This window comes from Calypte anna, chromosome 8 (genome assembly GCF_003957555.1).
Source record: "Calypte anna isolate BGI_N300 chromosome 8, bCalAnn1_v1.p, whole genome shotgun sequence".
NCBI lineage: Eukaryota > Metazoa > Chordata > Aves > Apodiformes > Trochilidae > Calypte > Calypte anna.
In genome coordinates, this window is record NC_044254.1 from 674,140 (window position 1) to 811,624 (window position 137,485).

At 51.1% G+C, this 137,485-nt stretch overlaps 9 protein-coding genes across 13 annotated transcripts; 5 read left to right on the plus strand and 4 right to left on the minus strand.

The window, feature by feature from the left end:
- Positions 1-5,175: 5,175 nt before the first annotated feature.
- On the minus strand, positions 5,176-19,334 carry DARS2 (aspartyl-tRNA synthetase 2, mitochondrial; the record flags this gene model as incomplete). Its single annotated transcript, XM_030455267.1, is given in 18 exon segments — positions 5,176-5,971; positions 5,974-6,027; positions 7,201-7,276; positions 7,385-7,495; positions 7,931-8,148; positions 8,916-9,081; positions 9,263-9,323; positions 10,538-10,658; positions 11,426-11,603; positions 12,174-12,243; positions 13,025-13,131; positions 13,401-13,447; positions 14,053-14,176; positions 15,096-15,191; positions 16,313-16,414; positions 16,708-16,774; positions 17,942-18,041; positions 18,986-19,334. Coding segments are annotated over 18 exon segments (2,289 nt in total), but the record flags the coding sequence as incomplete, so codon positions are not given.
- A 20-nt stretch (positions 19,335-19,354) lies between these two features.
- CENPL (centromere protein L) lies at positions 19,355-22,599 on the plus strand. Its single transcript, XM_030455268.1, has 5 exons — positions 19,355-19,359; positions 19,422-19,615; positions 19,728-19,978; positions 20,679-21,221; positions 21,607-22,599. The coding sequence occupies exons 1-5, from the start codon at positions 19,355-19,357 to the stop codon at positions 21,676-21,678; spliced, it is 1,065 nt and encodes a 354-aa protein (XP_030311128.1). The 3' UTR covers positions 21,679-22,599.
- Positions 22,600-23,603: 1,004 nt separating this feature from the next.
- KLHL20 (kelch like family member 20) lies at positions 23,604-48,247 on the minus strand. Of its 3 annotated transcripts, none has more exons than XM_030455476.1 (12): positions 48,229-48,247; positions 45,470-45,530; positions 39,390-39,963; positions 35,194-35,352; positions 33,998-34,092; positions 32,804-32,919; positions 31,932-32,115; positions 30,717-30,860; positions 30,442-30,575; positions 29,643-29,851; positions 27,600-27,706; positions 23,604-25,529 (listed from the first exon to the last, which is right to left on the minus strand). In XM_030455476.1, the coding sequence occupies exons 2-12, from the start codon at positions 45,490-45,492 to the stop codon at positions 25,445-25,447; spliced, it is 1,830 nt and encodes a 609-aa protein (XP_030311336.1). In that variant the 5' UTR covers positions 45,493-45,530; positions 48,229-48,247; the 3' UTR covers positions 23,604-25,444. The 3 variants fall into 3 exon arrangements, with proteins under 3 accessions (XP_030311336.1, XP_030311335.1, XP_030311334.1); XM_030455475.1 differs by lacking the exon at positions 48,229-48,247 and adding an exon at positions 47,895-47,980; XM_030455474.1 differs by lacking the exons at positions 45,470-45,530; positions 48,229-48,247 and having other exon boundaries at positions 39,390-40,071.
- Positions 48,248-50,462: 2,215 nt separating this feature from the next.
- Positions 50,463-52,033, plus strand: LOC115598666. Its single transcript, XM_030455334.1, has 2 exons — positions 50,463-51,369; positions 51,727-52,033. Exons 1-2 carry the CDS (start codon positions 50,507-50,509, stop codon positions 51,767-51,769), a joined length of 906 nt encoding a protein of 301 aa, XP_030311194.1. The 5' UTR covers positions 50,463-50,506; the 3' UTR covers positions 51,770-52,033.
- Positions 52,034-53,996: 1,963 nt separating this feature from the next.
- Positions 53,997-70,398, minus strand: UCK2 (uridine-cytidine kinase 2). Its single transcript, XM_030455335.1, has 7 exons — positions 70,272-70,398; positions 60,768-60,927; positions 59,877-59,973; positions 58,786-58,928; positions 56,664-56,761; positions 55,483-55,531; positions 53,997-54,255 (listed from the first exon to the last, which is right to left on the minus strand). Exons 1-7 carry the CDS (start codon positions 70,368-70,370, stop codon positions 54,116-54,118), a joined length of 786 nt encoding a protein of 261 aa, XP_030311195.1. The 5' UTR covers positions 70,371-70,398; the 3' UTR covers positions 53,997-54,115.
- A 7,508-nt stretch (positions 70,399-77,906) lies between these two features.
- Positions 77,907-94,447, plus strand: TMCO1 (transmembrane and coiled-coil domains 1). The gene is made up of 7 exons (XM_030455108.1): positions 77,907-78,077; positions 79,360-79,437; positions 82,568-82,627; positions 86,000-86,046; positions 86,523-86,590; positions 89,357-89,501; positions 94,096-94,447. Exons 1-7 carry the CDS (start codon positions 78,008-78,010, stop codon positions 94,192-94,194), a joined length of 567 nt encoding a protein of 188 aa, XP_030310968.1. The 5' UTR covers positions 77,907-78,007; the 3' UTR covers positions 94,195-94,447.
- Positions 94,448-95,630: 1,183 nt separating this feature from the next.
- On the plus strand, positions 95,631-104,319 carry ALDH9A1 (aldehyde dehydrogenase 9 family member A1). Its single transcript, XM_008499914.2, has 11 exons — positions 95,631-95,889; positions 96,830-96,975; positions 98,029-98,158; positions 98,452-98,586; positions 99,090-99,286; positions 100,069-100,209; positions 100,898-101,086; positions 102,030-102,117; positions 102,664-102,805; positions 103,270-103,382; positions 103,499-104,319. The coding sequence occupies exons 1-11, from the start codon at positions 95,715-95,717 to the stop codon at positions 103,591-103,593; spliced, it is 1,551 nt and encodes a 516-aa protein (XP_008498136.2). The 5' UTR covers positions 95,631-95,714; the 3' UTR covers positions 103,594-104,319.
- Positions 104,320-104,533: 214 nt separating this feature from the next.
- MGST3 (microsomal glutathione S-transferase 3) lies at positions 104,534-108,688 on the minus strand. 3 transcript variants are annotated; one of them, XM_030455060.1, is made up of 7 exons: positions 108,580-108,684; positions 108,107-108,270; positions 106,637-106,760; positions 106,033-106,106; positions 105,385-105,442; positions 105,037-105,109; positions 104,534-104,758 (listed from the first exon to the last, which is right to left on the minus strand). In XM_030455060.1, exons 3-7 carry the CDS (start codon positions 106,751-106,753, stop codon positions 104,634-104,636), a joined length of 447 nt encoding a protein of 148 aa, XP_030310920.1. In that variant the 5' UTR covers positions 106,754-106,760; positions 108,107-108,270; positions 108,580-108,684; the 3' UTR covers positions 104,534-104,633. The 3 variants fall into 3 exon arrangements, with proteins under 3 accessions (XP_030310920.1, XP_008498128.1, XP_030310921.1); XM_008499906.2 differs by lacking the exon at positions 108,107-108,270 and having other exon boundaries at positions 108,580-108,688; XM_030455061.1 differs by lacking the exon at positions 108,107-108,270 and having other exon boundaries at positions 106,637-106,784; positions 108,580-108,682.
- A 1,562-nt stretch (positions 108,689-110,250) lies between these two features.
- Positions 110,251-120,989, plus strand: NUF2 (NUF2 component of NDC80 kinetochore complex). Its single transcript, XM_008499905.2, has 13 exons — positions 110,251-110,373; positions 111,779-111,853; positions 112,742-112,818; positions 113,482-113,543; positions 113,738-113,835; positions 114,406-114,479; positions 115,373-115,469; positions 116,323-116,385; positions 116,909-117,046; positions 117,681-117,821; positions 118,469-118,644; positions 119,726-119,861; positions 120,263-120,989. The coding sequence occupies exons 1-13, from the start codon at positions 110,251-110,253 to the stop codon at positions 120,410-120,412; spliced, it is 1,410 nt and encodes a 469-aa protein (XP_008498127.1). The 3' UTR covers positions 120,413-120,989.
- Positions 120,990-137,485: the final 16,496 nt, after the last annotated feature.

A 137,485-nucleotide genomic window follows, 5' to 3' on the forward strand; every position in this document is an offset into this window, starting at 1 on the left:
CTGCACAGTGACATGCAGAGAGTCACAGGAGAGAGGAACAGGCACTGCAACCCCCAGCCTTGAGTCCCTCCTCCCATGAAAGGCTCAGGAAGCTTTTGGGGAACCTAATGGGGGATTCAGAGGGAACAGGGACCCCTCAGAAATGCACAGAAATCTCCTGCCACTGCCTATTTCCAGAGCAGCTTCAGGATTTCCTGCTATTGCCTGACAGATTCTGATTATCTTGACACTTCTCCATATTTAAAACCTCTCTAAGCAGGAGGCACAGGCTGGCAGCATGAATTCACCGTGCATCCCTCCAGCAGCCCTCAGTCCTACACTCCCCAAATCTCAGCCACTTGTTCCTGCTCCTCACCTCAGCCAGCAGCTGCTCACACCTGGGTGCTGGGTCCCCAAAGTGGTGCTGGCTGAAACAATGAATAATGAAATCATTGAAATAATGAAGTGCTGCATCCCTCAGACACCTTGGCTGGGGCTGCCAAGGAAGCAGGAATTCAGAGTGCATTAATTCAGCCAGTTCTGTCATTTCAGAGCCTGCCCCTAAGGGCTGGTTTATATTTGTGACTATTTATCTCCTCTTCTCCAGTGACAGAAGTCACAGCATGCCAGTTATTTTCTTCCTGTGGCTCCAGCATGAAACCCAGCAAGCTGCCTGCCTGTCCCCAAAGACCCCTCTGGGCAGAGCTCGGGGCTGGGTATTCCTGGGGCAGCTAAAACCATGTTCCTTCCAGGAAAAGAATCATTCCCCTTCCCCTCCCCACATTTGCCAGGGATTTGCTGGATCTCTCCTCAGTTATACAATATCACCAGTGAAATGTAAAATTACAGTTCCTGGCTTCCTGTGCTTTCATTTTTAATTCTTTTACAAACCATTCTTGAGATTTTCACAAGACATCCTAAACATCCACATGAAGCTCTTCCCTGCCATTTCCAACTATGCCATGAATATAGCATCACATTTTATTTAAAACTCCACCTTTCTTTTTCTTTTTTCTTTTTTTTTTTTTTTTTTTTTTTTTGGTAAACAAACATGGGAGGTTAAGGATGAGCCAGCTTTCCATGGGAGCTGCTAAAGCATTCCTGGGATGCTCCCTCTGGGACAATACCCAGTGTGACCTTCAGCCTGTCACCCACCCACCCCTCCTGCCTGTTCTCCTGCAGAACACAGAAATGTCATTCTGCACCCACTGGGTGCTGCATCCCTCCCCAGAACTCACACACAGTTTGCTCTGGATCCCTTTTTGCCCCTCAGAGGGGAGTGATGCTCTTTGAAAGGATCAGAGACACTGGGGAACTGCTCAGAACCCAGGCTCTGGAATTGCTGTCGAATTGGTTCTATTTGTGCTACCCAGAAAAAAAAAAAAAATCCCTAAACATTTAAGGCTTTTCTTTCACAAAGCTGTACTGGATGTCTTTTGCTATAAATAAAGGTCTAATCACAAGAAAAATCAAACTGATGCCAAATGAGGAGCCTGAGTTTCAAGGGACAGCACCAAATAGCTGAAGCCTTCATCTACAATTAATTCCCTTCCAATCACCAGGCAAACAAGTCAGATTCTCAGGACTGAGAGTGTTGCAAATCACTCTCTAAATAGAGGAAAATACAAAAAATCCAATAGCCCACTGCTGTTCCAGAGGAAAGTGCCACTGTCCATCCCCCTGTTCTGACTCTTCCCAGAAATGTTTGTGCATCACTCACCCTGCTCTACACCTGGTACCAGGGAATGGGCAGAGCGGTGCCAAACCTTGCTGCTTTCTGTCCCAGGTACCTTGTGACCTGGTAATTTATGTCTTTTTAAATCCTAACTGAAGTACGTGGTTAATAGTAGGTCTTTTGCATCAAAAAAAAAAAAAAAAAAAAAAATTAGTGCCTTTACACAGTACAGAGCAGAAAGTGAAGGTGGGAGCAGCAAGGAGGACTGGAAACAACCCAGAAAAGCATCAGCTCTGGGGCCCTCCCTCTTGGTGGGTGCAGGGAGGGTCCCTGCTGGGAGCACTGTGAGGTCATTTGGAGAGGAAGGAAGATAAAATCACCAAAACTCCACAGCTCAAACCCTGATGTGACCAAAAACCACAGGACACGAGTCTGGGGATTGAATGACATGGAAAATAGAGAAGGGGGTTGAGTTTTCATTCCTTCCATAACCTGAAGGGAAAGGCACTCATGAAATGATCAGACGAGAGATTTACTTAAGCAAGAGGAATTATTTTATAGAATAACATGTAATTTAACTGCAGAACTCATGGCTGCAGAAACACAAATGTATTTAAATTATGGTCAAACCAGTGGGAGAGCTGTCTGGAACACAACAGCTCCCCTTTAGCATTACCAGAAACACAAAGGTTATCAGAGTACAGCAAGAGAGCTGGAACCTGAGGGATCATGAGAGGGAAATGGGACCAGTGCAGCTGAATGTCTCAGAGCTCTGCTTGCTGTACAACTCTGGCTGGCACAGCTGGTGCCTGTGTGTAATCAACATTTTTTAATTACATAAAACAATGCTCTGGGAAAAAAAAAAAAAAAAAAAAAAAAAAAAAAAAGAAAAAAGAAAAGAAAAGAAAGAAGAAGAAGAAAGCACAAACAACAAGAACAGAAGTCTAAACTAAGAACTCAGACATTTAGAGGTGAAGTCACCTGAAGCTCACCCAGGGGATTCCCAGCTGGTGCAGCCACTTGGCTGTGCAGAGCATCCCCAGGAGGTGGCTGCTCCCACACCCTGGCAGCAGCAGAACCAAGCAGGGTGCAAGCAAAGCTATAAAGTGAGCAGGGAAAAAATGACATTCTGAGGAGACAGCAACTAGCTGGGGTCTGCTCCCCAACTCCCTGTGCAGGCAGGGAGCAGCTTCCCATGGCAGGGAGCAGAGGCAGGAGGATGGATCCATCAGCTGGACGCCTGCTTGCCCCTTGGACAAACCCAAAGGGCACCCAGGCAGCCTCCAGGGCTTTGGGCACTGGTTAAACTGGTGGACAGGCTCACACCGGGAGTTTGGCTCAGCCCAGAGACCTCTGCACCATGGGGAAGGGGAAAAAAAAGCAACACACCCAGCACAAACCAGGCAGCAAGAGAGATTCACCAACCTCTCCTTGCACGAGACACCCCAAGTGGGAGATGAAAGGTTAACTCTTGGCAGAGCACCCCAGGACGTGGCATCTTCCAGGGCAGCTGAAGCAGCAACATTTCTCCATCCATCCTTATTATATTCTAAGCCACCTTCATTCACAAATCAGAGCCCCAGATGGCTTGCATAAATTTAGGATACATCCTTTCCCCTGACCTGATTGTGGCTGGACCACAGCAGCCCAGGTGGCACACTTGGTAGCATTTTTATGTTTTATTTTTCAGTGTAGCTGATGGCAGCTGTGTCACACACTGCTGGCTGCAGGGAGCCCTTCATATAGCAGTGGGGAAACAAATATCAGGAAAGCAGCTGGCACTGAGAAGGGATGTGTGCCCTGAGACAGCTCCCTCACATGCTTCAGCAAGTGCTCTCCAGGAAGATGTTCCAGGCTGTGTCACATCTCTGCCTGAGCCTCTCAGAGCATCAGTCACCCCCCGAATGCTCAGTGATAATCCTAATTTAAAAGAACTGGGACTCTTCAGATCTAACCAGCATCTGCCTTTCCAAACAAGTTACCCAACCAGAGGACAGTACCCCTTATTTCACAATTTAAAATAAAATAAAAATAAAGCTGAGCACACTACGTTTACCATTGCCATAAATCAGTCAAGGGGGATGAAGGACTTCTCAGAAGAATTGCTGTTTTCTGTGACTCCATGCCCTCAAACAAGCCCCTGACATCCCTGCTCTGGGAACAGATGAGTCTCAGGCAAATTTCATGCAAATCTTAATCTCACTGCCAGTAAAGAAACTAAATAACCAAAACCCTGTGTCCTCTTACAAAAGCAATCTGAACACTGAGCCTGGCAGGAGCTGTAGTCCATAAACCACTTGTGAGTTAAGGGCACAAAAATATGTTACAAGTCTCACAAGGTGACTCAGCCCTTCAAAAACATCAACACTAAGAAAAAAAAAATTATTTTTTAACATGCATCTGCTTTGGGATCCAATTTTCAGCTCAGCCTCTCTCTGAAAACTGATCCTTACTCTGTTATGGGCAGTTTCTACTCAGAGGAAAAAAATAAAGGCAAAAAAACCAAAGATGAATTAATTCCAAGACAAGACTGGATGGCTCATACAAGATATAAAAAATTAAGGAACTCCCAGTGTTTGGCTGGGATGAATGGGAACACAATCCAGGATTGAATTGGTTTTTCTGGTTTGGGTTGTTAGGGTTTTTTAATTATTATTTACCCATGCTCCAAGCTATCACAACAAGAGGTAAGGAAGGCTTTAAGTTTCCTTTTTACACACATAAATCCCACATCTTATCATCAGCAAAAGTAGCAGCAAGGCAGCTCTGCTCTTCCTTACCTCTGGATGGTGGTTTTTAGCCCCGGGCATTCAATGGAAGAGTGATAATCCTCTGAGTGACAATCCTTCCCAGCAGGACAACCCAATCCCCCAGCCCACCATTACCCACTGGTGCCCACCCTCACCCCACAGCGTGGGGGATCAGTTGACTCCAAACCCTCAGAGCAGCTCAGGACCACAAGACAGATCTCCAGATCTCCAGCTCCTATCTTGCAGAAGGCTTCAGCTCAGTCTCAGCTCTGACACAGCTTCCTTCCTTCCCTCTGAGCTCTGCCACTCCCTGGCAGATGCCTCCTGCTGCCCATCCCAGTGGGACACAGCACCTCTCCCTTGGTGCCATCCTCCTTGTTCAGGTGTTCTCTCACCTTCCTCCTTTCCCCCCAGCAATTCTCTGCTCATTCCCTGCTTCCTTCCAAGCCCAGAGAACCTCCTGGAGTGCAGAGAGCCTGCAATGCACTGCAGAGCAGACCCAAGTGCTGCTAAAACCCAAAACTCCATCCAGTGCTCAGCAGGTCCTGCACTGGGGCTGTCCTGCTGTGAGCCAGGGATGAACAGACCCTGCCTGCAAGGAATGTCTGCAGCTGCATCACTCCCTGCAGGACCAGCAGACCCAAACAGGACTGGCAGTCCTGTTGTGTTGTCACAGATTCCCTGTCACCTCCTGAAGGGCCCAGAGGTAACAGAAATCCAGGCTGCTTGCTCCTGTAGAGGAAGCCCAAAGCCCAAAGCCCAGCTCAGCCATCACATTACCAGATAATCTTTATTTCCATACATACAAACTCAGTGTGCTGAAAAGCAGCAGGACCACAGGCCCCAGGGACAGAGCATCACCTCTTTGACGAGTGCTACAGGGACAAACAAATAATAAAAACACTTCTCCTCTTTACAGAGAGAACACAGTTGAATACAAACCCCCCCGTGGCAAGTTCTGGATGATCATGTATCCTCCAGCATGAGGCAAGCTGCTGGTTTCACTGTGTTTTGCTGTGAAGTTAGCCCTGACCCACACTGCTCTGCTGCAGCAGTGCCCAGCAGCAATACCAACCCTCTGCCAGGGAAGCTGACAACCATCTCCTCCAGAGGAGAGGAGAAATCATTTACAAAGGGTGGGGAAAAAAATTAGATCCCATTGTCACTTCAGTAATGATACCTCAGAGCCAACATCCTCAATATCCCATGATAAAAATGATGCTCTTTTCATTTTTCTACTTCTCCTTCCTATTACCAAACAAAGGTGAATCCCTGCTGGGGACTCCATCAGGTCCTGAAACTGCTCTGGTACAGTGGAGTTTGCACTATCCCCACCCTTTCCATAACAGCTGATATTTCCTGAGCTGCATCCTAGTGCTAATAAGCTGTATCTTAGCTCTGCTTAAACACACCAGCTTCCAGCACTGCCTTGAAGTCAGTTTTTGCTTTGCCTCTTTTTCTTCGAGAGGCCAGGAAACCTGGATGTGATATGGCTCTAGTTCTTCTGGAGTGACATAGTCTGGAGCATTGCCCATCAGGTCCCGTCCCCTGAAGGATTTGGGGAAGCAATGACATCTCTGATACTTGGAGCATCAACCATGAGAGAGATCAGCCTGTCAAGTCCTGGAAGTAGAAAGCAAACTGGTGAACCACTTGAGTTATGGCCCTGTAAAACGCCTCTAAATCAAAAAAAACCAAAAAAACAGAAGGAGGGGGTAGATGACATTGGTAAGCTTGAAATATAAAGCTGAAGCAAGTTGAGGGGAAAAGTTAATTTTGATCAGTAACAGAAAAGCAGTATTTGTCTGAAGAGCAGAAAACCCAGCAAAGGTAAGCATTTCAGTGTTTATAAAAAATGCTGCAGCAGCACACCAAGGGCTGTGAGACAGAGGCATGCCTTTGCAAAGAGAGTGTAACAAGCCAGGGCAGCTGAGCTGCAGGAACAGTCACAGCTCTGCACAAACAAACCCACTGGTCAACCAGTTCTGAAGGGTTACAAGAACTAGGAGGAATTCAGAAAAAGAACAAGAGCCTTTGGGTAAATCTGATGGAGGAAAATCACAGTGGAAGTCCACAGGTTAAAAATCCTAACTTTGGTCTGGCTTGGTTTTTTTTGGAGGAAGAGGTTGTTTTGGTGAGGTTTGTTGTTTGGTTTGGGTTTGGTTTCTTTTTTGCTTTATTTCTTTTTTCCAAAAACCACAGACTTGCAAGGTTCTAAGAAAAAAACCTGACACTGCTACAATGCTGTACAGAAGCACTGCAGTGACGTCCCAAGGCTGCCATTCCACAACAGCTCATCCCAGCCTAGTCAGCACTGCTGCCTCCTCCTCCTCCTCACTCTGGTGTCCCATGTGCTCCTGGGCTGGCACAGGTACCAAGTCCATGCTGGAGCCAAACCAGGGAGCTACTTAACTGCCAGTTTAGCTTCTCTGGATTAGTGGGGGAGGAAAAAAAAAAAAAAAAAAGGTAAGGACAAAGACTGAAAAGAACAAAGACTGAAAGCAGAGGATGAGAGTGCAAAGGTTGTGGTAATGACCCAGGGCATGAAACACAAAATTATCCTGCTGTGCCAGCCTCTGTTTTCTTGGAGAGATGGAAGCTCTGTGTAAAGCCCCGTGATGTTACCATGGTGGTGGTACCAAACACCACCACCACAACAGCCATCTCTGTCAGGAGAGAAAAGGCTTTTCTAAACAAGCATGAAGCTTGCTGGGGATGTAACATGAAAAAAAAACCAACAAAAAAACCAAAACAGTCCCAACACACCTGCATCCTGAAGAGCTACAGAGCACTTACCTAAAGCAATTCCTCCATGAGGTGGAGCTCCAAACTCCAGTGCCTGAAGCAGATGGGAAAGTACCTCAGAGTCCTCCTGCAAAATTATGTGTGAAGAATCACAGGAGCTTCTTTCAGCATTGGAAGTGGCTAAATTAAGCATTTTAACCTCCAAGAGGATGCTAGGGGCACCCCTAGGTGTTACCTTCAGCACTTTCTCCAGCACAAAACGCTGCAGCTCTGCACTATGAATTCTGATGGAGCCACCTCCAACTTCACAGCCATTCAGCACGAGGTCATAGTGCTGGCTACGGACCTGCAGGAAGAAGTCAGGCACCCTGGCAAGGCACAGCTGCATCTGGCACCAACGTGCACACAGCCAGCAACAACCCTGGGACTGAAGCCATGAGATCCTGCAACACCACTCACTGGTACCTTGCAGTCCAGGTACCTGTCCTGTCAGGGGCACAGGCTGGGAATAATACAAAACCTTTTACAAAGTTCATCAAAACCTGAAGCAACACAGGTCAGACCATGACTCCTGCCCTTAAGCAGCTCTGTTCTATCAGCCCCTTTTATCAGGGCACACATGGACAGTTCCACTTGAAGTAATATGGAAGCCATCTCTTCCAAACAGACCTGTACCATATGCAGTCAGTCCCAGGAAACTTAAAAGCCTTTTTTACACTAAAACCAGCTGCTGTTTGCCTAGTTCTCCATGCTACAGAGCCTGACACATGAAGCCAGTTACCTTTGTGGGATCAGAATAGAGGAGGTGGGCATCCGAGGGATGAGGTGCAGTGAAGGGGTGATGAGCAGATTCCAGTTCAGTGGAATTCTCTTCCTTGGGGAGGAAAAGGGGGAAATCTACCACCCACAGAAAGTGAAAAGCTGCAGGATCACGGAGCACCAAGCCAGCTGCTTCAAGGAGGTCAGCACTCCCCAACCTGAGGCTCCCCAAGGCAGAGCCTGCAAAGGAGAGGGAGAGAATGAGACAGGGGCAGGCAGGGAAGGTGTTTGATAAAGGCAGTATCACAGACACCATCAGCTGTAATTCATCAATTTGCCTTAATCCCTTTTGCCTTGTCTCTTAAAGAGCATCACCTTCCTGCTGAGGCAGCAGCAGCTCTCTGGGATTGGACAAAGGGAAGGTGAGTAAGGAGCTGGAAACCTCATTTTCTTCCAAATTTCCCATCTTCAAGAACTGTCCCACACTAACTTCAAGCTCTACCCAAATGTGGATTAACTGGGCAAGCACAGGCAGGATCTGCATTCTGCAGAGTGTGGAAACGGAGGCACAGAAAGGGGAGATGACAAAATGTTGGGTACCAAGCAAGCAGGACACCTGATCACAAAGCAGTGCTGAGGTAGCAACAACACAGAGAAGGTTCTAAGCAGCAGCTGTGCCCCACTCATCTGTTCATGGGAGGCAAAACTACCTACCTGACCTTGTTTTCCAACCTCTGTTCAATACTTTAAAAATTAAGAAAAAAAAAAAAGGCACTGATCTGTTCTTGTTTTATATTCCAGCCTTCATTTCAGTTAGGAGTTTTTCCAGAATTTGGGGGAAATAAAAGCAACAGGTACACTTCATGCATTACAGAAACTGCTTTAGCTCCAGAGAAACACAGAATCAGACGATTACCTCTTGTATTAATAAGAAGAATTAGACCAAGTTAGGCTCTGATAACATCAAGGCCACTGAAAGCAGCACTCAACTTGCATAACCACCCAACAAATGTTTCCTACCACTTGCTTGTGTTCACCAGCTGCCAGCAGCACCACATCATCCACCTGCATGTTCAGCACCTGGATAAGCTCTGACTGCTGCTTCTCACCAAGAAACTTTGTGAGAAGAGACTTCAAGCTTCCATCAGGTCTGCAGATAATTTCCACGATTTCCTGAAGAGAGACAAAGAGTGACTTCAGTCCAGTGCTGCCCTCTCCTGCCTTGAAGCACCACATGCTCAGCCACAGACTCAGGCATTAAGAACTGCTCTTCTACCCTTCTCTATTTGGAAATGCCTCTACACATCCCTTGTCATTCACCACTCCCAGTGCCACAGCAGTGTTTCTGTCTCACCTGGTTAAACTGGGATTTTGCAGACTCCTTCAGTGACTGCAAGTCTTTATTTTTAAGATATCTCTAGGAAAAGAGCAGAAGAAGACATATTAAACATCAACAAAATACATGGCAAGCATTGCCAGGATTCAGATCTGCTGGCAAAGCTGCTTCTAAACTTCTCAACTTCTTTTGTTTCCAGTATTTTGTTTCTCATGGGCTCTGTGGAACAGGACAGGGCCTCCAGCACCAAGCTGCAGCTTCTCTAGGGGCTCCTTTCAGGAAGGGCTCCTCTAGGTTGTTCATTTGGCTGCAGTTTTTGTCCCTGCTGCCAGGGCAGGTGCAGCAGGACAGCAGATACACCTTGTGCCCAGGAATCCAGCATGCAGCAGTGAGGCTGTGACACCCCCACTGACGGGGAAGGCACAGCTCAGCTTGGAGGAACAGAAAGAAACCAAACGGGGTGACTCCCATGTGCAAAGAAAGCAGATGTGAGGACCTGCATCTTTCTTTTATTTTTTTTCCATAAACTCTTACATTTAGAGAGGCCCCAGAGTCCATTTCTGCCTTGTTTGAATGCACACCTTAGTGCCCCCTCGTGGGAAGCCAGGAGCTTGCACTTTGTGCCAAAACTAAGGAATTCCAAGATAAAACCATGGTCAGAAGCTCCTATTCCTCAAAGAAAACTCCAGTGTTCAGTGGATTTTATTTTTCCCACACTGCCCAAGCTGCAGAGATGCCCTCAGCCAGGATCAAATCCACTTCCCTGCCAAAATACATGGCTGCATCAGGTCATCTCCTGCACCTACTGCCAGCCTGGGGGTTGGGCTGTGACATTCTCATTAGGAAAACCTGAGTCCTGCCACAAAAGCAGCAAATCCAAACGTGAGAAGGGTATGTACCACCTGACTCTTCTGGTGCAGAGCAAGAGCTGGCCATAACTGTTATAGTGCACCCTCTTCTCACAGGGCACAGTTTGTTATTGAGAGGCCCTTCTTGAGGAAAAAGCAAGCTGAAACCCCAAGAGGCTTCCCCATCCCCAAGGGACCTTACAGCTCTGCTACCTTCCTCCCTTCACTGAGGAGGATATATTTATTATTCCTGTCCCCTCATCAGCTCCCATTCCTCTCTTCTAACACCACTGAGCCAATCCTGACATCAATCAGAGCAGTCCCATGTTCCTGCAGGGCTCTACTCCCCAGCAAACAGCAAGGAACATTTTCATACCAACAAGGCATTCAAATTAACTTGTTATTTATGTCACATAAACAGTAAAGCAGTGTGCAGAGGAATCACTCACCACTCCCTGAAGGGATACAAATGGCTCTGACAGCACCCGTGTGGGTAACTGAGGGCATTCTGCACCAAACTGAATGTTCCACCTCCCTAAACAAGTCACTGAGATCCACTATCTGAAAAGAAGAGATGCAGGAAAAAGCAGGAGTGGCAGGAACAGGAAGGCAAAACCCTGCACCCGTGCCCTAGCACCTTGGGCCACCATTCCCCAGGGTATCCTTCCCTTGCCCAGAGATATCAGATGGATCACAGACAGAAGTGAATGGGGCCAAGCTGGAATAACCACTGGGAGGGCAAGACAGCCAGGAAACTGGAGATGGTGACATGCCACTACACTTGAGGGGAGCTGAGCACTGGAAAAGAAATCCCAAAGATCAGTTTCCTGGGGAAATACAAAATGCTTTCTTGCTTTTCAGCACTGCTTCCTTCTCAATAGATTTGTCAGGACTCTTATTTCATGCTTTTACACCCTCACTTCACAACACAGTGTACACAGACAACCACAGCTGGTTATCCTGAAAATAACTTCAGGGCACTGACAAGGCTGGAGAAGCCTGGCTCATGAAACATGCTGACCAGGAGTATTGCAGTACAGAAAAGCACTTGTGGTATCTGGGGATACCTCACTGATTGCTGTTTCCTACAGCAGTCAAGACACATTGCTGCCCAACACTCCATTATATTTTATTCTAATACTGTAAAAACATACATTTTCCCACACACAAATAATCAAAACCCTCTCTTCTCCAAGAAAGGATGATCTGTACAAAGCAGTAACAATGGGACAGATATGCTGGTAGTTACAGCATTGAGAACTCCAAGCAATCACCTATATATGATTTAACCAAAGAAACTTCAAGTTTCCAATGAGCAAATCCTCACCTCATTCCCCAAAACGAGTGTCTGGTTTATCTGTCCCATAGTCGAGCCAGTGCCTCCTCATATGTCATGGAAAGGGAAAGGAGTTGTAAATGGAGCCTCTTTCCTCAGGCCAGGAATATTGCAGGAGGCCTTCTACCAGTCCCTGGATCCCAGCTTGGTCTACAAATGACATCTCTATATCTATCTTAAACAGAAAGCAAGAGTGGGGATTCCACATCAGCACCAGGTTTTGCCCTTGACACTGTCACTTGCAGCTTTTAATAATAAAATACAGCATAAAAAATTATACTAGAGAAAAGCACAGGATGATTGCATTCAGGCTGAGGGTGTGTGCTTCTGAGCTCACTGCAGCTCACTGATGACTCAGGCAACAAACCTCCTCAGAGACCTGGATGAGGTAATGATGACAGGGACAGAGCAAAAAACCTTGGATGAGATGAACAAGGCTGACTCTGCCTGGGATGTCAAAGGCTGAGCATCAGGATGCCTGACCCAGCAGGACAGGACAAGACTGCACCATCAGGCCACTACTGCAACACAACTCCCGTGTCCAAGGAGTCAGTCAGGGACAGCACCCTCCAGGCACAGCACCCACTCCAGGCACAGCCATTACAACTCCAAGGGGGCCTGCATCTGCAAACAACAACTGTGCCCCTCGGGCAGCACAGGAGCTGGCAGAAAGGAGGGCATCAGATGGGAAAAGAGCACGAGCTGTCTGGAGTGAGGAAGGGCAAAAGGTGGGTGAGGTGGTTACCTGGGTGAACTCAGGCTGCCTGTCAGGTCGTGAGCCTTCATCTCGGTAGCAGCGAGCAACCTGGAAGTACCTGCAACAGCACTTCCCTTAGGTAACAACTTAAAGCACCCTACATTAAATTGTGCCTATAGAATTTATCATTAAAAAATAAATAAAAAGGTCTGTTCCCTTAGCAGCTGATGATCATGGCCCTGGTTGTCCCCATCCCCTCAAAAGCCTGGGATTTTGAGAAAAAACAACAGTCTCAGCAGCTGTATCATCTCCAGAGCTGGAGGCATGGAGGCCCCCAGGTGAGCTGTGACCCAGCAGGGCCACACACGACCCCTTTCCCACCTTCTGCTCCAAACCTGGACTGCACACCAAGGGCCATACAAAACTCACTCACAAGCAAGCCCTGGCTGCAGTTCTCTGCATGACCAACTGTCTCCCTCTCCTTCAGTCTGATCTAGAGGAACAAGCCCAGGTAAAAGCTTTGCACTCATGCACCCTGAGAACACACTTCCCACATCTCAGTCCTGCTGAGCTGCTCAGACTCATCTCTAACAGTTCTATAGGTTACCCTTGGAAAGGCTTCTGTCATGCACCTGATTTTCTGCCCTTCAGGCACACTGTACTTCAGATCAGGTTTCCACTGAAAACAACCAACAGTGAAGGTTTCAATCCCCAAACAGGATGCATTTCCTACTGCAGAGAGGCATCATGGCTGAGGGGAAAAGGGTCTGGGCTTACCTGGGAAGTCCCAAGTATTTATTCCTCTCCAAAACACAGTACCCCTGGACAGTAAGATTTTGGGGAAGCATCTAAAACCTTGGACAGAACATGCAGAGAACAGGAGTCCAAAAACCACTTACCTGTCCAGGCCTCCAACCATGAGGAGCTGCTTGAACTGCTGAGGACTCTGAGGCAGAGAGTAGAACTTGCCAGCTTCCCTCGAGGGCACAAGGAATTCTTTTGCTCCCTGGCATCCAAAACAAGAGCAAAGCTTACATGGCTCAGCAAGGAGGCAGCCTCAATTCCCTGGCAGAGAAAGTGCCTTGAAGAAAATTACACCCAACTCAAGATGCCCCCTCCCTTCCACACCCTCTACTTTTACAAGCATGCATTTATCATAACAAAAATCTGCACAGGAGCTTAGTGAGGGAACAGCAATGAAGGCAGAGTAGCTAGTGACAAAAATCCTAATCATGAACTGCAGGAGGCTAAAGGCATTACTAAGAGAATACATACCCCTGGGGTCCTTTTGAAGAGTGTTGGAGTTTCTACATCCACAAACCCTGAAGAACAAACATTTGTTTCAGACATGCAGGAAGAACTGGTGTGACACAAAGTGTAGGGTTAGTCTGCAAAACAGCTCATCCAGCATGCCCTGGGGCCTCAAAATCTCCAGATTCTGATGCTTCTCAGAATAACTTGTTTAATGACAGATTTGAAGGATCTGGACTGTTCATCCTTCCAGATCTGTTGATAAAGGAGGACACCAGATAGGCTACAAACCTGTTAATTCCCTATCCATTTTGAACTAGGCTTTATTGTTCCAGAGGGCACTTCCTGACTCCACGATAAGCAAAAGGCCTACCAGAAATCCATCCCTTTGACACACCACAAGTTGGGTCACCAAGAGAAGACAACTACCTGCAGAAGGCCTTTTCTCACTGCACACAGCTCACTCCAAACAACTTGTTTGGAGCAGGCTGAGAGATTCCAGCCTACTTTGTTCTTCAGACCTGCCAACATCCCTCTGAAGACCCCACAGCAAGCAGAACACATCCTTAGCAAGTGGACCAGCTTGGACTGGCAAGCTGATCACAGCCTCTCCCAGCAGAGGAAGGGAGGGCTAAAATGGTGTGTGCTGCCCACTGTGCTGCAAGCAGGCTCTTACCATGGAGGTTACAGAGGAATTCCCTCATCCTCATCACCACCTGGGACCTCAGCCTCAGGTTGTGCTGGAGCTGGAAGCTGCGCAGGTCCAGGTAGCGGTACTGCATCCGCAGGGCCTCTGATTTCTGAGGAGCAGAGAGAGCTGGGCTTGACAGAATTCAGATTACATGCCCAGAGAAGCTGCTCCCTAAAGTCACAGGACAAAAGACAGATGCTAAAAAAGGATCCCGCTCCATTGCCATGACCCACCCACTGCCCATAACCTATAGAGATGAACATCAGCCACTGGGTGGGTTTCCCTCCATGCCATTACTCTGAAAAAACACCAAAATAAGCCTCAATAAAGCTCAGGATTTCAGCCCTCCTTATGCACAGTCCACTGCAAGAGACTGAAACATTCTTCCTTGTGATTTTTAGGCAGAGAGGCAGTACCACATACAGATCTAAAGCAACAACTACATGGTGATAAATCCTTATTACAGACAGGGAAAGCAAAGTAGAGCAGATGATGGGAATCATCCAGGACCTGTAACAGAGAAATAACAGGACCTAGTTCTTCCAATTCCAACACCTATGTATCAGTCACACTTTGAACAGCACAGCTATCTTCAATCAACAGTGATGCCCCTCCTGCACCATGCACAAAGACACCACCTGCACTAAACCTAAACCTCTGAGGAGACTGTGTACTTACAGAGGGAGAAAATCCTCTGGCTGCCCAGAGAAGAGTAAGCACCCTGGCCTTCAAACAAAGCAGCACGCTGACAGGTTCTGTTTCAGCCTCCCAAAAAGCCAGCATAGCCTGATTTCTTTCACTCTTCCCTTTACCATCCACACTAACAGTGATATCTGAAAACCCTGTGCACTGGAATCATTCAAGCCCTGCTTTCTGATTCCCTCTCATCAGAAATACATCCTCACAGCTACTACACAGTACCTCTATTTTAAACACCACCCTCCCCTCCAAGAAGAGCTGAGAGAACCAAACGAAGCTCTCAGATGCTTTGTCATCACATTCCCAATTTATTAAAAATCCACAGACACCTTGACAAAATCCTTGATTTCAAAAGGTAGCTTCTTGGAAGAGTTTAGGATCTCTGCAGTCTCTGCCTTCACTTCAATATCCCCTGTTGGCATTTTCTGGATCAAAAAGGCAAGAAAAAAATAGATTCAAAACATGGATAAAACAATTAGACAGGGTATTTCACAGATGGTTAAGGGAAAAGAAAAGAAACCCATGTGATTATCCTCCCTGCCTTCTAGTGTAACTCAGAGAACTTCTCTCAAGGAGAGATCTCACATAGATTTCCCTTCTGTTCAGAAAAACACCTTATGAAAGATGGGATGGTCTTTCCCAGCACTATACTGATCATCTCTCCAAGAAAGATAATTCCTATTCATTTGCCTTTGAAAGCCATGATGGGCACAGAGAACCAGTCAGGCACAGATATCTAGGGCACATGCATTTGGACAAAACACTTGTTCCATTAGCCTCACTGAAACCATGCAGAATGCACTTCACTGGGCATTAGCAGCATCATACAAAATGATAAATGATTAAAAGAAATAAAAGCATGGCTTGAAGCTGCATTATTTATGGCCATCTGTAAATGGCCATAGCAAAAAAAAACAAAAACAAAAAAAAAACCTGTCATCTGAGAAAAAAAATAATGGTGATAAACCCAGGTTCTTTTCAGGCCTGCCAATGATGGGATCCATACAACTGTAACAGAGCAATCTGTGGCTAATCACAGTGAGAGCTGAGGAATGCACAACATGCAGGGAAGTTGTTAGACCTCTGTTTCCCATACAACTAGAGCTGCAAAGTCTATTACCAGTGAGAAAAAGGACATCAGATGCTGTAGAACGTGTAATGACATTTATTTCCATGAAAAAGAAATTATCTCAACCCCACTCTGAGAGCCTGGAAAAGCTCAACCCTGCCCTGAGAGCCTGGAAAAGCTCACACATTATCCTTTCAAAGGAATCCAACTTCATTGCTGAGTGTCTAATGTGCTCTGAGGTGCTCCCAGGTTATGTGTCATAGTTCTTTTCCTCACATTACCTGATAATAGGCTGCCCCACACCCAGAACCCATAGCACAGGGTTCTGTGCACCTTGTGTTCCACACTCCTTAAATCCAATAACCCCATTGTTACCCTTATGAAATGTGGAAAACCATGGCAACCCCCCCCAAATTCCTACTCTCCAATGCCTTTTCCAGAAGGAATAAAACCCCTGAGAGACTCCAATCTTCTCACCAGATTCTCCTGCCCTGGGGGACGAGGGGACACAGTTCCAGTCACTCTCACAACAGACTCCACTGGGGCACTAGACAAGAGCTTCTTCACGTGGGAATGTGCCTGCAAGAAGATGCCAACATCTCACAGACATTCAAGCACCAGACAAGTGCCCCATGCTCAAGGGCCTCACTTTATAATCCCTCATGACACAGAGGAAACAGCATTAATGTTCCCTCTGAGGTGTCAGATCAGTGCTCTCATAATGCTTAGGGCTACTTGTGACTCTGAGCACCCCAGTCTCCCAAGTACCTCTTTCTGCTCTCCAAGTCTGCGAGAACCCAAACCAAAAAAACAACCCAAAAACCAAAACCCAAACCCAAAGCAAAGAGACTCAATATTTTGGTAGCACTTACCTCATCCTGTGGAATTACGATCTGGGTCAGTCCCTGGAAATCCCTCAGAATTAGAAACAGGCCTTGTCTGATCCATGAAAAACACAAAGGAAAATGTTACTTCACAATTCAGCAGTCCTCCTGGTTTTTAAAGCCAAAGCATGTGGCAACTGGCTACTTTCTGTACCTTGCATCTTGCCTGTACCTCATCTCAAAGTACTTCCAAAGTAATGAATGTACAAATACTTTTCCCCCACCTGAATCCTATCTGAACGATTTGTTTCCTATTTTTCCCAGCCACAGAACAAGCACCGTGCAGATACCCAGGAGTGGCAGGATTTTAAATTTGAATATTAATCCATGCAGAGCAGGATTCTGAACACCTGCCATTTCCTGCTCCTTCAGATAAACACATACAGATAAGCAACAAAGCTGAAGCTCACATGGATGCAACAAAAAAGAATAAATCCAAACACAATCAAGAAGATGTCAAACACCACACACTGGCTGACTTCAAGAGAAGGGCAACAACCTCACTGCCATAATCCCAACTCTGTTTTCCTGGAGCTCCAGCCAACAGCTGTTCAAAGAAAAGATGCTCAGACCTCCTAAAAAACACCACTGCAGAATTATGCCAGATTAAAAACAGCCTCTCTAGACTGAAAATGCCAAAGGTGACTTCTGAGTCACACTGACTCACCCAGCCCTAATGCCTCTCTCCATTTCACACAGATATCCTCAGAACAGAACATTTCAGAGCGTGGTCACTGTTCTATGCAGACTGGATTTAACAAAAATGCTCAGCTCCATTAGGAGTGATGACACCACACCACCCAGAGCAGACTTATGGAATCAACACTTCACCCTCTGCTTACTACCTTTCTCTTGAGTTTAAATACACATCATGAGACAATAAAGCAAGTGGCATCATTTGCTTAAAATTTAGGGGCAATACATGAAAAAATGTATTTGCTCACAGCTGTTTAGAATTGTTGTAAGTATGCTGTTTACTTGTTTTCTCACCAATACAACAAGGGTAATAGTATTTAACAGCTCTACAGTGTTGTAATGAGGATCAATGAGCATCTGTATGTGATCTGGCCACAGTTCTGAACCTTTTGACTTGAGAAGTGACTATGGATATTAAAAAAACATGAAGCATTAAAAAAAAAAAAAAAGTGTTTGAATCTGTGCCTAGCACATACACTGGAGCTGGCAAATAAGTATTTCTGCTTTCACTTTCCTTTGAGTTCACCTTTGGTACTGAATCCATCCATAGAGCGTGACCTCCTGTCCCACGTGAGCAGAACGCAGCTCTCCACAAGTGTTGGTCCGAGTGACAAAGCTGTTGAAGTCTTGAATAAAAGTAATAATTTCTTCTGTGATTCTTGCAGGCAAGCCAGGCAAAACAGCCAGAGCTCCCACAACCACCAGTATGCTTTAGACATACACAAAGAAATGACTTACTTCACGTACCCCCAGTACAACTCCTGTGACCACAGGACACAAACACAGTTATGAAATTATTCTGAACAATCTTTAAGGGGAATAATTAACTGTGTCTCAGTCCAACTTTCATACAGGAACCTGAACAGTCCTGCTGCAAACAACTGCCCTGGAGATTTAAGGGAAAGGAAAGCTGCAGCTGAGTCCCTGAGGCTCACAAACAACCCCACACTTGAAGACACAGCAGCACAGAGGCTTGGCAAGGCCCACCCTGCAGCATCCTGACACCCCCAAGCTGGGGCATCATTCTGAAGTTTCCTTCAGGTGACAATGGTAAAAAGGGCCTAAACCATGACTACAGAAGATTTTTCACAGACCCCAGTGTAGCTGGCATCGTGACTTAAGTTACAAAAGTGAACACATCTCAAAGAAGGTGCTGTTTCCAGGCTGCAGGGCAGTGTCCTGGAGGATGCTCCCCCCGAGGTGCGGGTGCCTGCAGGCACTGCCCTGCCCTGCTGCCTCCATCACCTGCCTGAGGACCAGAGGCTGAGGGTTGTACAGCCTGTGTGCTGCAGAAATGGGGAAAAAAGGGAAAAATAGAGCTTGTGGGGGGGTGGTTTTGACGTGCTTGTATCACAACCCACTGCGAGATGCCGCAGAGTTTAAACAAAACCATAACGTGGAGCAGAGCCTTATGGAAATGACCCGGAAAAAAACCTCTTTAATTCACGAGTGCGTCCTCTGCAGCCCACTGTGACCTGCATCCCTCCCTCAAAGAAAAAGAAAAAAAAAAAAACCCAAACCAAACCCCGAAAAAGGCGTCGGGACCCACAACCAAACCCTCGGTTCTCACCTGGGACCCCCGGTACCGCTCGGTGCAGAGCCCGGGCCAGGTCCGGCAGTGCCCGGGGCAGCACCCGCAGCAGGCGGGAAGGGCCATGGGCTGAGCAGCACCAGCCTGGGAGGCTCCAGGGATAACGAGAGAGGGGAGAGAACCCCGAGAGCAGCGTCCCGACACGGGGCAAGCCCTGACGGAGAGGGCAGCGGCGGGGAGCTGAGCTCGGGCGGTCAGGGAGCGGCAGGAAGGGCGGCAGCAGCCGGGCTGCTCCCCCCGGCCTCGGCAGGAGCGGGGGCCTCAGCCGGGCTGGCGGAGCCGCCTCCTGCCCGGCCCTGCCATGGCGGAGGAGAGCCGGGGAGGGAGGAAGAGGAGCGGGTGTGAGGGATGAGGTAACGGGGAGGAGGGATCAGGGTGAGGGAGCGCGGCTCCGCCTCACGCTCCGCGGGGGCAGACGGGAAGGGCGTTCAAACGGCGTCCGGCGGGGAGCTGCGCGGGGCCGGGCCGGGGTTCGGCCATGGAGGGGGCAGAGGGAGCGGCCCGGTGGCGGCAGAGCCTGGGGCGGCTGTCCCGGGGCCCCCGCGTTGGACGGGCCAGAGCCGGTTCGGGCTCAAGCCCCAGCAAGCCCGGGTGCTGCCGCGCTCCCAGGTCGGGATGGCGGTGGCGGGCCTGCTCCTCGTCCCGAGCGGGGAACGCGGGGCTGGGGGGCGAGAATCTACTTGCTGTCGGGCTTCAATTTGGTTTTGTTTGTTATTTCCAGGCAAGCGCGATCCCCAGAGGACCGCGTTCTTACTGCGCAAGCAGTGGTCCCTGTACAGCGTGACCCCTCTGTACCGGTTCTGCGAGGCCCGGCTGCGGGACTACGGGCGGCAGCTCGGTGCCTTCATTGCTGCCGAGAGGCAGAAGGGGCTGGCGGTGGAGGTGGGAGTGGAGCTGGATGTCAAGGTGGCTGTCTCCTGCCTCCCGGACCTGAAAGGCAGCGAGCAGGACCAGGCTGCCCTCCTCCTGCAGGTAAGGATCCTCCTGCAGCTCTCCCTTCGGCTCTCAGCCTTCCACAGGGTGCTTCTGCGGTCATAAAATACCCAGGTCTTTAAAAAAAAAAAAAAACACCCTAAATCCTAGCTGTAGTACCTGTCAGGAGTTCATGGCAGTGTTTCTAACTGGAACAGAACATCTCATAAGCAATGAATGTGCTTAATTGTGATTTTGAGTCCAGCTGTCTCACAGGACCAGAGTCAGACTATGAGGTGAAAGCCTCTTTTTAGCTCACCAGTCAGTTTGCCGTAAAAACTTGAAGAGGTACATTTCCTGGGTAAAGCTGGTGTAATCCTCCCTCCTGATCTCGTAGCTCAAGCCTAATGAACATTTCTGAGATGCTTTGCCTCACGTGGAAGAGGCTACTGAAACACCAAGTTCAAGATGGCAAGAGGCATAAGGATGTTCCAGTGGGCTGGCTCTTATTAAGCAACTTAAACTCGGATTTCAGGACTGTTCCTAGTGAAGTGCTTTTCCCACTCTTTTCAACCAAATTCCATATACTTAGGGGGGGGGTTTAATGGATGGACTCAACATGAGCTTTACAGAAATGAATGTTGTGTGCAAGGTCTTGAGAAAACTCTTCTACCAAACGCTTGAAATCGTAAACAAACAAACAAAAAGGTCAAGCCTGCTCTGTAGCATTCAAGTATTTTTTTTCCTCCATCCATTTCAGCTTTCTACAAGATCACCAACTTCTAAAAAGAACTCAGAAGACAAGGTGGTGTGGTTGGGGTGGTTCTGCTGTGTGGCTGGGGATGAACTTTCTGAGAACTTGCCCGAGGACTTCACTTGTCTGCCTCTGTTCCTGGTGCACGGGGCTGAGCGTTACACGGCCATCGTCGGGGGGTGGTTCCAGAAGACTTTTGACTGCTACTTCAGGCGTTTGACCATCAGCCCCCTGAGCCTCAGCTGGATGGCAGCAATGTGGGCTGGCTGCAAAGAGGACAAAGCCACCTCTGCCATGGAACTCCTTTTCTCTGTCCCCTGCCTGCCCCAGCCTCTGGATATTTCCTACGCTATTCATGCGGAGGACGCCAAAGCCCTGTGGGACACGGTCCAAAAGACTCCAGGAGAGATCACTCAAGAAGAGGTGGATGTCTTTATGGACTGCCTGTACTCTCACTTCCACAGACACTTCAAGATCTACTTGTCAGCTACAAAACTGGTCAAAGTTTCTACAGCGATTGCCTCAGCACACTCTGATGGCATTGTCAAGGTGAGGGTTTGAGTAGCACATTGTCCTACCTGGTGCTGGAAAGCATCTCCTCGTTTTGGCCTTTGGTAGGACAACTGCAAACCGCTTCATGGTGGTGTGAGCATGGCCTGTGTTCACCTGCAGGAGTTTAAAAGTGGCTGAAACAAGTTGTTATGTTGCAGGTAAGTTAACACAGGGGATGCTCCACTGAAGAGGCTTTCTGAAGAAGGGTTAACACAATAGCTGTGTGTTGTGTAAAACTCTGCTCTGGCTCTCCCCATCATGGTAATACTGAGTTGAAATCACATATATTCAGAAATCAGACGTGTATTCAGTATGGGAAAATAGGCTTGTAGAGCAGTTTTTGACATGTTTGTTGTCTGACATGTCGTTTTCTTTCTTGCAGTTTTTTCAAAGCCAGTACCTAACTGGAGTGCTGATGTTACTGACTGAACTAGCAATCTCTCAGATACAGTGAGAGTCATTCCAGCAAATCTTCATGCTAAGGACACTTACCCGTGGAAGATGCATGTTCAGAAACTGACTGGAAACACACTCTTGCCCCATTTTCTTTCCTGGTGGCTGTCTGAAGTTGGAGTCAAACTCCTGCACTCAACTCCACGTCCAGCTGTAATCCAAGGTCCTGCACAGCAAAGACAAGCTGACACTTTGCCCTAAGGAAGGGCTACAGTTACAAACTTCTAATAGCTTCTTCAGCACCTTTGTTTTATCATAGTCACTGTTGATTTCTGTGTCTATCAGTCAGCCAGGGGCTAGAAGATAAACATTCCAAACACTTGGATCCAACTTATTGAGGTGTATTTCTGTTGTTTCAGAGCAGGTTGGTTTCCACTCAGCCTCAGCTACACAGACCTGAGCTAAACTGTGACTGATCTTGGGTCAGACAAGATGCAAAGCTAAAGGACACCTGAGAAAGGGTTCATATTCTACAAGCCAGGGCAGAAAAATCCAGGTTTCTTGACTTCCTTTCCAGCTTGCTAAAGATGGTAACAGTCACAACATGTTCATCTGTGTCCCAGCTGGGCTAAGGTGAACAGTGTGAGACTGACTGCTGGCTCCTGTGTCCAGCCTGTTGGTCCTCTCAGCTGAGTTAATACATAGGAAATGGAGGTCTGTGTACAAGCCAGAGGTTTACTATGATTTGTCTGATGGTTGTTGTCTTAGATGTAATCCTGTAGGCCAGAGAGCTGCTGGGGCTGGAGCTGCAAGCAATGAGATTTTATAGGAGATCTCTCCCTGCTGCAGCAGGTAGGACTTCAGGGAGCCAGGGCACAGTGCCTGGCTCCAGCTTAAATGAGCAGAAAAAATGTTAGGATAAGTACATGCTAAATGTAGTATTTTTTGTCTTCTAGTACTAAATAAAAGTTGCTATCTTTTGCCAAAGTCTGGTGCTTCTTTCCAACTAGAGCTTAGCTGACTAAAATAAATAAAGTACCCTGTGAGCAGCAAGACTGGGAGTCCACTTTGCTCTACCATTCACTGATAAAGGCTTCACACTTGTGTAGCATCTCTAAGGTCTGGGGAGTTTGTGCTGTGACCTTGCCCCTCAGCAGGGATCCAGCCACATCTTTTTAGCATTTATTTAGTCAGTGAGGATTATTTATTGTCAGGTGTCACTAGAAACATTCTTCATTCCTCTCCCCAGTAACAGGAGCTGGCCCAGCCCTGCAAACATGTAACCCCCTCACCTGACATCATTCTCTGCCTCGTTCCTAATCTCACTAATTCCTTTCCACCCAGAAGAGCATGCCCTTGTTTTTCAGGTTTTGTTTACTGGTTGCTAGCAGATTATTTCTGCATGTAAAGGTTGTGAAGTGATAACTCTTACCCTGACAGAAGCAGCTAAACACTCTCCTGAAGGCTCTGTAAGGGTTCTGCAGCTATCTGAGCTCTCACTCGTGGTGTTTTATTTTCCTTTTATGAAACTCCTGAGACAAAGTTTGCTCCCCTGCTTTAGAGGAACCCTGGGTAAAGCAGGAGGAGGTCTGACATAACTGACACCCAGCTCTGACGTGACAGCAGGACTCTTAACACCCACAGCTTGGTTTTAATTCTAATGCTCAGCACTTCCCAATGAATCTGCATACATCTCAAAACAAAAATCATTTAGCCTCTTTTAACCCCTTCCTTGCCTTAAGAACAGACTATTAACACGTGCTAATAATTAATGTCCCATGGAACACAGGAACTACAGCCATACCCAGCCTTCCAGACTGAAGCTTTGCTCTATTGCTCCTTTCTTCTCTTTTTTTCACATGCAGTGGGGGGAAGGAGAGCTGGAGCTGGGCAGACAGAGCAGCCCCTGGGACTGATGTCTGCAGAAACCAAGCAGCACAAACCACACAAAAGCCTCTGCCTGCACCCAAAGGAACAAACAAAGAACAGCATAGAAGAAATTTATTAAGATAGCACTATTTATACAAGTTACTCATGCTAGAAAAAAGCATAAATGATACATGTAAACATTTGTTTACAGAATACTTGTTTTCCTTGTAAAGGTGCAAATGATCTTTGTATGTAAACACAAGAATACCAACCTTTAGGGGAAAAGGAGCTTTTAAAAAAGTTTTAATGACCCATTTATTACTGGATTGTAATTTTTACTATATTCAAGCACATTAAAATCTGAGCTACATGAATCAGATGAAGTTAAAAGAACTTCAGATGTCAATGCTGCCTTCTTCGTCTCTGGAATTTACAGGACTCTTACTCTTCCAGAATCAGATTTAGTAAGGTCCAACACTGTATCAGGTGCAAAAGGTCATTCTTTCATACTCATAGGAATTACAGTACCAACATATCAGAACCTTTGAGTTTAGAGTTCCTCCTCCTCTCCTCCAGCAGCCACTGAAACACGACAGTTTCTCACAGTGCCAGCAAGCAGTCCCTCCCCTCTCCCAACTCTTTCCTGAGTCTCATACCTGCTCTAAACCAACACAGGTGAAGTGCAGAACAACCACCACAAGGGAGAGGAACCACCTCACCACAGTCAGTGTTTTACAACAGGAATTCTGCAGACAGAGATGAGAGGCAGGAGGGAGCTGCAAGATGATGCTGGTGGCCAGCAGGAGCTGACTGTGGGTTTGCCATTCCAGCAAGAACCTGAGAAGTGAGCACTGGACCTAGGCTGGTCAGAATTAACAGCTGATAACCTGCATCCCAGCTTCAGGCAAGGGCTGCTATCTAGCAGGCAAGGTGAGAAGAAGGGTTCTGTAAGTCAGCAGCAGCTCTTTGCTCCTAGGTTCACATCCAGGGGGAAGGGGAGAGACAAAAGCTGAACTTTTGTACCCTACACCATACAGTCAAAAGGCATCGTTTGAAATCCTTGTCACTCTCACCCTTTTGGGGCACTTCACTGATTCAGTCGGGAGCTGAGAGCTCCAGTTCTGCTTCTTGCCTCCAGCAAGACTGGAAGGACACTCAGGGCACCCATCCTCAGAGCTTTCCTGCACTCTCAAGAGATCCTAAAACATACCACAAGGGTTGGAACCACAGCAGCTGGCAGGACACAGCCCTGCCCTGCCCACCAGCTTCTCAAGACTCCACTCACACAGTCACATATACATATATATATATATATTAAAATACATATATATATATGCACACATACATATGTACATAAAAAGCTGGAATTCTCGCCGTGAGCGATACAAAGAAAACACATGATACAAATTAAATGAAAAAATAAATATACTCTGTGCACAGAAAAGCTTCTGTGCAAAGGTGGCACCTTGCAGGTCAAGTACTTTTTTAGAAGCTCTCTGTAAATAAGGCAAAAGCAATGTTTTCTGTATCACTTTCCTTTTTTGCCCACCACACAGCTGCCACATCCCCCGTTCACACAGCAGGCTGGGAAGCAGGAAATCCTCCTCCTTGCCAGGCTCCCAGAATAGTGTGTAGTCTCCACATTGGCATTGTTTAAGCTACAGTAACTTTTACAGTTTGGTTGATTCAAAAATGTAGACTATTTAGAAAAAAATACGGACGTAAGCAACATTCCTAACTTCTGTCCAGTGGCTCCCTGGAGTCTGGCAACGTGGTCTCCCGTTGGGCACACTCTGACCAGAGTCATTTTTGTCATTCCATAGAAAGAGTCACCAGCAAAGGGTTACATGGGATCTAGCCCGTGCATACTGGGGCTGCCAAGAGCTCCAGTGTCACCAAGTCTCTTCAGTTGGTCTGGGAAGGAGAAGCCAGGGCTCTTCCTGCCTCCCCGGGGAAGCTTACCATATATGAGACTCACAGTGTGTCATTTTGATCACCCCAACTCCTCCTCCCAGCCGCCGGTAGTTCATCCCCCCATACAACCTGCGAGGACAGACAACGTCTCAGTGCTCACCCTGCTTCAGCTCCTTCACCCCTGCACCCACCAGTCACCCCCAGGCACCCCCAGACACCCCGCTGTTCACTGGGGTTCACCCCAGGACAAGTTGGCAGCTCTCATTTTCCATCCTTCCCAGGCAGCAGCTGTATTGCTCCTGCCTTTCTGCCTCAAACCAGAAACTACTTCTTGTTTTGACACCAGGGGTTCCTGCTTACTGCAGGAACCATTTGCTTTTTCCCCTCTCTGGTCATGTGCAAGGGAGGAGAGAACTTTGCAGGCCAGAACCCTGGGCTACGTTTTGGGGAGCAGAAGAGCAAGGACAGGTTTGCTGCTTACAGTTCAACTGATTTCTTCTATATTTCTGTTACCCAGCTAATCCATCCAAGACGTAACAGATCTCAAGCACCATCTGTTTCTCAAAAACATGTTTCTGAAAGAGTGCCTGCACTCCACATGGAAATCTCATCCCTCTAGACTCCAGCATCCCACTCACCTCAGCTGCATATTCCCCTCTGTGCCACCACAGGCTGCTGGCAGGAACAGGAGGAAAAAGTTCTTAAAAAAACTCCTACCAATGCAATTTGTTGAACCTGAGTTGTGTCAGAAGCACCTATCAGCCAGGCTACACAAACTAAAAAAAAATCCTTCACTGAGCAAGAAGGATTTGTGGCACTCAGTGCCATGGTCTAGCAACCGCAACGGTGGTTCAAGGGTTGGACTCGATGATCTCTGAGGTCCCTTCCAACCCAGCCAGTTCTATGATTCTATGATTCTAAGAAGTTCACCAAACAGAAGGCCACAGATGATGATATTGAATGGGAAAAACCCACAGGTTAATCCCCTGAACACCCTCCTAAACCTCTGTGACTGCACAGGCAGTAACTCCTAACTCCAGTTACTGGAGCTGAAACCACCCAGCTGAGGAATACAAAGGATGTATCACTCTCTGGTTACTCAGCAGTTCCACAGGCATTGTCTGGAACTCTATACACCAGGGGAAGCTCCTCCACTGCTTCTTAGGAATGCTCACCTCACAGGGAAAGGCTTCAGCTACTACTATGGCTAGGCTGGAAGCAATAAGATCATGAATTTCTTTCTATTCCCCACTGTGACCAGATCACAAAAGCAGCAAGAATACAGATGGCAGCTTGAAATTTAACACTCATTAGATTTAGGAATAAGTAACTGCTTTCAAGCATAGTTATGAGTAGGGAAGACACAGGAAAAATGGCCTTCCTCATCAGTACACAGTTTTGATCAGCAATTTTGTATGCTTCCTCTCAGCCTGTAAATCAGATGGAATTCTTCCAGTTGCTGTCTTGCAGCTTTAAAGGCAAAACCCATCATATGCTCAAAGAGTTCAGTTTCAGCTCCTCCCAAAAGGATCAGAGCCTCAGCTTGAAAGCAAAAAATGAGTAGGCTGGATTCTGCATCATGACTTGTGAGCTCCTTCTGCTAAGGGCAACTTTTATTAGAAAGCAGAAGAGACTCAGCCTAAAATAAACAGAAGGGATATATGTCTCTCTCTCAACGTGGAACATTTCTGTTATGTTCCAAAGCAGCACTTAAAAATCAAACTAGGTTCTGTTAGAACCTTTTTGTTGCCACCCAACAAGCCTGCTAAGTCATGTCTTTTCTCTGAGTCTCTATAACCCATCTGTACACCATGTTCCTACCTGCAACAGAAGCAGGAAGACTTGAATCATTGTCTGTTAAATCTGCTGGGATACTCAGATGGGAAAACCCGTGGAAAACTCACTGACATTTTACTTACAATGAAGCCAATGGCCAGAACTGAAGCATAAATCTGCAAGAAAATGTCTCTGAGCTGCCATAGCCATGGGGATGCTGTGGGTAAATGGCATATTGGGCTATTTTTCAAACTGTGATTCTCTTTCTTACACTTTCATGCCAGCCAGCCCCAACCCCATGCCCATGCTGCTGCTCCCACACCCAGGTTCCTCACTGCTATAGAGGGCACTGCCAGCTCAGCTGGGTGACAGCCCCTACAGCCAGAGCTGGCTCCCAGGCTGCTTCACAAACCTCAGAATTACCTCCATGTGTTGGCATCTGGATCAAACACCTCAATGGTCTTCAGGTACGTTGTGCCATCAAAGCCCCCCACTGCCATCAGCTGCCCATTGACCACTGCCAGGCCAACCTGCAAAACAACCACCACACAGGAGCTCCTTAGCTGGGATGCCCTGGAAAGACAGGTCCTGAGGGGAAGGGTTAAAATGATAATACTAGTAACAGGATTTCATAACCATGTTTGGTGAAAGGCAGCCTGCAGCAGAGGTGTTTTTAAGGGGAGGGGTGGAAGGACAACTAAAAGATCTAAAAAATAAAGACAGATGAAAAGTTAAATATTTGTCTCAAAAAAAAAAAAAAAAAAAAAAAATAGAGAGAATAAGAGAACTTCAAGACTGGAAAGAGCAGAAGGTTCCCCTCATTGCCAGCTACAAGAACTGGAAGTGCTCAAATGAGAATAGATACACAAAAACCTAAGCTTTAATAAGCCAAAAATTATTATTTCTTGGACAGAAACTCTTCACCAAGTGTAAAATGCACGTGCACAAGAATGTCTACCAGCCTACCAACCACTTGCTTGAACTACAGGAACCATATGTAAATCCCTGGCCTGCTCTTTGGGGCTGGGACTTGGACCCTCTGCAAGCACCTTGGCCTCCCAGCCTTTCTATTTTGTCTTTCTGCTGAAGCACAAAGTCTGTGAACTCTCAAACAGCTCTGTGGTTCAGGCAGTCTGCTCTGAGTGAAAACATCTTGTGGCATCACAGAAGAGAACACAATGCAACGTGGTCCTTGCTTTGGGTCTGGGGGAGTCAGAGAGCTCAGGAGGGCTGGGGATACAGATGGATCTGTGTAGCAGTGACACAGGGAGCAAACACAGAGGGGCTCATCAAACAGCAGTGCCTCACCAGGAACCAGAAAGAATACTGCTGGACAGTGTTCTGAGGATGGAAATGGAAACCTCTTTGCCTTCACAACCAGTAGTTCCTCACATGATGATTCACTCCTGCCTCACCAGACACTGAAACACCAACATACAGACAGAAGGAATCCACTCCTTACTGCATAATCCAGTGTCCCATGGTAAATGTTCATAACATTTGCATCTGCCCAGGCACAGTGACTCCTCAAAGCACTATGTGAATCATTTGTCCCCATGTCTATGGAAAGCAGGAAGCTGAGGACACCCCCATGCTCACAGGACTTGGTGAAGAAAGACAACATGCTAAGTGAAAGCCTGGAACCCTTGTGCCCACACACATCAGAAGGCAAGGGACAAAAACTTAGCTACAAGTGTACCTCACTGCTAGGGCTCCCCCAGGTAGGCACCTTCACCTAAATCATGCAAAGTGCATTGCAGGATGAGACCCAGGTACTAATTGTGATTCTGTTCTCTACTGGTATCTCCTCTCAGCTATGGCTGCTTCACCAAGAGAACAACAAAAAGAACTCCTCTGTTTCAGGCTTCATTGGTTGATCCCATAGACCAGAATTATTAAAAAAGCCCCACAAATTACTCCATGTCCCCATTCTCAGGCATGTTAACATCTGTCTGTGGTGTGACACAGCCACCACTTCATTCCCTCATCTTCTGTGTGCAAGCCCTTCCCCTCACAGAGGAAGAGAGGTGAAGGTACAGAGGACGCCAAGAGAGCAACCTGGTGAGATGAGAGTACCCCGTGTCCTCACCACCTCCTTCTGCAGAGTCTGGAGAAGCACACCAAGACATGACCTCTCTTCAGCTGCCTCAAGGGAGGTTGGAGTGAGGAGGGAAACAGCCTCTGCTCCTTGGTAAACTGTGACAGGAGCAGAGGGAATGGATGGAAGCTGTAGCAGGGGAGGTTTAGGCTGGATGTCAGGAAATATTTTTTCACTGAGAGGGTTGTCAGGCATTGGGATGGCCCAGGACAGTGCTGGAGTCACCATCCCCAGAGGCATTTAAGAGGCATTTGGAGCTGGTCCTTAAGGCCATGGTTTAGTAGTTGACTGTGGTGTTGGCCAAAGGTTGGGCTGGATGAGCCTGGAGGACTCTTCCAACCCAAGGACCTTGTGACTGGGAAACTCACCCCGCTGCGCCGGGACGTCATGGCCACGACAGGAGACCACTGGTTGGTTCTAGGGTTGTACCTCTCAGCACTGCTGAGCTCTGTGGTATCATCTCTGCCCCCCACAGCATAGATCATGTCCTGGTACACTGCACAGCCCAGGTGCTTCCTCCTGGTCCCCATGGGTGCAATCGTGTGCCAGCGGTTGTCCTGGGGGTTGTAGCGCTCCACTGCAGGGCAAAGGACACATCTTAGGACAAGGGCTTGTGGGGGTCAGTGCCACCTTTCAACCTGCAGACAAAGTCTGCAAAGACTCCACAACTGCCACACACCAAAAGTCTGAAAAACCAGTTTGTTATCAGCTTCTCCTCTATGGAACATGGGCTGTTCTCCCTCCTGCCTCCACTCCTAGACACTCACACTCAGCATCTCCAGACTGAGCTGGCAGTGCTGCAGAATCACCTGCACTACCCCCTTGCAGTAGTTTTACCTTTGGCACCTTCCTTCCAACAGCAGGAAAGGGTGACTGCAGGGGAAAAAAAAAAAAATTTGCTTGCAACTGTTATGCAAGTTCGCTGTACTCAGGACATGCTGCCAAATGCAGCATCCAGAAGGATAAAAATAAATTTAAATCCCACACAACCAGGCAACAGGGGCTCACAAGTCTGGAGAGTGAATTACTGTATGGCAAAATTAAAATCTGGAGAAGAAAAACTGCAGCAAACTGATCACTGAAGATCCCAACAGCCATCTGGGGACACTAAGGACACACAGGACCATGTCGAGTGCTGAGTGCATTAAAGGACAGCAAAAAGCATACCAGTATTGAGAGGAGATGTCCCATCAGAGCCCCCCACAGCATAGAGGAAGCCCCCCAGCACAGCCACTGCAACTCCCAGGCGCCTGGTGCTCATGGAAGCCACTCGAGTCCATTTGTTTTCTTTGGGATCATACCTAGCAAAAGAACACAACTCCAAAGCTTAGCAAACTGTTGACATCTTCACAAAGGGGCAAGAAAGCTGACCCTATTCTCTTCAGGTAAAGATTCTGTGCCCTGCTATTTTTATTTTTTTTTTTTTTCAAATTAAAATGTACCTTTCCACAATGTTGAGACAGGAGACACCATCCTGGCCACCCACAGCATAGAGGTAGCCCCCAAGAACTGCTACTCCAACACTGGTCCTGCAGGTACTGGTGGGGGCCACATCACTGCTCCACTGATTTGTCTTTGGATCGTACCTAGGAAAAAACCACAAACAGCAAAAGTTGCTTCCTAGGTAGGCTTCACATTCTCCTGTGCCTGGGAACTACTGAGGCAGTGAAACTTCCCTGTCTTGAGCTTAAACTGCAACACAGCTATTTGTAAGCTGGATAAAAACCCCAGAAATCATGTAGTGCACCCAACACATGTTAATCCAGGAATGTTCAAATTGAGATGATTCCACCTGCAGATCAAAGGTTCACACCCTCCAGAGAGCAGGTTACCAGGGACTGGCTGACATGGGGGCAGAGTTACTCTGCTGTGTGTTCTCTGCAGCTCCCACCAGAGCAAGCACTGAGACCTGCACCTCGAGACAGGAGAGGAAAGAACCAGAGTGAGCTGGGAATTCAGAGAGAAGGAAACCTGGGGCAGAGCAGAGATGTGCAGAACGTGGCAGAAGGAAGGCTTGGGTCATGATCTGGGAAGCTGGGAGTGTCTGAGGAGATAGGTGGGTGGAAGGGCAGGCTGAGGCAGAAAGGAGATACTTGAATAGCCCATGGGACTTGTTAGAGGGATGAGATTGGAGTACCAGGAGTGTTTGAATCAGGCAGCTTTTAAGTATGGGGATTTCCACCTACAAAGTTTGGGAAAGCTTTTTTGACTTAAGTCTTCTATAGGTCTAAAACTGACCTATTTTCCAACTTTTGCATGAATGCCAAGGTTCCTTATTTCTCTAATTACCCAGTAATTACTCCAGTAAAACTCCAGGATCTTCCCCTCAGCATCTAAGAAACACTTACTGTAACCTCACCTTCCTCAGCCATGCTAAAACCAAACCAGCAATGCAGGGGTTAACCAGGACCATCACTCCCCCCAGACCCTTCTCTCACATATGCCTGCCTTACACCAAAGGCTACAAAGGCTTGTCATATTAAGTCCTAGCAATATTGACAAGGAGGACAGAAGAAAGGAGGAGATAATGTGTAACCCAAAGTTCAGGTTTTCAGCAGAACCAGAAAGCAGCAGGCAAAACCAGATTTTAAAGAGGCTGCAGCCCATTTTAAACATTCAGAGTTACCTTTCTGCACAGTGCCCTGGCACAGACCTACCTCTCCACGCTGTTCAGGTAGGAGGAACCGTCGTGTCCCCCCACAGCATAGAGGAGATCATCCAGGACACTGACCCCGACCCCGCAACGCCGCTTGCTCATGGAAGCCACCATCCGCCACTCGTTGGTCTGCGGGTCGTAGCGCTCCACGCTGGAGATGGCATCCCCACTGCACCAGCCCCCCACTGCAGGGACAGAACACAGCATCACAGCACTGCCTGGGACAAACAACCCCCCTGGGACCCCCAGGAACCCCATCTCCGAGGTGCTCATCCTGAGGATGAGGGGGAGGCAGAATGCGGCTTGTCAAGAGGAACAGATTAAGTTTCCGAGTACTCTGGAGTTCATTGCACTAGAGAAATCACACAATAAGGAGCTGTAGGTTAACTCAAATCACAGAAAGTCAGGGGTTGGAAGGGACATCAAAAGATCATGGAGTGCTCCAAGCCCCCTGGCAGAGCAGGGTCACCTCCAGCAGTCACACAGAACACATCCAGGGGGGATCTGGATGGCTCCAGGGAAGGAGACTCCACAAACCCCCTGGGCAGCCTGGGCCAGGGCTCCCTCACCCTGAAAATGTTTTTCCTTGTGTTTATATGGAACCTCCTATGCCCCAGTTTGTACCCATTGCCCCTTGTCCCATCATGGGACACCACTGAGAATGTCCCATCAATCATGGGACACCATGCATCCCCCTGGCACTCACCCTCTCCATATTTACACACATTAGTGAGCTCACACCTCAGTGTCCCCCAAGCTGAAGAGACCCACTCTGCCAGCTGATAATGCACTTGAGAAGGAGGCTGTGGAGCCCAGCCTGGCAGCAGCCCTGTCCCCATCAGCCCTGCCCAGGGCAGCAGGAGCTGTACAGACCTGCAAAGAGCACCTCCCCGCAGCGGATCGGTTTGCGTGGCCGAGTTCTTGGTCCTTGCATCAGCGGCCGCTCTTGGGGCAAGAGCAGGTAATTTTTAGCTTCATCTACCAGATCCCTGTGAAGACAGGAGAATGTTAATTCCCCCAGTTCACTGGTCTCAGGAGAAAGGCACTAACCAAATCTGATGGCCAGGGCAGCCACCACTGGTCGTGTACTTCAAGAAATGACAGATCAGGTAAGCGGGTGAGCGGCTTCAGTCAGAACGTACACTGTCACCTCAACACTCATCAGCTGTCCACAAGTCACTCACACTGTGACAGCAGCAGACCAGTGCCAAAACTTGGCCAGAATAATAGACACTGCTTGCTATAAAGCCTGATAAAAAACTGTGCCAAGAGTCAGGCTCACAACACAAAGCAGAAAACCACAGGCTGCCTCAAGCTCAAACTGAACAATTAGTTGTTTTGCCCTAGGAACAAAACAGGAGTTGAAAAGCACACAAATACATAATACACACACATGACCAACAGATGGAGATAGTACCCTTCTGGTGAATATTTTCTCCATCAGCTCTGTCCAGCTCACACTGTTCATCCATTCATGACTTGCCACCTGGACTAAGCCTAATATTCCAAACCCTTGAATAAAACAAAAGACAACAACAACAAAAAAGAGCCCTACTTCCCTGTCCCCTGAGCTTTTTACAGAGGATACAGAACTCTGCAGAACTAGGAAGGTGAGACTGATACCATAAGAGAAGGGAAGGACAGTTTCCCTGCACTAACACTGTGGGAAACAGCAGACTGATGTCAAAGTGCAGATTTTTACGTGGAAAAACTACTTCAAGTCCTCCTGGAAGTCTGAGTGACATGCAGGTGGTAAGCTGCAATGACAGGCCACGGCTAGAGAAACAAAACTGTGAAATGGAAAACAATACTCTGAAGGGTGTTCTACCAACAGCCAAAGTGTGCACTCAAGAGGTTTCTGGTTCACTGAGAACTTGTAAAGATCAACAGCACTTCCAGAGCCCAGTGCTGGGTGTTCCTCAGGTAATACACACACAGCTCACACCTCTCCTCCCCCCTGCTGCAGAAGAGGAGCTTGTGAGACATCACCCAGCAACCACTGAGAAATCAGCACAGCTTTGGAGAAGGGATGCACAGGAGGGACTGTGTGGGCAGGAAGGGAATTACCGGCATTCCTCGTCACTCTTGATGAGGGGGTCAGAGCCCACTGTCCCCACCAGAAACTTGGGGCTCAGGAGTGGCAGCCGGACGTGCTGCAGGACCTGAAACACAGAGCAGAGGATGTCTGCTGAGCCACACACCAACACAGAGCTGCAGGAAGCCAGAGGGAAACCAAAACACTGGCTAACCCGTTTCTGTAAAGAGCTGGGAATCCCTCTGGCAGGCAGGCACCATTATTTATACACCCAACCCCTGGCATCTCAGCTAAATGCAGCTTATCTGACAGCACCTTGGCCTTTCCAGTGTACCAATTTAGACACAGAGAAACAAGTCTTTGCAATGGGACAACCCCTGGGTCTGTTAACAGCTGAAAGCAAGGTTACAATTGGAAACCTTCACAAAATTACAGATGTCAATAAACCTGCCTGAAACACTGGTTCAGTAACAAGTTTTCTCAACCATTGATCTCTCAAATGGGGCTGATATCGTGCAGTAAATGAGCAGTAACAAACCACACATCTTTCACAACAGTTTAGAATTTAGAGGTCCAAGCAGGTATAGACAAGGGGCCTGAAAAGGCACACAGCTCTAAGAGCATTCAGAACTTCTTTCAGAACAGCAGGTTTTTCTGGTTTGTTTATTCAAAATAATTTTCAAAAGCTTTCCACTAAATAAAGTTGGATCTCATGTCTATTTCCAAAGCAGAAACACTGAGGCAGGCAGACTCACACCTCTTTTGATCACAGAGCCTGAGACTTCAGAGGCTTTCTGGCTGACAGCTTGGTCAGAATGGGTGCTTCTCTGGGAGATGGCTTGGCTCACATGAAGCATCATATTTCCAGAAAAACATTCTGCAGAGCTTAAAGGTACAGCTCAAACAAAGACAAGCTGTTTATTATCCATCACTTCCTTTTTATACAACACACTGCAGGCAGGTTTGTCTTGACAGACTACTGGAATGACCCAGTTTGGCAAGTCCCACCTAGAAACACCCCAACAAAGCCCCCACTGAGGGCTCTACCCACTGCACCCTCCAACTTCCACGAAGGGGATGTTCAAGCCACCCAACACAGCTGGGAATCAGAATTACTGTGGCTTTGCATGCATTCAGAACCGTGTCATGGCCATGGCACCTCCACAGCAGCCCTGATTACTCCTCCCCTGGGTAAAGTGGCCTGAAGTGGGCCTGAGCTCCATCCTACCTGTGGCAGCTGGGGTCTCCTCTCCTGGATGCTGTACTTCACCCAGGCCATCACTGCATTGAACACCTGCTCCTCGCTGCGCACGTTCAGCTCGTCACTGGAGATGATGTCTATGAGCTGGTTGGCAGGGAGCAGCATGAACTCCTCACTCTCCATTACCTGGTTAAATGAAAAGGGGGGAAAAATAAAAACCCAAAGTAAGGACAGTGGCCAGAACAGCACAGCCACTCACCACTGCAGCACTTCAGCCCCAGGGGACACTGAACTGGAGTGTAAGGGGCTGAGCTGGTGCTGTGCCAAATCCCCATCTCAGTTTTGACACGAGCACAGGAAGGATTTGCTGCACAGAGCAGCACAAAGTTGCCAGCAAGACAGACACCTTTAGATGCAACTGAAAGGGAATTTTACACAAAGCTTTTTTTTTTTTTTTGGTAGGACAATTTTTAAACCATTGAACACACTGATTGGGTTCCAAAGTTTGGAAAAACAAAGCCCTTCTTTACAGTCAGTCTCCTCCTTTGCTGCCTCTAGTATAAGAATGTTGTGTAGGTGATAAACACATCATGACCCAAAAGTGGCACTGGAATAGAGAAGCTCTGTTCACTAAAAATTCAAAACAGAGCACAAAAATAAGTCTCAGAAACAAGTTACCAGAGGCATCACGGAGAACATGGAAAGTCTTCCTGACTTGTGACACAACAGAAAATGTGTCAGGAGAGGGTGATGGACTCATTTGATCCTGACTCTTTCATTTGCTCTAAATATATACATAAAGCATGCACAAGCTCAAATGCACTTCAGGGGGAACCAGAGCCTCCTAAGAACTGATCTCTTGTGAAATTCAAGCCACGAGCCATCTGCAAACACGTTCATTCCTCCAGTAGCCAAGATAGCAACCAAGATGCTCAGGAGGCTTTAGCTGCTCACACAAGACACTCCAGAGCCTGCAACTGCCTTGAGAGGTCACAGAGCTCAGGCACCCCCATATCTCCTGCACAGACACCAGGGAAAGATGCAAAAATTGAAATAAAGACAACTGCAGCAATGGTTTGGTTGGTAACTGCCAGCTTCCCAAAGGCACTCCCAGCCTGGGGGCTGCCATCTGAGAGAGGCTCAGAGACAGAAAGCAGCAGCAGCTTGGCCTTATCACTTCCAACCACATTAGAAATCCAGGACTTATTCTGTCATTTGCAGCACAAATGAAGGAAAAATAAAACATTCTTTGACCCGATCAGCTCGGCAGCAGTCAGCTGTGCAGTCCTTCCAATGGGGTACAGAAATTAAGCAAGAGCAGTGCATGAAGAGACAAAAGCTGGGAAGCACTGACAACACCAAACGGAGTTAAAAGGAGCAGGAGAGGCAGTGGGACCAGTGACCAGACTTTGGTTTAGGATCCCAAGAGCCCCAGCAAGGTTATCCCACACACACTGCTGCCCCAGAGTGAGAGCTGGGCTGCTCATTCAAGCTCTGGCTCAGCATTTCTCCATAAAATCCCTCCCTGCCACATGGGCAAACTCAGAGCCTCTGGAAACTTCTGAGTCCAGGATGGTCCCTCAGACAGCTCAGCTGCATCCATGGCAAACCCAGTTACTAATGCTATGCCAATTTTTAGTAGTTTACACAGTATAACAAATAATTATTTAAAATGCTCTGGCTTAGTTTGGCTTAATTATCACGACCCTAATAATTATCTGACTAATATTAATGGCCTATTTGACTCATAGACAAGAATGGGATGGGCTTCACTTCCTCTACAGTATTCACACACATTATGCATTTACAGATTAAATGTCAAGAGTATACAATATGGAGTGCAATGGCTGCCTGTCAATAAAAAGGACAAGTTGTTCATCCTTAAGTATATTTTTTCCCTTCATATAGATGTCAGAAACAAAAAAAAAAAGCTGTTCTTGTACAGCATAGCTGTTAATAGAACCATTTCATGTTACATGCACAAGATCCACGAGGGGTTTTAGGCAAGAAATTAAACTGAGGGGAATGGAGAAGGCAGAAAAACACTTTACCAAGAAGTTAATGATGTAATGCAGCACTGCACATAAAAATTAATAGAACTAGAGGTTAGCAGAGCAGAGGAGGTGAAGCAATCCAGACTGCATCCACAGTAACTGCATGGGCTGGCCTGGTGCCTGGTGCTCAGCATTTTACATTGCCATTCAAGAACTTCTCATCTTACAGGTCTTTCTGCCAGGAGGAACATACAGCCTCTGCAGAGCAGGGCACGTTTTTTATCAATTCTGAGCCTCCAAGAGGAGGATGATGAAGCAGCCAAGTCACTGGCTTCCATCAGAGATGACCAACCCACTCTCCAGATGGAAAAGAAGTGGCAGAACAGAACACAAACCCAACAAGCAGCACCACTAAGGTTCATCTGCAGAGAAAAAGTGGAAGCAAAAGAAAAGATCATTAAGAACAAAGAACTGCAAAACTCCTGGGGCACTGCAACAGACACCAAAACCTGCCCAGGCCAAGGAAATTGTGCTCTAATCCAAGCAACTGCTTTCCAGATTCAGTTAAGTCAATTATAATATGCATCATCTTGGAGGAGAGTGCTTGCTGAAACCCAAGTATTTTGCCTTTGTGTGCTTTAAGAGGGATAAGGAAGACAGGAAACTGTCTTCGGGGGGGATGTGAAAATAAAGAAACCCCATAGCTGGCAGCTCTTATCAGCCAGCTGCACGTATTAATGCTAGAACACTTTAAAGCAAAATTGTCACGCAGTTAAAAAGTTATTTAGAGGCTTGTAAGCATGCCCTACTCACGTAATAATGAGAAGAGCACAGATCTAACCATTAAAACCACCAAGCACTGAAAATAAACAACCATCTGGTTAGCCATCCTGCTCCCAAAGAAAAATGCAGAAGAAAAGAAATTCAGAGCAAGCAAAGAGCACACGAAATGGCCAGCAAAAACGTAGGGCTTTGGGGAAATCACCAAGTTTTGGAAAGAAAACAACCTCTTTATCTTAAACAGCAAATTCTGTTCTTCATGGTTAGGAAAGACATATTTCAGTGCAGCCTTCAGAGTAAACTGATGTCACAGGTCTGCAGTTAAATACAAGTACTGTCATCTTCCATGTGTCCAACAGTCAAGCTCAACTGTGTCTGCTTCTGCTCGTGATTTTCTGACTGAAATGACCTGACTGAAATTAATACAATTCCAATCTACTTCCTGGGGGTGGGGGAAAAAAAAAAAGAAGTCATCAAGCTGCAGTCAATCAGAGCACTTACACACTGCAACTTCCCTGGGGAAAGTAAGGCAGCATCCAGAACCAGTACCAGAGTTACTCCCTTTGGAAAGGTTCTACCTGTCAGGCAGGTGGAAAGAAGGGATCTTTCTGCAGCAGGCTACCTGTTCCAGGGCATGGAAGAGTGCAAGTTGTGTACAATTCTTTAGCAAACTTTGATGCTGAGCACACTTGGCAAATTCCTGCCCTTCCAACTGGAGCTCAGGAAAGACACCACTTAAAGTGCTGGGCTCCTTTCTGCATCTGGGTGTGTAACAGTTAAGTAAAGAACCACACAGGCTATTGCCCACAGAAACCTTCATTATTATGCTGCTCCTTCTCTGAACCAGATGCTGGTAAATTTTTTCCTCCAAAATCATCTAGGCAGAATTGACAAAGGAAGAGAGACTTGGGTTTATGAAGGTCAGCTACAAAATTACACATCTGAATTACTTACAAACAACTTCTGCTGAATAATAGATGCAAAATCCTGGTTCTGCTACAGCAGAGGAGTTCAAGACTCCACTGAGGCAGCTGTTATGCTCCCACACACCCACACTTCCAGTCCCAGTTTTTTTGGTGCTGGTGATGTTCTGTCCTTACTCTAACACCTCTCTCCTCTCCAGTCCTGTGGAACATTTCTGGAAGGGGAGGAGAATCTCACAGCATCACCCAGCCATGCCAGGTAACACACCAAGCATGCCAGAGACCCTGCCTTGCACTGAGCCCTCAGCACACAGCTCCAAAGGAAGAAGTTCTGTGGGTGATACCCACAGAGCAGTGCAGAGGGGTCCTCAAGGGCCCCTTCCTCCTTCCCTCCCCAGCTCACAGCTGGCACCCATCACCATGAGCAGATACCAACCCGGGACTTAGAAAGAAACACAAAATGAGGGTTGCCCGGGCTCTCACACGACAGATTTGACACCAGGATTCCAGCACACTGGTTTCTCACCTCCTGGAAGTTGTGCTGTGTGAACTTGTCAGCAATCCTCAGCAGCTCCCTGCAGGAGTGAGTGTCGGCAAACGCCCGGATGCCCAGGCAATTGGAAGGGTCCAGCTGCCTCTTGAGGAACTCGCAGCAGGCCTCCTGGATCTCGGCCAGCTGGAGGAGGCAAGCTGCTGGCAGCAAGGTCTGGACATTGCCCTCTTCCACCGTGATCTGAGAGGTGTAAGCAAAGTCAATCAGCAGCTCCATGGCCCGCTCGTCGATGTCTCTGATCACCACCTCCGTCTGCCTGCTCTCCGCCAGCTCCCCGGTGAACATGGCCCTGAAGTAGGGGCTGCAGGCCGAGAGGATCACCCTGTGGGCGTAGATCTTCTTAGCACCCACCACCAGCACCACATCACACAGCTCCCGGTGCTTCCTCAGGAGGTTGATGACTTCCAGGGTCTGCCTGGGGTGCTTGTCAGAGATGTAGGGCATGCGAGCAGGCTGGGGCACCCCCTCGGGCAGCTTGTTGGGGTCTCCGAGGGTGCAGCGGCTGGTCACGTCCATCCCGGTCTCTCCTGGGCGAGCACTGGTCCCCCTGCAGGGGAGGAAGCCAAGGGACAGCATCAGCACCTCTGAGACCACCAGTTCCACAGCTCACGCCCAGTGCCAGCCAGCAGTGCCCCTGCTGGGCTGTGAAACCACCCCGGGGTCAGGGGGAAGGAGAATCTGTCCCAAACCAAAGTGTAGCTACGAGTAAACAAAGGTCAGCTTGCAGCAGGCTGTATTTATAGCTGGGTTTGCCTGCTCTGTCTGACACACACCTCTGCACTGCCCAACCAAACACAGGGATTTAATTCATTACCTGCAGCCTCCTCACAGCCCCGTGTCACAGCAGAGCTCAGCACTACCCCCTTGCCCAGAGAGTGCCTCCCAGCAGAGCAGTCACTGACCTGCCCACTGTCACTCCAGTTTCCCCTGACAGAGATGGATTTCCACTGCTTACATTTCCACTGCATGACTGAACCAAACCCGTCTGTTCTTCTATCAACATTCTTGACAGGGTTGCTCATCCCTGTGGTATCTGAGCACACTGAACTGTCACACAGCCTTCAGTAACTCCAGATGGCCTGCAGCCTACCACAAGTGTCCTTCAGCTTCACAGAATATCCATTTAATTACCACCTCTTTGGATGTTTTTGAATTATAGAGGCTTCTGACTCAATCCACCTTCTCTGACACATTCCAAAAGTTTCTTCTTTCCCAGGAATGGCAGACTAAAAACTGCAGAAGGCAAGTGGGATTATCAGACCCAAGCAGGAAAAAGTCAAAAAAAAATCCAAGTATCCACAACTATTGGCCTAACAAGAAAGGAAAAAAACCAAGTGCAGCTGTAGAGAGGAGGAACCACTGAGAACATACAAACCAAGTTTCTGGAACAGAGTAGGGGATTCCCAGCTCTCCTGCAATGCTCTAGCTCTCTGCTGTCCTTACAGAGGTTGAGGTATCTTTCCTTTTCTCCCCACACTCCTGAGCAGACACCAGCTCTGTCACTCTCCATGCCACCCCCTCTGCCTGGCAGCACTGCTGACAGATGATGCTCCTGACTCCAGAGAACAGAAACTGCCCTGAGCCCTCCTGCAGGGATGACCTGAGATGACAGACCCCACACCTCCCTGGGAGAGATGCCTGCCTGCACCCCAGGCTTCCCATCACCCTCGGACTGAAACCAGAACCAAACCCAACTCTGTTTACAGCAGCCAGGTCAGTGCACACAGAACTGGGCTGCCACCTCCCGTGTTTTGAACACATGTGAATTTCTGTCCTTTAAAGACACTTCCCAGCACCAGTGACATACCAGTTACTATGAAATTAAACAAAGTACAGGAAACTATTGCCTCTGCCCACTTCAAAGGAAAGCCATCACTTCGAGCAATCAAAGCATACAGAGCACAATATCAGAATACTGATGTTATAAATGAGTGCACTGGCTGCTGGTGACACACAGACAGACCCAGGACATCTCCTTTACCACCTCCTCTGGTACACTGGTATTGGTGAGCTGCCACCACCTACCTCTCCTCAGACTAAGAGATGAAAAGGAATCAAGCTTTGCTTTGCCATTGCTCCATGTATTTTGCAGCATGCTTGAAGGAGAGAATTTGAAACACAACTCACATCTTTCTCCCCTCATTGTTATGTCAAAGGCACTTTCTATCCACAGGGAAAGCAGTTTCTCAAATTATTCACTTGCATCTTAGCCTGCTCTCCCATTCCCCCCACACCCTTTTCTTGATCATCATATTCAGATGTTTCAGACCATTACTTCTTCCCTCATATCTCAGTCACACAGACCCAGCTGGGTCTCCCCTCTGGGTTTTGCTTGCTTGCTCCTGTTCAGCCTCTGCACCTTAAATGCCTGGGTTTTTATCCCTGCTCCCTCTTTATATCCATCACTGTCCTCCTTTTCTGACACCTCTGAGAAACCCTTCTGCTGTTACACTGCCTCTTGCTCTCCTCCACCCACTCTTGTCCCTCACAGCCCAAACTCACCCTGTGGGCTTTGAAGACCATTTTAAAAGCTCTGCCAAGTTCCCCAGGAGCAGCACAGCCAAGCTCTCCTTGCAGCAGAATACACAACTCTAAGTTTAATGGTATCCCTATAAAAAACCCAAGAAACCTTGGCTAAAGATGAATTTACCTAACTGGCTTACTTTCCTGCCCCCAAGGCCAGAGGGTAAGCAATTTCATTCCCCTACCAAGAGATGGAGAAGATGGTGACAGAAATCCCCCTGTGGAGCATAGCTCTTGCTAAGCAAGCCAAATGGATCTTGTTGTGCCTTAGGGGTTTCAAGCTATGTCAAACCAACCTCTGGGACAAAAAAGAAAGAGTTCTATTAAGACCCATGGTACTGTAATAATTTTGGACAGCTTCTTCTTGATCAGGTTGTCAAAGCCCCTCTGTCACACCTGTAGGCTTGCCTCAAAGACAACCCCTCCTAAAACCAGCCCTAAAGCAGATCTCAGAGAGGTTTTTGAGCTGGCACAGATTCTAAGGACAAAAATAGCAGATTCAGGCTATGCTGCTACCAGGCATACAGTGCACTTTGTCAGTCCCAGCACCCAAGGCTCTGCTGACACAGAGCAATGGGGAGGCACCACCCCATGCCAAGAGATCAGCTGGCCAGATCCAGGCAGTCATCCTGCTCCTTCCTACTCAGGGAAGAACAGGATTTTTCTGCCCAAATGAGCCTCTGCTGAACAAGACTTTAACTAACTGAAAAGGAGCCTGGTGAGTAAAAGCTGGAGGCATTCCTGCACCTGAGTGCCTGCATTGCAACCAGCCTCCTCCTTCCAGGAGAGAAAGTGCTGGTTAATGATTAAAGAAAATTGAATGGATGGAAGAAAAAAAAACAAAAACAAAGGTAATAATCAAATTAGCACTCCTGATTCATCCATAACAGATCTTTAATAGAGCAGCTAGTGATCAATGGGCTTAGGAATTTCCATACTGGATCAAACCAGATGCTTGATGTTAAGCACTGTGGGTTGCTGCTATACACAAGCCCAGAAGTGTGAATTAGAAGGACACCATCTGATGGCATGTGTCTCCACAAGGATAACAATTTGACTGCAGTATGCATACATATGCAGAGAGACTGAAATGATGAGTCAGGAGCCCAGAGGTGTGAAAGACAGAAGGCAGCACTTGGTTCTCCCATGGCAGGCAAGATGCCTCCTGCACAGCCACAGAGCTCAGGGATGCTCCTAACACTCGGGGTGAGTAAGAATCAGGCTGAGGATCAGGCTGAGGATCACTCAGCTTGCAGATATTCTGGGATTAGCTCCCATCAAAATGCCAGGCTGGGGAAAACAGCAAATACATTGGCATTAAGAGAGGGCTGACAAAGGATCAGGGTTTGTAGCACACTGCTGAAAAGGACAAGTGGGAACAAAGGCAGCCTGCAGCATTAAATCAGCTAAATGAATAGGCTGCTCTGCCTCCATTTTATTTATGGCACTTCCCAAAACTTTATTCATCAGCACAGACATCTACGAGACACAATCCTTAGAGCTTACAGCAGCTTCTTCCAAAACTCAAAAAAAAAACCTTGCAACACATACCTAGGAAAAAATCTCTCCAGCACTGTCACAGAGCTCCTTAACTCTGAAGTCAGAGTAACCTGTATTTTTTTAAGATAACACAGGTTTCACCGTGCAATTACAAGCAAGCTTTAACACAGTTCAGCAGTAAACAATAGCCTGACCTAAGGTTGATGGAACAAAGTCTTGAGCTGAAAACTTCCACTGAAATCCAAAACCATACTCTAGTGGATTTCAGTAGCAACAGATTTTAGTGGCAAATAAAGAAAACAAACCAAACTGGCAGTAATTTCTGCCAATGCCTTGCTCTGAATTTAATTCACACACAAGGAGGATGCTCTGGACTCATTACAGAACTGCTACAACAAAGATCTCTGATTGGGGCCAGCCAAAGGCATTGCCTTCAGCAACAGAAGTGACCAACCCATCCCTGCCAACTGAGTAAACTGAATCCTTTACTGTGGCAACCCATACTCTAGGAAATAGTTAGCTAAAAGTGTAATTATAAGTATCACTGATTTCTCACCTAGCCAGGTTTAGGTACACATCCTCAGTGATGCTGAGTTGAGCCAAGAAGCAGATAAACCTGACTGCAATCCTGTTTAACACAGCAAGGATCTGGTGTGCCTGTCTCTAGTTACACTGACCAAGCCCAGAAAACCCAGTCTCACCCAGAATGAGGATGCCCATGTGCAGAAACACGAGGTCATGGCTGGCGTTGGAAGGAGAACAAGAACACAAGCCAAGCCAGTCACCAATTTTATGCCACTGTGGAAAAAGACTTTGATAAATGGAGTAGCACAGAAGAACATGAAAAGCTGTGGGTTTACACTCGTTAAAATGTACAAAAGCCTCTCTTGCAGAAGAGTAAGATGGAAGAACTCGTCTGCTGCTTAATCCATCTTGGAGGAAAAGGTATTCATCTGCACAAGTCCCATACAGGTCCTCAGTGTCTAAACCACATTTCTTATCTTGGCAAAAATACTGAACAATGCAGAGCCCAGTAACACCCAGACCCTGCCCCAAGCATCAGCTCAACTGAAGCAGCAGCACAGTCCTTTTTTGTTGCAGTTGAGGGGTCCATTTAATCAAACAACTCTGTCACCCTTCAAGGGTTTAAATGACTATTTATTTCTTAACCCTGTTTCTTACCACACAAATAGTTTCTGCAGATGCTGTAGACAGAAATACTCTGCATACCCATGAGCAGTTAAAACTCCTTCCCTTCCCCTTCATTCCTGTTTACCCAGAATAAAGCTTCCCTACTTTACACATCCTAAAGAGAGCAGACAGACTAAGCAATTCTGTGAGTTCTCTTTACTTCCTTTAGAGGTGCAGAACTTCAGGAAACTTTGCCTCCCCACAACCTGCATCAGATAACAAGATGAATCTGCTGTTAAGCTTTGCCCTGGGATTGCCATCACAGTCCTGTTTGCCAGCCTCTCACCCTCCTGACTTCCTGCCACAGCTTTTTCTCTACATAACAGGTAATGTTTCTGACATAACCACAGCAAGAACTTCTCTGAATTAAACTTCAGCTGTATCTTCAGCTCATTAGACCTGAGGCAGCTGGCATCTGTAATTAGAAGAGGAAACCTCCTTTTCACCAAAGACCTCAACCCATCAAAGGGACTAAAATCTTTCAGGTAAGGGAAAAATAATGCCCCTTAGAATTTCAGGCAGGTTTTCACACAATTTGCAGACCTAAGTAATTCAATACAGATTTGAATTATTATGATAAATGGGGGGGAAAGAATTATGGAACCTTCTCTTCTGTACTGTTACTAACAGCATAATCATTCCAAGACACCTGGTCTTGCAAATATCAAAAACTAAATGTATCTAAATAAGGACTAAAGATGACTGGTTTATATCCTAATCCTCCTAGCCAGGTCTTAAAGGAAAAAGCCCAACAACGACAAAATTTATGGTCTCATCACTGAGGAAATCAAGTCCCAGATTTATTGCCTGAGAGAAGCAGAACTGTTCCCATCCCTTACCTGCGCATTGGCTTTCCGTCCATGCACCGTGAGGAGAAACCTTCACCCTATGCTTCAAGATCTGATCCAGAAGAGAAAAAAAAAAAACAAAAAAAAGGAGAAAAAAACACGAAAGAGGGTGACATTCTGAAGCAAGACAACCTCCTGTCTTCTCTTTGTGCTGGCTCTAGGATAACAGAACTGACCACCCCCATGCACTGATTTGCCTCCAAGCCCTTATCCAGCAATAAAATTCACAGCCTGGATTACAGCAGCAGAAAATATAATCATCATTAAAAGTAATTTCACCACAGCTGCATAATGATTCTCTAGGTAAACAGAATACACACATCATAAAGTCAGTAAACTGTCTGCCTCCCTGAATCCTTAAACCTGCTCTTCCAAAGGAAAAGATATTTCCAGTAGCTCTCCCTCTGAGGCAGGAGGTTCTTCTCCCTTGCACATTTACCAAGGATTTAAGGCAGGCTGGCACCTCACAAACACTGGAGCACAGCTCAGCAGCTACACTGCAGAGCCACAATTTGGTATCAGATAAAACTCCTGCCTGGAAACTGAAGGCAGCTGCGTGCTGCAGAGGTAAGAGGGATGCTAATGATGGTACCTCTGCAAAGATCAACAGTGCTGCCTGATGCCCACCCAAATTCCACTCCAGATATTCATTTTCTGGAAAGAATAACAGCTCCAAACTGCACAGGCCTCCCACCAGCAACCACGAACTTCTACATCTAAAGCAAGTTAGCCCTTTTTACAATGCTCACTTTGATTTCAGTTTTAATGGCTATTCAATCAGGAATAAATTTAATCCTATCATTATTTAAAGCAGTAGGTTTAAACTTTTTTCTTTTTCATGTATTAGGACAGAAGAGTAATCTGTGAATATTGATATTCACAGGTTTCTTCCCATCCAGAAATGGGAAACCAGTGAAACTACTGGAAAAGCAATGACAAAAAGAGACTAACTCTCAAAATAAGCAGAAACAGCATTTAAAAATAATTAACTTAAATTCAGGCATAATCAAATCATTTTTGCAAGACCGAGATTGTCAGGTTGGATCCTGCATCCAACAACAACAAAACACTTTTGGCACAATTTAAACTAAAACTACAAAACCACCACATCTTTATTTGGCTACGTGAGAAAAAAAAATACACCAATAAACCCAAACTCCTTCTTTCACATGCAACACCTTCCAGCTGCATTATCACAGCCCCAGCAGCTGAGCAGCCTGCCAGTTCACAGAGGAGAAGCTCAGACTTGCTGCCTGCCACGGCTGCAAACAACTTTCCTGCAAATAAAGCAGAGCAATGTCTGCTGCTCTGGTACCACTCACACCAACCCAGAGCCCAGCCCGGCCTGCTCCATCCCCTGCCCTATCCCCTGCCCCATCCTCAGCTCCATCCCCTGCCCCATCCTCAGCTCCATCCTCCACTCCATCCCCTGCCCCATCCCCTGCCCCATCCTCAGCCCCATCCCCTGCCCCATCCTCAGCCCCATCCTCAGCCCCATCCTCAGCCCCATCCTCAGCCCCATCCCCAGCTCCATCCCCAGCTCCATCCCCAGCTCCATCCCCTGCCCCATCCTCAGCCCCATCCCCTGCCCCATCCCCAGCTCCATCCTCAGCTCCATCCTCAGCTCCATCCCCAGCTCCATCCTCAGCTCCATCCCCTGCCCCATCCCCTGCCCCATCCTCAGCTCCATTCCCTGCTCCATCCTCAGCTCCATCCCCTGCCCCATCCCCTGCCCCATCCTCAGCTCCATCCTCAGCTCCATTCCCTGCTCCATCCTCAGCTCCATCCCCTGCCCCATCCTCAGCCCCATGCCCTGCTCCATCCATCACTCCGCTGCTCACCAGCACCCAGGGGATGCCCCGAAGCCCCGGGGAAGGGTCCCACCCGCTGCCCCGCAGCCAAATAACCCCTTGCACAGCTTTTCAGCCGCCAGAAGCCTTCCAGAGCACCTTGCACACGCTGGGAAATGTGGACGATGCTATTCTTAGCCCCCTGATTACATCAGATTTAATCCCTTTAAAACCCACATTAGAACTCGGGGAGGGGGGGTTACATGTTGGCCCCCGGTCCCAGATCCTGCGGTCTGGGCGAGGCAGTATCTGGGTTTTCCCAGCAGAACGGGGCCCCGGCTCCGCAGGCTCCCGGAGGCTGCTGCGGGACGAACCTCCCTTCCCTCCCGCCCCCTTTCCCTCCGGACCCCGGACCAGCAGGAAGGGACCGAGCCGAACCGAACCGAACCGAGGGAGCAGACCGGCTGAGGGCCCAGGCCGGCACCCCCTGCCCGTGCCCGGGAGCCGAGGGCCCAGGCCGCACCCCCAGACCCCCCGCACCGGCGGGACAGGGGGGGACCCCCGGGAAGCCCCCGCCGAACCCCCCCGCCCGACGGGGAAAGGCGGCCCGGGCCGCGCTCACTCACGCCGGGAGCGGGGTCCGCCGCGGTCCCGCAGCAGCCGAACCGAACCCACCCCTCCCGGCCCCTCCTCAGCGGCAGGAAGCTGCCCGGCCCCGCGCCCGCCCCTTCCGCCCCCGGTCCGCCCGCCCCTCGCCGCCCCCGGCCCGCCCCGGTACCGGCAGGGACTGCCCCGACCCGCCCAGGTGCCGGCAGGGACTGTCCCGATTGCCCCGGTCCGACCCGCGTCGGTACTGGCAGGGACTGCCCCGACCCGCCCCGGTGCCGGCAGGGACTGCGCGGACCCGCCCCGGTACCGGCAGGGGCTTCCCCGGCCCGATCGCTGCCCCCTGGGCTCTACCGGGGCCGCGATGTCCCCGTGGGGGGTGGCTGTGGGGTACCCGTGCCCGAGAGCCCCCGAGTGTCCCTTGGGGTGCCCGTGTCCATGTGGAAGTTCTGTCCCGGGGAAGTTCTCAGTGACACGGCTCGGTGTCCCGCCGGCAACCATTCTACGTTAATCACACTCCTTCCTCTCAGTTTTCAGTATTTTTTTTCGCACCGAGTGAAGTTTGTCGCTGTCTTCTTGCCATTCAGCCAGGCTGGGACACAGCCCGAGGCAGAAGTCCCTCCTGGAGCATCCTCCCGTTCGCCGCTGCATCCCCCGTGGCTGGGGCAGGGGCAGCGTGGAGCCCTTTCCCGAGGGCTCCCAGTGCCACAGGGACAGACTGGTGAGAGATCTGCGGTTGTGCCATGACAGGACGAAGCTTTTGTGACCACCAAAACAGGCTGCCCAGGGGGTTTGTGGAGTCTCCTTCTCTGGAGCCATCCAAATCCCCCCTGGATGTGTTCTGTGTGACTGCTGGAGGTGACCCTGCTCTGCCAGGGGGGTTGGAGCACTCCGTGATCTCTTGAGGTCCCTTCCAACCCCTGACTCTCTGTGATTGTGTGAAAACCTTACCTCAGACCTTCTGTCCATCAGATCATCTCAACACATAAACCTGAGCTGCTCTGACCACACGCCCAGCTCAGTGAATCCCTGGAGGGAGCATGGTGCTGGTGGCATCCTAACAATTGGGGTCACAGCACTGCCCCCACATCCCATCTGGGGCTCAGGGCCATGCAGTTTCATGGGCAGCACCCAGTGTCTGCCCCATTCCACAGCATGGGGCATCCTGATGGACCTGCATGCCTGGGCCCCCTGGGATGGAAAAGTGGGTATGAGGCCAAGCTGCCCACAGCCAGTGGCTGCCTCCTCCTCCAGATGGCATAGCAGGGATTAGGAGGAGGGGACTCCCCTCACACCACACCCCTGGGATCCCTCAGGAACAGGGAAGGGTCCCAGTTGGGATGGCACCACCAACTCCTGCCCACAGCCTTTCCAGCAGGGTCAGACCAAGGACTGCACAGCAGGGGACTGGATATTGTCCCAGAGCAGCTCATCCAAAGAGAAAGGAGAATCAGAACATTTGTACTAAATGTTTTTTTTTATTAAATTCTTACTAACATTTTACTAAAACATGGGTTTTAGTAGCAGATATACATTGAGGACTGAAACTATAATGCAGCATAGCTCCAGCAGCTCTGATGACAGTGCTATTAACAGAGTGTGGCCTGTTCATCTCCCAAAGATGGGTAACCAGGAACATAGTCAAGAGCAGGCAGCTCCTGTATGTACTCACGTGGGTCACTCTTCAGCTCCTCAGTGAAAAGTGCAGACTTCTTGTTGAATGCTGTTTCAGTCATATTTGATATGCTCTGGCTCGTTAGCACAGAAACAAGTCAATATTTTGAATTATTAAGTGGGAAAACAAGTAATTCAAAATTTCATGTGCAGGGTAGTGGTCATGTAAAAAGTGAAAAGCTTTGTGGTTTGGTTTTTTTGATTGCAAAGCAGAAGGAGCAAGCTGTGCTATGATGCAAGACCCTCTCTGCCATGGTGACAGGATGCTATAGGCACTGGTGCTGCAGAGCCAGGCTGGTGGTAGGATGGTAGCCACCATTCTAGCCTCCCATGCCATCTGTCCATACCTTGTCAGTCATGAGAGAGGAATAAAGAAGTGGCTTTTTGCAAAGCATGGCCACGAGCATCCTGGCTTCTGTCAGCAATCCAGCAGGACAAGGGGAACCATTCTGCACCTGGCCTCAGCTCTCTGCATGCCCAGAACCCCACGGCTCAGGGTCCCAGCAGCAATGATTCCAGAGCAGTCCCACTCCTCACTGCCTTCCCTGCTGACACGGGATGACTCTTTGTCCCCAAGCAGGCTCTGAGCAGACCCATGGCACAGTGTCCCAGGTCTGGTCTCGGCTCCTTCTCACTGGGAAGTTCAGGACCCAAATCACCAGGGACGTGGTCCTGCTCCTCTGCAGGCACAGCAGTGGGAGCAGCAGCCTTCCAAACCCACCTCACGGCTCCTCCCCAGCTCTGAGCCCGCTGTGTGTGTGGGCAAGGGCCTGGTGACATCACCAAGCCTGGCGTGACGTCACCAAGCCTGGCGTGACGTCAGCCTTGCCAGCTTGGCAACCCTTGGCGAGCGCAGACGCATGAGGTGGCCACTTGATCACTGACTGAACTCTGCTCAGGGTCCGCTCAGCCCAAGCTCCTTCACTGGGTGAGATTTTTCTCCTTGGGAGACACCAGGATGCGGTTCCCTCTGGTTCTCTCCATGACCGTGGCTCTCTGCCTCGTGTCCCTGTTTTCTGGTGGCTTCGTACACCCCATGGACCCTGCCTGGCTCACGACAGGAGCCTCTCTGGAAGACCTGAGGCAGCTGCTGAGTGTTGCAAAGAGCACCTTCCTCAGCTGGCTTGGCATCACTCCTCTTCACAAACCCTACGGCTTGATTGGGATGGATGTTGCTCCTGAGGACCTGAAGCCAGCTGAGAGCAGCTTTGCTGAATGCCACACAGACATGTGCCTTCCCAACCACAAAACCTGTGACAATGTCGGGATGGACTTCACTCCTGAGAACATGAAGCGAGCACCCGTCACTCTTGAGATCACCTCTGCTGAATGCCCCAGAAGCATTGGCCATCCCAGCCTCAAAACCGGTGACAATGTGGGGATGGACTTTGCTCCTGAGGACCTGAAGCAAGCACCCGTTGCTTTTGAGATCACCTTTGCTGAATCCCCCAGAAGCATTGCCTTTCCCAACTCCAAAACCTGTGACAATGTCAGGATGGACGTTGCCCCTGAGGACCTGAAGCAAGCACCCATTGCTGCTGAGAGCACAGTCACCATAGCCCCTGGCAGCATCGCCCTTCGTTCCCCCCCAACCTGGATCAGCACCCTGATGGACAGCATTCCCAAGGGCCTGAAGCAACTTGCAGTTGTCACACAGAGCATGGCCTCCAACCTGCCCTGCCACCTGAGCCACCTTTGGGACTACCTTGTCCAGGTGGACAGGGCAGAGCTGCTCCGCAGGACCCTGTGGTTCATGGGGCCACCCTGTGTCACCCACATGGCCTTTCGCTTCTGGAGGCACCTGCAGACCCCCACAGAGAGGTGAGCACCCGGAGCACTCACACGGGAAGGGGATGGGAGGGGATGGGGGGAGAATGGGAACCTCAGCTCAGGAGGCTCACCATCAAAACACAAACCCCAGCATGGCAGGAAAGCCTCAGCAGAGCCCAAGAGGTCCTCTGGCTCCTCCCAAGGGACACGCCATGTCCCAGGGCTGAGAGCCTCCCGGAGCCCCCGGTACAACACGGGGACTGCCTGGGCTTCCCTCAGCCCAGCGTGCTGCCCGGAGCATCCCTCTGGGGATGGAGGTCTCCCAGAGGAAGCCAAGCCCAGCAGGAACCTCCTCAGACACCCAAGCATTCACTCCCTTCATTGTGCCCCCATCCCTCTCTTTTCCAGGCAGGTTGCTGGGAGGAGGGCACCTTCAGCCATTAGGAACTGACCACCTGAGACTTTTCTGCTTCCACTGCCTGAAACATCTCTGGCAGCAGCTCCCCAAGAATCATAGAATTGCTCAGGCTGGAAAAGACTTTGAGGACCATGAAGTCCAGCCTCATGTGAATAGAAGATCATGCCAAAAAGACAAGAACTTTCTCCACCTCCCCATCCCTCTGCCCCTGTTTTGTTCTGTTAGCACGTGTCCTTCAGTACCAAGGGGATCCAGGGCAGCCACAACATGAAATCCCACGGTGTGAGCCAGACTGCTGGATGCTGGGCTGTGGAACATGAATCCTGGGAGAAGTGGGAGAGCTGGGCTGGGAGAGACCAGGCAGCCGTGGCTGTGGGATGCCCCGCAGGTACCCAGGTTCCAGGAGGAGGGTCCCACACCCAACCAGGTGCCCATGTCCCGGTGAGATGCTGGGTGGGTGCCCAGGTCCCAGGGAGGCAGAGGTGGCTGCTGCATGGCCAGGACCCCACGGGTCACGTCCCACCAGCAATAACTCCAGATTAATCACACTCCTTGTTCTCAGAGCTCAGGAGCACCCAGGTGCATCATTGCTGGCTGGGACACTGGCAAACCCTCTGCTGAGAGCACCCTTCTGTCTGCATTTCCTAGCACACCCCAGATCAACAAAATGTAGAGAGGTGTCACATTTTCCTGCTGGTCTCTGGGTAAGGAGGGTGCTGGGCTTCCTTGTAAGATTCCTGGCTGCTGAGGCTTGGAACCATTTGTGTGTCAGAACCCAGCAGTGGTGCAAGGGAGAAGGCAGCAGGCAGAGGCAGGGTGACACTGAAGTTGGGTCAGTGAGAGAGAGGAATAAGGAAATAAATGAATGCCTTGTTGCAGAGCATGGCAGTTTTGGTGCTGAAATTGGGGCTTTGGAACTAGATCATCTTCAAGGTCCCTTCCAAGCCTGGCCATTCTATGATTTAATTAGTTCTCTCTTAAGCACAAGTGTCTGGGGCTGCAGATGTCTGTGATCCTCAGACCTGGTGACCAGGGGAGAAATCTGACCTGGTGAGGGATCTGGGGAGTTCCTGCCCAGCTTGCTCAGTCCACAGCAGGAGATCTCAGCAAATAAAGGGGTTTACTCACACAGGGAATTGCAAGGGCAGAGGAGAGCCCTGCCAGGAGCCAGCAGCTCTCGTGGGGACTGCCAGGATCTTGCCTTCCAAACCACTCTGGTTTCATGGAAGCTGCTTTCCAGACAGCTGCCCTCCAGCACGTACTTGTGCATGGGATTTTTCTCCCCCAAGTGCAGGACTTCACACTTCCCTCTGCTGAACATCAGAAGGTTTCAGGCTATTTCTCCAGCCTGCCAAGGGCCCTCCAAATGTCAGCACAGCCCCCTGGTGAACCACCCACTCCTCCCTGGTTCTTCTCATCAACAGACTTGCTATGGGTACACTCTGTGCCATCACCCACATCTTTAATGAAGATAGAACAGGATTGGACCTAATGTTGACCCTTGGGCTACACCAGCTCCAGGCTGAGCACAGAGGGATCCAGCACAAGTCCTGTGAGGAAGGGCTGAGGGAGCTGGGGGTGTTGAGGCTGGAGAAGAGGAGGCTCAGGGGAGACCTCATCACTCTCTGCAACTCCCTGAAAGGAGGTTGGAGCCAGGGGGGGTTGGGCTCTGCTCCCAGGCAGAGATCAGTCAGACAAGAGGCCATGGGCTTGAGCTTAGGAATAAATTCTTTCCAGAGAGGGTGCTCAGGCATTGGGATGGGCTGCCCAGGGAAGGGGTGGATTCTCCATCCCTGGAGGTTTTCCAGAAGAGCCTGGATGTGGCACTGAGTGCCATGGACTAGGAACCATGGCAGTAGTGGATCAAGGGTTGGACTTTATGATCTCAGAGGTCCCTTCCAACCCAGATGATTCTATGATTCTATGGTTCTATAAAGCAGTTGCATAAATGGTCTCTCCCTGATGGCCGCTGAGGTGAAGATCCTGACACCAGCATCTCCCAGGACCCTCTTTCCCAGCCCCCTCCCAGCAACACTGAGCCTGGCATATACCTTATGGCAAGTAACTTTACGTTATTCTGCATTTACACAAAAATAGAGCAATTCTATATTTATAGAGATTTATAGCCGGCCCCATGCTGGAGGAGTTGCTGAGCAAGGCCAGGAGCTGGGGGTGTCCCTGGCTCCGGAGCCGCCGGCTGCTGCTCATCCCCCATTTCCAACATACAAAATTAAAGGCATTCGTCTCCATCTGGTTTCTTAAATAGATAAAGGGGGGGTGGTGAGGGGGGTGTGTGGGGAGGGGAGGGATGAAGGGACAGTATGTACAGAGGGGCAGTGTCGGGGCCCCATCAGGCTCTGCCCCAGGCTGGGTCCGGGGTCAGTGGGGGCGGCTGCTGGACTCTGAGGGGTGCCGCTGGCGGGGGGGGGTGTACCCGTTCAGACACCCATTGCTCTGGCGCTTGCTGAGGCCCCCGTTGAGGATGTCCTGGATGTGCTGCACGATCAGGTTGATGGCCACTGCCAGGGGAACAAAAACCACAAAGAACAAGGGAGGGGAAAGACACAGGAGGAAGGTTGGGTTAGGATCACTGAGCAGAAAGCAGAGCCCTGGGGTGGTGTCCCAGGTGCCTCCCCACCTTCCAGCCCCTCCGAGCAGGGGGAGCTGCCCCGTGGGACTTGGCAGGATAAAGAACTCAGGGCTGCTCAGCCTGGAGAAGAGGAGGCTCCTTAGAGTAACCTTCCAATATCTGAAGGGGCTACAAGAAGAGAGTGTGGGTTGGTCTCTTCTCACTGGTGACAGAGGACAGGACAAGGGGAAATCAGCCATTGGAATGGGCTGCCCAGGGAAGTAGTGGATTCTCCGTGTCTGGAGATCTTTCAAAAGAGCCTGGATGTGGCACTGAGTGCCATGGGCTGGGAACCATGGGGGGAGTGGATCAAGGGTTGGACTTGAAGATCTCTGAGGTCCCTTCCAACCCAGCCCATTCTATGATTCTATGATTCCACAAAATGGCTTCAGGTTGCATCAGGGGAGATTTAGTTTGGACATCAGGAGAAACTTCTTCACAGGAAGGGTGGTTAAGCACTGGAACAGGCTCCCCAGGGAGGTGGTTGAGTCTCCTCCATCCCTGAATGTGTTTAAGAATCTCCTGGATGTGGTGCCTGGGGACACGGTTTAGTGGTGGTCTCTGGGAACAGAGGAATAGCACTAGGATGAGGCTGGACTTGGTTATCTTGAAGGTCTTCTCCAGCCTGAAAAATTCTATGATTCTCAGAAGGCTGGGGCAGGGTTTTTTACATGGGTGTGTAGTGAGAGGACAAGGGGAAATGGTTTAAAACTTGAAGAGGGGAGATTTAGGTTGGACATTAGGGGGTTGGAACTGGATGAGCTTTAAGGTCCCTTCCAACCCAAGCCCTTCTATGACTCTATGATGGCTGAGCCTGAAACCCAAGGCAGGGTGGTGAGGCTGATTCCAGGCACACCTGGCCTTGGAGAAGAATATTTCCTGTTGTGTGGGATGATCCAGGGGTTCACTGCACAGAGATGTGCTGCCAGGCTTGAGCAGAGGGGCTGAACCTCCCAGTCACCAACACTCCAGGAGGGCAGGGGATGGGTGGTAGCAGCACCCTGACGTGGCAGTGCCTTCAGCCATCTCCATGGAAGATCTTGCTGCCTCCTACCTAACCCCACCACAACCCAAAGCCATGGGCCAGGATGTAAAGGTAGGGTCTGGGGCCACTCACCTTCATTATCTGCTCCTCTGGGGATGATCACATCAGCATATTTCTTGGTCTGGGAGGAGAGAGAGCAGTGTGTTATGGAGGAAGAGGAGAGTCACCATGCTGGGGCATTGCCCCTGCCTCCTAGGGCAGGTCCTGCCCTGCCTTGCCAAACCCCTGGGAGGTGCCTCACTGCTGATTTGGGATGCTCTATCCCTATCAAAAATCACCAGGACATGCTGGGCCATTTCAGTGCTGGACTGCCCTGCCCAGATCCAGTTTAGGAGTCGAGTACCAGCAACAGTGGGTGCTGAGCCCACCCTCAGGCTGGAAGCAGGAGCAAACCACTGCAGAGCTGGTGGTGGGGTCAAAGCAGTTGTTTTCTCCTTGCTTCTGTCCTCCTACAGACTCTTCAACAGAGGAGACTGATGCAGCATCCACTGCTTGCAAAGCTGTGGATGTTCCTTGCTGGGGATTTGGGAGGAGAGGCACCATGCTGGACCTGCCTCTCAGGAAAAGCTTTTCTGGGATTACACCAGAATTGCAGCTTGGTTCCCAAAGCCACACCTGAGTGAGACAGGGGAAAGGATGCTGCCCAGGAGCCACAGAAAGAACTTGTAGCACAGAAAGAATCAGCCCCTCTTACAGATAGCTATAGGAGGAATCCCTTCTTACTCTGGAGGAACTGAGCCAGAGGAGTCCTGGAACCTAGGAAGCATCAGCACAGGCAGGAACTGAACCTGTCTGCAGCCTCAGACCCTGGCCACAAAACCATCCCTGTGTGCCCAGCATCCAGGCAGCAAGGAGCCAGCAGCACTGCAGGGAGGGAAGGGCAGGGAAGGGCAGGAAGCAGCAGGCAGACAGCAGACACTGCCTGTGGACAGGGATCTCCCCCTTCCCAGGGGGATGGGGCCAAAGACCTTCCCTCCCAGGCTGGCATCTGCTGAGCTGCTTGCTGCTGGCTTCTCAGACCTTGCCCAGGGAGGGGTTTCTCTTCCTGCCATGTCTGCAACCCCCCAGGGGAGGGAGATCTCCCCAGGAAGCTGTACCCCAGCTCCCCCTGCCATCCTTCCTTTTGCCAGTGCCTGCAGGCAGGGAGCAGGGCAAGGCTGAGCTCTGAGCCCTGGGGCACTAAAGGCTCCTGTCCCAGGAACTGGGCAGGTATTTCTGTCACGACTCCCATGGGTGTCACTCCCCTTACTTACTGGCAAACAGAACTCCTCGAAGGCAGGCTTGACAAAGGTGATGTACTGAGACAGGATCTGCTCCAGGTCCCGGCCTCGCTCACTGATGTCTCGTAGCACTGTGGGGAAGATGTCAGGCACAGTCAGGAGCTGAGACATCAACTCTTCCATCTCCCTTCCCTTCAGTGCAGCCCCTGGACAGCCACCAGGCAAGGGGGCCCCAAGGTCTCTGTCCCTGGAAGCTGCTGCCCACACACCTGAGGACACCCCAGCTCAGTGACATGCTTCTAACCTGCTCCCAGCCTTTCCAGGAGCCAAGACCTGAGGAAGAGCTTTCCTTGGCCTGCCTCTCTTCTCAGCTTTGCAAGCACATTCCACCTCCAACCCTGACTGTTCCCAGCCTCTCTCCTTGCACCTTTCCTCTGGCTCTGTCCTGCCCTTGGCCTCAGGATGGGGCACTCTCCCTGGTGTCCCAGTGCAGCCATGCCCAAGGAACAGAAAAGCAGTGGGTTCAAAGTGTATGGGTCCACCCATACACACCTTAAGATGTGGTTCAGCTCAGGTCTGCAGCTAAAATCCACCCGCACAGCTCTGCCACGCTCCCTCCTGCTCTGCCCAGCTGAGGGGGATGCAAAGGCAAAGAAGGCAAAGCCACCCCTTTGCCAGGCTTTAGGGGGGGGAGAAACACCCCAGAAATGTCCTGGGCCCATGGGGCTCAGGAGCCCACCCAGCAGCTGGAGGGGGTAGCTCTGTGTTGGGGTGGGATGCTCTGGTGGTCTCGGGTCTCAGCCAGGGGGGTTCTCAACCACTTCCCCAGCCTGGAACTCACAGCTTCATAACAAACCCAGAGGGACTGACCCAGAGGACAAGTGTGAGGTGGCACTGCCTTCAGACAGCTGACACTGACATCTGCAGCCCTGAGGCTGGGGTCAGGATCTGCCCAAGGGCTGAGGCTCCCTTAGTGGGACCAATGCTCCCAAACCTCCCTGCCATGACTGCTGTCACCTCCTGGGTGAGTCACAGGGAGGAGAGGGCAGGGCCAAGCAGGATGTGTAGGAAGGCTCTGATGACATCCCCAGAGGGAGGGGGTGGCTGTGCCTCTGTCTAAGGGCAGGAGGGCAGGCAAGACCAGTTCTGTCCCAGGCTGGGAAGGTCCCAGGCACAGGGGCACTGAGACACCTTCCTGCCATCACAGACAGAGCTTTGGGCAGGACCTCTCCTCTAAGTCACCTCCTGCGTTCCCAGACACACTGTGGAGGCTGCTGGGGCCAGGCACGGGTAGGGACACTTTAGACTGAACTGAGAGCTGCCCCAAGAGTCCCCAGATGCTTTCTCAGACACCCAGCAGAGTCAGGAGCTACATCAGTGACCCCACACCTAAAGGCTGCTTTAAAATGAATGTCAGCTCAAGCCATGCAGACCCTGTAAAGCTGAGGTCCCTTCTGTACCCACTGGCAACCCACAGCCAAGCAGATGGAAATGGGGAGCCCTAGAGATATTCTAGTTTCTAGGGCTCTCTGTCCCCAGAGTCACCAGCCCTGTGCCAAGTACCACAAAGAGGGCCCATTCTTGCACAAACCAAGACATAAAACCCAACTCCCCCCCTCACCATCCCTGATGGACACTCTGACACCCAGAGGCCACCCCAGGAGCACCCCAAGCCCCATCTCTTGAGCAGATCCATCAGGCACCTCCTGATGATGGAGCTGCTGGGCTGCTCTGCTGTGCCCACCCTGCCCTTCCCAGCTGGAACCCCTGCCTGCCAGCAGCCCCCATCACCGGGTGACATGGGGCTGGTGGCACGGGGCTGGTGGCATGGGGCTGGTGACACAGGGCGGGTGACACAGGGTGGGTGGCACAGGGCTGGTGGCACAGGGCTGGTGGCACAGGGCCACCTGAGGACACAGCACACACACTTGGTTGTCACATCACTGCATGCATCACAGGAGGAATGCCAGACAGGGCAGCAGAAACCCCACTGAGCCCTAAGAGACCCGGGGCCACCAAGTGCCCCATGTGACATTCTGCTCCGAAGCTCCCTGGGTCTGTGCCAGCAGCAGCATCATTGGGTCAATGTCCCTTCCCCACACCCCAGGACAGCTCCTGTCCCTGCTGCAGGGTCAGGGTCAGGGCCAGGCCTCACCTCTGCGGGACAGCCGGGTGTCTGCATCCGTGTCCACAAAGAGCTTCATGCGGAAGAGATCCCGCACCTCCTGGCTGTAGAAGGCCAGGATGCCCTCAAAGAGCACCACGTCAGCAGGGTACACTGTCACCGTCTCCTCTTTCCTGGCAGAGGAGGGGGAGAGTCAGAACAGGATAGGGGGGAGAAAAGCTAGAGAGGAGGAGAAGGAAAAACAGTGCTCCTACCGCGGGGACATCACTGCTGCACCAGGGGCAGCTGAGCAGAGGGCAGACCTGCTCCTGAGAGGAGCAGGCACCCCAAAAAGGACCTCATCATTCCCTATGACCCCCTGAAAGGAGCTTGGAGTCAGGGGGAGGTCAGGCTCTGCTCCCAGGACAAGAGGCCATGGGCTTCAGCTCTGCCAGGGGAGGGTTAGGTTGGATATTAGGAAGAATTTATTTCCAGAGAGGGTGATCAGACATTGGAATGGGCTGCCCAGGGAGGGGGTGGATTCTCCATCCCTGCAGATATTTAAAAAGAGCCTGGATGTGGCAGTCAGTGCCATGGGCTGGGAACCACGGGGGGAGTGGATCAGGGGTTGGACTGGATGCTCTCAGAGCTCCTTTCCAACCCAAATGATTCTATGATCCTGTGAAATGGCAGAGCAGGGATCAGAGCAGCCCCTTCTTCCCCCACCTCCACCTGCTGCCTGTTACAGCCATGCAAACCCAAGCTGAGCACAGGCAAGGGAAGAGTTACAGGAGCAGAAACCATCCTCCTCCTTTCGTGGCAGTGCTCTATTGTTTGAGCAGGGATTTCTTGCTATTAAAGCTGCAAACACAGAGTTTATGGGGAGGGGAGGTGTGGATGGGGCAAGAAGAGTAGTGCCATAACCCCCCCCCCCACTGATGCCTGCATGCTTCCGGATACAGCTGCATGGCTGTGCAGCTTTCCAGACCCTCGGGATGCCCTGGATCCTCTGCCCAAGAGGTTTGGAGCAGTAAGCAATGAAATTCTTGGCTGGCATGTGAGGTGCCTGGGAGCAGGGACAAGCAGGAGGGTGGGCAGGTTGTGCGGGCAGAGGCACAGCCAGGCAGGGGCAGCTCTTAGACCTGGAGTGGGAGACAAAGTCATAGACGGGGATCTGGACTGTCTTCCCTTCCGTGATCTCTTTGAGGGTTTTCACGATCAGCTCGTTGTCAAAGGCATCTGAGGAGAGAGGAAACATTACCCGAGGTGGCTTTGCAACTTCTCCCACCCACCAGATGCTGAGCTCAGCCCAGCCAGAGCCACTGGCACCCTGCCCTGGGAACTGGGGGGGAAAGCCCTGCACATCCCCACGGGCACAGCAAGGACCCCGGAGTCCCTGGGGCTCCCCTGCTTTGCACCCCCTGGGATCTGGCCCACAGAGCTCATCCTGGAATGGTGGTGCTGACAGCCCGGGCTTTGGAAGGCATCTCCTCTGAGAATGCAGGCTCAGAGAGACCAGAGCAGTGTTCCAGCCTGGAGCTGCTGCACAGACAGAGCTCTGTCTGCTCCCTGCTCACTGCCTCTGGCTCATTGTCCTCATGGGGGTGAAGCAGCTCTGAAATTTCCCCATCAAGCCCAGAGATGGTTCAGAGAGCTCCTGTTGTAGCAGCAGGACACAGGAGGACACAGGAGGGGTTGGCACAAGATGGTTCCCTCCTTGAGGAGGGACATGGAGCTGCTGGCTCCGGAGGGCTGTGCCAGGACACATCTCCCCAGCCCTGACCCAGCTGGGGGATGTTTTTGCAGGGAGAAGAGGAACATCTTAAGGAGTTTAAGGGTTCACAACCCACCCCTCCTCATCCCAAGTTTCTCTCCCAAGAGAGGCACAGGGGACACAGGTGACCCCCAGCCACCCTGCCAGGGGTGCACCCAGGAGACCATAACCAAGCCCCCCACTCCTGCCCCACGCCGAGTCCATCCCAGTGTCCATGCAAGGCTCTGAGTCCAGAGCCCCCGTGCTGTTCTCCATTCACCTGGGTGATCAAAATTGAACTGCCCTTTGAGTGCTTTGGATTTCTGCTCCGAGGTGAGGACCCTGTAGAAGCTGTCCTGGCTGACAATCACCACCTGCTTCTGCCGGTAATCCACCTCGTTCTGCCCCAGCAGCTGCACGATCTTGGAGCACACCGAGGACTGGGAAAAGAAGAGCAAAGGAAGCAACTCAGCTGCAAGTGGTGTCTGAGCTGGGCAGGGAGGATGTCCCCAGGAAACAGCCACTCCTGGGAGCGTGGAGTTGGGAAGGGCTGCCCAGGGAGGGGGTGGATTCTCCATCCCTGGAGGTTTTTCAGAAGAGACTGGATGTGGCACTGAGTGCCATGGGCTGGGAACCACAGGGGGAGTGGATCAAGGGTTGGACTTGATGCTCTCAGAGCTCCTTTCCTACCCAAATGATTCTGTGACTCTGTGTTAACTGCAGCAGGACGTGGCAGCCAGAGCCCCCCAGGCTGTGGGGCAGTGAGTGCTGTGCTGCCAGAGCATTCCCTGCTCCAAGAGACGGAGCTGCTCCCATGGAGCTGCTGCACCTCCTGTGAATCAGACTTGCTGCAGATCCCCAGCTGAGCTGCTCCTGACCTTGCTTACCACAAGTACTCTCTGCTGAGCACTTTGCTTTGCTCAGAGAGGTTGGCTTGCCCCAGCCTGCCTCCCCAGCCTGCCCGTGGCTCTTTCCATGCTCCAGCCTCCATGCTGGTTCCATCATCTCCTCTGTACCTGGCTGGCAGCCTCCAGATGCAGGGAGATGGAGAGAGCAGTGGCAAGCTGGAACAGGGAGGGGAAGGCACGCCTGGCAGAGGTCACCCCAGCAGGCAGAGGGAAAGTCTGTTTGCCTGAGAAGCTGGAAGGTTTGGAAGATTTGTCAGCATTCCTGTCCCCAGAGACTGCTTCTTCTCCCCCTTCAGGCCAGGCTGACCTGACTTGGCTGTGACCACTGCTCCATGAGTCAGCCCCAGGCTGGCTGGAGAGCTTCCAGACCCAGCTCTGCTGCAGAGACCAGCAGCCTGAGCTGCCCCACAGAGCCCTGGGCACACGTCTGGGGGCTGGGTCCAGGGATGGGGTCTCCTTGAGCATCCCTCTTTCTTCTCCTGCCTCTCAGAGCTGGCGAGTGGTGCCTCCCAGTCCCCAGTGCCAGCCCTGCCCTGCAGCAAGCTGCTGCCACCCAGAACAAAGCCCTGCAAGTCAGTGCCAGTCCCTCGCCCTTGGCACACACAGACAAAAACCCAGAGCTCCTTCTCCATTTCCTCTGCTTTCCCACCCCCCACATCCTTCTCCATCCCAGGTCAGCCCTATTCCTTATCCAGCTGTATCCCACGGGTTTCACAAGAACAGGGTGTGCACAGTGCCTCTCCTCCACTTTTCCTCCCTGCTCTCTCCCCCGGACACAGCACAGGGGGGTTCAGCCTTGGACACAGGTGACAATGACACCAAACTTCCCAAACCAAACTGGGGGAAAAAAACACCTTCCAGCACAGCCACTCAGACAGATCTCCAGCCTGCAAGCCAGCAGGCTCCATAGGGATCTGCACCAGGAATTGCTTTCCCCAGCCCAAGGGAGGGAGCAGGGCTCCTTTGGGTGAAGGAAAGCAAGGCACCAGCTGCACTCCCACTCTGGACACAGAGCTCAGCATCTGCATGGACAACAAAATCATCTGGGAGCACCAGAGAGCTCCTGCCAGTCTGTCCTCTGCCTCACACACACTCATCTCTGCTCTACTGCTCCTGGAAGGTGGAGAAAAGAATACTCATCAGCTCTGAAAAATCACTCCTGCTCCACACCCCACAGCCCAAGACACCCAATGGTGAGAAAACCCCAAGGAGAAAGTCACCCCGGGCAGTGGAGCCAGGAACACATCCTGTCCCCAGGGCCCAGCATCAGATCAGAGCAGATCCTGGCTCCTTTTGCCATCCAGAGCTGGGGGTGACAAATGCCTCCTGCAGAAACATCCAGGAAGATGCTACAGAGCCCTCCCTTCCTCTGGTGGGCGTTGGGTGCTCTCAGAAGTGGAGAAGAAAGATGAGAGAGGGACATCCTGCTCTCAGGACCAAGCTCAGGCTCTGTTTGTGGTGCCTGGCTGGGCAGGGATGTCACCTCTGGGACAGCCACAGGTGTCACCTGGGGTGTGCAGAAGGTAAGGACCAGGGCACTGCTCACACAGGATTCTTGCCTCAGGACACAGGGGACATGGCACTGTCCCTCCAGCCTGAGGGCTGTGTTCAGCTTGCCCTAGGGAAGCAGCAAAGCTTGGTGAGGTCAAAGTGAAGAAGGTTTTCCCTTTCCTCACAGTCACTTCTGATGGGAACAGGACTCATGGGGGGCATTCCCTGATGCCAGCCTCAGTACCCCCTCCAGCTGGACAGGCAGTTTGTCCCCTTAGCCAGTGAACAGCCTGGCTTAAGGAGGAAGAAAAACCATGAACAAATTCCCCTACACAGTGGGAACAGAAACTGCCCCTCAGGAAACATCCCTCCTGATAAATGAGATCTGGACACACGTCCCCTGCCTGAAGCCCCTTCTCCCAAACCAGCACCACATATGTACATGTGACTGGCATCCATCAGAAGTGGGAAAAATCCATTGTTAACTGGGAACTCTCCAGTTAGGCTGCTGGGAGGCTGGCAGATACCCAGAGAGAGCAAGAGCAATGCAAAGCTGCACAGTACCATGGCAGGATGAGACCCAGGGCACACCCCGTGCTGATGCAGGCACCCAGCACCCACCCAAAGGGACAACCTGTGCTCAGACTTCTTCCTCTGCCAGTTCCTAACTGCTTTTCCTGGGGGACAAGATGACAACTGTTTCCTCCCTGAGAAGCCCAGGACTGCAGAAGCAAACAGAAGAGGACGTAATGCAACAGATGAACCCCAGTACAGAAACTCTGGGATCTGAGCCCCATCCCTGGCTCTGCCCCGCATGACACATCTTATCTGCAGGAACATCAGAGGCATGACAGGGCTCCTTGCCCCTGCTCAGACCCTTCCCTGGCTCTGCATTTTCTGTCCACAGCCAGAGCAATCACTGAGGGCAACTCAGCCACAGCACCCTCCCAGCAACAGGATTACAGAAAGTGAGGGGTTGGAAGGGACCCCGAGAGATCATGGAGTGCTCCAACCCCCCTGGCAGAGCAGGGTCACCTCCAGCAGTCACACAGAACACATCCAGGGGGGATTTGGATGGCTCCAGGGAAGGAAACTCCACAAACCCCCTGGGCCAGGGCTGCCTCACCCTGAAAAAGTTTTTCCTTGTGTTTATGTGGAACCTCCCATGCTCCAGCTTGTGCCTGTTGTAAGGATGCTTTCTCAAGCAAAATCATTCCCCTCCTCCAGAGCTTTTCTACCACCAAGTACACACAGCAGCCTCCCTGGCTGCCAATCCCCCTTCCCCACCAGCTGAAAACTCTGCAGGATTTCCCAAGGCTCCTCTGCCATCCTTCACCTCTTCCCATCCTGGCATCCCAGCTCTGGGTTAGAGCCAAGTGGCAGCAGCCCTGAGCTGCACTGCCCCAGGCTCTGTGCTTGGGAAAGCTCTGCAAACCAACCCCCAGCACCCAGGGACAGAGCAGAGGGAGGAATCTGCACACCAGAACAAGAAGGAAGCTCAGGTCTTATCCCCACATCCCTTGCAGGGCTCCTCCTGTGAACCCAGCACCCAAGTGGCCAGTGATGGAGGGAGAAGTATTGATACTCCCAGCTTTATACTGCTGGGGGGGAGATGCAGAAGACACCTGGGGAAGAACTTCAGTGGATTTTCCCAAAAAGGAGAGGTGGTGCACAGGGGAAGAAACTCAACAGCTGGGTGCTCAGAGCCTGGCACTTACTTGAAAGGTATTAATTACATTACATATTTAATTTAAATTCACTCATGGCCTATAGCCAGGTGCTCAGATATTCATCAGGAGCTGACTCATCTCCCAGTATCATTATGCAGAGGACCCCAGAACCCCCTCTTCAGAAGCTCTGCTCAGCCTGGGATGGGGAGCAGAATGGGCAGCACTGCAGGTACCCCAGAGGAAGGCACCAGGCAGGACACAGCTGCTGCTTTCAGCCCCAGGTTTGCAGCAGCAGACAGGGCAGTGCTGGCACTTCTGCCTCAGCTGCTCAGACCCATCCTGGGCCAGGAGAACCCATGAGCCTTGGGCACCGGGTATGCCCAAACTCACCCCACCCATCCCCAGGGAGGCACTGCAGAGGACATCTGCACCAAGGAGAGGACCTCCCCTACTCCCAAGGCTTCCAGACACTTAGCAAAGGTGACTTCTGCCAGATAAAAGTGATTGCAGCCTTAAAGAGATGCTGAGGCTGCCAGTTCCCTCAGGAGCAGGGGAAGGGAAGAGACCTGTGCCAGAAGCAAGACCTGCCATGAGAGGTGGGTGCTGGGCTCCAGTGTGGAAGGAAGAGGCAGAGAATCCTGCTGCAGGCTGCTTGTCCTCAGCCAAGATGCTGCTTGTTCTGAGCCAAGATGCTGCTTGTCCTGAGCCAAGATGCTGCTCACCATGAGGACAATCTGCCCCAGCAGAGCAGTGCCCTTGGCCCACAACCAGTGTGCAGCCAGGAGCATGGAGAGGCTGCAGCAGCCACAGGGCAGAAACCCAGGGGTTACCTCCATGGACACCACTGCCTTCCTGTAGGGCCTGGATGTGACCCTGGATGTGCTGATGGCTTTACATCTACAGGAGGGGGTGCCCTCATTAAATACTTGTGGATAAAATAATCTCCAAGCTTGGGATCTGGCAGGATTTCCCCCAAAGATGGCATTAGGGATTACTGGGATGTTCCCTTTCCAGGAATCACAGGTGACTTACTCAACCAAGTCCCCCAAATCAGGAGCCGTGGTGATGCTGCCCTTCTCTCCAGCTTATCTCCTGCAGCAAGCTAGTTACAGATTTCGGCCTCTTCTTGTAAGGTCATGTTAATTACAGAGTATTAGAAGGTGACTGATGGACTGGGTACCCAGAACGGATAAAAAATTTGGAAAGATCCCAGAGCATCTCTTAAGTGTCTGCCTGCAACTGCAGAGACCTTGTTCATGACCCAGACAACCCAGTCCTAGCAGAGCACATCTGTACAGCAGCACTGGGACTGGAAATGTTTTACTCTTCCAGTACCAAAAGCCTGGACCTCCACACAGAGCTTTCCCAGGCAAGTTCAGCATTCCTGTGTTTCCCTCTGTGAGCCCCGGGCCAGCCAGCCCAAGCCTGGGATAGCCAGGTTTGTGTTCACTCACCCTGGGATGCTGTGGATGTGAGCAGCAGTGCTGGGCTGGGGCACAGACAGACAGACAGACAGACAGGAACACAGGGGACCTGAACACAGATAATGCACGGGGAGGAAAACACCCCCCAGCACAATCCCTCCACACCCACTGGGTTCAGACACGGGTTACTTCTCTGGGGCCCCTGATGCACACCCATAGCCTGGGGCTGGCTGAGGCCCAGGGACTGTGGTAAAGCAGTGATGAGCTGAGAGCTGAGTCTGCAGCAGGAAAGGGCTGACCCATCCCAGCACCCTGTGTACCAGTCCGGTCAGGGGCTGGCACAGAGTAATGTTCTACTAGAAAGTCTGACGAGTCTCTAGCACACGTTGACATCAGTGTTTAACAAGTCAGACCTTGTGATCCAGGGCTCTTGCCAGCCACGGAACCAACGTCACCAGGAAATGGTGCTGAGCTGACACAGGATTGCTGCAATCCCTGACAATCCCCCTCCCACCAGTCCCTCCCTGGCACCCAGGTGATGGCACGGGGACAATGACCCCCAGGGTGCTGTGGGGCACTTGCACACCTGTGTGTCTGAGGTCTGTCGTGCAAGAGTCCCCAGGTGGGAAGGGAATTGCCTCTGGGCACTGCAATGGGGCCACCCCTTCCCTGGAGACCAACAGGCTGCCTGTCCCCCCCTCAACCTGGCTGATCCCAGCCTTCTTCAGCCTCCTGCCTAGCTCACTCTTGTAGGCAGCCAGCACCTCTGCTTTAAACACCAAAACTGCCATCTGAAGCTGAGCTGGTGAGGAATACGCCTGGCTGAACACACACAACAGTCCTGGTGCTCTGGGAACTCATTCTGGGGCTGCATGTTCAGACATTCCCAACTCAGGTGCCAGCTCAGGACCCAAGTGTGCAGCCACTGGGCCACGGTGACACTCGTGTTCAGCCCTCACTCAGCCCTTTGTAGCTCTCTCTGATCTCCACCTGCTCCTGCTGGAAGGCAGCAATCAGCACCTCACCTGCCAGATGTAAGGATATGCAGTTAATGCTCCAGCCTGAGTCTGAAGAGTTCTCCCTATCCCTGCACCCACCACTGCTGCCCAGTGAGCCCACTGCTGCAGGGGGCTGGGAGCTAAGCTGAACATGTCAAGAGCTTCAGGAGGGATCCCAGTGCTTTCCAGCTCATCCCAGTAGTCAGTTTGCTGAACTTTCCTCCATCCTGGCTGCATGCCTTGCACACTGCAGTCCTTGGTAGTCAGGAATCCCTCAAAGGAGGGAGGGGAGAAGCTGTTAGGACAAGGACTTTGGGTGTAAGAAGGAAAGGAGAGCTTTAGCAGGACACTTGAAAGTGGATGGGATGAAAGAAAATGCTACGACCAACCTTGGGAATCCCTCTGAGGAAATGTGGCAGCTTTGGCACGGGAAGGAGTCAATGCCATGTCACCTCCTCTGCATCAGGAGATGGCAGCAGGCTTTGGCTGGGCTGCACAGTGACTGGAATCTGGGGGACAATGGGAAAACCACTGCCTCCCAGCAAGGTTCTCTGATGGGCTTGTCCCACAAAGCAGCCTCTGTGCCACTGACACTGGCAGAGGCTGCAGCATCACAGCCTGCCCAGGACCTCTGCAGCTCCCCAGGTTTGCTCCTAACACAGTCCAGATTCCTCTGAGGAGCCAAAACCAGGAGAGCACTCAGGTTTCTGCCTGCTATGTGAGTACCAGAAGTTGCACAAGCCTCTTTTGCTCACTAGGGAACAGCAGTCAGCCTCTGAATCTGAGTTCTCACCTATCTGCCTTTCAGAAGCACCAGCCCAACACTCCCTCAGCTCTGCAGGGAAGGATGCCCACTTCAGATACCACCTTCCCCAGGACACCCGATGACAACAAGTTGCAGCAAGCCACAAACAGGATCCCTCCCTTCCCCAGCCCGTGCTGGCACATAGAGAGGGATGGGGGACACCAAGGAACCTTTCCCTTCATCTTAGTCTCAACAAAGGCAGCAGTGGGAGGAGCTGGGGGGGACCTTGGAAGGCAAATGCCTCTGTTATCTTTGGGCTGGTGTGCTGCCAAAAGGGTGTGTTAGGACAACAACCCTCAATTGGTGTGAAGGCGAGTCAGATGGATCTGCTGCCTTCCCGGTGGGAAAGGTGCCTGCTTCACTTTCCCTAGCAGAGCATTTGGTTTTCAGCCCGAGCCAGCACCCTGGCATGGCAGCACACGGGCTGGATTTTAGCTGTGGGAAAGCCCCTTGGCTGAGCAAACCACAGCAGCCCCTGGGTGCTGCTTGCCCAGAGCCTGCTGGGCACCCAGCATCACCCCATGCAGGGCACTGCCACCCCCCAGATGGGGACAGCCCCACGGCACCCCTGTCCTGAACCAAATGGGAATTTGAGGCTCTGCATGCACAATCCTCTGCTGCTGCTGCATCTCTCTGAGCAAGCTGTGTGGTTCTTTTCCTGACAGTATTCTTTCTCATGGCCTTTCCCACAAACTCTGTATTGATCAGCTGGATTCCCACCCAGGGGCAGCAGAGTTTTAGCAGCCCAGCAATCACTGGAAGGGGGGAAATCAAAGCTGAGAGACAGGAAGAGCCAGTTAGTACAACTCCCTTGCTAGAAAGAGCCATTTCCCTATATTTTCCTAAGGCAGCCAGCTGCTCCTAAGCATTTCACTTTGAAGCTGGGACAACCGTGTTGCATGTACTGTAATCACTGTTTTTACCTTGTGGGCCAGAGTCAGGGAGGTCAGAGACACAACAGTTGAGCAGTGCCAGCCACAGCGTTATTGGGACAGCTACAGAGAGGCACCAGCCCCACGCAGCAGGGAGCAGACAAACCCAGAGTGTTTGAGTCACCAGCTGGACTGCAAGAACAATCCGGCTTTGGTTCCCAGTGGAGGAGATTGCATCTCTCTCACCATCCCTCCCCTGTTATATCTGGATTTTTCCTCCTTGCAGCAGCAGCAGCAGTCCCAGAATCAATAGGGTACTCAGAGACAAACTGCTAAACTACTGTTAATATGGGCTGAGGGTACTCGGGTTGAGAAAGCCCCCAACCCACACCCCAACCATGAATTAACTCCCAGACACAGGGCTCTGTCTTCCTCCTGTGATGGCCCACACTGAGCTTCCTTAGCAAGAAATATTTCAAAGACATTGCTGCTCCCAAATCTGTTCCCCGGAATGGATTCTATCTACAGAACGTCTGTGCTGCCCCAAACAGAGGAAGGATTAGCTGTGGGTCCGGTTTTACTGCTCTTAACAAGGGAGAAAAGGAAAAGAACGGAATAGAGAGAAACCCACTATATGGAGAAAAATTAGAGAAAGAATACGAGAAATAACGAGAAAAAGAGAAGAGGAGAGTCAAGGTTGCCGGAGGAGCCCTCCAGAGGCACGGCCGCGTAACCCCTGTCCGGAGCGGCTCCCCCTGCGCGGCCGCCCCGCATCCCCCGGGCCCGCATCTCCCCGCAGTCCCGCAGCCCCCCGCCCCGCTTCCACCTGCCAAGGACCATCCCCTGCCGGGCAGGCGGCGTGGAGGTCGTTCTGCTGCTGTGAGTCAGCATTTACTGCGGAATTTCCACTCCTGCAACCCCCCAAAGTTGGCCCGAATAGGACATCCCCCCACCCACCCACCTACCCCCATGCACGTCCGACACCATTTTTAAAAAATAAAGAAAGAAAGAATCGGGCTGTAAGCAAGTAGGGTAAGGCTGCGGGTTTGCCGCGGGGCGGGCAGCCCTTGGGGACACTGCGGGTGAAGGGTGGCGGAGGGGAGCAGCCACGGGAGGAAGGGTTCTGCGTGGGGATGCCGCCTCCATCCCGACCGGACCGGGGCCGCCCGCACACCCCCCATCCCCGAGGATGAGCCCCCAGCCCCAATACCGATCCCCCAGCCCCCCGTGAGGCGGAGGGGAGCCGGGACCCGGGCGGGGGACAAACCCCACGCCTCCCCCCCAGCTCCACGTGTCCCCGCCGCCGATCTCCCGTGGGGAGGCCCCGGCGCCCGGGCTGCTCCTTCCCCCGGGCCGCGGCGTGCGAGCTTCCCGGGGCCCGGCCCGGCGCCGCCTCCCTCGGTCCCGGTCCACGGTTCCGGTCCCGGTGCCGGCCCGGCGACAGCACGTGGCGAGGCGGCCGCTCGGCCCCGCCGCGCTGCCATGTGGCCGGGGACCGGGGGGGCGGGTGTGGGCATCGCCGCCACGCTCCCTCCCTCCCTCCCCTCCGTTCCCATCCCAACCCATCCCAACCCATCCCGGCCCGGCTCCCCCCGCCGCCGCCGAGCCCCCCGCACCTTGCCGCTGGCCGTGCCTCCGCTGACCCCGATGAGGAAGGGCTCTCCGCCGCTGGGCTGGCCCTGCTCCTCCAGCCGCTGCTCGCTGTCCCCCGCCATCCTCCCTCCCTCCCTCCCTCCCTCCTCCTCCTCCTCCTCCTTCTCCTCCTCCTCCCGCCCGCCCCTGCCAGCACCAGCGGAGCCACCGCCTCCTCCTCCTTCTCTCGCCGTGCGGGGCTGGATTTATCTGATGAGTCAAGGGCCTTCCTCCCCGCCTGCTTCACATCCCCGGCGCTGCGGCTCCCTGCCAGGTCCTGCTGCAGCTGCACATGCTCCGGGCCAGCCCGCCTCGGTGGCCACATGGCCCCGCACATCGCCGCCGCCCTCCCGGACACAAAGGCGATGCGGGGCACCGAGGTCTCTGTCCCCCCGCACCCATCAGCTGGCTTGACATCAACCTCCGGACAGCGCCGGGACCCCCAGCAGGGTCCCCGTTCTGTGTCCCCCACATCCCGGCTGCTTCTCCCACCCCACCCAGACCCCGGTGCTGTGGGCTCTGGGACCGCTCATCAGCGACCAGAAGCCGGGAATCAAATATTCCGGTTGTGTCTTTGTGACGGGAGGCCCCTCCGGGAGGAGCCGGCAGCACCCCGCAGGCCAGGACACAAAAATGCTCTTGAGAAAAGGGTCAAAGGGTGGGGAAAAGCTGGGGTGCGAGTCCACGGGGACAAGTGCCAGGAGCTGTGCTTGGGGACGGGAAGAGCCATCATCCGTGTAAAGGCAGCGGGGGAACCCGCTGGGCACATCCCAGGGAGCGCTGGATCCCAGAGCCGGTGCCATCCTGCCGGGAAAAAGGCGAATATCCCCTGGGGGGGGACACGGGAACCCGGGCAGGATGCGGTGCCTGAAGGCTCTGCGGGGCACCAGAGCCCCGGAGTACCTGCGCTGGGAGGAAGGTGGAGGTCTGGTGGGGAGAACTCCAGCCTGATGTTGGGGACATCCCGGGGGTCTGGCTGTGTTCTGGGGTCCTGCAGAAACCCTGACTGCTGCACCTCTGGGGCAGAGATGGCCCCACACCACAACCATGGACCATCCCCCACACACCATAACCATTCCCCACACACCCATAACCATCACACACACACCATAAACCATCCCACCACCACCATAACCATCCCACACACAGCACACATAACATCCCCCACACAACACCATAAACCTACACACACACACCATAACCATCCCCACACACACCATAACCATCCCCACACACACACCATAACCATCCCACACACACACCATAACCATCCCACACACACACCATAACCATCACACACACACCATAACCATCCCCACACACACCATAACCACCCCCACACACACACCATAACCATCCCCACACACACACCATAACCATCCCCACACACACCATAACCATCCCCACACACACCATAACCATCACACACACACCATAACCATCCCCCACACACACACCATAACCATCCCCACACACACACACCATAACCATCCTCACACACACCATAACCATCCCCCACACACACACCATAACCATCCCCACACACACACCATAACCATCCCCACACACACCTTAACCATCCCCACACACACCATAACCATCCCCACACACACCATAACCATCCCCACACACACACCATAACCATCCCCACACACACACCATAACCATCCCCACACACACAAACATCCCCACACACACCATACCAATCCACAACACCATAACCATCCCCACACACCATCCCACTCACACCATCCCACACACACACCATAACCATCCCCCCACACACCATAACCATCCCACACACACCATAACCATCCCCACACACACACCATAACCATCCCCACACACACACCATAACCATCCCCACACACACACCATAACCATCCCCACACACACCATAACCATCCCACACACACACCATAACCATCCCCACACACACCATAACCATCCCCACACACACACACCATAACCATCCCCACACACACACACCATAACCATCACACACACACACACCATAACCATCACACACACACCATAACCATCCCACACACACACCATAACCATCCCCACACACACACACACCATAACCATCCCCACACACACACCATGACATCCCCCACACACACACACACACACCATAACCATCCCCACAGACACCATAACCATCCCACACACACACCATAACCATCCCCACACACACACCATAACCATCCCCCACACACACCATAACCATCCCCACACACACACCATAACCATCCCCACACACACCATAACCATCCCCACACACACACCATAACCATCCCACACACACACCATAACCATCCCCACACACACACCATAACCATCCCCACACACACACCATAACCATCACACACACACACACACCATAACCATCCCCACACACACCATAACCATCCCCACACACACACCATAACCATCCCCCAAACACCATAACATCCACACACACACCATAACCATCACACACACACACACACCATAACCATCCCCACACACACCATAACCATCACACACACACCATAACCATCATACACACACCATAACCATCACACACACACACACCATAACCATCCCCACACACACACCATAACCATCCCCACACACACACCATAACCATCACCACACACACACCATAACCATCCCCACACACACCATAACCATCCCCACACACACCATAACCATCCCCACACACACACCATAACCCCCCCCCACACACACCAACCATCCCCACACACACACCATAACCATCCCCACACACACACCATAACCATCCCCACACACACACCATAACCAACCCCACACCCACACCATAACCCATCCACACACACACCGTAACCTATCACACACATCACCAAACCATCCCACACACACCGATGACCATCCCCACAGACACCATAAACCATCCACACACCACACCAATAACCTATCACACACACACCATTAACCAGTCCGCCACAGACACCATAACCATCCCCACACACACACCAAACCATACCCCCACACACACACCATAACCATCCCCGCACACACAAGCACCATAACCATTCCCCACGACACACCAGTAACCATCCCCACACCACACCATAACCATCCACACACCACACACCATAACCATCCCCACACACACCATAACCTATCCCCACACCACACCAGAACCATCCCCACACAACACCATAACCAATCCCCAACACACACCATCCCCCCACACACACACACCATAACCATCACACACACACACCATAACCATCCCCACACACACCATCCCCACACACACACACCATAACCATCCCCACAGACACCATAACCATCCCCACAGACACCATAACCATCCCCACAGACACCAGAGCTTGCCACGGGAAGGGAATACATTTCTCATTTCCCATTTCTCTCCCCCGTGGGCATCAGAACAAAACGTTGCCAGCTCAGATGGCAACAGGAGCAGTTCAGGACGTGTATTCGGGGACATTTTCTGAGCCTGAGAAGGGTGATGTGCTGGAATGGGGTCTGTAGGGACTCTCCACCACCGAGGAGTTTTTAGAAAATGCACCAGGCAATTCCTGTACCAGAACTGTTCAGTGGAGCTGATCCTGTGCTGGGGCAGGGGCTGCCCCAGGTTCCTCCCAGCCCTGTTCACAGGAACATCACTTGTTTCAAATCTCCCATTTCAACACAGTGAAACAGGGGGGGAAATGTTTGCCAGGTGGGTGCCACATCCCAGTCCTCATCACAGAGGATGTGAGGGAGGATCTCCTGGGCAGCTCTGGCCTCTCTCTGCCCACCATTCCCAGTTCCCCTCCAGTCACCCCATGGACTGCATCTGGTGGCAATGCAGACAGCCCATGCCAGGGCAGGAAGTGCTCCATGAGGATGAGAAGTTCCTGCAGGGATGAATTCCAGTGGATTTCTGTTTCCAAGGGCTGGGCACAGATCATGTGCACTCCAAGGAGCCCCAGGAGGTGTTCACAGCTCCCTGGTACCCCACATCCTCACACCCAGACCTGCAGGTCAGAGCCCCCCCAGCACACAGTGCTCTCTGGGTGCTGTGCCTCTCCTCCTGCCTCCACTCAGTGCTCTCCCCCTGGCTCTGCTGAAGCTGTTTCAGACTCTGCTGTCCATGGATCTCAGAGCTCCCTGCAGGGTGCCCATCCTGGAACTTCATCCCCAGTTTCAGCCAGACACTGGCCATGTGGCAGGAGCAGACAGACTCGCCAAGGTGAGGATAACAAAGTGCCCCTTGACGGACCCTCCAGGAGCACAAGCTAAAGATATTCAGGGTTTATTTATACAGAACACAAGATTAATGGCTCTATCAAAATCAGCCAGGGCTATAATCTGGAGGTGAGTCCCTCCCAAGTCCCTGTTAGTTTTAAATGCCTTCTTTTCCTCAAAACTTATCTGAGAGTTTCAGACACTCCACTTCTGAGCCACTGGTCAGTAACGTGCTGTGCAAAGCAGCTGAATCTTCTCTTCAGTTTAGAGACCTTGGTGCATAAACCCCATTTTGAGACGTCTCTCCCTAATCTGGTTTCAAGGTCACCTCCACAGATATTACCCCTGCAGTCTGTAGATAGCACTGCCCACAACCTCGTGTGTCCAGAGCTGTGCACTGTGCAGATGTTTGCCCTGTTCTCACATCCCAGGTTTGTCAGACTGGATAAAACTGCACCCAGCTCTTCATCTGCTCTTTACAGGCTGATCAAAGCCCAGAATGCTGTTTTGAAAAGGAAATGCCACTGAGGGTAACGTGCCTTCTGCTGCTCGGGGAGACAAAAAGCCAACAAAACCAAACCAGAGAACACCTGCTGATAAGGACCCCAAAAAGGACAGGATGAAATGTCAGAGAGCTCGGGTCACCTCTGCCTCCAGCTCAAAGCGTGGCCACCAGAGAGGAAAGAGGCTCCTGCTTTGGCTGTTCTGTGGTGCTCTGTGGCAGCTGATGTTCAGCAGTGATACCTGACAGCCTGGGGATCATTTCCCATGGCATTACAGGAGAAACTGCTTCCAAATCCTGCCTTGCTTTGTCCCTCTCACAGCCAGGGAGCTCTGAAGAGAGCCAAGTGTCACTCAGCAGGACACAGAGCGATTCCAGAGTCCCTCCTCATCATCCAACCTGCCTGCTGCACCCTGAACTGCCACATCCATCCTGAATTCCATCCCCACCTCCCAGTGGCTCTCACTTCACTGGACTCCCCATTGCTCACGGGTTCTTCTCCAGTTCTCCCCAGCCTTGCAGAGAGCTCCCTGTGCCCAGAGGTGACCCCAGGACTTCCCTGAGGGCACAGAGGGTGCCAAGCTGCCCATTCACTGACCCCTGGCTCCTTGCACTGCCTCCTGTGCCTCCTGCTGTGCAAATGGCTCCAGGATTTGGAGGATTTGGTTGCTGCCTGATCATAGAATCACAGAATGGGCTGGGTTGGAAGGGACCTCAGAGCTCATCAAGTCCAACCCTTGATCCACTCCCCCCGTGGTTCCCAGCCCATGGCACTCAGTGCCACATCCAGGCTCTTTGGAAAGATCTCCAGACACGGAGAATCCACTACTTCCCTGGGCAACCCATTCCAATGCCTGATCCACCCTCTCCAGAAAGAAATTCTTTCTCATCTCCAACCTAAACCTCCCCTGGCACAACTTGAGACCCTGCCCTCTTGTCTTGCTGAGAGTTGCCTGGGAAAAGAGCCCAACCCCCCCCTGGCTCCAACCTCCTTTCAGGGAGTTGCAGAGAGTGATGAGGTCTCCCCTGAGCCTCCTCTTCTCCAGCCTCAACACCCCCAGCTCCCTCAGCCCTTCCTCACAGGAATTCTGCTGGATCCCTTCACAGCCTCCTTGCTCTTCTCTGGACCTGCTCCAGAACCTCAATCTCCTTCCTGAGCTGAGGGGCCCAGAACTGGACACAGGACTCAAGCTGTGGCCTCACCAGGGCTGAGCACAGGGGCAGAATCCCTTCCCTGGCCTTCTGGCCACTCTGCTCACCCCCTTGCTGAGTGGGGTGTTTGATTTCGGGGCCCTCCTCATGTTTCCCTCAGCTCTGTGTGTGTGGCTGCTCAGGGCTGGGAACCTCCCGTGCCACCAGGACAGCTGGAGACCTGCCCTGCCCTGCCTGCCCTCTTCCCTTTTCTGCAGTTTTGCTTTCCAGGTCTCCTCCTCACCCCAGACGAGTTTGTGGGTCCAGCCCGGTTCTGCTGCTCCAGGTCCAACTGCCAGAGCCTCAGTCCAGTCACTCAATCCCCCTGCTAAATCCTTCCCAGGATTTCAGTGCCCTCATCACCATCCTTCCCAGCCTCATCCCACCTTTCCATGGCTGATTTCCTTCCCTGCCCCCAGCCCTTTGGGTCACTGGCTGCAGTTCCTCCTCAGCCAGGAAGAGGCAGGGAAGGGCAGGCAGGGACATCTGCAAACATTGGATCCCAGAACACACCTCCCACTGCCACGTGTGACCAGGACACCCGTGCCCCTGGGCAGCTCAGGCAGGACACAGCCTCAGGAAGAAGGAAGGCTGCTCCAAGCCAGCCCCTTCAGAGCTCCACAGGGAATGTTCAGCAAATGCCTCCTCTGTGTTTTTCCCAGGAAACGGCCCCAGAGCAGCTGGGGAGGAGCCGTGGGGGGTTTGGGAAGGCGTGGGGAGGGACTGGGGGTGCTGGGACAGGAGGGCAGCCAGCAGGACTGCAGGTGCCTGATCCTCTGCCACAAACCATGGGGTTCTGGCACCGAAAGAACCCTCTGGCATTCCTGGTTGCAGTGCTGGTGCACGAGAGCTCCCACAGCCCTGCGTGCCACCAGTGACAGCAGGCAGGAACTGACTGCAGGACTTACCCAATTGCCTGGAACTAATGGTAATATGATCAGATTTCCTGGGAATATTTGCATTCTTAGCTGGGGAGTGGTCACCCTGGGATGTCCTTCCATCAGTCCCTTTCCATCAGTCCCTTTCCATCAGTCCCTTCCATCAGTCCCTTTCCATCAGTCCCTTCCATCAGTCCCTTCTCCATCACTCCCTTCTCCATCAGTCCCTTCTCCATCAGTCCCTTCTCCATCAGTCCCTTCCATCAGTCCCTTCTCCATCAGTCCCTTCTCCATCAGTCCCTTCTCCATCAGTCCCTTCTCCAACACACACTTCATGTCCAGCTGCTCTCAGCCCATTTCCATGCAGAAGGCCCTCAGCTCCCTGCTCTCTGTTTCCCTGCAGGAGGCCTGGGCACAGCTCAGAGGAGCCCAGCTCCACATCCCAGTGTTTAATGTCAGGAAAGAGCCTTCAGGAGTTCCAGGAGCAGGGCTGGGCTGCTGGGGCCTCCACCTGCTCTGTTTACTGCTTTATCCCGGCAGTTTTACTCCAGTACATCTCACCAATAACCCCCAGCACATTACATTAATAAACATTATCTTACACCCGTTACCCCCGCCCCGCCGCCATGACAGGCCGCACCGCACCACCAGGCCGCGGGAGGGGCGGGGCGCCGCCAGGAGTGACAGCGGCCTCAGCCAATCGCAGCAGCGTCTGTCCGCGCTTTCCCCGCCCCCCGCTCTTTCCGCCTCCGCGATTGGCCGGCGCCGTCTCCCGGAAGCACGGTCTCTCTCTTCCGGTCGTTGCTAGGCGACGTGTGCCCGGTAGCTTCCGGGTGTCGGGGTTTATTTCCGGGAGTGCGGCGGCGTTCCCGGGGCAGGGTGGGGGGGTGGTTGTGGTGCTATTGTCACTGTCACCATCACCATGAGCACCATGTTCGCTGACACCCTCCTCATCGTCTTCATCTCCGTGTGCACCGCGCTGCTGGCCGAGGGTGACTGCGGGACGGGGCCCGGAGGAGCGGGGAGGCCTCAGGCCTGGGCTTGGCCTCGGGGGGTGTCCAAGGGAGCTCCGGGGAGGTTGTGAAGGAGCTCGGGGCTGCCAGGAGGCTGCGTTTCCACTGATGGGCGGGAGGGAGAGGAGGAAAGGGCGGTGTGGGGATGAGGGGGGGGAAGGAGAGGAAAGGGGGAAGGAAAAGCTGGGCCTGGAGTGTGGGGAGTTCAGCTGCTCGGGGTTACCTGGGGCCTGGCTCTGGGGGGGTCCTGGGAGCTGGGCTGGGAGGGGATTGGGGTGTGATGGAGGAGGGCACGGGGGGTCTGTGCCTCCCGTGGGAAGGAGGAGGAGGAGGAGGAGAGACTCCTGGAGGTGGGGTGGGGATTGCTGGGCGGGCTGGGGGGTGTCAGGGGGCAATGGGGGCAGCTGCAGAGGTCCTGTCTGTGGGAGCTGCTCCATGTCCCAGGCACCGAGCTGTGCCCCACAGGTATATCACCTCCCTGCCAGAGCTGCAGGGTCCCATGGGGATGTCCCAGCTGGGATGTGGTGCTGGCTCTTGAGGAGCCTGCTTGCTGCCTGTGGGGTGAGGTGCTGTCACATCCCTCTCTGCTCACAGCTCCAGGCTGCACTGAGCTCAGGAGCATCCCTTGGGTCCCCTCCCCTGCAGCAGGGCAGCCCTGGGCCTCAGCAGCACAGGGCTCTTGGTACAGCAAAGCTTAAAAAGAAAAAGAAAAAGGCTGAAGGCTTTGTGTGGGAGCTCAGTTGAAGCCTTCACAAACCCCTGGCTCTGCACAGCTTGTTAGGAGCACGTTTGGGTGCAAGGAGTTGGCCAGGCAAGGCTTGGGAGGTCTCTTCTTGTCTGAGGGGTCTGTTTGTCTGCTCAGGGTGTGCTGCTGCTGGCAGGTCCTGCTAGGGGTGGGAATTGTTCCTCATTAGGTGCTGGGGAAAGGCAGAACACAGAAATGCCTGGTGTCTGAGTGAGGTTTAAAGTGAGCAGGTGCTGGTAGGTGTGAGCAGGGAGGAGCTGGATGGGCTCCCCAGCCCATAACTCATGGAGACCTTTCCCTGTAGGCACCACTGCTGCCTGGAGACTGGGGGGGGTTTAAAGGAAAGTGGTGCCACAGCTTTCTGGTGGTTCCTGGTACCTCTGCTGTGCCATGACGTGGGGTTGTGGGCATGGAATGTATTTTTTTACTTTATTGGAGTGTGTATTTGCTCCCCTGTGTCTCTGCTCCTGCAGGGGGGCTTTACCTACCCAGTGACTTGCTGAGTCTGTGTTTCAGGTATCACCTGGGTGCTGGTGTACAGGACAGACAAGTACAAGAGGTTGAAGGCTGAAGTGGAAAAGCAGAGCAAGAAATGTGAGTAATTGTCTTGCAGCCTGCTCTAGGAGATGTCAAATGATGGAGAGTTTGCTCTGGGATATTCCTGCTGCCCCTTTTCTCAGCTGGGAGCCTCATTTTGCAAGTTATGTAACTCTAGAGAACTTATTCCTGTCCTCAGTTGTCTTCTGCAGGAAGGAAGGTTCCTCCAGGGCCTTGCACTGTCTGGATTGTCCCTGCTCTTAGTGAAGGGCAGGAGGAGTAATGATTGGTACTGACACAGGAATAGCACCAGTGCCTGTACATGTAGGAGCCTTCAGGTGTCTGGAATAAGTTGAAAAATGCAGTTTCTGCTTTTCAAGGGCTGTGGAGAACTTGAGAAAGAGCTGGGGGTGGATAATGGATGAGAGGAGAGGAAAGAATTATGTGTAAAGAGTGGAACTGATCATCAGTGGTGGGGGGTGAGTAAAGACAAAGTCCTGATGGCAAGGGCTGAGCTGTCAGCTGGGGTGAAAAGGAATTGTCCTTGTGTCACCTGGAAACAAAGAGAATTGATTAGGAAAAATGTCCCAGGCTGCTTCCCCAGAGAGGAGATCTGAGGGGGGGTGAGCAAAGGATGAAAGGCAAAGGGAGCTGAGGGTGAGCAGTGAGAGGATCCCACCAGATACAGGGGAAGCAGGAGGCTGAGCACCTGCCTGAACCAGAAGCCAGGGAGCAGGAAGTTCAGCTTTCCCACTCACCTCTCCACACCCCACAGAAGCTGCAGCACAAGAGGCACCGTGCAGCAGCTGTGGCCAAACCTGGGCTGGTTTTACCTTACCAGTAATTCACCGTGCTGTCAGCACTCTGAGTGCATCAGAGCACAACAATATCAAAGCATTCTTTTCCAGTCTGGCTCTTTCAGCCTTCCCTGGGCAAAACAAACTGAAGAGCTGAGGTGCAGCCATGCTGGTGGCACAGCCTCTGCACTGGGGGCAGCAGCATCAGAGGGGATTTGCATCTCTGCTTTTAATCTCACTGGTCTGACAAAGATGTGAGGGTAGAATTAGCCCCAGAAGAGCAAGTTGGAGAAGCAGCTGGAAACTTAATGTCCCAGTGTGTTTGTGCAAAGTGTCAGCAGGGTTTATGCTCTGGGGCTCAGTGACTGCTCTAAGGGTTTAATGCTGTTTGCTTTCATAGCCCTTCTGCTCTGTAGGCTGTAATCTGTGGAGGGGAAGATGAGGCTCCTGCATAGTTTGTCCTCCTTTGATTTTCCCCACCACTCACAAAACTAAAAAAAAAAAAAGTGAAGACCAGTGGAAAAAAAAAAAAAAGTGAAGACTGGTGGGTCAAGGGTTGGACTAGATGATCTCTGAGGTCCCTTCCAACCCGGCTAATTCTATGATTCTATGATTCTATGAAACTAAACTGAAAACTCAGCTTTGTGCTTTCCCCCTCCCTCCTCCTTTGCCAAGGACAGCTGGCTGACCTGATGGCTTGCAGAGGACTTGCAAAGTAGACCACTTGAGCCACACCTTTCAGCTGTTATCTAACACATCCTAACAGGAAAAAACACATTTTTGAGACCTTTAAGCTGTCCCAGGGGAGTCGTAGCAGTCCTTGGGGTTTGCAAAACACAAACGTGCCAAGTAGTGTGCTTCAGCAGCCCTTGGCTGCTTTCACAGCAGTGTCTGAGGCTGCTGCAGAGGTTCTGGTATAAACCTGGGATAAAATATAGATTTGCAAGGTGGGGGGCTGTCTCTAGAGCTGCTCTTGTCTTGTCATTATGTGAGCCTGCCTGAAAAGTGCTTGTTTGGCTGGAATAAGGGAATTGGGGCTGTGGGGTTCCTTGGGGTTCCATGAGGCCTGACAGCACTGTCTGGAGGGAAGCTGGGCTCTGGGGGAAGCTCTCTCCTTAGGGCTGGGAGCAAGAGGTGGGCTTGAAAAAGAGTGTTCAGCACTTTATGGCTGGGGGGCCACGAGGTGTAGGGTTGGGGTGGACTGATCAGGACCTGCAGCTGGGTTTGGCATAAGGAAGATGATGGGGAGAAGACTGTGAGTGCTGGGTGTGCTGTGTCACCTGGAACTTCCCTCCAGCCTTCCCTGGGGTTCCCCCTGTGCTCTCCTGCCTGCCAGAGATCTGCTTTGCCACAGGAGAAGTGGTGCTGAGGGGTCTTGCCTGGTTTTTCTGGTGGTTTTGACAGACTCATGTCACAGGCGTTTCAGAAGCCAGCACTACCACTTGTCTGGCTTTAAAGGCTGCCCCTCTCTATTTCACATCCCTTTGGAAATCAAGGCCAGATATTTGTTCTCCTCTGTGTGCTCCAGTTTCTGGTTCTGTGAGCTGAGGAGCAGCCAGAGCTGCTCACTGGGAGAGGAGGTAGTGCACAAATCCATGGAGTTGAGAGTGAAACCAGCTGCTGTCTGTTGGAACAACAGCCATGCTGTGTCAGTCTCACTTCTTGCAGTACTTCTCCTATAGCTCTTAAATTAAAATGTCTCTTTCTCTCTGGAAGAGCCCTTTTGGCTCTTTTTTTTTCTGTTGGTTTGAGGTCAGCCCTTTTTTCTGCCATGTTGGCGTTCAGGTGCTTGCTCTGAGCTGGGGGCTTGGTAGCTTTGAGCTTAGGCTCTTCCTATAAAATACTGGGAACTCTTCAGCACTAATTAACTGAAGAATGGAAGGGCTGTGGCTGGCTCCTTGGAAGCATTTCCCCTGGGAATGGCTGCCTGTGAAGAAGGGATGGATGAGGAGACAGGCTGTGCTGTGTTCTGCTGCCCACTGCAGAGAGCTGGAAGCAGAGCTGCCCACAAAGCTCTTTTCATTACACTTGCTGAATCAAAAGGACTGTCTGGTACTCATGGAAAATCAGCAAGGGTCATTGGAGCCAGAATTGTCCCCAGACTGCTCAGTTCACAACGTGATGGGCTCCTAACAGAGTTTAAAATTAACCCTTTAAGTATTTCTAGCTCTCATCCAGGGGGTTGGTATTTTTAATTTTATTTGTAAGTGCTTCTGATACTTTAAAATTTTATTGGTAAGTGTTTGGTGGGGTCAGCCTTGGTGGTTTATAACTTGTTGCTTCTGACCATGTTCTTAGCTGTACACCCAGCTTCCTTTGTGCCCCTGAAGGGTTGGGGTGGGGGTATCCCTCTGCAGAAATGATGCAGTTTCTTGCTTTTCCCTTGGCAGTGGAAAAGAAGAAGGAAACGATAACTGAGTCAGCAGGCAGACAGCAGAAGAAGAAAATAGGTAAGACTGGGAGAGCAGTGCTAAGACTGGGAGAGCAGTGCTGTGCCCCAAGCATGAGGAAAGGTTGGGAAAGTCATGCAAGTGGTTATTCTCTCCTCCCTCCCAAAGATATTTATTTCAAGTGGAATTAGGGGTGATTCCTGTGATGACTGCAGTATGAACACTTGTGCCTTACCTTCCCCAGGCAGGAGGCATCCAACCTCTTGATGATTTCAGCCGAAAGCACCCAGAGCATCAGCACTTGTTGAGCTGGTTGCCTTTCTCTCTGATCTGAGCCTTCATGTCCATGGCTTATTAACTTCTGTTAACTTTGCTGCCATGCACTGTCAGCTTGCAATAGCTTTGTGACTGATTGTGATCTTTGGGTTTCTTTTTTTCCTGTTTGAACACTTCAGAGCTGGAGGGATGCTAAATAAATCTCAGCACACTTGGAGTTAATATGCAAATCAGTTTTGCTTAATTTTCAGGACTGGTTTTTTCCATTCTGTGAGAAACACTGTCAGTGAGCTCTTTCTGGGTCATGGTCTCTCTCAGCCCTGGGCCATGCAGGGACAGCCTGGCAGGTGTTTATGGACATGTGCTTTACAGGGTCCTGTTGTCTGCAGGGCCCTAAAACGTGCAGCAAACCCCAGTGTCATTACTGCAGAAATCATGGCAGGAACACTTCTGAGAGCTCCTGGGAGTTGGTTTCCTCATTCCTCTGTAACACCAGGTAGCTGGATTAGTCATTTGATCTGCACAAAGCCTGGGGATAATTATAAACATATCTTCAAACAGCTCTTCCTAGGTATAAAACCTGTTATCAATTAGGTTCCTGAAGGGACAGGAGCCAAAATTCTTCTGCATTTTCAGGTCTTACTCTTGAATAACCCCTGCCTGGGATGAATGGCACTTGGTGGCTATGGGAACTTCTGGCTCTGTGGCAGTGACTTTCTGCAGGGCACCGTCCAAGCCATGTTCCTGCTAGAGAATATGTTGTGCTTGGACTAAAGTAACAAACAGGAGCACCTGGGGAATTGCAGGTGCTCCACAATTAGTAATTTTTTTTTAACACACTGAAATAAAACTGTTTTGCAAATGAAAGACAAAGCACAGAGGGGCTAAGAAAAGAACTTAGGGAACTGATTGTTTGCTGTGGTGCTTTTGGGCCAAGCCTAGGATACTGAAGCTGACTGACTGGTTGGTTTTGTGATTGGTTGGTTGGTTGTGGGTTTTTTGCAAATATTGTGTAACTTGTTTGCAGGCAAAGCTGAACTTGCAGTGTTTCTAAGAAATTGGGCCCTAAATGTCAAGCTGGACACCCAGAAAACCCCTTGCAGTTCTTGAGTCCTTTTGAAATCTCTGGTCCCAGTAACTTACTGGCTGTCAGGCTGTTCTGCAAGGTGTAGAATTGTTCTAACAGCAAATTTTTTTTGTGTTGGAGTCCCTGCTACACTAATAAAATATATAAATAGTGTAATAATGAACTAGTGAGCTCTTCACAGATAAATCCCAGCTGCTGGTGTGCAGATGGAGGCAGGAGGTGTGTGCATGGTACTACTGGGTTCCTTAAGGGATGACCTGTGCACATGCATGAAGAGGCAGGGTGAGAGGTGTGTGGGAAGGCTTCATTTGGTGTTTATTACTTATAAAACTTCTGAAATGTAAAGTGAACAAGTCCCCTTGTGTCTAAGCCACCTTCCCAGCACACCTTTAGCATCCCAGTGCAGCTGCTGTCCCTGCAGCTGGAGGAGTGTTTGTTGGCTTCAACTTTGCTGCAGCTTTGTGTCCATGTGGCCCTAGCAGAAAAGAGGGTAATGTTCCCAGGAGTCCTCATGAGTGCTGGGGAGACAGCAAAAAAACCCAACAAAAACCCAAAAATGAACAAAAAAGCCCCAAGCAACAACAATGCTGGCAAGTGATGTTATTGCTGTGTCCCTGTTCCAGTAAGCACAACAAGGATTTGGATCCCAGGGTGCTGCTTGTTGACCCTGTCCTCTTTCTCTGTGCTTCTGCCTGGCTGTGTGGCAACTGCTGGGACCTTCAGGGCTGTTTGTGTGGGATGGGGGCAGGACCAGGTGTCTGGGAGGTGCTAAGACACCCAGAGCCTCTTTGGAGTTTGTAAAAATGGGTCAGCAACAGTACAGGGAATATTGGGGGATCAGGGCTGTATTTTTAATCTCTTCTGTTACCTTTAGCCCATCTAAATAGATGATTATTTATGTAGCAGAGGGGAAAAAACAAGTATTTGTGCCAAATGTGATTCCTAAAGAACTGGCCTGTGGTTGCTGAAATGTCCCAGATCTAAACTCTCCACCTGGGTCAGGAAGCAGATGCCTGGAAAGTTTTTGCTGGGAGGGGATGGTTTGTAGTTAGGGAGTGTTTCAAACCAGCATTAAGGCTTCTAAGAAATGGCACAGAGGCCTTGGTGTTGCTTTTCACAATGCTTTCTGTGAGTCCCTGTGTTGAACAGGGGCTGGGGAGACAGCTGCTGAGCTCCTGTCCTCTGGTACTGCGACTTCAGAGGGGACCCAGTGGAGAATCCCCTGATGCAGAGCCCCTGCCAGTCCTGCACTGCCCCTCTCTTCACTCACACTGTCCCTGGGCTGGTTCTTCACTCTCTGCATGCTCATTTTGTGTTGCTTCCAAGCCCTGGCTGCCCCTCTGGCTCTGCAGTCTGAGTGAGGGGTGTGGGACAAGCAGGGTGACAGGCTGGGGGACACTGAGGGGCATAGGAAATGCCCTCCCACCAGCCTGGGCACCTGTGAAGGTTGTGGTGACACGAGGACAGACAGTTTCCATAGCAGTAATGCACACATTAGTGAAACCCATGTAGAAAACAGCTTTCCTCTTTGGGAAGCCTTGGAGGTGTGACAGGGTCTGTGGTCATTCCTCAGAGCAGGAGGGTGTTAACCTCCCTGGGGCAGCCCCCCTCTCTGCCTGTGGTTTCTTGAGTCCCTTCTGACCCTTCCCCAATGAAATGCTGGTTAATGCAGTGACAAGAGCCTGGCAGCAGGCAGTTTGAGGCTGCTCTCTTTCAGAAGTCTGATCCAGAGGCACTGTCTTTGTTTTCTGGCAACTTTGCTCGTGCTCCTTTGTCAGCTGGTTGAGTTAGCAAATCTGACATTCTGTGCATTTCTTTCAGAAGTGCTGAGTGTGTGATTCCAGCCTCCTCCTCTTTTGTGCCTGCTTTGCTGCATGTCACTGTGATGGAGAAGCAGTTGGCTATGTACAGTTTTTCACTTTATTCTCTCTGGCATGAAGAGCTGGAGTTGATTTTGGAAGTGTTGTTTGTTTGGGGAGCCAGGAAGGTTAAATCTTCCTGGAAATGAAAACATTTTGGTTTCTAGGTTGGTGTAACTGATTATAGCTGTGGTGTTTTTGTCTTTCCAGAGAGACAAGAAGAGAAACTGAAGAATAACAACAGAGACTTGTCAATGGTAAGAAATGCAAGCAGCAGTTCCTGACTGCTGAAGGTTTCAGTCAGCTTTTCAACAGAAAAACTGTTCAATTAGCAGACTTTTAGGTGGCTTTTCCTCACAACAGGTCCTCCTGGAACATCTCTAATAGCTCCAGATTTTAGTATGAGCCACAGAGTTCTCCAGTAGCTACTGCCTCCTCTCATTCCCTACCTCAGGTTTATAAACCTCCATCATTTCTCAAAGCAGAATTAATTTGTCTCCCTTCCACTTGTAAGTTCTGTCTGTATAACAATCCCTGCTGAATGGTGCTATAGGCACACTGGAAAAAACCAAACCAAAAACCCAAAGCAAGAAACAACCTGTGGAAGGTAACAGGACAATTCTTTAGCACTTTTTCTTTCTCCTTGAGTCAGCTCCTCACATCAGCCTCTTCTTAAGATCACGAGCTCATACTCCTCAGTGTAGGCCCATCCTGGTTATCTTTCTTCTTACAGGTTCGGATGAAATCCATGTTTGCCATCGGCTTCTGCTTCACTGCCTTGATGGGAATGTTTAACTCTATGTGAGTATCAGCTTGCTGTGTGGCTTTTTGTCTTTCTTTTTGTTTAAATTTTCCTGGTGAGTATATTCTTCACCTCCCTGCTGTCATCTGAAGTGTTAGAGTGACAGAGTCCCTCCCAGAACCATAACTGCTCTGGATAAAATGGATCAGTGTGTCACATGAAGGTGTGCTGGTTAGCTCACCACACACATCTGCTGCTCCAGAAGGAACACTGCATGCCAGAGGCAGTCAGACTGAACAGGTTGCATTTAATCTGGACACAACTGTAACATCCTTTTGGCTTAGGAACATTAACTTGTTCCTTGTTAGGGCAAGTTTAACAGATGCCAGGCAAGCAGCTGCAACTTTCAGCTTCTTTGGCTTTGCTCCCTTGGCCTTAGAAATGAGCTGTAGTTGTGGAGTTTGTTGTTACACTACTTAAGGTGATCAGAGTCAGGATACTAACAGGTCCAGACATGGTCTGTAATCCTCCTTTGCTTTAAAAATGACCTGGGATCAGGCTGGGTTAACAAAAAAAACCAAAAAACAGACAAAAAAAAAAAGCCCAAACTGTTTTTTATGCTTATAAACAGCTTTGTTTCCAAAAACTGAAAGTGGTTGATTTCTAAAACTTAGTTAAATCTTGAAATGTGAACTTCAGTTGGCTGTTAAGTCTGAGGATAACATGGTGAGTACAACCTTTGGGAGGCTGCTGAGTGTCTGGGCAATATATTTGCCCTGCAAGCAGTAATTTATGTTCTTGAGCACCAAAACTTTTGGCCTCTGTGCTGGCAATCCCCAGGATGTAGTCAGTTTGTTCTTTTATTGCAGATCTGTGGGTGAATAAATTGCAAAGAGGGGGTAGCATGATAACAGAAGTGCCACTGTGTGGTTGCTGTATTCAGCTGAGTCAGGCTTCAGCATCTCCTGCTCTCTGGAATGCTGTGGCAGTCAGCAGAGGAACGTGGCACTAAAGGACTTAAAAGTCTGGGTACACTCTTGGGTGGCTGCTGGCTCCTGTCACTGCAGCCCTGGAGCATCCTGAGCCCAGTGCCCAGTGTCCCAGCTCCTGGGGGGATTTGCAGTGCTGCACCTGAGGCCTCCCAGTGCTCACCTAGCTACTTGGGTGCAGTACAAACACAGCACTCCTGCTCCTGAGACAAGCTGAAAAGCAGTAAAAAACCAACCAAATTACACCCCAAAACTCTGTCTGCTTTCCTAGAGTGGGAAGAGGCAGTTCAGTGGGCTGGCAAGTACCCTTCCTGCTCTTGAATGAGTTCCTTTCTCTTGAGGGACTGAAGGAGCAGGAGCTGCATCAGCACAGGATGGGTGCTGCCCTCTGGACTGCTTCTCTCTGCCTGGGCACCTCACCTCTCCAGAGGGCCAGCTCAGCCAGAATGGGAATGGCTGCACTGTTTGGGTCTTGTCCTTGGGGTGTCACTGCTGCCCTGCTGGAAGGACACATGGAGGCAGGAGGACTGGACCCAAAGAGCAGAACCTGCTGAGGATGAGCAGGCAGGTGCCTGTTGTGGCCTGAAAGGTGCAGCAGGCAGAGGTCTGGGGTGGCCTCTGAGCAGATGGAGATCTCCTGGCAGAGGGATTACCTTCTGCAGGCCTCAGTTTTCTCCTGTCATAACTTATTAATGCACTCAATCCTCTGGCCTCCTTGCAGTTCAGTACCACTTCATGATAGCTGTGAAAACCTGGAGGGATTAGAAGCAGGTACCTCGGGGGGCTGCTGCTGAAGTACTTGTCACTCTCCCAGCAGGAATCACGCAGGGTTTGGAGCCACTGGGGGGATGTTGGAGGGAGATAAACATCCGTTCCTGGCTCTGCTGCCAAACTGCCTCCGAGATGTAAACAATGTTGGCGTGTGTTGGAGCTGTGGCTGTGTGAACTTATCTCCACAGGAAAGAACACTCATTTAGGGTCTCTTGAAACAAGAAACACCTGTTAGAAAATCAGCACACGCAGAGCAAATAACATCCAAATATACCCCTGCTGCTGAGCCTCACACACCCACACTTCAAAGGCTGGGCTGCTGTCTGGCCTGGGAGAAATCTTTGCTAACTGGCCAGAATTCACACTCTGCCTGATGCCCTGGAATGTGGGCTTGGAGGAGTTCCAGGAGCAGGACAGGCTGCTTGGAATATGTGGTATCATCCTGCCTCTGCACTGCTTTAGTCTTCAGAGCTAACTCAGAGGGACTGTGGGTATTAAAACCATTCTGCTGGGGGTTCTCTTTAGCATCCACCCTGTGCTGAGAAGTGTGGCTGCTCTGGGAAAGGAAAAGGTGTCTGGTTTTATGCTCTGCTTTGAAAATGCTCTTTTGCTTAAAGCAGAGAGTCCATCTTCTTGCATTAAGTGCAGTACAGCAGGGTGAAGATCATCCCTCTTTTATTCACTTGCTGACTGAGTTCTGGGAAGTTCTCTGCTAAACTGGACCTGGAAATCAAATCCACTGGTCAACTGCACAACACCAACCAAGGTTGTGGGATCCTTCTCCTTGTCCAGCTGATCACTTAAATCATTATGAAACATTTTGGCTCTGCCTGTGTCAGACCTGTCCCTGAGGGCAGCCTGCTTACCCTCTGGGTGGTTGTGGGGGCTCTGGCAGAGGGTGTATTGATCCTCCTTGGAGCAGTGTGTGGGAAGGTGGAGAGGGCAGTGTGGCTTCTTAGCCTTCTGCAGGCTCCTACCTGCCCTGGTTCAGAATCCTCACTTGCTATTTTCTAACCTGTGACTCTTCTGCTGTCCCCAGCTGTGACCCAGTGCTCTCTTTTCCAGATTTGATGGCAGAGTGGTGGCAAAGCTTCCATTCATCCCCCTCTCCTATATCCAAGGTCTCTCCCACCGCAACCTTCTGGGTGAGGATTACACTGACTGCTCCTTCATCTTCCTCTACATTCTCTGCACAATGTCCATCAGGCAGGTGAGTTCACTCTCTCTCACTCCTGGAGCAGGGAGAGCACATGGCCACCCATAAAGACTGATCTTTGGTTGTGGGTTTTCTGTTTGCCTTCGTTCCTGTGCTCTGTATTCCAGGCAGTCCCAGGTTGGGATCATAAAACCAGCTCTTTCCTGGGCTGGGGTGGGAGTCTGGACTGGAGACTTGAACCAGGGCCCTGGGACAGAGTTGGCAGCTCCTTCCTGGTGTGTCTGATCACTCTGGGGAGTACCACACTGTCTCCATCAGAAGCCAACAGAAGTATTGCTGCTAGTAACCACAACTTTTACAGTAATGGGAGAAAAGGGAAATGTAGAATCACCAGGGGGGATTTCCTTGCTGGCCTGAGGTTCTGTACAGGTTCAGTCAGCCCATAAGTTTGTTGGAAAAGTGAGGAAAGAGTTAAGCTTGTTCTTTTGGGTTTGTCCTTCCTGTTTTTGCTGACTGCCTGTTTGTTTGGGTTTTTTTCTTTGTTTTTCTAGAGTCTTAAGAACTTTTACCTTTGTTGTCAAATCTCTCCCAGTGTTAGAGGTGTGACAGAGAAAGGGGATCTGGTGTGATCAGCCCAGAGCAGGCTACACAGGCTCCCAAGCAAAGCTGATAAATCCCATCTTAGGAAGGAGAAGCATCAGTGAGGGTAAGGGAAGTGCCTGTCCAGGAAGGTTCACTTGCAGCTCAAGTGGCAGAATAGTTGGGGAGGACAAATGAGCCCTCTCAGGGTAACCAGAAGTCAAATTTCCCTCGAGAGTGCTGGGGATGAGTTAATAGGCTCTGGGGGCTGGCTGAATGCTGCTGCAGCTCACTGCAGATTATCTGCTCTGCTCTGTTTGGGTTTCCTTTTTCTTTGTTGCACTTTGTGAATTCTTGCTGCTGTCCAACTTGTTGCTTTTCCTCAGGGAGTGCCAAGGGACTTAGAGAGACTTAAAGCAGATCAGCAAAGGGAAGTGGCATGTAACACCAGCAGCTGCCAGAAGTTGGGTGATGCAGCAGTTTGATAAGAGTTCATTTGGTCACAGCCTGCTCTGAGCTCTCCATAGCCCTGGGTACTGGGTGGTGCTGGTGTTGAAATGGAGCTGTGTCTGGTCCTGTGTGGGAGCAGATGGATGGTGGAGTAACATGTTGGAAAGGTCATCTGGGCCACCCAGCTTCAGAGGAACAAAGGCCAGGGGCTTCCTCCTCCTGTTTGCTGCAGGAGTGTTTCAGTTCCTAGTGGCTGGAGCAGAGTTTGCTGCTCTGAGAGCCCTTGTTATCCCTTAGCATCTTTCTGAAATTCCTGAGGTGCTGTGGTCTGATGCTCTTCCTTCAGACCTGTCTGGAACTGCTCTGTGCTGCATGGAAAGTCCTTGCTCTCTGATGGTGCAGATTAAATGAAGCTCAGTAACACCCATCATCAGGAAGATTCTGTGGACTGGTTGGGTTGATCAGGGAACTCCTCTCTTGCTGAAAAATCCCCATGGACTTTTTTTCTTCTTGGTCTGGAGATATAATTCCTGTGGTTAGTTCTAGTCCTGGGAATTTCCTGATCTTTCCCTGTTGTGAAATCAGTCGGTGGCATCAACTGGAGTGGTCATGCAGTCAGGTGCTGGGCAGAAACACCCAGCTATTTACACTGGCTTGGGCTTTCAGGAGAAATTCTGGGGAAAAAAATTGCCCTTGTGCTTTAGAGCCCATGCTGAGGGCCCTGTGGAGGATGGGTGCTGTTTTATTGCTCTGGAGAAGGGTGGGTTTGCTCTGGAGCATTGGGTTGCAGTCTTGGCAGTGTGATGAAGTGTACCTGCAGATCTCCAGCTGGTAGGCAGCTCAGGTTTTTTCCTGCTTGCTCTGTGGAGGGAAGTGCAGAGCCCAAAAGCTGACAACTTCTGGAGCTGTGATTGCTGGCATCCTGCTCTTGCCTTTATTACTATTCTAAAGAACTTGGGTGATAACAGCACTGGGAAGAGGACTTGGAAAGGCTGGGGGGGAGAGGAAGAAAGTAATTCAGGGCTTTAAGTGGTGCCAAAGTTGCTTTTGGTGCTGTCAATGACCTTGGAGGTGAAAACTTTATGACCTTTTGTGTTTCACTGTGTGCAAAAGGGGAAATCTCACCAGGTCAGCTTCAAAACATCTGTTAGCCCAAGGGAAGAGAAGTGCTGTGGGAGCTGGGGTCTGGCTTGATGCTGCTGACACAAGAGAAGGAGTGGAGATGTGCTAAAAGTCAGGGAATATCCCTCAGCCTTCCCTTTAAACCCCGGAGCTGCATGGGAAGGGGTAGAAGGCAGGGAAGAGAGACATCCCTGTGAAGCTCAGGAGAAAAGGAACTGGTGTGTGTGAAAAAGCAGGAGTCTGGAGAGAAATGGAGTGGAGTACGTGCAGGTGGGGAGAGACTGAATGGGGATGAAAGTGGGACCAGGGGGATGGGCAGGAGAAGCATCAGGCACTCTCTTCATCTGGTCCTCAGGCACGTGGAGGTGATCAGCCCTCCAAACACTGACTGGGAAGCTTGCTGCCTGTGACCTGGCCAGCATCTCCCAAAATAGTCAACTTGCAGTGAGTAACTTCCTTTGCTGTGTTCCCAGCTCTCCCTGGCACGTAAATCCTGTCCTCTGGTTCCTCCTGCCTTCCTGTTTGGAGAGAGGAGGTTGCTGGGAGAGGCCTTCCAAGGGTCCTTGAGCTGTTGGGTTTCAGCTGGGAAAGTTTTGCTGTTGGGCTGGGTGGGAGGAGTAATGTCAGGGTTACATCCTCTGTCCCTGCTCCTGTTGCTGAGCTCCCAGCCTTCACCTGTGCTCTTTGGGAAGAGGAATATGTTGCTCTTCCTCAGGCACTGCCTGATCCTCATTTCCTTTTCACACATGCCTGAACTGTAGATCAGGCTGCTTCTCTCTGACTTTTTCCCAGTGGGAAAGGGAGGGAGCAATGATCCTGCTGTGCCAGGAGTGTTTTCCCACACAGCCTGATCCTGGGGCAGGGAGCCACTGCCTGCCTTCTCTTTCAGGCCCCTTTTGGGTTTGAAGGAAAAAGCAGAAGTGGCTTCTGTCCTTCCTGCAGTTATTGAGGAGAGTTCAGAAGGGTTCAGATGAGGAATGTGGATCCTGAAGTCTTCCAGACTTCCCTCCTGCTTCCCAAGGGGATGGTTTGGTTTGGTTTGGGTGGGGAGGAGCTACCTGGGCTCCTTGTGCAGTGGTGCCCAGCAGACAGAGTGGGTTTCTGCTGGTCCTTTTCCCAGCCCTGGTGTTTCCAGCTGTGCAGACTTGAGGGTTGTTGTCCAGCAGTGCTTGCTTTGCAGGGAGTCAGGAGGGCTCTGTCCTTCTGCAGAAAGGAAGAGTCCTGTGGAAGGAGAGTGGTGGAAAATGGCTGCAGTCTTAAATCCCCTCACAGAGAAGCTGCCATCTCTCTCCCCTTGGGGCTGCTGAAGCAGATGGGGTGCACTGGAGCACCTCAGTTCCCATCTCCCTTGATCCATGAAGGAGCAGGGAGGAGGCAGTGCACACCCCTTTGCTTCCAGGGCTGTTTTCCTAGGATCTCTGCTCCACAGGGAAAGCAGCACAGAGCAGGGTAGGATCCCGGTGCTGTGGTGCCTGCTGCTGGCTCTGCAGCACCCTCTGCTGTTGCAGGATCTGCCCCTCGGCTGCTGCTGTTTTCATCCCTCCTGTTCAGAGTTAGCACAGGAAGGAGTCTCCCACAGTCTCGTGTGTGTGTTGAGCTGCTGAGTATCCACCTGTGCCTGCTTTGCACAAACCACAGACTCAGCCTGATGGAACAGCTTCCCAAGTATCCCTCTCCTTTACTTGCATGCTCGGGTATGGGTTGAAACCTTCCTTTGCAAAGCCTCCACCTGGAAAAATTCCTGGCTCTTATTATTATTTTTTAATGTAACCACTGTGGAATTATCCAGCTCTGTATGCTTTTTTTAGTTTGTTCTTCTATAACAAGAAGTTCAAGCACTCTGTCCTTGCTTTCTGAGCTGCCCTGGCAGTTATTTTGGAGAGGACACTCAAGTTTGAAGAGAATCCTCCTTCCTTCTCTTGCTGTCTCCCTAGCTGGCTGACCCGAGGAGGACACAGCTGCTTTCTGCTTTCCCTTGCATGAGAAGCTGCAGCAGCACTGCTTGAGCAGCCTCTTGATCAGCAGTTACTGACAGAACCAGGAGCTCTTTGTAGGTGCAGAGCTGAAAGGGAATTTCACAAAGATCAAGGAAAACATCAAACTTCTAAATACCTGCTGTGAGTTTTTAGCTGCTGCCTGGCTCTGTGACTCGGTTCTCTTCTTGCTTCTTGTTTTCCCTCAGCACCACCTCTGCACAGCTCTGAAATGCCTCCAAGGGTGGTGACCCCACCACTGCCCTGGGCAGCTCAGAGTGTTCTGATGCTCAGAATGTCCCTGTGGAGGTGGCAGGAGAGTGGCTCAGCTCTTACTGTGGGTGGCTGGCTCTGTGCTGAGCCTTCCTGAACACCTAGAGATAGAGATCCAGTGTGCAGGAGCCAGACTGGGAAGGGTGAGACCCTGAGTTTGTCTGAACTTGGAAGCAGAGCTGGGATTTCTGCCTCTCTTCTTGTCTCCCCAGTCACAGCCTAACACTGTCCTGCTCTTCTTCTTTTTGCAGAACATCCAGAAGATGCTTGGTCTTGCTCCTTCCCGGGCTGCCACCAAGCAAGCAGGAGGCTTCCTTGGCCCACCACCTCAGGCAGGGAAGTTCTCCTGAAGCACAGATGCAGCCCTCAGGGAAGATCTGGGGCCAGTGCACAGGACTGCCTTTGGGAGGTAACAGGATGGGATTCTGCACCAGGTTTCATGTCTCCAAACACAGCCTATGGTTGGCCACAGCTTTGGAAACACCTTCCCTGGGGACTATTCTGCTGGTGGTTGTTTGCTCATCAAACCAAGAAAGTTCTCAGAAGATAATTGGACCTCTTGTTTCTGGTGTTTCTGGGAAATAAATGGCATGGGCATGTTGATTTAGATCTCTTAATTGTGCTGCAGGACAAGCAGAGCCTTGCTGTAGGGCAGTCCGTTCAGCCTGCAGCATGGAGACCAGCTGGGGTAGCTGGGGGGGAGGTCTGGGAAGGATAAAACTTGGAAAACTGGGAGCAGTCATGTGGAGAAACGTGTCTCCTGGCTTTCAGAGGCTGTGGTTGTGAGGTGGGTAAATCAGTGTGCTGATCCTCCCTCTGCCAAGGGGGGAGGTGAGGGTGCCCAGGTGGGGGCTGCAGTGTAGGGTAGGAGGGTCTGAGGTGGGTCAGGCTACTCAGATGTCCCCACAAACTGCTCCCTAACAGTCTGAGCAGGGGCAGGAGTGCTACACTGACCTTCCCTGCCATGAGGTGGTGGCATCACCCCACACCCTGTGACACGGGGAGGTGACACATCCAGGGATTCTCTGCCAGTCCTGGGTCTGATCCTCAGTTCTGGGTCATTTGGCACAGTGCTTCCTGGGGGGTCCTGGGGCACAGGCTGTCAGGGAGCTGAGGGGTGCCCTGCTCCAGCCCTTGTGATGCTGTGGTTGGGGTGAGGTGTCCCAGCACCCTGTCCTGCCCATACCCCAAACTTCCCAAAGGGGGACAACCCACCCCTTCCCTGGGAGACATCCCAGTGTCTGACTGTCCTCAGGGGGAAAAGTTCTCCTCTTGTGTTCAGTTGGAATCTCCCCAGGAGCACCTTGTGTCCCGTGTAACTCCTGATCCATAGGGAATGCCCATCCATCAGTTTGGACCCCCCGGAACAGTCTCGGGTCTCTGCCTTCTCCTGCTGCACAGACCTGCTGTGCTCAGCCTCTCCTTGTGTGCCGCCTGCTCCCGGGCTCTGCTCCTCTTTGGGGCTTTTCTCGGGCCCGTCCCCATCCTTCTGGGCCAGCAGGACCAGAACTGGGGTCGGTACCCCCGGGATTGGGCCGGGTGAGGACTTTGTGCTGATGCTGCCCCGAGCGGCTCCGTGGTGACACAGCCCGGGGCCCCTTCAGCTTTCCCGCAGCGCTGCCCTTCTGCTCCTCCTCCAACCCCCACAGAACTGGCCGAGAGGATAAAAAGGGAACGGGACAAAAGGAACCGAACCCAACTGAACCCAACCGAACCGCGCGGCTTTTGTCCTCCTCTCCGCCAGGGAGCGCCAGGGCCGGGGTCAGTGCGGGGCGGGCCCCGGGGGAGCGGAGTCCTCAGTGCGGGGCGGGCCCCGCGGCAGCGGCTCCGGTTCTGGTTCCGGTGCCTTGGGCGTTCCCTGGCACACCGCATGCAGTCCCGGTTCCGGCTGCCCAACCTCCTCTGCAGCCTGCAGCCCGGACTCGCCATGAGCAGCCTCACCGGCACCTTCAGCACCCAGCAGCCCCTCAACTACCGCGGGGCTGCCCGCGTCCTGCCCGCCGATGGCTGCGGACCCGCCGAGGACGTGTACGAACCGGCCACAGGTACCGACGGGACCGGCACCGGTACCGGCACCGGTACTGGCACCGCCCCGGGGGTACAGACGCGGGGCTGCTCCCGGACGTGTTCCCTGAGCCCTCGGTGCCTGACACGGCCTCCCTGGACCCTGCCCGGGCACCCAGCTGCACCCAGCTTCACCCCGGGCACCCAGCTGCACCCCGAGCACCCAGATGCATCCCAGGCACCCAGCTGCACCCCGAGCTCCCAGCTGCACCCCGAGCTCCCAGCTGCACCCCGAGCTCCCAGCTTCACCCCGAGCTCCCAGCTTCACCCCGAGCTCCCAGCTTCACCCCGAGCATCCAGCTTCACCCTGAGCACCCAGCTTCACCCTGAGCTCCCAGCTGCACCCAGCTTCACCCCGAGCACCCAGCTGCACCCTGAGCACACATATTCACCCAGTTTCACCCCGGGCACCCAGGTGTTGTGTGTTGCCTCCTGCAGTGCAGGTCTGTAACCAGTCTTTTAGCAGAGAACAGTTCTTGAGTCTCAGTCAGACAAACAAACAGAAAATGGAGTGGTGCTTGGTGTTGGCAAAGGAGAAGGTTTAAACGTTTCCAAAATAACTGGGGGTTTTTTAAGTCAGAGGTTTCTGGATTCCAGGTGAAGCATTCCAGGAAATTCCAGTGTTTGACTGTGCTGAGGAATGTGCTGCCGAGTCCTGAGGCTGGTAAAAGTGTAACAGGCTCTGGGAAACAGAGGGATTTTGTAACAGTTGGAGCTAATGAGTAACCAGAGTGAGGCTGGGGGGACATCTCTGAGTCCTGCCCAGCCCATTCCCAACAAACCATCTGTGGTTGCAGTTCCAGTGGGAGCCAGGGTGTGAAGCTCAGAGCCTGGGTGCCTGGCCCGAAGCCTTTGGGGTTTGATGCAAGATCCTGTCCTTTTGTGCCCCTTTCCTGAGTCTGCTGCTTTCCCTGTTCCCAGGCCGTGTGATAAGCAAGGTGCAGAGCTCTGGGGAGCAGGAGGTGGATCTGGCAGTGCAGAGTGCCAAGGCTGCTTTCCACACCTGGAGCCAGCTGTCGGGCATGGAGAGGAGCAGGGTGCTGCTGGAGGCTGCCAGGATCATCCGGGTGCGTGCTGGGGCTCACACCCCCCTTTGGGAGGGGGGGTTCTGTCTCTCAGCTTTCTTGGGGTGAATGTGGCTTCCAGCTGGGCTTCCAGCTGCTCCAGGAGGATTGCAGGAGTCAAATCCCACCTCTGAGCAGAGCAGGGAGTTGGTTGCCTTGGGCAGGGCTTTGACTCAAGGCCAGTGTGTTGCCCTCTTTGTTTGGTTTTGTTAGAAGGCACAAAGCTGAGGCCATCCAGCTGAGACCTTGAAGCACTCGTGCTCCTTTTCACCAGGACCCAGCCTGGCTGCACGGTGTCACTGTCACGTTGTGCAACTTTCAGCTTGTCCTGTGGCTGGAGTTTGTCTTGTTTGGGCAACTAAAGCAATGTAGGAATGCTGGGGTTTATCTCAGGCAGCAGATAATGCACATGGGGGAGGGAGAGAGGACACAGATAAGCTTGTTCTGTCACAGACTCATTTGGAAGATTGTGTGTGCTTGGAAATCAGTGTGATCTCCACTGGGACACAGATCTGTGAGAAACCAGACCTCCTGTCCCCAGTGTGTCTGGGTGAGGAGGAAATTGTGTTCCTTCTGCCAGACTTGGTGTTCTGCAGCAGGGGGATGTTTCTGCCTGGGAGATGGCCTGCTAAAGGCTGTGAATCCTTCACCAGGTCCTCTGGTTCCCCTCTGATCTCACTGTCTGCAGCTTCTCCTGTTCCAGGGCTGTCAATTCTGTTTCCCAGGCAGATCCTAAGCTGAGGTTTGATCTGGGTTCATCTTTAGATAAGCAGGAGTGTTCAGCAAGAGTGGGCCAGCAGTGAAGCCCAGTGTCTGTCTGTCTGTCTGTCTGTCTGACATCCCCCTACCCCTGGTTCCAGCCCAGCCACCCCTGGGACATGATCAATAGGAAGCAGGGCTGCAGCTTGTGGATGTGTCAGCTTGTCAGGGCAGAGCCTGTCCTCCTGTGTGCAGGGCCCTGCCTGGGACTTGCCTGCTTGGGAAGCAGCTGTCCCCTTGTGGAGCTGTGCTGCAGGCTGCTCTTAACACGTTGTCACTGTCCCCTGCCTCTCACAGGAGCAGAGAGATGAAATTGCCACCCTGGAAACCATCAACAATGGGAAATCCATCTTTGAGGCCAGAGTGGACATCGAGATATCCTGGCAGTGCCTGGAGTACTACGCAGGGCTGGCAGGGGCTCTGGCTGGTGAGGTTATGGCACTTCCCTCTTTACTCTCTTTTGTTGTGTCCCTTGAGAGCTTCCATGGCACCTCTGCTGCTGCTTTCTCCAAGAGATGGACTTGTCCCTTTTCTGAAGGTCTTGGAAGGATTTTCAGAGATCCCTGCCATGCTCTGTGAGCACTTGTACACCTCCTGTGAGCTTGCTGGGGTAAAAGCTGGGTGGCACCTCCCCAGCAAAGTCAGATCTGCTCCCCAAGGCTCTGGGAAGATGGTAAAGGGTTTGCTCTCCTTACCTCTGCCTGTTTTTCCTCTCTGCAGGTGAATACATCCAGCTGCCTGGAGGATCCTTTGGGTACACCCGGAGAGAGCCCTTCGGGGTGTGTGTTGGGATTGGAGCCTGGAATTACCCTTTCCAGACTGCCTGCTGGAAAGCTGCCCCAGCCTTAGCTTGTGGTAATGGAGCCTGTGCAAGCTGCTCTTTAAAGCCAAATGATTCCTCAGGGAGTGGTTTGGGGAACAGGGTCTAGGGCTCCCTTGAAGGAGGTGTTGAAGGCTCAGCAGAGCCTCCAGGCTGTGACACTGGCTTGAAGGGTATGGAGATAGAGATGGAAACACCACAGGTGCCAAGAGGGTGGGAGTGTGTCAGGAAAAGGCTGGTGGCTTGGCTTTGGGTACCAGCTGAGGAAGGAAGGTCTCTGGAGATGTCTGCAGTGTAGGACCAGCAGCAGCACCATCCCCTCCAGCCCTTCCCAGCAGGAAGGTGCAGCTCCTCCCTTCCACTGGCTGCAGTCTTCAGCTCAGTTTTTTTTTCCCCCCTCTCTTGAGGGGACATCTTCTGGGATGTGTTGAGACAAGCTCCTTGTGCATGGGGTTCTTTTGTTTGCTTTGGTTTTGTTCTCTTTCCCTGAAGCAGTCTGGCTGTTAACCCCACCTTGCCTCTGTCTGGGTTCTCTTAGGCAATGCCATGGTCTTCAAGCCCTCTCCCTTCACCCCCATCTCGGTGGTGAGGTTGGCAGAGATCTTCACAGAGGCTGGTGTGCCCCCAGGGCTCTTCAACGTGGTGCAGGGGGGGGCAGCCACAGGCCAGTTGCTCTGCCATCACCCTGACGTGGCCAAAATCTCCTTCACTGGCAGTGTGCCGACTGGCATCAAGGTAAAGGCTTCCCCAGGGGCACAGGGGGTCTGTGGTGCCAGCCTGCCTGGGGATGTTTGGTGCCTCCTTCAGCTGTGGTGCCTGAGGCTTGTAAAGATGAAGTGTCAGGCAGGATTTCTGCTTGGGGGGTGGAGCAAGGAGCCTGCAGGTGCAGGGTTATACTGGGACTCCAGTTAGCTGACTGGGCACAAGCTTGGGCAGTCAGCCCTTTGAGAGGAGCCCCTGGGGCATCCTCAGCTGTTCATTCCTGGGCTGCAGTGAAGTCTCTGAGCTGCTGAAGTGTGGGGAAGGGGGTGTGCAGAGCCCTGAGAGAACATGTGAGTGTTGCTGGCAGTGAGTAGGTGGGTGCAGCACCACACAGGCTGCTGGTTTCAAGCAGCAGACCAATTTCTGTTAATTTCTCACCTCCAATTCATTCTTTGAAAAAGTCAAAAGTCCCTCGAAAGGCTTGAAAAGATAAACTCTGATTTGAAAGAGGGGAAATGTTGCCCCTTGCACTCTCCTTAAGGGTGTGTACCTCTGGGGTGCAGTGACAGGGATGTGGCCCCAGCTGTCCCCTGGGCCTATTGCTGGGCATGAGTTTTCCTGCAAAATGCCTCCTCGGGGTTTGTTGCTTTGAACTTTAAAAAAAACCAACCCCAAACCTTTGGAGACTGGTCCCAGGCTGCACCAAACCCAACCAGGAACCCCAGGAGCTCCTCTCTTGGGTGCCTGTCACCTCCCTCTGCCTGGCTCCCACTTACCAGTGGCTCACTTGTCTCTTCTGTCCTTGTTTCTCTCAGATCATGGAGATGGCATCCAAAGGGATCAAACCAGTCACCCTGGAGCTGGGGGGCAAGTCACCCCTTATCATCTTTTCTGACTGTGACTTTGACAATGCTGTGAAAGGAGCCCTCATGGCAAACTTCCTGACACAGGGAGAGGTGTGTAAGTGGGGGGCATCCATCCCCCAGTGTGGTGGGCATGGTTTGGGATGGGGGCAGCAGAGCCAGCTGGTGGCTTTGCAGAGTCAGCTGGTGAGTGAGCTCCTACCTCCCCAGGAATGTCCCTGTGCAAGTGTCACAAGGAGTCAGAAGGGGACACCCAGGCCAAAGCCAGCTCAGGGCATCCCAGTGGAGCATGTCTGTGCTGGTGCCCTGTCCTTCCCAAAACTGGAGGGAGCCTCCTTAGCTCCTGGGACCCAGCTCAGAGCAGCAGCTCCTCTGCCCTGAGCTCCAGTTTGGAGCTCCAGCTGTGCTGGTCTCCTCTGGAGGGGCAGCAGCTTCCAGGTCCCTGTGCTTTCCCTGCCCCAGGTTTGGGATCCCCACGGGTGCTGCAGGTTTTCTGTAATCCTGCTGGCAAACTGGTTTTCAACAAGCTGCCCAAGTTCTTGATGCTTGTCATCAAGTGACCTGATGCTTTCTTGCCACCTGGCTGCCTCAGTAGCACTGTGTCCAGCAGGGGTTGTTCAGTGCAGGGGTGAGCAGCAGGGTGCTCTGATCCTTGTCCCCCCTGAGCTGTTCTGGCAGCTGTGGGGGGGCTTTCCTGAGAGAGCCTCTGAGCAGGTCCCCAGCAGGGAGGTGCTGGGGAGTGCCACGTGCCTGGTGCTGAGCAGCCTCTCCTGCACCCCAGGTGTGCTGCAATGGCACCCGTGTGTTTGTGGAGAGGCAGATCCTGGATGCCTTCACAAAGGAGGTGGTGAAACGCACCCAGAAAATCAAAATTGGGGACCCACTTCTGGAAGACACCAGGATGGGAGCCCTCATCAACCGACCCCATCTGGATCGTGTCCAGGCCTTCATCAAGCAGGCAAAGGAGCAGGTGAGGTTGTGGTGCTGCTGCTGACAGCCCTGAAATGTCTCTGCCTCCTGATACAGGGTCTGGCAGCTGCCTTCCTCCTGCCCCACACCTTCCCAGTGGAGCTCTTTGGGGTTACTGGGTTACAAATGACCCAGTGCACATCTCTGAACCAGCTGACATGTCTGTGTCACCCCCAGCAGGGCAGGGTGTAAACTGGGAGCAACCATCATGTCTGGGGCTACTTCTGAGGTGTGGTGACACTGGGCATGGGCTGTAACGTGGCTTGGGGACCAGTTCTGTTGGTTGCAGGAGCCACTAAGGATCCAAGCCAAATTTATGGGCTGTGTGACAGCAATAACATCTCCCTGCCCTTTCTGGTTTGGTTTGGGTTTTTTTTTTCCTCCCAATTTGTAATGTAAAGGTGTTTTAAGTGTCAGTGCCAGGTATATAAATAGGTATATAACTAGCTAGGTATATAAAGAGCTGATCTGGGGATGCACTGGAGCAGGGGAACTGAGTGAAAGCCAGGAGGGCTAGATGAGGGTTTGGAAACAGAACATGGAAGGAGATGTGGGTAAGCAGAGAAGTCCTTCCCTCTCCCCAGAGCTGGACATTTGGTGGAGGTGTTGTGCCAAGCACTGACTGACTTAGTAATGAGGGAATTCACCCCATGTGAAGGGCTGGAAGTTAACGTGATGCCAGCTGAGGATCTGCTCCTAGTTCTGATTGCTTCCCTCCAGCCTGCTCTGGCTCTTGTGGCACTTTGCACCCCAAACCAGAGCTGTGGGGACATCGAGGCTGAGCCCACCCTGACCCTGATCTGTCACTGAGCACTCCTCACCTGCAGACACACCAGGGAGCTCACAGCCATGGGTTGTCCCACTGAACTATAAACCCAGCAGGAGTACTGGTCAGGCAGGGTGCCCCTGGACTGCCTCCCCACCTCCACTTGGCTCTTTTTCAGGGTGCAAAGGTGCTGTGTGGGGGGGATCTCTACGTGCCAGATGACCCCAAGCTGAAGAATGGCTTCTACATGCAGCCCTGTGTGCTAGGTATGAGCCTTCCAGTGCCTGCCATGAGCCTTCCAGTGCCTGCCATGAGCCTTCCAGTGCCTGCCAGGGGCCTTCCAGTGCCTGCCAGGGGCCTTCCAGTGCCTGCCAGGGGCCTTCCAGTGCCTGGCATGGGCTTTCCAGTGCCTGTCATGAGCCTTCCAGTGCCTGCCATGGGCTTTCCAGTGCCTGCCATGGGCTTTCCAGTGCCTGCCATGGGCTTTCCAGTGCCTGGTGCTGTGGCCTCTCCTGGGATGTTGCTGAGTTTCCTCTGGGAGCTGCTGTGTTCAGTGTAACCCCTCTGCATGCCCATGGTGTGGATGTGTGGGGAGCTGGAGGGAGCTGAGCCCCTCGGGAACCCCATCCAGAGACACAGCTGCTGGGAAGGGCTGGCAGGGGACGTGCACTTGGTGCCCTTGCAGCCTTGAGGTGCAGGGTGGGCTTTGCTCCTCTGCTGGTCAGGCTGGGGGATGCCAGGGGGGTGTGTGGGGTGCTGAGGCTGCGGTGCTGGCTGCCTCCTGAAGCACATCTGTCCTGCCATGCTTCCAGGGGACTGCAGGGATGACATGACCTGTGTGAAGGAGGAGATCTTTGGGCCTGTCATGTCTATCCTGCCATTTGACACGGAGGACGAGGTGGTGGAGAGAGCCAACAACACCAAATTTGGGCTGGCAGGTGGTGTCTTCACCAGGTAGGGCAGAGTGGTGTGGGAACAGGGAGGGGAGGAGAAGGGGAATACTGCAGCAACCTGATGCTCCCAGCATGGGCATGGATATCCTCTTCTAGAAAAGCTGGAGCAAGGGGTTGCCCAAAGGGAATTTTGCCTGCACATCTCCTCAGTTTTTCCTGCAGGGTTACAGACTCCTTGCAGCTGGCACTTGGGCTGCTGCCTGCCTGCCTGCAGCAGGAGCCTGATGGGCAGCACCTCTCCTGCTGGAGGCTGCTGTGCTGCTGGCCTTGTCCTGCCTCCCAAATCAAGTGTGGGTTGGAGTACCCACGGAAATAGTTGCTGCATCCTCTGAGCAGGCAGGGACACAGATAAGGCAGACTGGGCTATAAACCCACCTGAGGCTGCTGGCCCTTCCCCAGGGGGTGTCAGATGGCAGGGGAGCAGGGGGTGGGAAGGGACCCAGCTGCATTGCCCTGTTCCTGCAGGGATATCCAGAAGGCTCACAGGGTGGTGGCTGCTCTGAAGGCTGGGATGTGCTTCATTAACAACTACAACGTCAGCCCCGTGGAGCTGCCTTTTGGAGGGTTCAAGGCATCAGGTGAGCTCTGCTGGACTTGTCCCTGGCACAGTGAGGTGGGGTCCCAGGGGATGTGTGTGTGTGTGGTGCCTGGCACTGCCTGGAGCTGTCTCCTCACTCCTGGTTTGTCCCTGCAGGGTTTGGCAGAGAGAATGGGAGGGCAGCCCTGGAGTGCTACTCCCAGCTGAAGACTGTCTGTGTGGAGATGGGTGATGTGGAGTCTGTCTTTTAGTGGCTCTGGGACCTGCTCCAGGGAGCCAGAGGTGTGGATCATGCACACAGCAATAAAGTGGCCTAAAATTGTAAGTGCCTGGGGAGGGGAGTGTAGCTGAGACAGCGTTTGGGCACCTTGCTCCTGCAAGGGGAATGCACACACAGGGCTCAGGCTCTGCCCCAGCTGCTGGAGGGTGGGAACCTCAGAGTTCAGCAGCAATTTGGCTTTCCTGAGCAGCTTCTGCACCTCTATGGCTGTTACCAGGAGCTGCTTCCCTGCTGTGTGCCTTGAACCTTCCATCCTCAGTCACCTTCAGTTTTGGCTTCTTACCAGGTATGACCACACTCAGTGCACACAGAATCCCTCAGACCCTGGAGCTGTAGGCTCTGTCTATTCCCTGACTACATAAAAGCCTTAAGAGTAGGATGGTTTATTCCCTCTAGTCCCCCTGTAAACACAAGATTTATATTTTTTTCCTACCTGTACTGTACTGTACTCCCAAGGTGAGACACAGCATTGTGGGCAGGGTGAGCTGCTGCTGCCTGGGCTGGGCATGGCTCCACAGCACCACAGTGGCACTGAGCTACAGAACAGAACAGAACAGGGTCCTGCTGCTCTTTAGTCTGTTTGACTTCCTTCCCACACACCTACCCTTCTTTGTATACACGATGAAGCAACTTAACAACTTTAAAAGATTGCCTATGTTTGTGTAACAATCAAATAAACACTAACTGTTCCAAAGGTCTTACTGCAGAGTGAAGTGTTAAGGGGTCCAGAAACAGTGCTGGTGCTGCTGCATGGGTTAAGCTGGCTGGGAGATGGCTTCTTGATCACATAAAACAAAAGCCAGGACAGCTCTGCCTGCTGAGCAGATTCCTGTAGTGCTCACAAAACCAGAGCTGTTGTAGCAAAGCTTCTTAAGGAAACCCTCCCTAGCTTTAGAATGAAAACACAGAGCTGACAACTTCATTTTATTGAATGAGGGAAAACAAAGCAAAACAAAACACCAGGAAATGAAATGCTCTAAAAGAAAACAAACCAGCAATCCCTTTAGTGTCTCAGGCAGCCACCAGCTGGTCCTGGCAGGTCCAGCCAAGGTGCTGGCAAGCTGAATACACTCCTGTGCCCACCAGCCCCAGAAGGGCAACTGAACCAATGGCTCCTCTGCTTCTGTTTTTGGGCTCTGGGAAAAAAGAGACACGTTTGTCAGTTCAGCAGCCCTGAGAGACTGAGCCTATCCTGAAAACTGGGGAGAGCAGGAACTAAAGGTAAATCTGCAGGCAGGGAGCAGGCACTGCTCTGTGCTGCTCCTCAATTACTGCTCTTCCAGCAGCAGGAATCACCTGCAGTCAGCAGCCTGGGACCTGCACCATTCTCAGCACACCCTGGCTGGGAGCTCTGTGCTGCCTGCTGGGTGTCAGCTGGAGGACAGAGCCCTGAGCCCAGGTCCCAGGCACCCACCTCCTGTGTAGTAGCCATAGGCGTAGAGGATTCTCCCAAGGATCCAGGTGAGACCAAGCCCTGTGGCAACACGCTGCAGAGAAACAAGGGTTCAAGGTTCTGGAGACCTTGTGTGTGCTCTCAGAGCAGCCAGGCTTCAGGGAAGTGGCCCTGCTCCTCTGCAGCACAGCTCCTCCCAAGCAAGAAATGGTTTAAGGCACGGTAGGTGCTGAATCTTATTTCATTCATCAGATTCCTTCTGCCACCACATTTTTAGAAGAGGGATGTGGCTGGGGAAGCAGTTGCTGGGCCTCCTGCCCCCCCAGACCAGAGTTCCAACCCCTGCAGCTCTGCTGGGCTGAGACTTACCGGGTGGTAGATCCCACTGGTGCCCAAGAAGAAGAGGAAGGCAGGGTAAACTTCCAGGCTGCAACAAAAGGGAGGAGGTTGTGTTTGTGCTCCAGTTGCTGACAACGAGGAAACTCCAGAAATGCAGAAGCTGTGAGCACCCCCTGCCAAGGGCTCTGCTAGGCCTGACTGCTGAGAGCATCCATGCTCAGTGCTGTGGCCACAGATGGAGGAAACACCACCTGAGCTTTCAGGTCAGTACCTAAACCACTGCTAAATCCCACTTGCCAGCAGCCAGCCCAGGAGCTGCTGTTCCTCCAGCACCCCCCTGATGGACTCCTGCAGCACGGTGCACGGGGGAGATCTGGGCAATGCAGGAGAGGAGCAATCCCCAGACAGACCCTCCTGGAAACAAGACTTCAGTGTCCTCAGGGGCAGCCATGGAGGCAGAGCCAGGCACAGGGGAAGAGGAGCTGCTTCAGAGCCCTGTCCTGTGGTTAGAGACATGGTAAGGAGCCAGGCAGGGCACTACTGCTGAGCATTCCATGGATGGGTGTTGCCCTCGGGTGCTAAGGTGCCCAAGCAGTGGCAGAAGTGTCTCCAGCTGCCCTGCCCCACATCCCTGGGTATTTTCAGGCTGTACTCAGGCTGTACTCAGGCTGTACTCACGTGTTCTGGTGTGCACGCTGGATGCAGTTGAAGATGTGCCCGTGCTCAGGGTCTGTGCTGTACATGGTTGGGTACTGCCAAAGAAATAAACCAGCAGCAAAACCTGAGCAAGGGGAGGCTGGGCTCTGGAGCTCCCCAGGAGCATGCCCTGCAGCCCCCCTCCCCAGGCAGCCTCAGCAGCCTCCAAAAGCTTCACCCCGACCCAGCTCAAAGGCTCCTCCCTGGATGCCAAGAGAAGGTCACCTTAAACACGTCTTGGGTAGGGCTCACAAGCTCAGCCTGAGCTCCAGAAGCCCTCCTGTCACTTTTGATCCACCAGGATCCCTTTTCCCCTCACCACCACCCTGGCTGCCTGTGCAGGGCAGGGGTCTCTGTGGTTTCTTTTGCCCATCAGTGTTCCCAGGCTCAAAGCCTGGAGCTGTCAGCTAGCTGGGGCCAAGCCCCTGATCTGCCAAAGCCCAAGCTCTGCTGTGCTGCCTGCTCCATCCCTCCCACACCCAGGTGGCGGGGCAGGAAATATCAGGAAGTCACCCAAAACTGAGCAGGGTGTCAGCTGGCTTGTCTGCAAGACCAGCTTTGACTTTCCCAGTCCCTCAGCACTCACCTCCACCTTGTAGGTCCTGCGGGCCTTGGCCACCTTCACTGCCAGGTGCATGACCAGGATGAAGCTGGCAGCTCCTGTCAGGATGACGTAGCCATATTCCTTGGAGAGAACTGCCATCCTGGAGCTGGCAGGGAAGGAGAGCCTGTTACTGACAGGACAAGAGGAAATGGCCTCAAGGTGTGCAGGGGAGGTGTGGATGGGATATTCAGAACAATGTTTTCACCCACAGGGTTGTCAGGCCCTGGGCAGTGGTGGAGTCCCCATCCCTGGAGGGATTTAAAAGCCCTGGAGATGTGGTGCTGAGGGACACGGGGCAGTGGTGGCCTTGGCAGTGCTGGGCTAACAGTGGGACTTTATGATCCTAAAGGGCTTTTCCAACCAGAAGTATTCTATTCCAGGGTGTGACTGCAGGAGTGGCAGCTCACTGCATGCAGAGATGTGTTTGTAAGAGTTGCTGAGCATGGACCCAAGGCTTTCCAGCATGGGGACTGGCTGAAAAATGGGAGAATTGGTGAGTTGGCCATTGCTACATGACTATTGTTCTCATTTAATGGTTCTGTGCTCCCTCGCCCAGGACTGAGATGGAGGCACAACCAGGAGGGTGTATCCAGCACAAGGTTGTGTTGCATCCTTCTCCCTCTTTCCTGCTCCCTGTCTGCCAGACCTGCCACCAGCCCTCAACCCCGAGGCCTCTGCCACCCTTCCTGCACCAGGGCCCTTCCCCCTAATCATCTGACACTGGGTTTCTTGCACAATCCCAACCCTCAGATGGTGTCTCAGTGACCCAATACATTGCTACACGAATCAGCACAGCAGAAGAGACCTCGCTCCAGCACTGAGCCCATTCCCTCTCTAAACCAAACCCCATCTGGTGCCCCCAGGATGTAGCAGGGTTTAGGTGTCTCCTGTGCTGTCAGTGCAGGGGAAAATGGGCCACATCACAGAACCAGAACCTATTGCAAGAGGATCCTCACAAGGGATCTTCAGGGACCAGAGGCTTTGATTTCTCATTTGCAAAGGGAGCAAGGTGAAGGTAACAGCTTGCCTTGCCCAGCTGAGGTTTGGCAAGCAGTTATCAGTAAGAACATTCAAAACCTCAGTTAATTAAGAAATGTCAGCTGTACTTACATGTACCTGACAGGTAAGACACTGAAAATACAACCCACTCCCCCCCAGCAGGGCAGGCTGGTGGTCACAGTTCCCCTGTAAGTCACAGGGTTGGTGAGCCCAGCCTGCCAGCAAGGACTGGGATGTGCACTTTATCTTCACAGTGCTGAGTTACAACCCAAGGTTTTATGGCAGCAGCAAAGAGCACAACTGGGTCAAAGCAAATCCCGTGAGGTGTTTTGTAAAGCTGCGGGTACAAAACTCTACCGGAGCCCCACAAAGCATTCAACATCCACGGGACCTCCCTCCTCTCCCCCATGGCAGCTCTGCGGCTGTTTCCGGATTCCGGTGCCTTTCCCCAACCTTTCCCCGCAGCTGAAGGACTCTGCTGGCGGTCAGGCAGCTCTCCGGGCTCTACCAGACTGAATGCAGACCTTCCGTGCAGCAAACGCTTCGGGCTGGGGCCACAAGGCCGTGAGGTTCTGGAGCAGGGCACAGCAGAACCGCTGCCGGGGGTGCTCTGATTGCTGTGAGTCAGCAGAGATGAGTGAGTCTCCTTCTGCAGCCCCACGCGTGGAGCCCCACGGGGACACCAGAGAGGAGCTCAGGCAGCTCAGGAGCACGGACAGCCTTTTGTCCCCGCTCCAGGGCTCAGCTGCCCGGCCCGGCCCGCTCCGGGGGGACAAAGGGGAGGGCAGGGAGGAGGTCGCGGCTCTCCCGACATCTCCTGTACCCTCTGTCGCGATAATGGCGTTGGGAGCACTGGCTTCGCAAGCCCCGCCACCTCCCCGCTCCCTCCCGAGGGTCCATCCCCGCAGCCCCAGGCCCGCACTCACCCTCCGGAGCGGCTCGGAGCACCCCGGGACGGAGCGGAACCGGCTCTGCCCCCGGTACCGCCCGCAGGCGGGACCCCGGCGGGGTGGAGCTCGGGAGAGACGTCCGGGGGAAGGGAGCGTGTGCGGGGAGGTGACCCCGGCACCGGTTCCGGGGGCTCGGGGGGGTCTGTGCGGTTGTGTCTGTGCGTGTGGGTGCTGAGCAGCCCCTGCTCTGCCCTCAGGCGGGTTCCAGCTCCCGCAGCGCTGCCCCGCAGGGCTGTGTTTGTATCGCGATTCCCGACACCTTCGCCCTTCCCTTGGTGTCTGTGGGCTGAGGGAGGCAGCGTTCCACGCGGGGGCTTCCTGCACCCATTCCTGTGAGCACATCCTTCTCCTGGCACTTCCCCGTGTCAGTGATACCAGGGTCTTGTGTGACCCACAGAACTGTCAGGGTTGGAAGGGGCCTTTAAGACCCCCCAGTCCCACTCCCCTGCCATGTGCAGGGACCCCTCCCACCACCTCAGGTTGCTCAGAGCCCCATCCAGCCTGGCCCTAAAAACTTCCAGGGATGGATGGGGCTTCCACCACCTCTCTGGACAACCTGTGCCAGGCTCTCACCACCCTCATGGGGAAGAACTTCTTCCTAACATCCAACCTAAACCTCCCCTCCTCTAGTTTGAATCCATTCCCCCATGTCCTGACATCCTCAAGTCCCTCCCCAGCTTTCCTGTAGCCCCTTCAGACACTACAAGGCCACAATGAGGTCTCCTCAGAGCCTTCTCCAGCCTGAACCACCCCAGCTCTCTCAGTGCTGTCCCAGCAGAGCTGCTCCAGCCCTCTGAGCACCCTCCTGGCCCTTCTCTGGGCACCCTCCAGCTCCTCCGTGGCTGGTGTAGTGGGGAAGCAAGGGGCAGCGTGGGACTCCCGGGTTTAATCCCTTTGCTCAGGGACTGCCTTGCCATAGCACAAAGTTCTCGGGTTCCCTGGGCAATCTGGGCTGGTCCCAAGCAGCTCTGCTGGGCTCTTTGGCCAGGGAGGGCTGGGTGAACTCATCCAGCAGAGTGCTGGGGCCTCTGCCATGGTTTGGGCTGTGCCTGTGACAGGCCCTGCACTGCCCCTGTCCTCTGTGCTAAAGGGTGGGTGTGAATGCTGAGCATCTCTCTTGTTCCCTCCCAAACAAACACTCTGGCAGTGTCCTGAGTCCCAGGGGAAGGAGAAACGCGGAGGTAGTGAGGTGGCATGGGGAGGGAAATTGGAGCACAGGGAGTCTTCTTCTCTTGTAGCTTTATTGCACTTCAGAAAAGCAGCATCTAGACTGAAACACCATGTGGAAAACCAGCCCTGCTGCCACTTCTCAAGGATTAGTGGGGCTGATCTGAAGTGACTGTGTCTTCAACTCACTCCCCGCCTCTCTGCCCGCCCTGCTCCTGCTCCCTGCCCCTGCTCCCTGATCCCTGCCGCTCCCGCTCCTCCCCCGGTGCCTCAGGAGGCAGCCCCGCCCCTAACGGCCAACGGTCGCCTCGCGCAGGGGGGTGTGTGTGTGCCCCGTCCCAACAAGCCCCGCCCCTTTTCCTTAGAGGCGGCCGCGGATTGGCCAGGGGCGGGGCGGGAGGCGGTGCGCGCCGGATTCAAACGGCGGCAGGCGGGGTGCGGGGAGGGAGTGCGGGAGAGACCGCGGGAGGGAGCGCAGCCATGGAGACCATGACCTTCCCCCGATACAGCCCCGACGATATCATCAGCTACCTCCGCAGCCACGTCCTGGCCGGCGCCGAGGCCCGGAATCTGGTGAAGGGCGACGTGTTCGGCACCCCCAAGGTGCGTGAAGCAGCTGGGGGTGTGTGTGAGGGGTAGGCTGCAGGCTGAGGTGGCGGCGTCGGGGAATGCCCTGGGAGCCCTCAGGAGGGGCTCTGCGGTTTTCTTGCGGTTTTCTTGCAGGGCAGTTGGTTTGGTAGGGGATGGCTCCCTCCGGTTGTTGGGCCTCTGGTGCAAGGCAGAGCCTCCTGAGTGCCGCCAGTACCTCTGTGTGTGGCACATGAGGCTCGTAGGAGCTGCAGGGTTAAACCCAGAGCTTCCCCTCTTTTCCTTTTGAGAGAAGCTTGCTTGAGCCTCACCAGGAAGGAGTGGGTTTGTTTATGAGGTGAGCTCAGAGCAACCTTCCAGTATCTGAAGGGGCTACAAGAAAGCTGGGGGAGGGCTTTGGACATGGGGGGTAGGGAGAGGAGAAGGGAAATGGGTTAAAACTTGGAGAGGGGAGATTGAGGTTGGACATGGGGAAGAAATTCTTTAATTTGAGGATGGTGAGACACTGGAACAGGTTTTCCAAGGAAGCTGTGGCTGCCCCATCCCTGGCAGTGTCTCAGCCCAGGTTGGATGGGGTTGGAGCACCCTGGGCTGTGGGAGGGGTCCCTGCCCATGCAGGGGGTTGGGAATGGATGAGCTTTAAGGTCCCTTCCAACCCAACCCATTCTGTGATTCTATAAACAGACAAATATGACATTACACCATCTGTCTCTTTTGGTTCTGTGGGAACAAGATTAAACTAGCCACAGAGTGTCAGTTTCCACAGCTTAGTTGATCAACCAATTCTTTTAAACTAATCCTGTAAAAAACTCCTCTCCTTGCTCCACCCTGTTTTTTTCCTTTCCTTCTCCATGCCTGACCTTTAATGTTACTGTAGGCTTGAAGTGTCCTCAGCTACAGAAGTGGCTTTAATCTTTAATGGATGCCTCAGTCTGGTTCCCTGTGCTGCAGTGTGAGTGTCTGTGCCTGCTGGAGGAGGAGGCTGACAGGTGTTAAGGGAACGATAGGATGATTGCTTTTAAGGTTTAAACTGCTTGTGAATTGGTGTTGTAAAGGAAGAATTGTTTGGTTTGTAGGTGTTCTCACCCTCTGTTTTAATAATGTGACCAAGGGCAATTTGTGCTATGGGTTTTCTGCATTTTTTTTTCATGTTGCTTGGTTTCAGACTATGTGAGCAGCAATGTGATTAACACCACTGCACAGCTGTGTCAGTGAGGCTGCAGTTGTCTGAGCTGGTTGTTGTTTCTTTTAATTGGACTGGATGATCTCCCAAGGTCCCTTCCCACCCCTAACTTTGTGATTTCTGTGATATTGTTTTAGAAGCTGGCAACCCTTCACCTGCCAACTACTGGAAAGTGGAACTTGTCAGTCTTGGTGTCTCAGTGCTGGATTCATAATGCATTCTGATTCCTTCCTGCAGCTTGAGGTTTTACACATGATTTACATGAGGATCCTGCAGAAGGTCTATGGGATCCGTCTGGAGCATTTCTACATGGTATGTCTGCTGACAGGGAGAGGATTAAAAACATGAAGCAGCTAAATGCTGAAGTATCTCCCTCTCTTTCTCACTAGCAAGTGGCAAGCAGCTTACCCTTCTGCAAGCTGTAATTGCATGGGTGGGAGCTTGAAAATTCTGCCCCTGTTGCAGGAAACTCTGGTGTGAGATGGGGTACACCATGGGCATTTGTGTTCAGGGGGCAACTCTGTGCTCCCTGCTTAGGTGTTAGGCTGGCCCAGAAGCAAAGCAAATGTTGCTTTTAATGTCTGATTATCTCCATTAACTGAAAGTGCAGCTGGGTATTAACTGATACCTTGCTGACCAACACTTAAGTTACCTTCTGTCTCAGATAAGAACTGATTCTGGAAAGGGAGAATAAATAATGTTGTGCTGGGTCTGGATAAACTGCAAGGGAGCTCAGATGTGTGCAGGTTAACCCAGGATCTCACATCAGCTGGGGTACTGTATTGCCAGGTTTTAAATATCAGAAAAGCTGACAGTGTACCACTGCCTTCTCCTTCTGGCTTCTTCTCAAACCTCTGGAGGGTGGGGATTTCAGGGTGCTTAAACAGTTCTGTGGTGTTAGGTGTGTAATGTCACACACCAGTTTTGAACAAATTAAATCAGAGGCTTTAGATTGAATTCCAGAGTTTGTGATGGTGGGACTTCAGCTGGTATTACCTTTTTATAATTTGAGCAGCCAAAACTGACACCCCAGAGTCTGCTGAGTAACTGGATGGAGTTCTTCAGCCTCTAACTGGTGTTCTCTGTGGCTGGGGAGATCATCCTCAGGGAGTTCAACCTACCTGGGTTATTGATGTTGTGGAAACAAACCTGTGCATTTCTGTATGAGCTGCTTATGGACTGACTCCCTTTCCTCTTCAGATGCCAGTCAACGTTGACATCATGTACCCACAGATATATGAAGGCTTCCTACCTGTTTGTAACTTGTATATTCACATGTAAGTGGAAAATGTTTCCTGTGTTCAGTTCTGTTCCTTTTAGAGGTCCAATTTTCTAGCAGCACTGGGACTTCATGCCTGCTGTCTGATGGTGGTTCCTCTGCTTGCTGCCTCTGGGCAGAGAGAAACCTGCAGAGGAACAGGGGACAGCAGTAACAAAGTAGAATCCTCAGCTGGCAGTTACATTGGGAAAATAAATGTGTTAAATTAGTAATCCTCACCCAAATGGAGTGCAGATCTGTGCTTTGAAAGGGTCAGCATTACACCCAGAAGTTCTCTCAGGCACTTATTGCCTGTCTGAATTCTCTGTAGGTATCTCTATTGCAATAAGGTGAATTTTAGAGTTTTAAGATTCACTCCATCTCTAAGGGGGGAGCTGACCCACAGTTAATTGTACAGGTTTCCTAATGAAGCTGAGAGGTGTTTTTCAGGCTGGGGTGTTGCCTCTAAACACACCTGCAGGTGCTGTAAGAACACAGATTGCTCCATGCTGGTCTGTGTGTTGTGTCCTGCTCTGTTCTTCTCCTGATTTACTGCTGTCTCATCCTTGTTGTGTGCATGCTGTGGGGTGAAAGGATGAGATCTCCTTGCCTGTGGGTGTGAGGAGCAGGAAGGCTGAGCAGTGGTGGCTGCCCCTCAGTCTGTGTCTCCTTCTCCTTGCAGGGAGCGCTTGCTTCCAGTCTGCCGCGTCCCTGACTTCCAGATTGCTGATGTCCTAAACCCAAGTAAGCAATTCCCTCTAATCCTTCTTTTCCCTGGGCTTCTGGCTCTCACTCTCGGGGTGCTGCTTCTCAGTTGGCACAACCAGCTGGGCATCTGAGGTGGAGAACTGTCCCTGGCTTCCAGCTCCCCTCCTGGCCCTTGCTGTCCCTGTGCTTATGGAAAGCAGGGTAGAGATGGCTTCCAATTCCTGTTCCAGAAACCAAGAGGACAATCCGGTTCCTGAGTGGCATCCTCAACTTTGTCAACTTCAGAGAGCTCCGTCGGGAGGTCTACCTGGAGTTACAGCTGAGCTATGTAAGGCTGGGGGCTCTGTTAGTCCAGATAACTGCTGAAGGGTAATTAGTATTAACCTAGAACTGGGGGCTGGGGTTTTTTAACTCTGTGTCTAAATAACACGTTGGAATCTTAAAGGTAGCCAAGGAATATGGGAAGGTAGCAGCTCAATGTTATGTAAAATCTGTACAGCTGTTACATGTTATAAGCACACACAGCTACTGGAAATGGCTTAAGAAAAACCTCTGTAAGCTCCTTAAGGAAACGTCAGCTGAGAAGAGTGGATGAGCTTGACAATATCTTAAAGTTTCTCTATGAATATGACCAAGTTATTTGGCTATGTGAAGTTTTTTTCCACTAACTTGTTTGGTAGTTTAGAAAAACAAATACCTGCTAATTTTGAGAAGACAGATGTAACAGTTCTGGGCTCAAGCTGGGACTGTAGGTGGCTGCTCTTCTGAGTACCCCAGTAATTCAGAGGTGGTGGATTTCCTCTGAAGTAACAATGAGAAGGGCTCTAATAGGAGTCAAGAGTGAAACCATATTCTGTTAAATTAAGAAAAAGTAAATCTTTGAATCTGTAATTTGCAGAAATCAGCTATGGAGAAACACCAGCAGCTGGAGGCAGCAAATCGGGAGGCAGTACTGAAGCTGGAGAAACTGAAGTGAGTGTGAGCAGTGAGCACCTGAGAGGCACCTCTTGGCTTGTCCTGCTCAGTGCACATCATCTGGACAGGCTGGGGCAGTGGGCTGAGCCCAGCTGTGTGGGATTCAACAAGATCAAGTGTTGGGGCCTGCATTTGGGTCACAACCAACCCATGCAACACTCCAGGCTTGGGAAGAGTGGCTGGAAGCTGTGCAGAGGGAAAGGACCTGGAGGTGTCTGAGTGTAAGCCCAGATGGCCAAGAAGGCAAAGAGCATCCTGGCTTGTATGAGCAGTGATGTGGCCAGCAGGACCAGGACAGGGATTGCTCTGCTGGTACTTGGCTCTGGTGAGGCCACACCTCAAATCCTGGGCTCAGTTTTAGGCCTCTCACCACAAGGACTGCAGTGTGTCCAGAGGAGTGAGGCTGGGGAAGGCACAAATGTGACAAGGAATGTCTGAGGGAGCTGGGGTATTTAGTCTGGAGATAAGGAGGCTCATGGGACACCTCACTCCCTGAATGGGGGTTGGAGTGAGGAGAGCTCTGACTTTCTCCCAAGAAACAAGAGAGAGAAGCAGAGGAAATGGCCTCAAGCTGTGCCAGGGGACATTTTAGGTTGGAAATTAGGAAAAGTGTTGCCTTTGTTCTCTTGGTGGTTTCTGTTTTGCCTTACATGCTCTCTAAGCTTAGTCATCTGTTATGCTCATGCCCCTTCTTGCCAAAATAATTTTCTGCTTCAGCTACAAAACAGAAAAGCAGAGAAGAACAAGATGTTACTTGGAGAGTGTCTTGCCCTGCTTGCTGAAGTTACTGCTTGTGAGCTCTTTTGAGAGGGTGATTGTTTTATCTACTGCACTCTGTTGACCTGACTGATGATGCTGAAACTGTTCAATATTCTTTTGTGTGTGCTTAGCACAGTTCCAGTTGAGCACCAGGCAGAGGTGAAGCAGCTGACAGCAACCATCCGAGAGCTGGAGCAGGTCCTGAGGCAGGACTACCGCCGCAAGCAGGTATCCCCTCTGCAGTCCTGCTCTCTGCTTCTGCACCTCTCCCTTCACCACCACTTACAGGGAGTTTCCTGTTGAAACCAAAGCTCATTGCACCACAACATCTTGCCAGCCCTGGGGTCAGGTTTTCCTGTCAGTGTAAGGAATACAAAGCCTCCTTGAAACCAGACTTCATTGGGCACTTGGGAAGTGTGTTCATCTTTCTCTCTGCACTACATTGCTGCAATGACTTGGGAGAGACCTCTGTCATTGTTTGGAAGTGTGGTGTGTGGTTCCCTGTTGGATTTTTGCTTTGTTTTCCACAAGAATTCTCCAGATTTGGGGAACTGGAGGTGGGGTGTGGCAGGAAATGAGGCCTCTCAGGGGTCACCCAAGGGAGTGCATGGCAAAAAGATTAGGCTTGATTGCAGGGGTAACTTTCCAGCAATGACAACTTGCCTCTAACATCTCATAGGTAACCTTTTCACCTGTTTTGGAAAATAAATCTATAGGTTTATTTAATTTTAAGTCAAGTCTCTGCTATTAATACTATTAACCATGTCTATGACTTATGTTATTGGGGACTTTGTATTAATTCAGGTTTTTTTCATGATGCTTCTGCTGTAAAACTAGCAATAAAACAGATTGTCCATCTCTTATCCCTGTTCCTACTGCTCGCTGGTGCTCTCTGGTGTTCCCAGTGACTGTTGCAACATCTTCCTTCCCTCTCTTTTACTCACACACTGCGATTTTGTCTGTTAGTTAATGGCACTCCAGAAACCATAAACAGGATTTCTGTTGTAGCCAGAGCTGATAGGCAAAGGAGGCAGCAGTTGTAGAGATGCTTATTTAAAATTTGCTACTCCTGTTTTTTCAGACAGCTTTGCAAGAAGTGATTTCCCAGAAGAAGTCAGATATTGCAGAGAGTACCAGAAAGCTGGTAAGTACCTCTGTGTGGGCTGGAACTTGCAACTCAGATCAACTCATACATCATCCATTCTTGGAGCTAGGTAATGTTCAGGTGCTGATTATTAGTTTTTAAAAAAACTGATTTAGCTTAAGTTTTTTCCACCTCATGAAAGCTTTAACTTTAAATACACATTTCTGCAGTGTGAAGCTGTCTGTGTTCCAGAAGCTGATCTGTTCAAGGTGAGACACCTGGACTTCTAGCCAAGGGGTTCTGAACAGGCATCAGCTGGCAGGCTTTTTGTGCAGTACCTTAAATGCTGTGCTTGTGGCTTAGTATTGGACTTTGTGTGCTCAGGGGGCAAAATGGACTCTGAACTGCTCTGATCTGGATGTTAATGATGTTCAGAAGAATTTCTTTTTACAGCAAACTTTCTGATGAGGAATGACTTACAAGAGAGGAAAGAGCCTCTGTAGATCCTGGCAAGCCATTCCACACAGTTCCTTTTTGTTCACTTAACTGATAATATTGAAAATGTCTTTGTCTTGTTAACTAGAATGAGCTTAAAGTGACAATGGCTACTTTGAAAGAAGAACAGGAGCAGCTGAAATCAAAAATTGTGGAGAGTCCAGAGGAATTAAAAAATTACATGGAACTGATGAAAGAGACTGTCAAGAAACTGAAGAAATCCAAGGTGAGGTTTTCCTCTGGCCACACGAGGAGGACATGGGTTTTTTTCACATCTTTTTTACTGAACTCTCATCACCTAGAGCTCCTTTTTGAATGACTTTATTCTTGTAGTAAAAAAACCAACAGAACAGTGGTTTAGTCTGAAATGAAATGACAAATTCACAGCATACTGAAGGTGGGTTCCACTGAGTTCCCCTCCTAGCTTTTTGGTTTTTTTAGTAGTAATGACTTTAAATGTTTGTAGTTCCTTATGACTCATGCAGCAGTGAAGCTTGGGTAGCTGTCTTCCTAGGTGTTGTTGTATAAACTTTATTGCTGTAATTTCAGACATCTCTTTGTTTGTTTTCATGCTTTAGATAACTCCTGTTTTACCCACATAAAATTTCTTTGCTTTTCTGTCCTGAAAGCTCTTACAACAAGCTAGATAATTAGTGGAAACAATTGCATGTTACTTTTCTTATGCTTTTCCAAATAAATGCTTTTACTACAAATCAAAGATCTCACTTCAGTCACTACTGAACATTAATTCCAGGGTATGTTAAACAAAAAAATTATACAAAAGCCAGTGTGCATTACTACTGTGCAAAATAACTGCTGAACTTCCAAGCTGGTTTAGTAATATTAGTTTCTCTTTAAAGCAAGAAGTTATTGAGAAATATGAAGGCTACAGAGACCTGGTTGAGGTTCTGCCTTCATGCCAACTGGAGGTGCAGTTGTATCAAAAGAAGATGGAAAGACAAGGAGCAAATGTGGAGAGACTGGCCAGTGTATTATCAGAGGTTTGTGTTATTCACATTATAGGGAAAACTGAATGTCTAAGCAAAGCAGGCAGTCATCAGTACCTGTCTGTTCTGCAAGTTCCTTTCTTCTGTCCCCAAAAGAGAGAATGTGGGTAACTTCAATCTTATTCCTAAAAACACCAGTAAACCATGACTGCTGCTTTGCTGCATGCCAGTGGTTAATGTCTTGTTGACCAATTCTAATAGTCAAAGCCTTTGTTGCCATAGAAACCTGACCTGAAATAGTTTGAACTCTCTTGGGGTTGTTGGTAGGAAATGATGAAAGAAGAAAAGTGAGATCCATTTTTTTTTTCTGCCTAGGGAGCAGAGACTAAGAGCAGAGAAATGACTGCTTCAAGAAGAGTCATATCTGAAGTGCCTTTAACTTCAGTCTTAATATTTCTAAGTCAGATTTTCCCTGATTAAATTTTTGTCACACCAAAATCATTCCAGGGCCTGGGATCTAGTCCATGGATGTATTTAAAATCAGATAAAGACTGGGGAACTGGGATTTAACTGGGACAATTAGTTGGCAATCAGATCTTTAAGAAGCAGGAAGCTGGTTATTCATAAATGAACAGTTTATGTTGTTCCAAGTTTTCCCCCCTCCTAATTTAACTTCTTTCAATACTTCTGACATACCCCAGGTCAGACATCTGGAGGACCAGTATGAGGGTGCTCAGATTGAGCTGCAAAAGTGGAAGACAGATGAAGTCTCCTTGAAGAGACTGGTCACTGCCAAGCATGAGAAGCTGTCTACAGCTGACATCAAGATCACAAAGAAACGTGAAGATGTTGAGCAGTACAAGCAGACTGTGTTTGAGTATGGATGAGCTGAGATTTCTGCCTGGTGCTACTTTATGTCTCTGTTATCTGCTCCCAAAGTTTGTGTCTGCTACAAACACTGAGCTGAGCAGGAGGAAGAGAACGAGTGATGTGGGATAGATTTGTATGAAGACCACTGATGCTGCAGGCAGGGATTTAGGGTCTCAAATCAATAATTGCAATGTGACTTGACAGCAATTCTTTTATTGGAGCACTAATTTAATTTATAATGCTTATTCTTGATTCTTTTATCTTCTTAAAGAGAATGTCACATTGGGATAATTTTCCAACTTATCAGACTTCAACAAAGCCCCATTTGCCTTTCATGAATTTTTCATAATTTCCCTTGCCACTTTTGCTCATTATCAAAGATGTTCAAGACCCATGGGGAAATAGGGCTGGTATCTCAGAGGAGTATTATCCTGACATGATGCTTCTAAAACAAAAGGAAAAGTGTCATTTGATCAAAGCCTCTCAGCCCATCTTCCTTCCTCCTGCATGCTGAAGGCAAGCTGCAGAGCAGTGTTTGCAGCACAGCAGGCACTCCTGCAGCAGCAAACCCCTGCATTCTGAGGCTGTGGCTTCACTGCAGGGTTACAAGTGTAGAAGAGCTTGTATTTATTTAGCTTGTAATCCAGGAAATGATTGGCTGGGCAGATGAGCTGTGATGGAATGGAGCTTTTCTGCACAGAGCTGAGAGTCAGCCAAGGTTTGGTTCTGCTGCTAAGGCTTGGGTGGCAGCAGGACTCCCAGGCTTCCTTGGCTCCTCATTTGGTGTATTGTTCTAGCTAAGGGAGAGGCATTAAAAGCTCATTTTCCTTCCAATAAAGAATGAAAATAATACAATCTAATGCTCCTTTGTGTTAAAAATTGCTGTTTAATTGTTTTTAATGTTTTATCACTTCCTTAAAGTGATAAAATTAGGAGCTTTAAGCACGAGGGGAAGCAAGGTAACCTTGGCCTGAAAACAGGAGTTTTTGGTGAATTAGAGAAGGTCTAATTGGTGTGTGGTGGGGCTGAGTTTAGTCTGGAACTGCTCAAATGGCTAAATAACTTTTTTTTTTCTCTCCCACCTTTAGATATTGTAACAAAGTTCAGGAGAAGAGGGGTGCTGTGTATGATAAAGTCACAGCCATTCACAAGGAAATCCAACAGACAAGGTTCAAAATTCAGCAGCTGCATGAGAATGCTGAAAAAGAAGAGATGAAAGCTAAGGTGAGGCTTTTCCTGAAGGAATCTTGCTTGGTGTTCTCAAAACTGGTTTTTAACTTGGGCTATGTAGATAAAGTAACACTTAATTGCCACAAAAGCAAGGAGGTGAATGTTGGGAGGGAGAGCACTTGCTGCTTGTTGCTCCACTTGGTGCCACGAGTGAACATAGAGCAGGGCAGTGTTTGCCCCAGTGTTGTGACCACTGGAGTTACACCAGAATCAGAATATTTGGGTTCTGTTTGTGGCTGCTCTTGTTCTTGTGCTGTTTTGTAACTCTCTTGTGTTCTTTGAATGCTGGTACTTAAACTCAGGACAAAGGTACCTTTTCAAATCACTTGGCATCCTTTTAGAGCACAAACATGAAGTTTGCTGATGGTGCTTTTTCCCTTTTATCTCCTCTGTAGGAAATCTACCTGAATCTGAGGGCTGCCCTGGAGAAACACCATGACTCTCTCATTAAGACAGCAAAGAGTTATGCAGCCTCAAGAGAAGATAAAATTGCTGAGCTGAAGAAGGGACTGCTTGCAGTACAGACTGCTGGGAGTAGTTCCTAGGCCTGTCTTCACTTGTATTCCATTTTCATGATGTGTAGCCCCCTGTGTTCAGGAGCCTGCCCTTTGCATGGGATGGATAATTATTCCAGGCAAAATCCAGCTGTTTCAGGAACCAGGAGTCACTCATTTACCTTTCTAGTCAGATCCTGATGGTTTGAGGCCAGCAGTGTGGTAAGGAAGCCCTTGGCTCAGCCTGTTTGGATTGCTTCAGAACCTGATGTTAGTGGTAATAGTGCAAGTCTGGCTAATTCCAAGTTGTATGGCATTATACAAACCTGCTTTTTGCAGGAACTGGTCTGCAAGCTTTGGGCTGTTCTACTGCCATGGTTCTGTGAGGATTAAATCCTGATGGAGCAGTAGAATCCATGGAAATGCCAGTTTACTCTCATCATGAATCTTGGTGCCTGTCAACACCCAGGGCTCTCACTTCAGTCAACAGCACAGGACCTGTAGCTGCTTGGACTCATTGTTTCTGCTCTCTGGGGTAGTGAACCCTCATCAGTGTTTCTTAGGAAGCTTCTGTTTGGGTGTTTAGTCCTATAAAAAGCAATTACACAGATAAGTGTTTTGTATCTCAACTTGTCATGGCATTCAGTTTGCCACAGCTTTCTTATTTGCAGAAATAAAATGTTAATTTTAAAAATAGCAGATACAAGGATATTTAACCCTATTTCTCTAGTGTCTCTTCCCTCCCTGCTCTCCCAAGGGCTTCTTATGTTGCAAGTTGAAAATGTTGGCTTGTAGGTAAATGCTGTTGGGTAAAACAACAGGCTGGAATTCAGGAAGAAACAAAACTTCTCATTTCCAGAGACAGTTCTATGTCTTTCCAACAGACTCTTGCCTTCAGAGGGTCTGTCTTTGTGCCTGAAAGGCCTAGGAAGGAAACAACCAAACCTCTCTTGTACCTAGAAAGAACTGGTTCCTAGGTGTGAGTCTACTGCTGCTTTTCAGGAACTTCCACTGCTCTTGAGCCATATGGCAAGGCAGTGGGGGGGCTGAATAGCAGGAAAGGGAGGAGGTGGCTTTGCCAAGGAGACACAGCTCCAGTTCCCTCAAGAGGGCACTGTTAGCCCTAATTTTCTTGATAGCATCGTGCAGGTTTTGGTTGGTGTGTGGTTTTTTGGAAAGGAGGGAATACTTCTGTCTAAATGCTTAAAGTGCTCTGCTAAGGCCTCAATCCACATCAGATTTTTTTTTCAAATATATTTATATATATATTTAAAAATGTATATGAATATATATATATACTCACTTATACTGATGTATGAGTGAATTCTAGATGGACATAGCTCATGAAGTTGAACAAGGAGAGTAGTAAGGGCAGAGTTAGTGGAATGAGTTTGCTCTTTGGGAAGCAGGGCAAGCTGCAGGCCTGATGTGAGCATGCTAACCTGTGTGGGAGGGTTAGCATCACCTCTGTCTTTGGATAAATCTCCTGTAAACTTTTCTTTACACCTCTGCTTGAATAACCTGGTAACTGGTGCTGATTCAGCAGGGTCTGGGCCCTGCTGGAGCTTTTCTTCAGGGGCTCTGCACACACCAGGCAGGAGTTTGGGCACCCAGGTGCTCAGTGTGAATGGAGCTTACCCCTCAGAAGGAGGTTACCTTTTGAAGCTGAAAATGGATTATCTTCCCAGCTTGTCCAGAGCTTGTCCCCAAACCTCCTTCCTTAGAGCTGAGCACTTCAGGCTTACAACTTAAAAAAAAACAACATTAAAACCCAAAACAAAATAAGTGTGTGGTGGGAAGTGGGTAGAGATGCCATGGAGCTGCTCAGCAGAGTTGTGTGGAGCAGGGAGCTGCTCTAAATGCTCTGTGTTAGCTTTGGGATGGAAATGCCTCCTTAAAGCTGGGATATCCAAGCATCCAGAATGAGAGCACAGCCTGACCTGCTTAGGTGTGACTTCTGCCTCTGCACAGAACCCAGACTATAGACTACTGAAGAGGAAGGTTGTTCCTGCCCATGAGGGTGTTATCTGGGAGGGGGAGCACAGGGATTTGTCCCAATATATTTTTTTTTTTTTTTTTTTTGGTAATTCAAACTTTGGTATCCTTGCAAGTACAGAAAGTAGTGATGGGTGAGGTGGGGAAATGGGTGAGCAGCCTAAGTAATGGAACATGAGTAAAACTGCAGAGGCTGCATGATGCCTCTCTGCTTGTGATATTCCTTGTGAAGGAAGGGAGAAGGAGAGGAAGGGAGAAGGAGAGGAAGGGAGAAGGAGAGGAAGCCTCTTTATTGCTGCCCTGGTTTACCTTTTCTCAGAAGCCTTTCCAGAAGGAACATCATCAGAACTTTGTCTCAGCAGCTCTTTTTCTGTGGGTCTCTGGGCACAGTGAGTAGAGCTGGGTTAGGGCAGCAAGTTTTCTGGGTTTTCTTTTCAATAATTCTTGGTGAGATTTTTCTGCTGTGATTCTAGGATGAGCTGGAAGAGGATCTGCAGGGATGCTTGGCCACTTGGTGGGGCTGCTGGCACAGGCAGTGATGGTGAATCCACGTTCAGATTCTGCCACGAGTTTGCTGAGGGAGCTGGAGGAAACTTGCTGAATCTGCAGCCCCAGAATAACAACTTCACAGTTGGCAGCCATAGATTCTAGGACTAGTCAGAACCAGGTAACCTGGAAGGGAATTTTTTATTTAATATAAACAACTGCTGGCCAGTTTTGTGCTCCAAAACTGAAGTCACATTTAACCATCCAAGCAACTGCAAAAAGCATCTATGTCCTTGTTGTCTCCTGACTGGAGGGTATGAGGAGTATCTTGAGGCTGCCAGTGCCCAGGTACCCAGTATCCAGTAATGGAACTGCCCTTTTCCCTTCAGTAAAGCCACCTCTGAGCTGGTGCTGAGCATCCAGGTACAGACAGAGTGAAATAAAGGGCTAAAGATGTCTGGGAATAAGGACAGGGAAACTTTGAGCTGATTATCCAGATTCTTTGCCTGCAAAGTGCCTCATTTTCCAAAGCTAAAAAGGGAACAGTCTGTTTTGTGAAACCTTCTGACTGAAGGGATTCTGACAGGAACTCCATAGCATCTCACACTTCAGTGGGTTTTCATCTGTGGCATTGGAGGGGCCCTGTGGATGTGGGGTCTCTTGGTGCTGATGTTTGCAGGAGGGATTTTCCTGATTTCAGTGGGTGGAAGCAAACAAAAGGCAGGGATCTACCAGCCCTGCTGCTGTGCACTCCTGGTTCTGCAGCCCCTGGAAGGCTTTGGGTGCCATCCCCTGCTCAACAGCAGAGTCACTCCAGAGGGACAGAACTCACTTCTTAAAGGCTGTTCTTGTGTCTTGCAAGGTAGAGACTGAGCTTTCATTTTGTGTGCATGCATGATTCAGTGGGTCAGAACCTCTTTGTTCCTCTCATTCTTTACCACCCTGTGTCACTTCTGCCTCTGTAGCATCACCAGGCCAGAACCAGGTTGTACAGCACCCCTGATAGGCTTTGCCCTGCAGAATGGACAAAGTAAAGGAGGGAGTGTGCCAGGGAACTTGGACTGACCCTTCTGGGACATCCCCAGTGTCACTGCCCCTATCAGATTCCTCACCAGGCTGTAGCAGTGCTGAGTTTCTCACTCTGGCCCCCTCAAGCTGTGTCTGTGGTGTTATCTGGGCTACCAGGTACAGAAGAGTCTCCAGGACCTTGCTTTGTTCCTTGTCATGTTCTGTCTGACCCTACTGCAAACAGAGTCCAGTTGGAGGGGATTTAATTTGGGTTTGATCTCACTTTTGATATGGAAAGTTTGCAGGCAGAGCTGTTGCAGTTTGGGAGGAAACCCTTGGAATGCCTGGAGGGAGGCAAGGGCTTTGCCAGCACTGGAACACCAGCACTGGAGGTACACGTGGCTGACTGGGACAAGGGGGGGTTGGGGATGTGCTTTCTCCCCCCAAAAAAGCCCCCAAAGGCTCAGTTTTATTACCACAAGGCTTTCCTACCTTTTTTCCCAGGCAGAAAGAGAGCAGTGGAGGTGTATAGGAGTTGGATTTCCTAGTGGGCAGTAAATGATCCAGTACTCACTGAAAAGAGGAGCTTGGAAGTGGTGGCAGTGATGTTGTTGGCTGTGTACCAAAAAAAAGTGCTCACAAAGAGAAGTGGACATCAGGAAAAAACCCAAAACAAAACAAAAATTGTTTTTCAAGCTGTAAAGCCCCAGTGGAGGGGACTGGGAGAGGCAAGGAGAAAATGAATAAACAAAAGGAAGGAAAACCTGGGTTATGCTGAGGTTTCCATAGCAACACAACACTTTTCCTGGAAATCTCAAATGATGAGATCTAATCTATCTGCTGTTTAACTCTTGCATACAAAAGCCTCCTTCTTGTCACCCTGCACAGCATCCCCTCTGCTCAGGGCTCTGCTGTCAGGATGCAGGGGGGGGTACACAGGGAATTGGGTTCTGGGGACAGAGCTGTTCTGTTCCCCCTGAGCTAAACCACCCAGAAAAGACAAAACTCACCCAATCAGAGGCCACGTGTGTGCACGGGGCTGTGTGGAGGAACAGCTTCCTGGCCCAGCTGGCCCAGAGAAGCTGCTGATCCTAGGAAGGATGGGAAGGATGGGCTGAGGGCAGGGGTTTCCTGCACTAGGGATGTGTCCTGGGAAATGATGCAGCTCAGTGCCAGAGGTCTGTGCAGAGCTGCCCAGGGGTGTTGGGAGAGTCCAGCACTGCAGCCTGGTGTCAGCTTGTGCCAAGCTGTTTGTGTTTGCCTGGAGAGCCTGGGATCTGGGGATCCTTGATGGAGGGGAAGCTTCCTGGGGAGGCAGGAGGAAGTGTAGCACTTGCTACCTGGTAGAGAGGACAATGGGAAGAGTGAGCAGCATGGCACAAGTCAATGGAGTTTTAAGGGGTTAAAAAAAATGAATGATTTCTGGTTTTCCTCTCTTGTGGAGACGAGTCCTGAGTGGGTGTGGAAGGCTCTGCTGAACTCTTCTGTTATTCACCTCTTTATTGAGCCTTGAAGGTTTGTGGACAGCAAACAATCATCACCCCAAGGTTAGAAACAAACCAGTCCAGGGGAGCTCAAAGAACAGTAACCCATGTATGTCCCACCACATGAGGAGCAGTGCTTGAGCATCTCCTAACAAACCATCCCCTATCTCCCAATGTTTATTGCATTTCCTCTTATTTCTCCTGACAGCCACCTGTTCAACTTCTGCCCTGCTTGGAAAAACCTGCACACCAGCTAGCAGAGGGATGTGAGCACTTACAAACTTCTGTTCTGTGGGCATTAAGTAAATTATTTCTTTAAGATCATATGGCAGATCTATAATTAATTAAACCCTCCATGATATTAGTGCAAAATAATTTAGCCTTTCTAAAAAGGTAAATGTAATTTGCAGATCTGGTATTTGGAAGAATGCTTTCCCCAAAATCAATTCCTTTAGTTTCCAGAGAATAGAAATGAGAAGCAATCTCATTTTAATTATATCTCTTTATTGCTAACAAAGGAATGATTTATGCAATTAAATTAACTGGCTAGAAAATTATTCTCAGCTGGGCTGTCCTAATTCTTTGCTTTCTGAATTGCAGGCTCTTACACTCCTCTATGTAGATTAATTTTTCTGATATGCAAACAATGCTCCTTGTGTTCATTTTTAACATTTTTTATTCACAGCTCCCCTTTTCTTAGTGTCAATGACATGAGTAATATTTGTGCACTGCTGGGCCCTGATTCAGGACTTTTTTATGTAGAAAGATTGGAAAAAAAAATCTTTTATTTTGCATCTCATTATTGCTGGTGCATAGCAAGTTGTTTTTTTTTTTAAGTTTTCTTATCTACTGCTGAGAAACAGCACCAGGAACATGAAGGACTGCAAAGATGTCAAAGGATGTGAACTGTTGAAGGAAAATGAATCAGCATTGAGGAGAGAGGTGAATTTGCAGCCAGTGTTAGAGTGGGTTTTGGGTTTTTTAAGCTCATTTCTCTGAAGCCCCTGTCTCCTTGCAACCAGGCAAACAGCTGTAATGCAAGAGAAAAGAAAAATAAATCTGTCTTGCATTGTACACAGGCTTAATAGGGAAGGAATTTGGGATTTTTTTCTGTCTGTGGCTGGCCAGAAAGTTGGCCAGTGCTATCTGGGCTGAGGGGAAATGACCCTGTAAGAACACACTGAGAGCATGTGCCAGCTTCTGAGTGGGGCACTGGTGTCACCTCCTCTTCTAAACCAGCAGTGAGCATCTTGTGGAGCTCGTGGCAGCTCTGCCCCAGCTGTCCTGCCCTGTGCCAGCAGGGATGTGTCAGTGCTGGCTGTGCTGGCACTCCTGGGCTTTCATCAGGTGGCTTTGAAAGTTTAAAAAAAAAAAGAAGAAGAAAAGCAGAGTTGGGTCTGGGCTGGGTCTGGAGGGGTCTGTGCTGCTGGGATTCAGAGTGGCCCCTGAACTGCAGAGAAGGAGGATCAAGTGATGATGGCTTGGAGGGGACAAAGCACCCTGAGCATGGATCATCCAAGGGGAATCCTTTTGTTCCTGGGTGGGTGAGTGATGGGGCAGCTGGTGCTGTGCCTGGTGAGTGCAGGTTTGGGTGTTATCCCTAAGGACACCACTGGAGAAGCAGCATGGACTGAATTCAGTCAGGAAGTGGGATCACACTGACTGGAAGGAGCTTTCCCAAAGGACCAGGTTGTTCTTGGCATATTGTCAAAGAGGGGTTTCCTTTTTGTTTGGTTGTGAGCTTTTGGTTTTGTTTTGTTTGTTTTGATGGTTTTTTTGTGTGTGATTTTTTTGTTCTAGGTTTTGGGGTTTTTCTTTTGGTTTTTTTTAGAGTGAATCACAGCCCAGTGAGTCAGTGGTGTTCCTTGGAAAAGAAATGTTATTCCTGGCAGGACTAATAGGAGTGCCATGTGCAAGCTGTGGGGTCAGGTCTGTTACTGGTGAGGTCCAGGCTGGCAGGTGTTGGTCAGGCAGTAGAACTTGGGATGGTTCCTTCCAACTGGGACAGTCTGTTCTGTAGTGGGAGGGAGTGAAAGATGCAAAAGGACAATTAGAACTAAAAGAACAAAAAAAAAAAAAGCTCAACTAAACCAGAAACCAGCTCCCTGTACAGCACAAATTGATGGCAAGGTCAATCTTCACTGGGATCTCAGATGAAGTTTCTGTGAAGGGCAGAGTGGGACCATCAGGAGGCTTTTAGTGATGGATGCTGCAAGCTCCAAGCAGGAGAGGACCCCACTGCAATGAGAGGTGAATGCTGCAGCACCAGGAAATGTTCAGTCACAGGCACTTCATCCAAACACCAGGAGAGGGGAGATCAAAGCCCTCAGACTTGCAGCCCATTAGGAAATGCAGACTTTGAAGTGCAGTTCCTACAAGCTCAGCCCTGTAGCAGGAAGGCTCTCAGTGAAAGTGACAGCTTCAGGGATCAGCTCCAGAAAAAAACTGCTAAAATCTGAGTCTGGACTCCAGTTCCTTAACAAAGGAAATAAAGAGTTCCCTCCAGATCCTCTAATAGAATTAATCACCTCTCCATGGATGATTTCCCAGGTGCCCCAGGATTTAATTTCCTGTGGATGATGCCAGATGAAAGGTTGGTAAGGGAGGGGATCTCTTACAGGTGGCTCTGAGCCCCCAGACCTGGCTGCCCCTCTCCTGGACAAGCTGCAGAGCTTTGGGGACCTCTCTGCAGGTGCTTTTCTTCCAGCTGAGTTGCTGCTGAAGCATCACATCAACCAAACAAGGTGTAACCTGGTGTCAGAAAGGTGTGTGCCAGGGAATGTGCACTCAGGTTTATTTATCCCTGGAGAAATGGCTGGAATCTGAGGGCCTGCTCCATTTGCTCTCTCTTTCCTTAAAACAGAAACATCACCAGAAAGCCTCATTTTGCTCTTGCTTTGCTTTCAGCTCTTTCCCACGAGTTTTATTTCTGTTTTGTCTTTTTTGTTTGCTTTAATGTGCAATATTTCCTACTTTTATTTCTCTGCAAGTTCTCATGGAGCAGGATCCATCTGGGTGGAGCTTGGGCTTGCTGGCATCAGAGTGGTATTTGAATAAAAACAATGCTTGTGTTTTTTTGTTCCCTTGTATAGCATTAAAAATAAATGAATATTTTACATGTTAAATGAATAGTTAATATAAATGTAAAAATAAGTGATACTTAAAAAATACCAGATTCTAGATATTTGAGTGCAATATCAGCAGCTAAAATAATCTGGCTTAATGCAAGCAGAGGAAAGCTTTGTGTTGGCCTCTTCATTTCTTCTGGCTTTTCATTTCTAATCATTCCCATCTTGTAGTAAATTACTCACAGCTCCTTGCTGTACTTACGAGTGGTGGGAGAAGTGAAGCAGACACAATACTGACCAACCATTCTGAGCAGTGCTGGGTGTCAGTGGGCTGTGTGCTCATACCTGCTCCCTCTCTCCTGGCACTAACACAAGCTCAGGGGTTCTGCTGTGGTGTTCATGGTGTCGTGACCCAGACCCAGTTTGGAGCTGGGTGGTCTGAGAGTTCCTTCCCACCTGAACAGTGTTGGCCCCAGTGCCCACTGGGGCTGTCCCAGTATCACACCAGCAGCTGGACTTGGTTCTGCCAGGCCCAGCCAGTTTTCTGCCCAGCTTATTTTTTATTTCTGATAACCCTGACTTTTCTTCTGAATTTCCCCCTCGCTGCCTCTTTAGGACCCAAATGGACTCTTTCTGCAGGAATTGTACTGCCTGGAGTGGTCTTGGTAAAGAATTGGCCACTCCATTGATTCTAAATGGCTTTTGCAGAAATTTAAATATGCAAATAATAATAATTATTGCTGGTAAGAATGGGAGCAGCATGGGATTTCTTTATATACATATATATACACACTTTTTTTTTTTTTTAGATCCCTGTCCTCTGCAGATGCCACTTTAATGCAAATCAAACTTTGTAGATTGTGTTACCTATTGAAAAATAGTTTCAATTAGAAATCCAATTACAGTGTCTTGGGGGGATGGAGCTGACAGTTTCTTTGAATTTTGCACGTTATAGAGGGCTCCAAAGTGCCATAAATCTGCTAATTGATTTCTGTACCTGTAATGTTTGATTAGGTGTATTTTATTGTCTTCTTGGTTTTAATTAACCCCAGGCTTGTCAAAATGCTTCCAGTGACAAAGGATCTGTGATGGACTGAGATAAACTCTATTAGCAGAGCCTGACTTTTGTCAGTAATTGCTCTCTGCACGGGAGTTGTTAGAGATGAGCCCCCACCAAAAGAAACTCTACTTTGGGTAACAACTTTTATGGGCTGCTATAAATCTGTTATTGCCCCCTACACGCAGGAGATAAGCAAGTGTGAGTGACAAGGGGTCTGAAGGAAAAATCCATCACTTGCTGAGGATCTTATAAATATTAAGAGTGACAAAACGGGAAGAATTATGGAGTCTGGGTGCTGAAAATGGAAAGGATGCTAATGCTCCTGAACTTCTTCCCATTAGAGATGCTGAGGGCTGGGGAGGTTCAGCAGAGCAGGACACATCACCCTGGGGCTCTGAGGGACACAGAACTTCTTGCTTCTGTGCCCTTGGTTGGGGTCTGGGGGCTGCTCCCTCCTGGAGGCTGCTGCTGGGCAGGGGACAGCCCCTGGGTCACTGTCACTGCTGGCTGGGGACCTGATGATGTGCAGGGTTTAGCCCAGAAGCACTTGGAGAGGTTCTGGCTGGGAGGGTATTGCTGAGCACCGAGGGACCTGGTGGGGCTGGCTCTGTGTTTGTTGCTGCTTCTCTGCTCCTGGAAACCATGGATTTAGGAATGCAGGCAGAAAATGCTCCTTTTTACTAATGTAACCACCTGTAAGGACTTGGTTTAGGTAAGATCTTTAGATAGTAACTTAAACATAGGTAGAAGGCTGTGCATAAATATTCTTTTAATGATGAGTGAGGAGAGCACACTCACACACACTCGCACACACACAGTGCTCCTCAGGACCTGCAGGGACCTCTTCTCTTTTTTTCTGCCAACTTCTGCCCAAGCTTTGGACACTCCTGGCTGCAGCAGTTTTTAAAGTTCCTTGATAGATCTTCTGTCTTGCTCAAAATGGGTAATTTTAGCTTGTTTTTTAAAATTATTATTTATTTATAGCTGAAAGGGTATTGTTAAACTGACCTTCCTTTTCCTTGCTGATTTTCCTAAGCATTGTCACAACGACTTAACCACGGAGTTTGTGTGTCTGTGGAGAAAGGAGCTGAGTGGGGCCTTCCCATGGAGTCCTAAAAGCTGTTTGGTGACAGTGTTAGGACATTGAGAGAATATTTTGGGGAGCTTTAAAACATCTCTGGGGCTTTGTGAGGTTCTCAGCCTTAGGTTAGCCCAAGACAGATCTCCAAATGCTTGGGGCTTTTTGGACAGTCCTTTTTCTTCCTGGGCACTGGACGTTGTAGGGTGTGGGTGGCTGGGATGGGTCTGCAAGGGTGGAGATGCAGAGATGGCACCAGGGAAACCCCTGTGGGGGATCTCTGGGCAGGGCTGAGTCTGTGTGTGATGGTAGAACAGCTCTCCCACCTCCCCTGGTCATTCCCCCAGCCCTGGGGGCCACTTGGGATGTTTTGTAGCTGCCCCCTTTTTGTTTCTTAGGTTTGGGTAAGAGTTCCCATGCAGGTCTCGTGTGTGTAGGAGTGCACATATATCTGTACTCCCTCCTGGGGCATGCTGCAAACCATCCATTTAGAAACCAGGTGTCCCTGTCTCTCTTGGCATCTGGTTAAATATCAGCCCAACAGGAGAAGGTGAATCCTAGGATGCTTTAGCAGATTCTGGGGCCCTGAAGCCCTCGGCTCCACCTGATGGGATTTGAAGGTCACGGTGGCTGCCCACACGTGAAAGATGTCTCCTTATTCCCCACGGATGGAAGGGACCAGGGAAGGTCTGGGATCTGGGATGCGGATGGGGAGCGATGCGTTTCGGTCTGCTGAGAGCAGAGGTCGCTGTTGAACTGGGAATGGAGCCACCAGAGCTCCCTTTTCCTGCTCTGTCCTGCTCTGAACCTGCCCTGCAACACCTCTGGGCCCTCTGCCCTTCCAGCCGGGCTGGAACCCCGGGCTGCTGCAAGGGAAGGATGAGCAGAAGGGGCTGGAGGAGAATGTGGGGCACTGAATGTGGGGGTCTCTGCAGGTAACTCCTTCTCCTCTCACCTGCCAGCACGTCCCACAGAGAGATCCCAGGCTTCATCCCCTGCCTTCATCCCCTGCCTTCATCCCCTGCCTTCATCCCCTGCCTTCATCCCCTGCCTTCATCCCCTCCCTCCCTCCCCAGCCTGCCTCCCAGCAGCCCAGGCAGTGTGATAGTCCCAGGGTGATGCTGGGGAGGACATGGACTCGTTGGGTGTGTGATCTGTCCGGAGGGATGAGATGGGGCAGAACCAGACCTGGCTCTGGGTAACACAGGCAGCCTGGGGCTGAGATGCCATAGGAATGGAGCAGATCCCAGAGGAATGCTCAGGGGTAGTGTTTAGGTGGATGCAGGGTATTTTTTTCACGTGGGGGAGCTGTGTGCCATAACCTCTCATCCCAGCTGAGCTGGCTGTGCATGGGCAGGAGGTTCAGTGCAGCTCAGGAGCCTCTTTGCCCCTGGGCTCTGCAGGTGAGGCCATCTCAGCCCCCCCCTTACTGCCTGGAGCTCTGTGAGTCCTGGTTAAAGCTCAGTGTGAGCAGCAGGAAAACCACTTCTGAAGCCCCTGGCCCCTTCTGGCTGGACTGGAGGTGAAACTGCTGCTGCCCCCCACCCGGGTGCTCCTGCAGAGGGGAAGGGTCCTCTCCTGGGCTGCACCCCAAGGCTGAGGCACTGAGCCCAGCTGGGAACAGCTCTGCAGCACAGCACATCCATCCCAGGCAGGGAGAGCTGCCTGGAAATGTTCAGCTGCTTTTATGGATCTCCATAAAATCCCATAGGTCGCAATTTGCTGCGAGTTGTGCAGGTGAATTAGCATCTTATGTCAGCATTCCTTACTGCTTGAAAACACCTTGGCTTTTAATTTCATTGCTTCTCTCTAGAGGGAAATGGAAGGAGAGCTTCCAGCAGAGATGACAGACACTGGATCCTTCCTGCAGGAAATGGTCAGGGATGCAGGGACATCCATGGGAGCAAGCAGCCTGGGAAGGGAACACACTGCTGCCCATCCCTCCCCTCATCCTGTATTCATAGCAGACTGGGACCCAGTGTTGTGTTCTCAGTTGGTTTATTACAGTCAATACTTATTATTAATAGGTATGAAACAGACAAGATCTGAGACTTTTGATGTTGTAAATCGATCCAGATCTGCTCGCCCCACACAGCTGCAGCCTCCTCTCAGCAGAGCCACAAACCCTGAGGTAAAACTTCAGCCTGTTGCCTTAGGATGTGGGCAGAAATGGGTCATTTCCTTAGTCCTGTAGAGGTGGGGACCAGGCTGTCCAGCAGAAGACAATGTTTGGTGGAGCAGATGAACATGGGAAGGCTGCTCTGGCACCCCCAGCTATCTATAAATCCATCCATCCATCCATCCACCCCTGCCCCAGGGACCTTCCCCTCTATTTGGGGGGACTCCAGTTGTGCCCCTCTGTCCCTGGGAGCAGAACTCTGCAGTCAAAGCAGTGGGAGTGGAGGAAGCCCCAGGGTGTCTAAATAACTTGGAACATCCCAGTAATGTTGGTGCACAAAAGGTCTGAGTTAATGATCCAGTTGATTTACAAGTCAACCGCATGACAATGGAAATTAATATTCACCCAGGAGCCAAACTGAGAGGCCTTCAGTGGGTTTTTTCCTCTCTAATGGTTTTGTCAGCTCTATGGGTGAGTTCACATGCCTGTGTATGGATCAGAGGGCTGCTGGGGATAAGTAGCATTTGATTAACTTTTGGGCTATCCTGGAAAACACAACATAAGAAATCTTGTGTGAAAGTGCCCTGGTGCTGTGTGTTCTGCAAACACCCCTAGCACTAGTGGAGGAGTAGGTGATAAGGAGATTCCTGATAAAACTTCTTTGTTTAGGGGGCAAATGCCACTAGCTGAGACCATTTCTGCTCCCCTGCTCTGATTTATACCCAGCTGAACCACTGCAAAACTCAGAGAAACACTGTGGTTCCTAGGGGGGAAGGTGGCACTGTTCTTTAACTGGTTTGTTGTTAAAAAACAAGTTCCCTGAGTGCAGGCTGGGGCAAGTCAAAGGCTGTGTGGAGGGGACTTCTCTCCAGCATCCCAGTAATCAGAAGTGTCTGCTGAAACCCCGAGAAAGGATGAGTGTCCCTCCCTGCCTGCTGCATGGATGGCTGCTGGCTGCTGGCTCCTTGACTCTTCCAGCAATGGCCTTGCCCAGCTCCGCTCTTAAATTTTCCTCCTTCCCAGGCTGGGCTGAGCTGAACTGACCCACGTCCTGTGCTGAGCCTGAAGCGAGAGGCTGGATGAAGAGTTCCCCATCAGCCCTGGTCTGTGTGGGGAGATAAGGACCTCCAGGGATGCAGCATCCCACCTCCTTCCTGGAACATGTGTTTGCCTCCTCACAAACAGGGAGAGGAACCCACCTGAGCTGTGTTTGCTGCTCAGCATTAGCAGGGACAGGACATCAGCAGGTTACCTGTGCAGAGGGCACACGATGTGGATGGAGCTCTGGTCCTGCTGGCTGCTCCCCAGGGCTCAGCAAGGTCTGTACCATGCCCAGGCCAGGAGAGGCTGCCCCAGCCTCTCCCAGAGAAGTGCTTTGCAGTACTTGGCAAAGCTTCTCTAAGAGCCTTTATGGTCTTAACCTAATTTCCTTCAAAACTGCCATATGCTGTGAGCTTTGGAAGGGATTAAGAACATGAGAAGGCTGCTCTTTTAAATCCCGTGGAAAGAAGGCAAGATGGCATTTGGAGTGCCTGCAGGCATGGGAGAGAGGAATCTCATCACTTCTGGGGCAGACAAACCCTGCTGCCCTCAGCAGACCTGGGACTGCCTCCTTCAGCAACATTCCCACACCCAGGGGTGCTCTGGGGGAAGTCTCATCTCCCCTTTTGTTGTCATCTTAGGTCTTGCCCTGAGATGCTTCTGGAACTTGTGCAGACAGGAGAGCGTGAGGAGGATGATGAGCTCCAAAGAGGAATCAGGTGCTGCAGGATGGAGCTGAGCCTCCTCTCCCTATCAGCAGGAGATCAGGCTCAGCTGTTGGGGAGGATTTTGCAGGGTGCTGAGCCAGCCAGGTGTTCTGAATCTCTGTGATTGGCCTCTGATGGGAATGAGTATTTAATTTGGGAGTAGAAACACCTGGTACCAGGGACAGCCCTTCAAAGTGGGCAAGATAAAGCAGGTTTCAGATGCTGGGGCAGATCTCCTGACAGCTACACGGGGAAGGGGGTGAGTTGGGACCCTTGAGGGGGTCTACATGGGATGGGCCTGGGAGGTTTTCTAGAGGAGTTGTGCTGAAATCCATGGATTTTCCTGGAATGGACACCCTTCTGTCCAGATGCCTCCATGCTGGTCCTCGGTTCAGTCAGTGTGTGAGGCTCTGGTGCCTGCCACCTGGAGACAAATCCTGGCTGGATCAGGGCAGGGAGAAGTGTCCTGTGGCCAGGAAGGCAGAGAAGTCTCTGTAGCTCTGGGTAGGCTTTGTGCAATGAAGCTGAAATACCCAAAGTTTGGGATCTCTCACTGCTGGGGAGAGGGTCTGAGCACAGTGTGTAACTGGAGGGGTGGTTTCTGTGTGTCTGTGGTTAGGTTGTGGGGTTTCTTTTGTTTTTTCTTTCCCTGTAACATCTGATCTTTGATCCTGGGGTTTTTGCAGCCCCAGGGTAGTTTAGGATGGTCAGTGAGATACGGACCCTTTCTTCTGCTTTGGAGGGCTGAGGAGTGACCCTGTTCTGCATTAGAGTGCCCGAGATCCTTTGTCACAAGCTGGGGCTGAAGGACAAAATGCAGTGATGGAAACAATTTTGAGAAGCAGGATCCAGAGGTCAATTAGTGAATGAGCAGGGATAAGAAAATGGAGGTTGAAAAAGAGTCAAAGATATTTACAGCCTGTATGCCCTTCCCTCTCCTGGTGCTTTATTTTTAATGGCTTGCTGCTTTTACCTCTCTTTGTTTAATGAATATGTTGCTGAGTTATTGGAAGTGCAAACTGCATCCAAAAGCAGGACACTCAGGTTTATTATGTTCATATAACTCAAAAACAGCCAAATTGATTTTTTTTTTTTTTACCTCCTTCTTCACTTCATCTTTAAATCTTGCAGCAGGTTTTAGTGTTAGTGACAGGTGTGAGACTGACAGCACTGAGACAGAGGAACTGTTTGGGTAATAACCCCAGCCACCAGTGGGAAGAGCACCTCTCCTCCTCACCTTGGGGGGGTTTTAATATATTTTTTGGTTGATTTTTTTTCTTCCAACCACCTCTCCTTGTGGCTTGGGGCAGATGTGATCCTTGGCTGCCTGCCTGATGCCTTGCTCCCCACTGCTGGAGAAGCTGAGCCTGAATCCAGGGATTCCTACCTGTGTGATCACCTCCTGTCCTGTCCTCAGTCATCCACTGATGGATGGATGGACCTGGAGACCACATGGTTGCTCTGGGTGGTCCTGGGCTCAGCCTTGGTAATCCTCCTTTCTGAGGAGCACCAGAGGGGATGTCTGGGGGCTTTTGCCCTCTTCCAGGCAGCTTCCACTGACCTGCAGTCCCTGTTCCCTCCTCCGAGGTGTTCTCCCTCCTCTCCCTCCTCTCCCTCCTCTCCCTCCTCTCCCTCCTCTCCCTCCTCTCCCTCCTCTCCCTCCTCTCCCTCCTCTCCCTCCTCTCCCTCCTCTCCCTCCTCTCCCTCCTCTCCCTCCTCTCCCTCCTCTCCCTCCTCTCCCTCCTCTCCCTCCTCTCCTCCTCTCCCTCCTCTCCCTCCTCTCCCTCCTCTCCCTCCTCTCCCCTCCTCTCCCTCCTCCCATTCCTTGTGGGAATGACAGGGCAGTTCCCGGAGCCCTTCTGGATCCTGGGAATTGGTCCCGCAGGTACCCCCATGTCTGGTGGGAGCCAGAGGCCCCCCTGCCCTCTCCTCCCAGGATGGAAAAGCAGCAGAGGAGAAACCTGTGGGGCAGGAGGGGGGAAGATCTCTGCTCCTGGAGAGAAATAAAGGGCCCCACCCTGGGTATGAAGGAGTGAGAGGTTTCCATCTCAGCCTGGTTAATGAGGGCATTTTGATCTACAATTGTTGACTGCAGAAAGAGCCTCCCTGATAAAGGGGGAAGGGACGTCCTGGGGGAGAGGGTCGCTGAATATGCATGGCCCCGGGTCTCTTTGTTTAGCTGATATCTGACTATATTTATTCTTCTAGATTACACATTCTGACTGCGGAACAAAGGGCTGGCAGGAGCTGCTCTCTTGTGCTTAATAATTTGAGTGAATTTACATTTCAATGCAGCCCTGCGCCACATCCCACCCCCTATGGAAAGAGCAGAATTTCCCTGTTGCCGAGAGGGGGGAAAAGAAACTCCCACCCCGGTGGCTGGGCTGGGAGATTTATTGACATTCCTCCCGGAATTTATTCCTCCTGAATCGGGTCTGTGTGTGCCCACCCACCCCAGGAGATGTTTTCTCCTCTGCCACCCCTCTCCGGGACCTGCTCGGATCGGGCTCTTGGCCCCACCTGCCCCTGGGCATCCTGATTCAGCCTCAGCAAATGAACCAGGGGCAGCACAGAAAGTGCCTGGCTGGGCACCAGGGTGAGAGCACCAAGCACATCCACACCTGGTGGGAACTGGGCTGGAGGTTCCTGTTCTTGAGTGACACACCGAGGGTGGCAAAGTGACAAGAAGACAGAGCTGGGCACTGCCAAAGCACCCTGTCCGTGCTCTGCTTTCTGTCTAAATGTCCTTGGCATTCAGTTTTGGGGCTGGAAGTGCAAAAAACCCAAACCAAACAAAACAAAAATTCCTTTTCTGAGTCAGAGCCACGGGGGTTTGAGAGGTGGCAGTTTCTCACCTGTCTGTCTGACCAGGCTTGGATCTCTGCCTGGGTTGGAGAAGGTGGTTGGAGCATGGGGCTTGTCTCTGGTTTGAGATGAGTTTTTCCTCTTCTGCATCCCCAATCTTATCTTCCTGTGGTTTTGTGTCCCTGCAGAGGATCCTGGGCCTTGTGTACACGGGGGTCCTGTGTTATTGCACACTTTGTCCCTTGCCCAGGGACAGGGACGTTGTTGCTGATA

Excerpts from the sequence above, each read along its gene's own strand:
- CENPL (XM_030455268.1), top strand. Across the intron at positions 19,616-19,727 it reads GGGTGCTGCCGCGCTCCCAG|GCAAGCGCGATCCCCAGAGG; the intron begins GTCGGGATGGCG and ends TGTTATTTCCAG. Across the intron at positions 19,979-20,678 it reads AGGCTGCCCTCCTCCTGCAG|CTTTCTACAAGATCACCAAC; the intron begins GTAAGGATCCTC and ends CATCCATTTCAG.
- KLHL20 (XM_030455474.1), bottom strand. The coding sequence starts at position 39,992 with ATGCTGTCCCTTGGCTTCCTCCCCTGCAGGGGGACCAGTGCTCGCCCA. Across the intron at positions 34,093-35,193 it reads GGAGACCCCAGCTGCCACAG|GTCCTGCAGCACGTCCGGCT; the intron begins GTAGGATGGAGC and ends TCTGTGTTTCAG. Across the intron at positions 32,116-32,803 it reads CGGGGAGGTGCTCTTTGCAG|TGGGGGGCTGGTGCAGTGGG; the intron begins GTCTGTACAGCT and ends CTGTCCCTGCAG.
- LOC115598666 (XM_030455334.1), top strand. The coding sequence starts at position 50,507 with ATGCGGTTCCCTCTGGTTCTCTCCATGACCGTGGCTCTCTGCCTCGTG. Across the intron at positions 51,370-51,726 it reads CTGCAGACCCCCACAGAGAG|GCAGGTTGCTGGGAGGAGGG; the intron begins GTGAGCACCCGG and ends TCTCTTTTCCAG.
- UCK2 (XM_030455335.1), bottom strand. The coding sequence starts at position 70,370 with ATGGCGGGGGACAGCGAGCAGCGGCTGGAGGAGCAGGGCCAGCCCAGC. Across the intron at positions 59,974-60,767 it reads GTTCAATTTTGATCACCCAG|ATGCCTTTGACAACGAGCTG; the intron begins GTGAATGGAGAA and ends CTCTCTCCTCAG. Across the intron at positions 55,532-56,663 it reads TCGAGGAGTTCTGTTTGCCA|ACCAAGAAATATGCTGATGT; the intron begins GTAAGTAAGGGG and ends CTCTCCTCCCAG.
- TMCO1 (XM_030455108.1), top strand. The coding sequence starts at position 78,008 with ATGAGCACCATGTTCGCTGACACCCTCCTCATCGTCTTCATCTCCGTG. Across the intron at positions 79,438-82,567 it reads GGAAAAGCAGAGCAAGAAAT|TGGAAAAGAAGAAGGAAACG; the intron begins GTGAGTAATTGT and ends TTCCCTTGGCAG. Across the intron at positions 89,502-94,095 it reads GCACAATGTCCATCAGGCAG|AACATCCAGAAGATGCTTGG; the intron begins GTGAGTTCACTC and ends TTCTTTTTGCAG.
- ALDH9A1 (XM_008499914.2), top strand. The coding sequence starts at position 95,715 with ATGCAGTCCCGGTTCCGGCTGCCCAACCTCCTCTGCAGCCTGCAGCCC. Across the intron at positions 95,890-96,829 it reads CGTGTACGAACCGGCCACAG|GCCGTGTGATAAGCAAGGTG; the intron begins GTACCGACGGGA and ends CCCTGTTCCCAG. Across the intron at positions 103,383-103,498 it reads TGGAGGGTTCAAGGCATCAG|GGTTTGGCAGAGAGAATGGG; the intron begins GTGAGCTCTGCT and ends TTGTCCCTGCAG.
- MGST3 (XM_008499906.2), bottom strand. The coding sequence starts at position 106,753 with ATGGCAGTTCTCTCCAAGGAATATGGCTACGTCATCCTGACAGGAGCT. Across the intron at positions 106,107-106,636 it reads GCAGGACCTACAAGGTGGAG|TACCCAACCATGTACAGCAC; the intron begins GTGAGTGCTGAG and ends TTTCTTTGGCAG. Across the intron at positions 105,443-106,032 it reads CAGCGTGCACACCAGAACAC|CCTGGAAGTTTACCCTGCCT; the intron begins GTGAGTACAGCC and ends CTTTTGTTGCAG.
- NUF2 (XM_008499905.2), top strand. The coding sequence starts at position 110,251 with ATGGAGACCATGACCTTCCCCCGATACAGCCCCGACGATATCATCAGC. Across the intron at positions 112,819-113,481 it reads TGTAACTTGTATATTCACAT|GGAGCGCTTGCTTCCAGTCT; the intron begins GTAAGTGGAAAA and ends TTCTCCTTGCAG. Across the intron at positions 113,836-114,405 it reads TGGAGTTACAGCTGAGCTAT|AAATCAGCTATGGAGAAACA; the intron begins GTAAGGCTGGGG and ends TGTAATTTGCAG.